Source organism: Molothrus ater, chromosome 21 (genome assembly GCF_012460135.2).
Source record: "Molothrus ater isolate BHLD 08-10-18 breed brown headed cowbird chromosome 21, BPBGC_Mater_1.1, whole genome shotgun sequence".
In the NCBI taxonomy this organism is placed as follows: domain Eukaryota; kingdom Metazoa; phylum Chordata; class Aves; order Passeriformes; family Icteridae; genus Molothrus; species Molothrus ater.
The window spans coordinates 522,349-661,690 of NC_050498.2; the positions used below are offsets into that span (position 1 = coordinate 522,349).

Here is a 139,342-nt window from a genome sequence, read left to right on the forward strand (position 1 = left end):
AGCAGGGCGAAGGTGTCACAGCAGCACACGGACCTGTAGGGTACAGACAGACTGACCCGGTAACCTGCACATCCACCTTCATGGAGAACAACTCCTTCCCTTCCCCGGGTGACCCGAGCAGCTCTCACAGCCCCGCCATACCCTCACAGCCCCGCCATACCCTCACAGCCCCGCCGTCCCTCACAGCCCTGCTATCGCCTCATAACCCTGCCATCGCCTCACAGCCCCGCCATCGCCTCACAGCCCCGCCATACCCTCACAGCCCCGCCGTCCCTCACAGCCCCGCCATGGCCTCACAGCCCTGCTATCCCCTCATAACCCCGCCATGGCCTCACAGCCCTGCTATCCCCTCATAACCCCGCCATGGCCTCACAGCCCTGCTATCCCCTCATAACCCTGCCATCGTCTCACAGCCCCGCCATACCCTCACAGCCCCGCCGTCCCCTCAGGCCACATCGCCCCCCCCACCCCGCGCTGGCCGCGGCCCGGGGGTGCTCAGCGCCCTGAGGGAGGGGCTGAGGTAATATGGCAGGAAATGGGAGCTGCCATGAGGAGCGGCTGAGGGAGCTGGAAAGGGGCTCAGCCTGGAGAAAAGGAGGCTCAGGAGGGACCTTGTGGCTCTGTACAACTCCTGACAGGAGGGGACAGCCGGGCAGGTCGGGCTCTGCTCCCAGGGAACAGGGACAGGAGGAGAGGACATGGCCTCAGGCTGGGCCAGGGGAGCCTCAGGGGGGATTTTGGGGAAATTCCTTCCTGGAATTTGTTGTCCGGCCCTGGCACAGCTGCCCAGGGCAGGGGTGCAGTCCTCACCCTTGGAGAGGTTTAACAGCCGTGTGGATGTGGTACTTGGGGACATAGGTCAGTGGTGGCCTTGGCAGTGATGGAGAACAGTTGGAATCAGTGATCTCAGAGGGTTTTTTTCAGTCTTAATTATTCTGTGATTCTGAAGCTGCATGAGCAGCCTAAGCTTGGTGAGGCTGAAGCTGTGCACTGCTTTTGTCAACTTTTTTTGTTTCAATTAAACATACTGGAGGATGCCTGCAGGATCTTTCATCTACAGACAATTATTTTATCTAGGGACACACAGAGACACCAGAGGTCCCATAAACAAATGGCAGCACCCCAAGTTCACTTTCACAGAAGCCCAAGATTTTGGGAGTGAAATATGTGAACTATCACTGAAAGCGGACACACACTTCAGAAAGTTCGGAAATCCTTCCTGCCTGTGTCCCTCACTTTGAACTGTCTCCTGCACAGGACTCCCAGAGTTCACAAGGCCACACATCACCTTCCTCTTCCTCTTCTTCCTCCACATCCCCAGCCATTTCAGTGTTATCCATTAACACACCTGAGCAACCCCAGCCCTTGCCAGCCTGACCTGGCTTCTCACTACACTGAAATGTGTGTTTATTTTGTTCAGAGGCTGCTGAGATAGTGTGGCACATCACACGCAGCCCCAGTTGTTAATTCACCAAGGATTCCTGGCAGTTGGTGCATGGATGGGGAAGGCTTTGATGTCCCTGTTTGTGCTGGGTTCAGACCCATTTCGGCAGATATTGATTACCTCAGGTTGAACGTGTTGGCAATGAGGGCTTTATGTTCCTGTAGTGATAACACTTCCCTCCATGCTTAATAAGCAGGAGAGTTCAGTGCCCTTCGCTGGGGTGGCCAGGCTGACGTGACACTAGCCACAAGTGTCCTAGCAGCTTGTTACTTAATAAATACTGTTTATAAATAATGATTTATCTTTTAACTGTGCATGGGGGAATTCTGCTGTGGTATTTTCCCTGCTGGGGATAAGAAGCCAACAGGTCCCAGCAGTCAGCCTTTCGCTGACTCTCCAGATGACATTGGGACTGCTAAAGATGGAAGTTAATAATAAATGGCCTTTTCCTGCAAAAACGCTGGTCATGACTAATACTGAGCAGTGTTGCTGTGGCAGAGCACCCACCACAGCTGGGACCAGCGCCTCCAACAAGTGTCCTGCCACAGGCAGTCTCAATGTGACCAGCCTGTCACACCTGTGGTGGCTGTGGTGGGCAGCAGGTCAAATGCTGGCCAGCCATGGTTAATGTGCCTGTTTGACCACATTTCAGATTGGACTGGGCTGGAGCCCTGCTGAGGGTCAGCAGTCAGGGATTCTCTCTGAGGGTCAGCAGCTGCCTGAGGGAATTCCTCAAAGCCGAGCCCTTGTCTCTCTGGGGCAGTGACTGCACATTCCATAGAGAGGCTACCCCTCTAAACTCTTCATAATTCTCATGTCAGTTGGGTAGTACCAATTCCGTTTTACATCACAAATCTGTATTCAAGTGTTTGCAGGGCTATAATTTCACCAATTTATCTGGTTTCTAGAAATAATCTCATTTAAACACCTTCTTTCTCTCAGTTTTACAATCTCCAGCAAAAGCAGCTTCCCGAGCTGACCTCATGTGACTATGAGGAACAATGGTTCACATTTCAATGTGACAAACTGTCCTGTTCCCCACATTTCTGATACAAGGCCTTTAGGTATCACCTGTCTGACAGGAACACCTGAGCCGAATTGAGGGAGTAGTTTACCAGGGATCTGAATTTCAGTATCCCTGGATCTTTGAATTGAGGACAGACTTTGCAGGAGATTCTCTCTGGCTCCATCACAAAGTATAACTGACCTGCAGCACCATCCAGCTGACAAAGCACAACTCTCCCACCCACTATCCTGCACAGATGAACCACCCACACACCCACCTGGAACAGGTGGTAGAAAAACATCAGTAAGGAGTGAGGGGATCATAGAATCAAAGAATGGTTTGGTTGGAAGGACCTTGAAGCCCATCCAGTGCCACCTCTGCCATGGCAGGGACACTTTCCACTGTCCCAGGCTGCTCCAAGCCCCAATGTCCAGGCTGGCCTTGGGCACTGCCAGGGATCCAGGGGCAGCCACGGCTGCTCTGGGCACCCTGTGCCAGGGCCTGTCCACCCTCCCAGGGAACAATTCCTAATTCCCAATATCCCCTCTATCCCTGCCCTTTGGTAGTGGGAAGCCATTCCCCGTGTTCTGGCCCTCCATCTCTTGTCCAAAGTCCCTCTCTTGGAGCTCCTTTAGACACTGGGAGGGGCTCTATGGTCTCCCTGGAGTCTTCTCTTCTCCAGATGAACAATCCCAACTCTCTCAACCTTTCCTCATAGCAGGGAATCCTGCCTAACAATGCTTCCTTAGAAAGAAAACAACTCCTTGAGTCCTTATAGGAGAGGCTGGAAGGCCCTGGTTATCCTGGGAAGGACATCCAGCAGGTTTGTTTGGAAGAGGGCAGAGGTGTTCTGTGCCCTACCTGTGATTCTGATTGTGAGAAGGGATATTAAATCCCTAACACACCTTAATCAAGGGAAAAGGTGGTGAGTAACAGCAGCTTGAAACCCCCTGGGCAAGCAGAACTCCCCACAGAGGAAAGAAGGGGCCAAACCCAGCAGCACTAATATAGAGATTTTATTTCGACTGTATCGAGTTGTACAGCACATTTTGTTTGTCACAATGCCATCAAACTGACTGGAGTTTTTGGCCAGCACATTGTGACGCTGAGACTCACAAGAGCTAAAAGCAGTTTGGACTAATGGCCTGAATGGGAGGGCCAGCAGTACCTGGTTTCTGGCTTCCTCATCACTTGCAGTCATTCCAACATGTGCAAAACAGGAGCAAATCCATGTTCCTTCTGCCAGGCCAATGATCACGCTTCCATGTCCAGCAACGACTGCAAGGTACAAGGCAGGGGAGAATCTGAAGCAAGGTGCATTCTCTTCCCAGAGCCACGATGTTTGTTCCCAGTATGGAAAAGAAGCAGAGTCTAAGTACAGGGTCTTCAGAAGATGAGCTTCACTTACACAAAACCAGAGGCTGACAAGTCAAAGTGCAGGAAAGGGTCCTTATTTAATTCCTTCTGATGGAGATGACAAACCATTACTGAAAGATCTGGGAGATCACAACAGAGTCAAGTCCTTTGCCTTGTTAGCAGACCAAGGTCCTCCCTGCCACAAACCAAGTCTCAGCTCCTGAAGTGCAGAATATATTGGAAAGAAAACCTACATTTCTGCAAAGAAATGCTTCACTTTCAAACTCTTCTTCCTGACTAGTATCCACAGATGCCTTACAGAGGAGGCAGGATGGATTCTCCTCAAGGGATCCAGGGATTACAAGCCCACTGAAACCCACTTTATAAACCATTCTTCCTTTCTAAACCCAGTTCTTTGTCCTTAGGATGAGTTGGGATTCCTGCTCTCTAGTTTAAAGAAGCAGAGAGGCATTTACAAGTTGGCAACTCTGAACTTTGACCACTGTACAAGGAGACAAAAAAGAAGTCAAATTCAAGAGGCATTTCAGGTAGCACTGGGGCAAGTCAGAGAGATTGTTTCCACCACTGAACAAATGCCACATGTCATGGTTATCACTGCAGCTGTACATCCTAAAGTGAAAAGCACAGACCGTAGTGTCTATGTCAGCCAGTGTCCTTCCCCACCCCCAATTTGGTATCGATGCTTCATTCTCCCTTCTTCGGGTTACATTAAGTGCACAGAAATATATAGCAGCATTTGGACTGAAACCCTCACATACACCAGACAGCACATTCCAGGAGGTAAAACAACACATTATGGCCTATACCCTCAAGGTATCAAGTTTTCAGGATAAAGAGCAGTAGGAAGTGGAGAGCTGAGGGCAGAAAAGGGGAGGAGGAGCAACACAGGAACATGAGTTCTGTTTCCATGCCAGGAGAGGATCGGGGTGCCATTCCTGTGTTAGCACCAGGCTGTGCACAACCGCAGACAAAGCAAAGGGGCAGAGCAGAAGTGAAAAGCCAATCTCCCATCTCCCCATGGTGTTGGGGACAGGGACAAAGTCCAGTGCGACACTGATCCCAGCGGAGCCTGAAAATGGGCACAATCTGCTCAGCCCTTTTCAGCTGGAATGAATTTCTCTTCAGAGCCCGAGAGAAAATCAATTAGTGATGGCTAGTGAGTCTTGTTCACCAAGCTGATCGCAAATCACACTCATGGGAAGAAAATCTACAGATCTGCTCCAGGCTGAGGCCCTTCCAACGCCCATGGGACCATCAGGAGCTTGCCCTCTTCCTTCTCACACAGCAGCCTGCCTTTGGAGGGGGAGGTGGTTCTAAACATGCCTTTCTATTGCTCTGGGGGGACTTTGCACAGGCAAACAGCTGTGAAAACGTTGCTTTCCAGACCACAAAAGGAAGAGGTTGTGATCTTCTCTCAGCCCTAGGCCATCAGGGCTACAACAGACGGGCCCACCAGCTCCAGGGTGGGGACACAGCAAACTTTGATCTGAGCTCCTCTGCTCCAGCCTGGCAGTGAGGCTGCTGCAGACAGTGCATTCCAGCTTGGTGTTCAAGTGTTGCACCAAAGGCCTTCACAGTTACCCTGGAGGCAGAGTCACCCTTCAAACCCATGAGAGAAAAGGCTGGGCTTAGACAGGTCCCTTGTCTGGCATTCAGCTGGAAGCTGTGGCAATGGGTTTCTTCATATGTTGGCTCATGAGCTCCCTGGCACGAGACACTTGGATATGGTCAAAACAGGAGTTACAAACGAGGACAGGGTCGTACAACTGCTGATCAGGGATGGGCAGCTTCAGATGGCAGCAGGTAGCACAGAACACATTCCCACAGTTCCTGTCAAGGAGCAAGAAAACCAGTGAGAAGAGAGCTGAGACCACCACAGCAGAACTTCAGCAAGTTCTGGTCCAGGTCAGGTCAAAGCACCAGCCTGACTGAGGATTGTAAATGTGTTTTTTATACTGTGGTCAGCAGTGCAAGCAAACTGCTAGTGCTGACAGGGACTCATTGCTGTCCCAGAAAGGGATCAAAGGCCTTGGAAAAACAGAAACAAGGACAATGTAGAATGGAACTCTGCAGGAAACTGATGAGGCCTGGCATGTAGTGGAAAGACCTAAAAGCTTCTCCTGGGAGCTGGAGGGAACAGACCTGGCAGAGGGGCATTTTGTGACACCAGGCTGAAAGGAGGATGGGCCAGAGCGCTGACATTTTTACCTGCAGTGGTGCCTCCGTTTGGCCAGCCAGAACTCACAGTCACAGTTGAAGCAGTGTGAGGCCATGTGGTCTGGGACCCACCGTGTGACCTAGGGCAGACACCAGTTAGCTTCCATCTGTAACACCCCCAGTGACAGCTCTGGGCAAACTGGGGGTGGCCTTGGGCCACACCTCACAGTGAGCCTACCCCACCTGAGCCATTAGCAGCAGAGGATGTGTCAAGGACATGCTCACTGCCTCACTTCCAGACCACTCTCTGCAGCTGTGCCCACCCAGGTCAGCTGCAAAAAATATTCCCTCCCACTGCATCACAGCTCCATCATGGGACACATACCTCAGTCTCCTTCTTATCCACAGGTTCCCAGCTTGCTTCTGACAAACAGTCCTCACTGTGGTCCGAACAGAAATCCTCCGTGTCACTGCCGTCTGATTCCTTAAGACACGTCTGCAAAACGAGACCAGGTCACCAATCCCCTCTGCTGCTGGGCACACACTCCAGGGCGTGCCCTGCTCCACACACTCTGTGCTGGTGAGGGGCACCCAGGTGGCTCTCGAGCCTCCAGACATGGGGCAAAGCATCCAGGAGTGTGTAGGAGTTTGGTCCTCGAGCAGCAGAGATACCTCTGGGTGGAGGAGGACATGGCCAGGACAGGGACACGACTGACAGAGGAACAATCTTTCCAACCCCCTCTCAAAGGTATGGAGAGCTGTGGGTTGGAGAGGGAGGTGTACAGAGGTACAGGGACCCGGCATGGGGTGTGAGCGGCCTGTACTCACAAAGTCATCCTCGTAGTCCATGGGGGGCTCGGCCGGAGGGGCGCAGAAGTGGCGAATGTCCAGGCGCAGCTGCAGCTCCCGCACCTGCCGGCGCAGCTGCTCCACCTCCTGCTTGTAGCTGGCCTCGATCTGCCGCAGCCGGTGCTGGATCACATCCGTGGGGAAGGGCAGCCCGTCGTCATCCGGGTAGACAGGAGGCAGAGGAGAAGGACATTTTGGCGGCAGGTGCTTGGGACCAGAGGCTTGTTTCAGGTGACAGGGCAGCCACAAACGGCTGGGCTTCCCGAAATGTGCACTCACATGGCCAGCACAGGCCGAGGGCTTCCCACCTTCCCTGCTAGACCATGGGCCACTGAGGCACAGGCCTGGGGCCCGCAGGGGTTTGCTGCTCAGCCTCTTGCTGCAGCAGCCATAGGAGAGGAGGTGTCTGGGGGTGGGCTCCCCATTGGGGAGCGATGTCACCATGCCTTGAAAACTGTCCCAATTGCACCCCAGGAAGGAAAACTCGCTGCTTTGGCTCTGGGAAATGGGCTTGCGCCATTGCTCCAGCGGGAGCCTCCCCGGCTGGCCAGGCTCCTCGAAGGGCATGCTCTGGCCAGCATCACCTCTGCCCTTGTCTGCATCTGGGCATGGGATACCCAGGGCAGGGCCTGGGATGTCCTGAGAAGGGGTGCCTGGTGCCAGGGACTCCTGGCTGGAAATGTCTGGGCAGGTGGTGATTCTTCTAGGACAGCCTCCTCTGTTGGACACAGTGCCAGCAGCCTTCAAAGGTTCCTGAGGACAGGTTTCCAACTGCCTTCCAGAACTGGTGGAAACCTTGTCACTGTTTTCCTGTCCAGAAGGATTAGGATCTGGACCTCTGCCATCCAGTTGCTCCATGAGTGTTCCATTTCCCTCTTCCACCTCCACAGGGACACTGCTGGCCGGCACAGCAGACTGGCTGCCCAGCTGCCTGCTCGGTCCTTCATGCTCAGCATGGCTGCTGCCTTGCAGGGGAGGGTTCTCCTCCTCCCTGGGCTGTGCCTCTCCTGTGGTCACTGCAGCACCTTCACCCCCTTCAGTGTTGGCATGCCGGGCTTCCAGGCCCACCCGCACCTCCTGACAGTGGTTGTTCAGGTTGGGGTCACTGGATGTGCGGGTCAGAGGGCTGCTGGAGTCACAGGCTGAGAGCAGGTCATCCATAGATCTTGTCTTTGGTAATCTAGAACCCAAAAGCAAAGCAAATCTCACAATAAACCTCCCAAAACTTGCCTGGTTTCACTCAAAACTGAGATGAGGACAGGGAAATATTCCCCATTACAGCTCCAGCAGTCAGTGGAGATGGGCAGTGCAGCTACAGGAGCTAAAATGCAAAACACCACAGTGTGGCCTCCTGCCTTTGGGGTGCAGCAGGGACCTCAACTCTTTCTCTAAGTGGCTGGGGCACTGCTACAGGGCTCTTGCTCCCACAAGGAAGATGAGAACAACAACAGAGAAACTACAAGAAACTACAAGAAGGGCAGGAAGATCTGTGGGTATGCAACATCTTGAGCCTGAAGCTTTAAGCTCTTACCTGTCCAAACACCTGCCACTGAAGTCCTGGCTCTGAGATCCGGGGGGCATGTAGATGTCCATGTCCTCCTGTCCCAGAGGATGTGGTGAGGAGGCCGGGAGGTACACGGCTGTCCAGAGGTGCAGAGCGCGCACGTGGCACACGGGATGCAGCACCTGCGACACCGCCCGCGTCAGAGCCCGATGCCTCGGAAACCCCTTCAGCCCCTCCCCAGTGCCTGCCCGGGGAAAAACCTGGAAAGCGGGGTCAGGAGCTCTACTGACCTGCTCGGATCCGGGCATGTAGAGCAGGTTGTGGAAGTTCTTGTTGCCAGCCCGCAGCAGGGACCACACGGAGCACGTGCGCTTGTAGATGTTGTGCATCTCACGCTCGCAGGGGCTGTTCCCCAGGAAGGTCCCGTAGAGGCAGGAATACGTGTGCTGCACCAGCTTCACCTGTGGTGGGGAGGGGGAGCCACACTCAGAGCCACGGGGAAAAGGGGGCTCCTGCCTACAGGAGACATGTCTTCCCCTCCTCTGGGATGACTCATGCACTGCCTACCTTGGGTAACCTCACTGCTATCCTTGCTTCCACACTGGGCAGGACAGGGATCACTTCAATTGAAGGGAAAGTAATACTCAGCTGATACCAAACCCATCCCTCTAGAACCAAATGACTCTCTAGAACCTTGTTCCACATTTTTTGGTAAGACAGAGATTAATTTTTTTCCCCTATTTTTTAAAAAATATTTCAGACCCATATGGCTCTGAGGTATGCAAATCAAACCACTGCTGCTGCTGGGCATCTGAATTCCCTGGGGTGGAAAGTGACTGGAGAAGGGATTCAGGAAAACCAGAGTACACAAACCCTCCACCACCCCTTCACGGGAGAACAGATTTAAACTAAAAGAAAATAAATTTAGATGAGATGTTACAGAGAAATTGTTCCCTGTGAGGGTGGTGAGACCCTGGACCAGGCTGCCCAGAGAAGCTGTGGCTGTCCCATCCCTGAAAGTGTCCAAAGCTGGACAGAGCAATCTGGATTAGTGGAAGGTGTCCCTGCCCATGGCAGGGGATGGATGGAATGAGATGGGCTTTAAGTTCCCTTCCAACCCAAACCATTCTGGGATTCTGTGATCACATCACGATGTCCCAGGTTCTGCAGACCTCTTTTCTTTCAACTCCAGAACTGTCAAACATCACGACCTTCCCTCTGTCTCTGCTCACATGTATTTCTTACCAGAAAAGCTTCATTAAATTCGAAGAGGCAGGGAAATTGCTTCAAAAGCTGATGAACAGCATCCAGCCACTGGAGAAAAACTGGGCACTGCTCGTTCTGATCCTCCACCTTTTCCTGGTGTCCACAGCGATCCCCAAACTTGTGACCAAAGTCCAGCCAGTCCGATTCAACAAGCACCTGGAAGCCCTGTGATTAAAAGAAAGAATAACTGCAGAGACTTTGCCGAGGACATGTGGCAGGACATGTCCTGTGCCTGGTTTGGGAGCAAAGCTCACCAGGGTTGAAGGTTTCCACACACAAACTAACAGTTGTTATGTCTATGCAGTAACCAGCTCAGAGAATTCAGAGTAGGGAAGCAGCTGAACTTTGAGCACAAGAAGGTATTTCCCACAGCACTTCCTCAGTCTGGGCAGAGAAATGAGGAACAGTTCACCCAAAACAAGCAGGAAGAGAACAGGGAAAACTCAACACCCACCACAGCAGCTCAAAAACACCACTAAGCTTGTTCCCAAATGCAGTGCTGCTCCTTTCCACGGGGATTCCAAGATAAAAGCTGCCTTTGAACAGACATGAACTGCACCAGAGCACAATCCTACCTCCATGGTCCTGTAGTAAGGGTCCAGGAGAATCTTTGCCAGTGCCACAATCTGCGGAGTCCTGTCCCAGCCGTCGGAGCAGTGAACCAGCACCGGACGCCCTTCTCTGTCCACGGCACTGGAGACCAGCACTGCTGCCTTCAGCATGACAGACAGATGCTGCAGCCACTTGGTGCTCTCCAGGGCTGAAAGCCAGCTGCAAAGGGGAAAAAAGGCAAGAATGGTTGCTTAGCTCTCTATTGTAGAAAAAAAAAATACATTTTACCTTCAGTTTTCCTGGAGTCCTCAGCAAAAATCAGTCTTTTCTAAAACATGTCCCAGAGGAGCCAGAGAGCCTCGAAAGAAGGGCCAAGAATCCAACCCCAAATTGAATTCTTCTCAAATACACCCACAATTTAGAAACCCCCAGAGGATACACACAACCAGGTGATGCTGAGACAGTGCCACAATCCGTTCTGGATTAATGGATCGAAATTAGCAGCATTCAAGCACTGTGAACACTTTCCCATCCCTCCATTTTCTTAGAAACCGGGGATAAAAAAAGGAAAACAGAGTGGAAACCCCCCCCCCCCCTAGGTCACTGACAGATATGGCATCAAACTCAGCTAGAGAAGAGTTACTCACTTGCTGGGGTCTGGCACTTGACTGCAGACAGCACGCAGATACTGGAAGCTGTTCCGGATGGAGTGGATGTTGGCCATGCCCATGAACACGACTTCACAGTTGGGATAATACTCTGACACAAGAGACAGGAACATTCAGAGAGAGCTAAGGAGCTACAGAACATTCTGAGCTGGAAGGGACCCACAAGGGTCATCAAATCCAACTCTGCTGCTACTGCAGCAACTGCCTCCACACCCCAGTGCAGCCACCCCTCCCACACTACCCCTGGTGCTCATGGAGTCACTAAGGTTGGGAAAAACCTCCAAGGTCATTGAGTCAAACAATTTCCCAGCACTGCCAAGGCCACCATGTCCCCAAGTGCCATATCCATGGACCTGTTAAACCCCTCCACAGAGGGGGACTCTTAACACTGCCCTGGGCAGCTGTGACAGGGCCTGACAACACTTCACTGAATAAATTTTCCCCATATCCAACCTAAACTTCCCCTGGCACAGTTTGATGCCACTTCTGCTCATCCTGTGCCTTGTTCCATGGGAGCAGAGCCTAACTCTCACCTGGCTGTCCCCTCCTGTCAGGGAGTTGTGCAGAGCAACAAGGTCCTCCCTGAGCCTCCTTTTCTCCAAGCTGAGCCCCTTCCCCAGCTCCCTCAGCTGCTCCTGGTGCTCTAGACCCTTCCCTAGCTCCATTTCCTCTTCGTGGTCTTTCTTGTGGCCAGATAAGGGGGACTGTCACTGCCCTGTGACCACTTTATTGCTGGTACAGCTCAGGTGCCATTGACCTGCTGCTCACCTGGGCACACCTAGGCCCATGTTCAGCTGCTGCCAACCAGCACCCCCAGGTCCTTTTCTACTGGGCAGCTTTCCAGCCACTCTGTCCCAGCCTGGAACATTCCATTGGGGCTGTTTTGAACCAAATGCAGGACCTAGCACTTGGCCTTATTGAACCTCATCCAACTGGCCTTGGCGTGTTGATCTAGCCCCTCCAGATGCCTGTGTGGGAACATGCTCCCAGAGACCAAGCACCAAAATGCTGCCCCGGTCCCCAGCTGTGCCCTAAGAGCCACTGCCACGATCAAGAGGAAGATGCTCTGGGATGTTCTTGGCCCTTGGTACCTTCGCATTCACAGCCGCCTCCCTTGGCCCTGTTGGCCACGGCTGCCGTGTAGGACCTGGCATCGAGGATCAGCAGCTTCTGAGGGGTTCCTGCATTCTCCACGCCCGAACACGCAGTCAAGGACGAGTCTGCAGGAACACACAAGGACTGAGCTCCTGGCACCTCCCTCCCTCCCCCCAGTGCCACCATGAGCCCAGAGAGCCACCCACACACCACAGTTAATGTGGCACAGGTTCTCCCCCTGGACACTGGGGTAAAGCCCTGCCTTGGGACAGCCCTGGCAGCCCCTGTGCCATGTCCCCATTCAGGAGGGCTGGCAGGAGCCATCTCACCGAAGTCAGTGTCGCAGGGCTCATTGCCGTCGCTGCTCCCGGCCTGTGGCGCGGCGCCCGACGCCCTCGCCCCGGGGTTCAAGGCACAGGCTTTGGCAATGGATGTCACCAGGTACTCGTCGTCGGCGTTCCGCCAGCCCCACCAGCTGATCTCGGGCTGGCTGCAGCGCGCGATCACCGCCCCGTTGCGCACGTGTCTGCAGGGACACACACACAGAGCCTCGCTGAGCCCCCGGGAGTGGGGGCCGGCCCGGGACAGCTCCCTGTGCACAGCCACACCTGAGCTACTCCTGGCTGCAGCTGCTCTATCTACAGCACTGACTCTCACTGAGAAGTGAAAGAGAGCAAGGAATCTCAATAACAATTTTTCATCACTTCAGCACTGACAGAGAGGCTAAACCAGCCTCATACTTTTATTTACAATAATATAAAATCATCTAGGTTGGAAAAGACCTTCAAGATCCCAAGTCCCATCTCTGACTTCTATTTATATATATTAATATATCCTGTAACCCATAAATATATAAAATAGATATTTTTGTATATAGATATGACTGTATTTATAAATTAAACCAGAGAGAATAACTTAAAATCATTATGGTTGTATTTTGGGAAAGTAATAGTTATTTCATAGAATCATGGAATAATTTGGGTTGGAAGGGAGGTTGAAGATCAACTTGTTTGACCCCCCTGCCATGGGCAGGGACACCTTCCACTTTATTTTAAGGCTATTCTGTTCTCTCCTTCTCCTTCTTTTTGCCTTCCTCCAATTCCAGACCCATTGTTAAACCATTTCACTTATCACCTGTAAGTTGGGAAGATGAGCTCACTTGGCATCAGACCAGGGAGTTTCTGGGTGGAGGCCTGAGCTGGTGTTTATCAACAACCCCTAAATGTGAACCCTACCCTGGCTGTGCTTACTGGCGAGGAGGCCTGAAGTAGGAATCAGTGCATTTCACACATGAACACACTGGTCAAGTCATTCCCAACTGGCCTGGGAAGTGAGGGGACTGTGATGTGACAAAGCTGCTGATAGAGAATGACCCAGAGAGTGTGAAATTTAGCATTAATAAGTGAAGAGTATTTACAGATGATCAAAGCATAACCCCAGCTGTGACATGGAGCAGTTTGGTGCAGATCCCAACGGCTTTGAAGTCACTGGGAAGCTCTCAAAAGCCTCAACTCAGTGCTCAAGAGAAGCATGAAGGTTAAGGATGTGCTAACAGTTACTGGGAAAGGAGTATGAAAAAAAATATTATGGCTTCACATCTTAACCATCCTAAAATGACACAAACTTGTCTCAAAAAGGATCATGTTGTAGTCAAACCAAGCTCCAGAGATGGGTGGCACAGACACAAGCAAGCACTGGAATGGTCATGCCATATTTCAGAAACACAAGTATTTCTTGGACAACAAACTAAACCAAGAGTGAACTCACAGCCACAGTGCAATGTGGAACTACCAACTGGTTCCAACACTTGGTGGCAGGTTCACCAAGTGACCATGAGACAGTCACCCATTCTCCCAAATGGGTGTAGGAAATCTAAGATTTCCTACAGATGCTCCAAAGATGCACCAGGAAAGAGCACCTGCATCCCTATCTCATTTGTTACATTTCCCTGAGGTGCTGCTCCTGCTGCCTGGTCCTTCCTGGAGATGGGAAAATGAACTCAACAGCCCTGAACCAGACCCACATACCAACCATGCTCAGCCATCCCACCACCCCTCCTGCAGCATTTATCTGGAGACCACAGAGTCAAGGAATGGTTTGTGATGGAAGGAACCTTAAAGCCCATCCCATTCCACCCCCTTCATGGGGAGAGACATCTTCCACTATACCAGGTTTCTCCAAACCCCATTCAACCTGGCCTTGGACACTTCCAGGGATCCAGGGGCAGACACAGCTACTCTGGGCACCCTGTGCCAGGACCTCACCACCCTCACAGGGAACAATTCCTTCCCAATATCTCATGTCACCCTGCTCTCTGTCAGTTTATGTAGCTTTCTTAATGACATCTCACTGATAATAACAATGAAGACTTTAAACTGAAGCCTTCCAAAGAAATAAAGTTCATGTTTGGCCAAGTCAAAACACCCTGGGGACCCTTTACTTTAAGTGCTGCTCTGTTTTGCAAGGTGACTTGCACAGCAGTCGCTCCCAGGAGATCTATTCCTGCCTTCAGGATCACTCAAGGATGGATAACAGAGAGCAGCAAAGGCTTTGTTTATAGTAGTAAATGAAACAGAGCCAAGGTGTGGACTTAAGCACCAGCCTGTGATCATCCAAGCCTGTTTGTGAGACACCCACAGTTCCTGGCCTGTGCCAAGCAACACTTTCCCAGACAGCGCTTGAGCACGTTTTTGGGAAGGGCAGGTGCTGTGCCAGGGACTGCTCCCAGCAGGCAGCTCGGGGAGCAGGACAGGGTGCGGGGCACTGCAGCTGTTCCGGGCAAAGCTGCCAATGTCGCCACGGTCGCACTGAACTCACAAAACTCTTGGTAACACAAACCTCTGAGCACTGAACAACGGCTGGGGACCTTCAAGGGACACAGTGACCTGCCAGTAAACAAGGAAATGTGGCAGCACCAATGCGTGTGAAGCCACCAGCAAGCAGAAAGTACAGCAGGTGCCAGGAGAGGAACCAAAACCACAGCTGAGCTTGCAAGGAGATTCCCAGGGCAGGGGAGCACAAGAACCTGACTGTGCCTTCCCTGCACATCTCCCCAGCACGAACACAGGAACCATTTAAGGCCTTTTCTTACCTGGGAGTTTTGGGGAGGTTTTTCTCAAAGGAAAAAGTTTCTTTCTTGAAACTGGAATGTCAGAAAGTGCCAGAGTGTTTTAACTAATATGGAGCAAATGATTCTTTAGGGATCCTCAGTTTAGTTTTGTCTAAACGACTCAAGACCCTTTCATGGTCCAAAGCTGCAATATGAAGTGCCTCTGTAGTTTTTCAGTTGAGAATTATTCTGAGCACAAGGCTAGAGCACATCCGATACTGTCAGCACGTGCCATTTAACCTCCAACAATCCTCCACAATGGATTAATATCTAGTTTAGTGGAAGGCAGCAGCAGGGGGGCTGGAAGTAGACAATTCTCAAGGTCCTTTCCAACCCAAATCATTCCATGATTCTATGATCTCCCAGGAATCTCTGTTATTTCCTGGACAAGTCAAGGAGCTCGGCTTAAAGCACAAGAGCGAGCCTGGAGAGGGTTTACTGAACTGAGCCTAAAGGTTCCCAACTGAGATGTGTGTGTGTATAAATGCTCCATTTCCCACATCACTGGGATAAACTCCCGTTTCACTGTTGCAGGATGTGAGAGCCCGAGAGCGAGGCTCAGCCATGGGGTGGAGCAGTGCCCGCTGTCCCCTGGCAGGGGATGCTGAGCATTGGGAGGAGCATTCCTGCTGCCACAGGCCCGAGGTCTCCTCAAGGTGGCTGAGCAGACACAGCCAGAACTGCCACACCATGCCCGTCTGCCTCTCTACTTAGCTAAATAATTGATTGCATCCTTTGTCTTGTTTTAGAAGTGGATTGTGCCTGGAGGCTTCTGCATCTCTCCTGTGCGTCTCCACTGAGGACTGAGATGGAGACCTGAATTTCTGTTTTACTTAATAGCTAATTTATACTTTTTTCAAGAAATCTGATAATGGGATACCTTTGGTGTCATGTTTTACAGCTCTGACTGTGACCCAGTGAGATCAGCCTTATCCAAAAGCTCTGAGGTCTATCAGAGTCCCTTGGGATGCAGGCACCCATCCATTCTCTCCTGAGCTCCGAGTGAGGAGGAGGAGCTGAGTGTCAGGCTTTTCATTTCCACACAGCACAAGGCACTGCAGAAGCAGCCTTGACCCTCGAGGACCCTCCTGCTCCAAAGACTTCAATCTTGAGGGCAAAGACTAAAAAAAGTGCATGAAAATCAGAGACAGATGGGCAAGCACTTGCCCCATCTTGTAACATCACTTGTCAGCGTCTTCTAATCTGATCCCAGACTGCAAAGGGTTGTACTCAGCTCATAAATTACTGGGTACCATTACAGAGATGTAAAGCAAGGAACAAAATAATTGCTGGAGTAGGAAAAAGACATGGCTTTGCCCTTGGGTGGGTAGGCACAGTGGGACAAGCTCCAGCACCAGGCCATTTTTAGCAAAAGGAATCACAAATACAATTAAGTTCTTAGCTGAGTTGGCTACAAGGAGGGAAAGGCTCCATCCGATAAGTTATGCTCATTCCCACTCTGCTGTAGAGCTGAGTTCTAGAAGGAACACACAGTGTTTTGCCACATTCAACAGCAAGCCAAGAAGTGTGCTGATGCAGAGTTAAGGTACCTGTAAATTCACTGGCTTTGCTTCCTGACTTTCCTATTTTCCAATACAGCTCTGATCTTTTAAGGTTTTTTTATATTTGGATTTGGTGTCTGCTAACACACAGTCTAAGGCTACAAACCATAATGTACATTTTACAACAGCACAACTGCCTGGGTGCCCCTTTCCATCAGCCTCCCGTTGGTTTCAAACACATCAGTCTCCTGGGAGACACATTTCATGAGGAACCAGCCCCTACTTTGCAGAGCCCTGCTCCATTGACTGTGTGGCCTCCTGCATCCCCCTCTAGATTATTTCTGGAAGGCAGGTCAGGGAATAGTTCATAGAATTACAGATTATTCTAAACTCAAAGGGACTCCCAAGGATCATCCAGTCCAACCCCTGGCCCTGCACAGACACCCCAACAATCCCACCCTGGGCATCCTGGCAGCTCCTGGAGCTCTGGCAGCCTCAGGGCTGTGCCCATTCCCTAGGGAGTCTGGGCAGTGCCCAGCACCCTCTGGAGAAAGAAACTTTCCCTGAGATCCACCCTAAATGTCCCTGACACAGCCATTCCCTTGGGTCCTGTCCCTGGTCATCAAAGGGCAGAGATCAGAGCTGCCCCACCACTGCCCCTTGTGAGAAGCTGCAGATTTGGGCATTCCCAGGTCTGTCCAGGCCTGCACACCCTACTGAGCACAGGGCACCCAGCAGGCTCCTTTTGGCTCAGATTTCTTTTCAAAGTAGCAGCCAGACAAGGACCAACGTGTGGAAAGATTTTGAAACTCTGAGAGAACTTTATTTTGACCTCATCTTGCAACATCTCCCGTAGGAGGAAAGTCACCCACACCTTCAAATCTGACTGAGAACAGCAAAGGACAGTTCTGGAACACTGCTTCTCTCTTCTGGAAAACACCCTGCTGCAGATGGTGCTAGGAGAAGGAGCCCTGGGAGTGTCTCCTTTGCAGGCAGGAGGCAAAGGATAAACAGCTCTCCTGCCATCCCTGTCCAAAGCCCCTGCAAGACTATGAGGACACGGCAGCTGTGATGGGTTTGGGGGAGGGAATTTGGGTTTGCATTTACCTGTACACCACCACAGGGATCCTCTTCCATGACCTGAATGAAGCCACATTCTCCAGCTCCTTGTCAGTGATCCAGACAGGGACCAGCAGCTTCTGGGGATAACTGGAACAAAGTCTGGAGAAGAGAAAGCATGAAAGGCAAGATGAGGACTGAGCAATCAAAAATCTGCCCCAGAGCAGCTCACATTTCCCCAAACTCAACATGCAGGATTTTGTCTCTTCCTCCTCATATCTGTCTCAGGACAGTGAGACAAAATGTGCTGTCAGGAATGAGCTGAGAGAAGACAACCTCCTTTCACCCCAGGCCTCATCTCTGGCCTCCTACTAAGTATCCTAGTACTTCTCAGGATGCCTTTGGAACAACCACTGGATTTAAGAATTCATGAGGCTTTAGGGGAATAGTCAATAATTTACATGAAGTTTTTGTTTTCTTGCAGCAGGTACACACAGAGCTTCTGGTAAAGAATGGCCAACCACTTTCTGCCTGAGAGAACAGGATACATTGTTCAGTGAGAAAGACACAAATCTGCCCAGAAATTTAGCAGTGGGGACTTGGGGGTATGCAAATAAAGTGACAGGAGTGATATCTACATCATAACTTGTTTGGTTGGGTGCCAGAAATCAAATTCTTGTAGCTATCTGAACATGTACCAGCAGTGAGAGGAGAACTCTGAGAAGAAAGAGCACTGCCAGAGGGCAGGGTGACATGGGATATTGGGGAAAAATTGTTCACTGGGAGGGTGGAGAGACCCTGGCACAGGGTGCCCAGAGCAGCTGTGGCTGCCCCTGGATCCCTGGCAGTGCCCAAGGCCAGGCTGGACAGGGCTTGGAGCACCCTGGGATAGGGGAAGGTGTCCCTGCCCATGGTAGGGGGTGGAATTGGATGGGCTTTAAGGTTCCTTACACCACAAACCATTCTGGAATTGCTGCACACACAAAATTCCAGGAGTGCAGGGGAGGCTTTCTGGCTCCTGCAGCTCTTCCCCTGCCCCTGCTGCTCCCAGCACAGGCCAAGGGCAGGCTCAGACACAGCAGTGCCTGGGAGCTGGACCAGCTGAGCCCCTGCAGCCAGGCAGGCACAGGAGGGTACACGGCAAGGAACATCAAAGAGCAGCTCTGGCTCGAGGTTATCCCACATCATTTAGCAAGAATGTTTCAGGGCAGATGGGGAGCAATGTAAGGAGGGTGAAAGGATCCAGCCAGTAAGCTCCGGAGGGTGGTCTGGTGTTCCTGAGCCCAGGATATTCCAGCTGATGGCAACAGGCACAATTCAGTATTAGTTTATAGTGCTAGTGAAGAACTGCCTGTCACGCTGGAAAATGGCACTCCAGTGTCTAGACAGCTCCTCTGAGAGCCCCAGGCAGAAAGCAATGGTGGCTAAGGGATAAAAACAACTGGGTGAGGATGAGGAATTCAGGAAGCAAAATTAAAGCTGTCAGTTAAGAAGGTGAAGTCCAGGTTATTTGTGGTAGGATGTCTGGGCTTGGACATCTCTGAAATGCCTAAGATTCCATAAGTAAAGGTGGTCATGAAATTAGAGAAGCAGTGAAGCATGACTGAAGATGCAGGAATGTGGGAGAGGGTTAGCACCTGTTCAGGTCTGGAGGAACTTCTGGAATAGCTGAGTCTATACATGAACAAGCTCTGCTGAAGTGCAAACAGTTCCCTGGCACCTCAGATGAAACATGGGTGATGTCTTAAAAGTACAGATTGGGGAGAGGTAGTCCAGAAGAGGCTCAGGAGTGTATCTTCCAAGAGTTAAATCACTAAAACTCTGTAGCCTTAGGGAAACAGTAAGATAGAAATCAATAAAATTCAGGTAGGAAACAGGACATCTTTAAGAAGTGAAGCCAAATTCAAGCAGGGTGCATAGAAACAGGGAATAAGGTTAAGACAAAGAGACATGTCTTTCTAGGCTAGAATTCCAGAGGAATACAGTAGAGGAAGTGAAAACCCAGGATAAGCAACTCTGTTGGCTTAACAGTATCTTATAAACTGATACAAGGAAGGATATCTGTGGCACCTTAAGTTTCAGGGTACAAGCTTTATAGGAAAGCCTAAATAGGCTGAGCTTGTGAACAAAGTGTGGGCAACTTCCAGGGGAAGGTGGGAGTGACAGTGTGATGCTCAGAGTGACCAGCATCCACCAGAATGTGCATGGATCAAATCCCAAGACTGAAGAGAAACAGGACAGCATTGAGGCAACACTACCAACCCCTGGAGTAACAGTAATGGCATCTACAGGGGCTGGAAGAGAAGCAGAAAGGCTGCAAGGGCAGAAATTCCCATGGGAGACTTGTTTTGCTTCCACACAGGTCTGAACCAAAGGTGACATTTTCAGACACACCCAGATGTTTCTTGGTGCTACCATCAAGTCTCTGACTCTTCCTTTGGACCTAAGCTGCTCCAAAGTAGAATAACTGAAAATTCCCTTTGTTACAGCATTCATCACTCAGTAGATTCAGTAATGTTTTTAGAGGGGATAAGGCTCCCACAACAGCAACAACAACACAAAGGGTTTAAGTTCAGGGCACCTGGGGTTTGAGTCAACATGGCTGTTGGGAGGGAGGTCACTCCTCCTGTGTGAGAGCTACCTGAAACATCAGTGAATGAGCAGACAGGGCAAATTTAGATTTTCAGAAGGGGTTGTTTGAAATTTTTTGTGTGCCTGTGTTTTTTAACAGGTATGTCCCCACAAAGCTGAAGAATGCTCCTCTTAGGAAACAGCTGCTCTTGAGAAGATAAAAAATAGTTCAGAACCTCAACGATCATTTTTCACCACAATGGGAGTCCTAAAGGGAACCACCTGCAGTGGGGTGGCCTGGAAAGCCCCGGGACTAGCTTGAGCCAGACAACAAAGGGTAACAGCCTTGAACTGTGAGGTTTGATGGCAGGAGAGGGCGGCTGGAACGACACAGGAATCAGCACCTGTGAATGAGGATCGATGGAGAACCTTCTTACCACAGAGATAACAATGAGGGAGAGGAATCATGGAATACCCTGGTTTGGAAGGGATCCATGAGGATCGAGTCCAGCCCCTGGCCCTGCACAGGACACCCCAACAAGCCCATCCTGTCCCTGAGAGCCTTGTCCAAGCTCTTGTTTTACAGAAGGCAAACACATGTACCACTAACAGTCCTCACAGACTTACTGTCCACGTGTTCCTGTGGCAAATCCAAGCAGGGACAGTAATTATCCCTTTCCAATGGTATGGATACTATTAAAATTTATAGAGAAGTGTAAAAAAGACAAAATTTGAATTAAGAGCAGTCTCAGAGACGAGTAGGAAACACCATCTGGCTGAAGCCGTAACAGAATTCCAGGCAAACTTTCTCCTCATAAACTCAAAAGTTAAGTAAAATCACAACCGTAAAAAGATGAAACCTAAAAATGAGCGTCAACATTGGAGGCAAAGTGGTTTTGGTGTTTTCCTTTTTCTGAAGGAACCACATGTGTACCAAACACACCAGTACTAAGGCTGATATGAAACAACTACCTCAGAGAGCCTGTGTGGACCAGATGGGCAATGCTGGAGTGATCCCATTTCCCTAGGTATAGCATCCCTGAAGATGTGAGCACCAGGGAGAGACCATGTAATAATTTTATTATCACTGTAGACTTTTATCAAGACTGAAGGAGTGGTTATTATAAGCTTGTATTGCTCTCACTTTACAATGGCTGTCGCCAGGAAGGAGATAATAGTTCCCAGATAAGGACATCTCAGAACAGACTTGAAAGACAAGGAACAAAGCCATTACCTTGGAGTATCCTGTCTTTAACAACACTGTTTTGCCAATGCAGGGAAATAAAAGATAAAAGGACTATAAACAGTTAAAAAGTAACCTGATCCCTGTGAATAGAGGCAGGTGGTTATGATCAAAAGCCAGGGCAGGATTTAAAGCCACACTCCCCCAGCAGCAAGAGAGAACTGGTTTGAGTCGCACAAGGCAATTGCACCACCCCTGAGATCCCGGGATGTCTGCAGGAAGCTGGGACCTGCGAGGATCTCCAGGGAGGAACTTGGCAGGTGGAGGGAAGCAAAGCCAGGGCCACACCCAGCTTGCTGAGGTTTGTTTTAAGTCCTTTCTTCCCTAGTTTGGTTGGAAATCAAACACCTGTCTTCAGAGAAGGTGGTTAATGGCTGTGGATTATTGGCCATGAAGCAAAGCACAGATGGTCAATGGAAGCTGAACTTTCTGAAATAGTCAGAGGGAACCACACCCAAGGCCCAGCAGGGAAGAAGACCCTACATACAGAGACTCTGTCTAGGGCAGGAACCCACAGGCTGTGCACTCTAAAACAGAGCAGTTCAGGAGAACAACTTTTATTTGACAACCTTGGAGAAACTGTGTAAATGCCAGCAGAGTCATGTGAACAGTCCCAAAGCAACGATGTGGTCAGTAGGGCAGAGGTAAAATGGAAATCACCCCCCAAATTTAGTGCTTATGGCCTGGATTCTTCAGGAAAAGAGAAGAGGCAGCAAGCTCCAAAACTGGGATTTCCACAGTCCAGTGTGTCTGAGATTTCTCATGGTCTCCACAGGAAACCAGTGACCTAGAACTGTCCAATCCATAGGTGATGGGGATGTCTGGAGTGGCTGGGACAGAGAGGAGAGGCTGAGGGATACTAGTGGTTTCAAGAACAGGATTATAGGAAATGCACAAATGAGTATGTCCATCAAAGTTTGAAATCCCATTGGCTTAATGCCACCTGCTGCAAACAGTGCAGCTGCCCTTTTCAGAGAGTCCTGTGCTCCTGCCAGAATAGAAGGCGGGTTGGAAACACTGATTAGTAGCAAAAGGTCTTTTCTACTGTGAGAGTGGGAAAACCTTGCAGAGATTTCCACCCCAATGCCCACAGGGAACACTTTCAACACTGGCTCAACTGAAACGTGACATCACAGTGATGGAGAACCCCCTGTGGGGCCGTGCCCAGCACACCACCATGTTCCCAGGGAATGCTCTTTTCCCTTCCACATTGTGAAGCTCCCAAGCTGCACTTTGGAGCTGCCACCTCTTGTTCTGCCATGTGCCACTGCCAGAAGTTTTACTCCATGCCCTTTTTTGAATGCCTTGCCAGTAGCTGAACAGATCACCCTTCAGCTTCTCCTGCTCTGACTGAACAAGCCTCGCTCATTCCCAGACTCCTGAGCCTGCCAACAGCTCTCCACTGGCTAACCCCAGCTCCTCACAGAGCTGAACATCTGCCTGAGTGTATGAAAACTGTGGCTGTTATATCAAACTGAGCATTTTAGAGAGGAGAACTGACCAGAAAGACAAACCCACAATGGATGGACCTCCAGACTCCCAATGTTTTCCATGAGGAATAAGAGCCACCACATGATAAACTACCTGAGACAGCATTTACAGTTCCTGCTAGCTCTGATGTTTGGACTGTATTCTCTTTCCAAATCCACGATGTGAAAGGCAGAAAGAAAAGGGATCTGCTCATACTCTGATCAGCCTGGGGGCTGTCAAGGCTAGGAAGGAGGATTAGCTGGAGTTTGACTCACCCACTGCTCCGCATGGGGTTTACCAAGGGAAAAGTAAGGCAAGAGGAGAGCGGGGAGGGGCTGTGATGAAACACTCACTTGTAGTTGTTGTTGATGTCAGAGACACGCCAGGCGTTCTGCAGGTCGAAGCCCATCCTCACCAGCTCCATCTCAAACCGGAACCTCACGTGGTCCCCTGAGGAACAGAGCATGGGAAGTTACTGACAGCACAGAGGAATCTGATCCTGTTTGTGGAACTCCACAGCAACTGTCACATGCTGAAGAGAGTCACAAAACCACAGAAAGGTTTGGGTCAGCAAGGATCTGAAGCTCATCCTGTTCCACCCCCTGCCATGGCAGGGACACCTCCCACTGTCCCAGGCTTCTCCAAGCCCCGTCCAGCCTGGCCTTGTACACTTCCAGGGATCCAGGGGCAGCCACAGCTGCTCTGGGCACCCTGTGCCAGGGCCTCTCCATTCCCTGATTCAAGAATTCCTTTTAACATCCCATCTAACCCTGCCCTCTGTCACTTTAACACTGCTCCCCCATGTCCTGTCACTACCCACCCATATAGAAAATCTCTCCCTCTTTTTTATAATCCCCTTTAGGCCCTGGAAGTGGCTCTGAGCTCTCCCTGGAGCCTTCTCCTCTCCAGGTGAACACCACCAGCTCTCTCAGCCTGGCTCTAGAGCAGAGGAGCTCCAGCCCTGGGAGCATCTTTTTGGCAAGGTGAAACTCATGGGCAACTGGATGGCAGAAATAATTGTGCTTCAGAAGCCAGGAAGACTTGACCCTCACAGGGGGTACCGCTGCTTGTTTTGTCAAGTCAGGTCTCATCTCAGGGCACATAAAGAGCCTCTCCATGTCAAGGGGGTGTATGGGCTTAATTTAACCTACTTCTGCCCATCTGGCAGAGACAGCTTCCAAAGTGGGTGTCAGGAACCCTATGGCAAGGTGCACTGAGCACCCACCTGAGGCAGTTCCTTCCTCCAGACTGCTCTCAGACGCTGACTCAAGGTTTCCTCTCTCATGTTTTAGCCTTGCCTGACTAATTCTGGATGCCTTTGTTGCTCCAGTGTCAAATCTTATTAATAAATAAATACTGCAAAGCTCTTTACCTCAACCATATCCTGCAGCAACAACTTGAATTGGTGAGTTTATTTACACTAAACACTTTCCCTAAAGGAAACACAGCAAATATCTCTGATTGCTGGGGTTTGGGGCATGGTAAGGAGACAGAGCTTACCTTTCCTCTATCAGCTTCTCTTGGAATAGCTGTACTACTGAACCCCACCCCTCCATCTCACTTGTCTTTGGACATTTGATTCAGGCTACTGCTGCTCTCCTCTAGGATCAGCTCATTTTTCAGTCTAAAGCCAGGTTTCTCACTCATTTTAATTCCATTTTTAAAAACCTTCATCATCGATAAGACAAAGCAACTGCAAGCCAACTTTGTGTTCCCAGGAAGGGAAACTCCCAGTCCACACGAGGGCACCAGCACAGCTCTGGTTTTCTCTTCATGGACTCAAAGCTTTGATTTGCTTTGATTTTCTCTTCATGGACTCATCCTGTGTGAGGATGAGCCAGAGTTCTCCACCTGACCTGATCCTGGGAATGTCACAGCATTTTTGGGTGTTGGTGAAGAGATGCAGATGGGCTCATATTAATTAGGCTGCCTCAAAACTGATGCTGTTTGCCACTCTAGGACAGGACTGCCTGAGGTCTCTATCACTGTGATTAGAGAACTTAAGCATGGGATGTTTTCTCTCAAGGAGAAAGGGAAAAGCTGCTTCTGTGTTGCTGGTTCAGAAAGTTTTTTGTTGTGTTTGTTACTAATTCCTTTCACTGTGCTTCTTATCCAGCAGGATATGGCCATCAGCTGGATCTCTAGGCCAGGCACAGGATGACCCAGGGAGGCAAATTTGAAACTGGACAGGGTTTATGAACAAGAGCTCAATTGCAGTGCAGTGCTGCTTGCCAGAGCAGCAGGAAGGGCCAGGCCAGGAGCTCACCAGGACGGCAGAGATGTGCATGTTGATCCTCCTCATCCACACACACCCCCAAGCACCAGGCATGGTAGGCGAATGCAAAGAGGTCCTCAGGCTTGGCAGGGCGGGCAATGGCTCGAGTCAGCCTCTTCAGCCACTCCTGGCACTGCTTGAAGGTGGAGAAATGGCACCTGCAAACCCAAAGGCAAATCACCCTTAGTGGGGACATTCACCCAGCCAGGACTGAGACAGGAAAAGGAACACGGCCCCAAGCCTTAAAACCCTGACCAAGGGCAGCTCAATTCCAAAGGCATCACAGGGGGAGCCACCAGAACTGGTCCCAGCCTGCAGCACCAGCACCCGCACCACAGCAATAAACCAGATACCTGATCACTTTGGAGTCTTTGCAGATGATGTGAAGCTGGAACATATCCCGACACTCCACACTTTCCATCATCCTCAAAGGCACCTGCAAGGGAGGGACAGATGTAGGGCATGACACCACAGGCCAGAGTAGCCCCAGCAGCCATGCCTGCAGGCTCCTCATGCTGCAGACAGTTCCACTCGTCACGAGCTGCTTCTGTGAACTACAATCCCACTCCCAGGGTTATGGAGCTCCATGAGTCAGCACAGAGCTCTTCCATGATAATTATTCTGATTTCTGTTTTCTCCCTTGGTGATCTCCCACTTGGGGCCAGTTCCTGACTCAACCACATCCAGTCAAGCACAGGTAACTGAGCCAAATAACAGCTGCACTAAGGGACAGCAAATCAAGGCAGTGAGAGAAAGCCTCAAACTCCCAGTGCCTGACTCTGCTTTGGTGAGATGTCTCATTAAAGTTGGCCTGCAAGAGACCTCAACAGCCTTAAAACTATCAAAGTTATTGCTTGAATTTAAAGAAAACAGCAAAGGAAAGACCTAATTACTATCCAAAGGAAAACCCCATCCTCATACTTAAATACAGTAACAAAACATCAACCGCACGCCCAGGCCTGGCATCCTCCAAGAGGTACCCTCCTGTGCCACAGCCCCCAGGAACGGGGTATTCCCACCCCTCCCTGCTCTGAAACCCTAGGAAAGGTGATGGTGCAGGCAGAGCCAGACTTACATTGATCACAGAGTCCTTGAATTTGATATGCAGGCGGTAGTTGGAGATGGCGATCACAGCGTCGTTGGCATGGCCCAGGTACTCCACCCCCTCACCCTGCAACACAGTGAATGGCACCTGGAAGGGAGACAGCACCAGGTCAGGTCGCACAGGTACCTTGTGCACTGGAACTCCCAGAGCCACTCTTCCCACTGCCTCCACAGCGCATCTCCCACATGCTCCCCATGCCCTGAGAGCAGGACGGACCACGGGCACCGCTGCCCAGCCCCGCACACGGAGCCAGCAGCAGCTCCTGAAGGATCACCTGTGTGCCAGGCACACCTGGCAGCGAGGGGGGGGCGGGGGACAGAGGGACAACTGCTCTTCAGAGAGGGGAAACCAGCTCTGGCACAAGAGGCATGGAGAGGGACATGACTGCAGGACAGCTCAGAGAGAAGAGGGCAGTGCCCTGCACAGCTCCTGAAAGAGCCCAGCACCGTGGGGAAGCACTGGAAGGGGCTGCCCAGGGAGGTGGTGGTGTCACCATCCCTGGAGGTGTCCAAGGAACAACTGGATGCAGCACTCAGAGCTCTGGGCAGGGTGACAATGTGGGGATCAGCCACAGGTTGGACATGATGGTCTTGGGGGTCTTTTCCAGCCTCAGTGATTCTGGGATTCTGTCCCAGGGCAGTGTCACTTATGTGATCCTGCTGTGCCATTTAAACATGGGGTGCCCTCAGCTGCCCTGTGAGACTCAGTAGTACCATCCAGGTAAACAAATGAACAGAAGTTGTACCCAGTTTCTGCTAACAAGGCTCTCAGGGATTCTGTGTATAGTTATTTATATGATTGAGGAAGCTTGTCCTGATTAAACTGCAAGAAAGCTTCATTAAAGTTACCTCCATAATCAAGTATCTGTTTTTCCCCATCAGTCTGGACACGTCATAGTTGTTTTTAAAACACGGGATCCTGGCAGACAGTCAAGTTTGACTTTTTTTATATTAAAAAAAAAAAGGCAGAACAGCCTAAAATTCACCAGGCCTCTTTGTCCTTAGCTAATCAGGTTCCTCCTGCTCCCTGAATGCCACCTACACCAGGTCATGTTGGTAACCAATTATGCAAAAAATGTCATGACAATTTATCATTTCAGACAGAGCTGAAACCTGCCAGACAGGGCAGCTGATGACATAATTCATTACACTGTAATTAGTACAAGTCAGACCACCTTCTCTTTATTTTGAAGTTGTTTCTATGGCTTGGGTATAAAAACCTGAACTTCAAACTTCAAGTGACAAGTGTACTAACAACTTCTCCTTTCTTTGTACAAAAATAACCATCCTAGCCTGGCATCTGTCCGAACACTCTTGAAAAATATTAATTATTTGCCTAAGAGAATATGCTCTCTTTATTTCTGCAGTTGATTTCTGCAGGCTTGCCAGAGCTGTTTTTATCTGGCATGTGTCTCTCCTGCTTACGTGGCTCTTTCACACAGCAACAGAAGGGAGACAGAACAGGAAGGGGCTGGTAAGGCTGCAAGAAGCGATGGAGGGAAATCCTGGAATAAACCAGCAGGTGCCCCAATACAGCTTGTTATCAACTGCTGGCATCCCTCTAGAGCCACAGGATCCTGGAATGGTTTGGGCTGGGAGTGACATCCCAACCCAAGCTGATCCAGTTCCACACACTGCCATGGGCAGAGACACCTTCACTGGGCCAGGTGCCAAGTCCCATCCAAGCTGGTCTTGAACACTCTGCTTTACAATAAATTAACAATTTACTGAAGGCAAATTACTCTAGGGAGGGTAGAACTTTACTTCTCCAAACAGCAAACTAAGGCAGAGTGTGCTCTTCTCCAGAAGTCTCAGCTCAGAGTTGCCTCAGCAGCTTCACCCCCCAAAGCCACAGCCCTGCAGGCCTGACCCTGCACAACCCCCCAGCCTGCAGCTGTTCCTTCAAGCCAATAGCTCTCAGTCCTCCTTTTCCCCAGCACTGTTTGCCAAGGCAGTGACAGTCTCAGAACAAACTCAAAACACTGCAGCAGCAAGAACAAGGTGAGCCTGGCTCCAGCCCCAGGAGGAGGACGGTGAGCACCACCGTGTTAAAGGAAGCACCAATTCCCAGGAGGGAATGCTGCCCTTGCTGCACAGCAGCAACAGCACCCAGGGCTCTTCCCAGGGCTTTCTGCAGCAGGAGACTGGCACCATATGGAGGTTCCTTCTTCCAGCCACTATGCAGCAGGAAAACGCCAGGGGCAAGGTGCTCGAGGGGAGAGCAGGCAGTGAGGCAGTGCAGCTGCACAGAGCACGGCCCCCACACTACCCCTGTCCCAGAATCTCCCTGGATGCAGGCTGCAGGGCAAGGGCAGGCAGCAGTGCTTCCCCCGGGGAATGCCAGGGCTGGCTGTGCCACTGCAGCAGCTCCAGCTGCATCCTGCCAGGGCTGGGTAGCCAGGGCCAGGGCCTGGGAAGAGCTGGCCTGGCCCCCATGCACAGGGAGCTGCTGCCCCGAGTGTGCCCCCAGCCCGTGGCCTCCAGGATGTGCTGGGCCGGAGAGCTGCTCTGCAGAGCCCAGCCTGCCACATCCCAGAGCTGTTTGGGTGTTTTTACTTCCTTACCTGCAGTGACTCCTCCTCCTTTATGAGCTCCTTCGGAGGGAACAAGTCCTTGGCCTGGATGTACTCCAAACTGGGAGGGCCTTCCTCACCCTGCATTGCAAACAGAGCACACAGTCAGACAGCCTTGACCAGAACACACTGTGAAAGCCAAAAATTGAAGCTGCTGGATACTCTTGGCAGCCCAGGAGCTTGGGGATACCTGTGCATGGAAATGCCTGTTCTGCCTCCAGACCCCAGCAGTTCCTCTGGCTGTTCAGAGTGCCCACAGCACAGTGAAATGCTGAAACCTCCAAGTCCCACCTCTTCCAGCTGAGTGGTGTTTGGAAAGCCAAGCAGACACACCTTGGCCACAGGCGATACTGATGTGACAGTAACTTGTCACATCAGCTGTTCCCGTTACATGGCACCAGAGCAGACACACCATGACACAGAGGGTTTCCATCCACAGGCCAATGTCAGCCTACTCTTCCTCCTCTTAAGGACCGCTTTGTTTTAGGAGTTTTCATTTTCACTCTCACACCAAAGTCTGGGAAGAGCTTGAATCTTCGGCAGGAGAAGATACAACTGTGAACAACCTACAACCCTATAACAACTGCACCCCAGTGCACATAATTCACAACAGGCACTACTGATTGGTGCCCGCACCAAGTCCAGGGCAGCTGGATATGTCCAGTCTGTTTGGATGGACACCCAAGAAAACCCACAGAGGCCTCAGGATGGTCACACAGAACCTGCACATGCCATCCTTGACAAAGTGGAGTGTATGTCTCAGTTTCGAACATGAGAATCTCCATGCATTCCTACAATCAGAGTGTCTTGAGCTGGAAAGCATAAGGATCATCAATTCCCACTCCTGGCCCTGCACGGGACACCCCAAATCCCACCATGTGTCTCAGAGGATTGTCCCAATGCTCCTTGAGCTCTGGTGTGAACAATTGGTACCAATTTTCACCAGCCCTCACCCAGGCCCTGTCACATCACTGAACTGCTGCCAAAGGAGTGGCACCCAGACATTCAGCTGCAGATGCTCACTGTTGGGAGTCCAGGATGCTGCTAATTCCACATGTATTTGGTGTGGGAAGGTCTTCTTCAGAAGGCTGCTTGCTCTCTAACTCTAGCTCTAGGCTCTAGCATTTACCGGGAAACACTGTGTTCTGCAAGCACTGAGTAATATTTTAAAATGACATATCTTTCTGGATATGTCACCCAAGCCAGAATCCCAATTTCAACCTGAAAAAAGGAGATCCCAATCCTTCTGGCTCAGGAATATTTCAAATGATGCTGAATTCTCTTGTGTTTCTGACAGGGGCTGAAACCTCAGCGCCTGCAGGAAGAGCCTGGCCTGAGGTGCTTCCTGGACCTCAGACAGGGGCAGCCAGACCCCTCCCACCTCACATCCAAGAAACCTGCACACATGTAACATGCTCTTAGAGCCTTCATAAAACTCAGCATCAGCCCCAGCTGGAGGGAAAGGCACTGCCCCTGTCACCATGCTCTGAGGAGACAGAGGGCACAGCACCAGCTACAGCAGCAGCCAATGCTCACTTGGAGACCACGGGGGGCTCAGGGCCCCTCCTGCCAGTGGCTCACTCCAAGGCTGAGGCACCAGCTCAGGGGAGCACAAAGGGAAGGTGTGTGCCCGTGTGCCGGTGCAGCAGCCAGGAAGCAGAGATCCTCTCCCATCCTCACTTTGTAGTTTGCAGGGAAATCCCAGGGAGCAGCAGGAACTGGAACAGGGCGGCCCGAGCTCTCCACCCGCCTGGGTGTCCTTGAGTCCCTCCTCGCCTGCAGCACAGGGCAGGCGGAGGCTGAGCATCCCCTCCCGCCACAGCCCCATCCCCGGTACCGGCAGGGCGGGGGTCAGCATCCTGCTCTCTTCACAAGCCTCTTGAAGCCCTCGGAGCCCATCTGGCCAGGAGTGCCCTGGGGGGTGGAGGGTGGGTCTGCAGGAAGGGTCAGAGCAGGAAACCCCCTCTCGCTGAAGGTATAAAAGGTGCCGAGTGCAGGACCCCTCAGCTCAGCTCAGCACAGCACCGAAGGGGTCCTGCACAGCCGCAGCCAGGGAGGGGGCGCGGGGCTCCCGGGGCTGGGATGCTCTCGCACGGTAATTTCCCAGCTTCAGGCAGGGCGCAGAGCCTGCGGGGCCCAGCAGAGTGGCCAAGGCCTGCCGGGGCTCAGCCCGCGGCGCCGGGCACTGCTGTGCCCTTGGGCCCGGCCAGGGCAGCAGGGACGGCCCACGGTGTCCTCCGGCGGCATGTGGGAGCCAGGAGAAGGGGATCCCCCTTCTCCCCGGACAGATACAGAGGATGCCTTCACCGGCATGTGAGTTGGAGAGCGCAGCTGGCTTATGGCCCCGCTTCCATGGAGGAGAGAAGGGGAATAAAAAGCAGCACTTACAAAGCAGTTGAGCATGGAGCAGGAGACGCGGCCTGGCAGACTCATGTTCATTTTCCGAGACTGCAGCAGGGCCGGGCAGGCACAAGCAGCATCTCCTCCCTCCGGCTGCGAGCTGCGGCCCCGGCACTGCGGCAGCGTCCCCGCTCCGCCGGGAAGGGCAGGAGCATCCCGGCCGCCGGCGGCCCGAGCAGGTGCCGGTGCCGCCGCCGACAATGGAGGGAGGGCGGGCGGAGGACGGGCAGACTCCACCTCCCTCCCAGGGCCGCCGAGCGCGGCTCTGCCATCTGAGCGTCTCCGTGACGGGCGAGACAGAAAATGGAGCGGGCGGCGGGTTCGCGGGCGCTGCCCGTTCCTCGGCCGGGAGCGGCATTCCCGGCCCATGGCGCTGCTCCCGCCGGCACCTGCCTCGTGCCGCACTGATGGCGGCACTGGGAGCGCCGGGAACAATAGCGGGAGGGCTGCTTCGTGCCCCCGGCACCGCGCCCTCTGCCCCAAGCCCTCCACCCTGGCACCCCGGCACGGAGCCTTCTGACACGAGCCCACTGACCCCACACCAACGCCTCCACACCAGCACTGAGGCCTCTGCTCCAAGACCTCGGCCGCAGCTCTGTGCCCTCTGCTCCGAGCCCTCTACTCTGGCATGAAGCCCTCTGCCCTGAGCCCTTCAACCCTGTGCCGACCCCTCCACCCCAGCATCAAGCCCTTGGCGCAAGGCCTCGGCACCAGCACCGACCCCTCTGCCCCCAGCCCTGCACTCCAATGCCAAGCCCTCAGCTCTGGCCCTGCTCGCAGAAGCTCAGCCAGGATGTGCCACTGCACCCCTGAGCCTGCTCTCCTCCAGCAGTCCTCTGTGCATGGACCGGGAGATGAGGATAAAGGGGCTGCCTGCTGCATCTCACCACTCAACACTCCCAAGACTATAAGTCCTCCGTTCCAGGAGCTTCACGTGCACAGGGACTAGTCAGATGTCCCTGGCTCCCACCAGCACCTGTGTGCTGGAGCATGTGCTCTGGAGTGGACAAGGCTCCTCTTGCTGACCACTTGGACACTTAGCTCCCATGTGAAGTTTCTCCAGCTCCCGTTGGAAATGCTCACAGACACAGGGTAAGGCCATGGGCATAGGAAATGCTGTGGTTGAGCACCCATCTCCCCACACCAGCCCCCTACAAACTCACTTTTACTACCTGCTGTTCATCAAGCCCAGGAGCAAACAGCTCCCAGGTCACAGTCTATCTCAGGAACCACAGAAGCAGCTTCTTGGGCAAACCCATATTAATTTCTACCATCAGCTGCTGCTCTGCCCCCACCACTGAGCCAGAGGGAGAATCTCTGTTAAAATGCAAAATTAAAACCTGACCCTTCATCAGTCCTCAAAGGCCCCACTATCTGGCTCAAATCACAACTTTTTGCTCCCAAAACACAAATGCAAACAGAGCACAGCCTGTAGCCACTGAGCTCCTCTTAGATGTGTTTGCCCCAAAGACACCACAGACAGCTCTCCCCAGCAATACCAATGGGATCTCAAAGAGCTTTTCTCAACTCAGATAAAAGACTTCAGCATTTCTCTGCAAAATTGTTCAAGATTACATTATTCAGAGCTGCCTTGGCTAAAGGGACAGCTTTGTGACACCCAGACATGCTGCCCACTGTTACTTGCAGAGCAAAATTCAGTTCCATGAGCTCCCTTGCTGACAAAACAATCCCACAGACTCACATGGTTACACTAGTTTCACTACTTAGGATTAAAGACTTAGAAGAACACATAGCCACACCTGCAGATAAGCCATGAAATCCCATTTCACCCTCGTGTTGCCCCACTCCACCATTTACACGGAGCACAGAGGGTGGATGTTAGGCATTGCTCATCCTTGGGGCACCTGAACCAGCCAGCACCCACAAACCAGAACACAAGAACAGAGGGTTATGGACACAAACAGAGGATTACACATAAGGACAGAGGGTTATGGATGAGGTTACAGATTTGTCTTGGCCAAAAGTGAGTGGCAGGCGAGGTGCCCTGCTCCTTGCAGGTGACCTTTGCCTGGGTCACTGGAGGGAATGCTGAGAGAAGACCGAGCAGCTAAAGCTGAAGGAACCTTTTATACTAGAGAGAAAGTGTGGCTAAAAACACTGTAGAGCCAATATTTATTGGGGTTTTGACATGTATCGGGGAAAAGCAACACAGCACATTTGGGGAACAGCTGAAGTCCGGGAGTCTCTTGGGCAGTGTGAGCACACATAGCTGTTAAGTGCACACAGCACAAGACCAGTCTCTAACACACAAAACCACTGACAAGGTAGGTAAGAGGTTTGCTCCAACCAACAGTAAGATTTTTAGGGCCAAGGCTCAGTTCAGGGCTTGGCACAGGAATTGTTTGCATTGTAACCCCCCTAAGCTGCAGCTGTGCAGGGTTAAAGGGCTGCTTGTCAGATCAGTACTCTGAATTTCCAACTGAAGCTGACCTGAACGTCCACAAATAGAACTTCTGCTTTCACTGAAATATTTCTGCACTTTTAGTATCAGAAAAAGACACACACACGACTTAGAAACTTCTGCCCAAGCACTGAGCCTGCTGCAGAGCAGAAACCTTGCTCTGAAGTTCAGTGGCTTCACAGACTTTCAAGAGGAACTTGATTCAGACTCTGCTTTCACTTCCTTCAAGAGTTCCCAAAATACCTGCCCTCCTTTCCCTCCAGTGACCCAGGCAAAAGCAGGAGTGGTGCTGGGCAGCCCAGCACAGGACTGCACAGTGCTCCAGACTCCTTAGCTGGCTTAGCCAGAGGGAATTCCTAAATGCCACCTCTGATGCCTCCCCAGCTGGGCTCTCTTCTCCACTGTCACAGAGGAAGAGAAAGGTATTTCACAGAACTGGGCTCCTCTGAGTGTTCTCAGTGTGTGTGTTCATGTAGGCACAGAGAGTAATCTCCTTCATCATCTCCCAACCACCCTTACAAGTGTTTCTCAGTTCTGAGGAAGAGAAGCTGAATATTATGTGGGCAGCATGTTCTTAAGGGCAGCTGGAAGTGATTCGCCCCTTTTCCCTCCCACTAGCAATGCCCACTGTTCCTATGCTGCTCCTCCCACCCCTCCAGACATCCCTGGATCCACACTGCAGGTAAACAGCTTGCAGCCTTCTCCTGAAGGTCCCAAAAGGGATTTAGAGGCTTGGAGATGATACAGCGCTTGGCAAAGATAGGACTGGCACTCAAGGGGCCATCCTGCAGCCTCCAAAGGAGATGATATTCCTCATGGAGACACACCTACATGCACCAGGAGCCCTGCAGCACAGGGTTCCCAGGGAACATCTGGTCCCACTTGCCCAAGGAATCTGCATTGGAGCATGGGACAGGCATCAGGATGCTGAAATCTCTCTTGTGGTCTGGAGCCAGTCAGCATCCTGAAATGAATCATTTTGCCAGTGGCTGGTCCAACTTTCTGCAAGTTTGGGAAAGTGGGGGCGAGGGAGCAGTTAATTCCCACCGGGCCAGGTCCCTTCTAACCCAAACCATTCCATGATTCTAAGAGAAAAACTGCTCTCATTCACTGCAGGGAGTTGCCAGCACACCTGACTCAGCCTTCCACAGACATGTACACCCTTCCCAGCCCTGGCGTAGCTTTATCCTCTATTTCTTTTTGGAACCACAAATAAAATTGCTCTCTCCTTAGAAGGCACCACACCCATCTCTTCTATAGATTAAGGGTGGGCTTCTCCTCACCCCAGCACAGGCCATCATCCTACAGATGGAGGGGAGGGGAGGCAAGGGCTGGCAGAAATGTGCATGCACAGCCCTGTCCCTAATAGCACATCCACTGCACAGACTGCCCTGATCTGCCTCCAGCTGGAGAAAACCGACAGAAAAATTGGCAGGAGCAGGTGACTGCCCTGGAAAGGGAATTCCAGGACATGAGAAGTCAGTGGGAGCCAGGGAAGCTCTGTCTGACAGCCAGGGGCACCAGCAGCAGAGGGGCCATCAGGATACTCTACTTTAGATCCTTCCAGGTCTGAATATTTATTTTCAGTGATGATCAAACTAGGAACTGGTTATCTAGGTCTTTTTTTTCCAGGTGAGATGGGGAAGGAAGAAACTTGCATCATTTATCTTATTCTAAAAGTTAAAATTCATTCTCTTTCTGCCTGGCAGATGCCTACATTGGGTGAGATGAGCTGCCCTCAGACATGTATTTCTCTCTCTCCATAAGCTGATGCTGAGACTGATGAGCTGTGGCCAAAGGCACTTCTTGTTCTGCCTCCCCTGCTTCTGTTGCACAAAGGGCATCTTTGTTTCAGGTCCCCTTACATAAATAGTTAATTTCCTCAAAGGCTAGGGAGGTTTGTGGGTGAACTGAAAGGCTGCTGTGCCTGAGGTGGAAACAAACCCTTAAGCCTTTGCAAAGAGAAGTTACTGTTTTATACCCCATAAATCAGGATTGGGATGGTGGGTGTCATCTTTTAATCTGGATAGAATGATAGAATAATTCATAGATCTGTAATACTGCATTTGGTATTTGTTCAGAAAGGTGCCCAGAGGTGAGCATGGAACTGAACATGCAGCAAGAAACCTTTGAGGAGAGGGACAAAAGGGCACAAGTCATGGGCTGTCAGCTCCATGCACCAGCACAAGGGGATGAGGGGTGGCTGCCAACGCCCACCTCGGGTAAGTCATGGGCCCCTCCACAGGTAAGAACCAGAACAGGTAAGAACACAGTGCCAGTATCCCAGCAGGCAGGAGAGGGAGCTGAGCACTGAGTGCCAGCAGAGCACCTGCACCAACCCACCTGCCAGATTCGTTTTAAGTAATGTATTAAGGTACTAAGTGCTTATTGGGGCTCCATTAGCCAGAGATCAGGATTAAACCAACACTAGTGCTGTCTTCAAGGTCATCCCCATCAGCAGCTAGTTTTGGGGAAAAGTGGGAAGAGTTATGCAATCCAAGCTGTTAACACTAGACCACGAATGTGGAGCAGCAGAAAGGGAAGCAGGTCGTGAGGCACATCTGGGGTGCTGCTGAGTAAGGGCAAAGCTTTTGGGCCTGCCCTTGCTAACCACAGGACCCTGGTGCGGTGGCCTCAGCCTCCCGTGAGCACAGGGAATTAAGGAAGCACTCAGTGTGGCTGCAGGGAACAGGGATCCAGCCAGCCCCGAGGCACCCCCTAACCCACAGCCCACCTCCAGCCCTCCCTGTGACTAACTCAGGAGCCACAGCCCTCTGGAGAGGTCACAGAAGGACTCCAAGGAGGCTGTCAGGAGTTTCCATCAGCTCTCTGCCTTCAGCTGCTGACAAAAGCTCAGGTAAGGGGGTGGAGGTAAGTGCTTTTTTCTACAGCTTGCAATTACAAGTTGCTTTCCCTCCCTTGCCATGGGAGACAAAAAGCCCATAGTCTCTTCCCAAAACAGTGGGTGAAATGGGAAGGGCTTTTGGTGGTTGGTTTATTTTTTCCAAAATGAAAAAATAATTTTTAAAAAATCACAAGAGCATTTTAATGAAATATTTAAAAAAACAAACCCAACCTTCTCAGAAGATCCTTTAAAATGGTAAAGGCATCTTAGGGTACTGATAAGGAAACCCTCTCATGCAGAAGAAATCAAACAATGATTACACCCAAGGGTGGGCAGGGCCAGGTCAGGGTAAGGTGTGTCCAGACACAAGAAAGGAGTTCAGGGAAAAGCAAAGCTTCCATGTTTTAAAAAATCCAAAATTCCAGTCTCTGCACTCAAAAAACCAAACAAAAAACCCCAACAAAAAACCAACAAGAAAAACAACAAAAATCCAACCAAGCAAACCAAACCCTGTCCCCAAAAAACTTCAAACCCCCCCAGAAAAAAACAAACCACAGATCCAGGGAGGGGTGATGAGAACAAAAGATGGCTTTGCTACAAAGAATTTAAAAGGCTCTTCAGATGTCTATGGGGAATGTGTGGAGATCTACAAAAGGGGAGGAGATGCTCACAGGCAGCACCACACTTTATTGTTATTCCCAATACAAAACCAGCCAAAACAATATGGGGCTGGTTCCAAAACAAAGCAAGAGGTGTTTGGCAGCACAACTCTGACACAGCTGCAAATCTTCACCTGGTTTTTAAAAGCCTGATGATTTCATGGAAGGAAAACCTACCAAGGGCTCATAAAACATCAATAAATAGTTTCTGGATTACCAAGTCCCTGAGCTGCAGGTCCTGCTAGGTGAGAGCACACACCTGAGTCACAAACCCCTGCAGCATTCACTAGGCCCTGTCACTCAGGTGTCTGACCAGCCTTGCCCTCAGGGGCTTAGTCTGGCCTTCTCTGTTTTTCCTGGGGAGATTTTTGATGCATTTTCCATGTGTTTATTCCCATTTTTTCATTCATATCTGGTTACACCTGCATCCCTCTCACCTCAGTCCCACCCACAGGAGCCATTGGGTTTCACGCCTCCAACGTGACACCAGGGCAGCTCCAAGCTGAAGTGTGAGGCCCTTTCTCAGGTTTTGACAGGTGAGGACTTTCACCTCCCCACCCCAGACTAAGTTCCTCACCCTGCAGTGTGGGGATCAGTTCTCCCAGCAGAAGCACAGGAAATCTTGAGGCAGCATCAGAGAGCATGAGGACAGGGGCTACAGCAAAAATGCTGAGTGTGTAGCTACTCAAGCTGAGAGCTTAACTCATGCAGAGAGCATGTTTCCTTTCCTATTCCAGTTGTTAACAAAATACATCGGGGACAATCCCTCAGGAGACGTCACCATTTCCTCAAGCACTCTACCAGATTTTCATCTTTTTTTTTCTAATGTGTTTAACCTAAATGTTCATGTCCTCAGTCTGAATTTCCAGCCCTTTGTCTGTCTCTACAGTTCTCCTCAGCACCTCTTCCCCCACATCAACACGAAGCTGGTGCTGGTCCATGTCACTGCAGCAAGTTCAGGCTCTGCCCACCCACAGCCCACATGCAGATCACCCCTCTTCAAACTACCCCCCTCAGGACACTCTCAGCACATCTTTCAATATTCCCAGTCTCCAGCTTTTTCCTCCAGCAGATCCCTTGTATTTTGGGTTATTTCTTGCTGGTGGTATTAGAGGCCCTTTATCCAAGTTTATCAGCAATCTGGCTGCTTTGGCTGTGGTTCAGATTCTTTGCTACCACATTTTTCTGTGACTAATTCTTGTGAAATTTCTGCTTCTTTGGTGGCACCAGAGCTGTTATTAACATGCTGTGAAATCCTTCACTGAGAGGCGACAGAGGAACACAATGAGAAACACCAGCAGTAAGTTTTAAAGAAAAAATAAATCAGTAAGCCACTGAAAAACTGGATGACTATGTCAGTAGCACAGGGAGGCAGAAGGGGTTTCAGTCTTACTTTTTTTCCCAATATATTCCAGTAAGAGATTTAGGAATAAATGTCTCCTGTTAACAGCATCTTGATGACAGTGATAAATCCTTTCTATTATATTATTGTATATAATACACAATACTGTTGCACTCTTCTTGCCCATTCTTGTATTTCTTCTCCTACATTTAGCAGCAGTACAAGATTTGGACACACAAAGAACAAGACCACCCACAGAGGACAGAGGCAGACCAGATTCATGGAATCATTAGGGTTGGAAAAGCTCTCTAAGATCAATGAGTCCAACCATCCCCAAAGCACTGCCAAGGCCACCACTAACCCATGTCCTCAAGTGCCACATGCACAGGGTTGTTAAACCCCTCCAGGCACAGAGACACTGACCCTGCCCTGGGCAGCTGTGCCAGGTCTGCACAACCCTTTCAGTGAGAAATTTTCCCAAAATCCACCCTGAGGCTTCCCTGGCCCAGCCTGAGGCCGTTCCCTCTGCTCCTGTCCCTGTTCCCTGGAGCACAGCCCGACCCCCCCGGCTGTCCCCTCTTGGCAGGAGCTGTGCAGAGCCACAAGGGCCCCCCTGAGCCTCCTTTGCTCCAGGCTGAGCCCCTGCCCAGCTCCCTCAGCTGCTCCTGGGGCTCCAGACCCTTCCCAGCTCCTCAATGTCCATCCTGTAGAGATGAAATAAGACATGGACTCACCATCCTCAGACACCGTCCAAACCCTCCTGGTTCAATCACAGCTCAGTCTCTTCTTGTTCTTCTTCTACAAGTCTCACCTGCAGCAAAGAGGAGACAACCCAGAGCAGAAGTTTAGCTTATACGAATTTAGTTAAGAAATTGAATTTACAGGAATGGTACTTCAGTGTCAACACAGAGGGGGAAAAAAAAAATCAAGACCCCCGAGGCCAGTGCCCAGTCTCTCCCTATCCCTGCCAACCTCTGCTTTGTGCCCTTTCCAGGAGCTGCTGGAAACCAGATTCAGCATCAGGGGGAGCCACCAAATCCTTTTGGTCACTCACTCACACAGCACCCAGGACTTGTCACATAAGCCTACAAGAGCCTGTGCCCCACAAGCACAAAACCCCCACTTTGGGGGAACACAGGAGGGAGCTGAAGGAAGACTTGGTCATTGTGGTTCAAGGACCTGGGGAAGATCCTCCACAGGAAACTTGAGTGTTTGGAGAAGATCACTGTGGTCCTGGGAGGAAAACACCTCTAAAACCAATTGGGTCCTGCCTGGGAGGTGGGGCAAGATGCAAGCACTCCAAGTACCAGGAAAAAACAGCAAGTCCTTCTGCCAGCTTTGCCCTGCTTGAGGGAGGTTACATGAGGCATCTGTAGGAAGGAGAAAGCCAAGCAGCAAGACTTGAACAAGGTCCTGCTCCAAGATCTTTTCCAACAGGACCAGATGCTCCCACAGGTGATCCTGGGAACTCCATGGAGGAAGAGACCCTTCCTCAAAGTTTTCAGGTGTCTCCAAGATCAGTTGATCACCAACATCTCTCTCATCTGCCCACACTTTGCCTCTGTTTTGCTCTTCCAGCCCCCCAGAGGGGATGGAATTATCTACAATTAAACGCTGGCACCAGGGATGGGCTGAGCCCTGGGCACTCCTGTCCTGGTACTACTCATGTGCCTGAGCAGCCTCCCACTGCCCCATCCCTGGCAGTGTCCAAGGTCAGGCTGGATGGGGCTTGGAGCAGCCTGGGATAGTGGAAGGTGTCCCTGCCTATCGCAGGGGGTGGGATGGGCTTTAAGGCCCCTTCCCACCCAAACCATTCTGGGATTCTGTGAAACAGCACAGAAATCTGCATGTGTGTGTCCCAATGTTTTTTAAATACAACATTTTAAACAGGGATCTTCAGTATTTCAGTGTAGGTTGAGGATGGCTCAGAGCTCACCAACCCAACCTGATTTCTGCCAGTTCCCTGTAGCATGTCAGAACTCCAGGAATGCTCAAGGTCTTCCGTAAATTTTGCCACCATTAATTTTAACCTTTCTCCTCCTCAGGTGAAATACAAATGCCAACAAACGTGCAATTGGAGATTATCTAAACATCTCACACAACACATCCCAGCTGGGAATCCCCCTCGTTCCACCACTCAGGAATTGTGTTGGCTACAGAAGAGTTCTGAATACCTGCCCAAGGCTTTCCTTTGCTCAGGGATTTCCTTCCCAGCCCATAATTAAGTCAGGTTTGACACCCACACATCAGAAGGCCAAGCTGAATGCCAGCATGGAGGAGTCATTGCTGAGATGTGATTCCCACAGTGAGGCAGCTGCTCCCACCCTGCTCCTGCCGTGCCCAGGCTGGAATCGTTATCCTTGGCCTTTCAGATCATCTCTCAATCCCGTGATGCACTTGACAGGAAAGGACAGGAGAAAGGCATAGGAGGTCGGAAAGGACTCCAGTCTTGTGCAATGTATCTCTACATTTAATTCTTATCTTTCTGGGGCCATGGAGCTGCTCTGAGGGCTGGAGCCCGACAGGGAGAGTTGGGGGTGTTCACCTGAAGAAGGAAAGGATCCAGGGAGAGCTCAGAGCCCCTTCCAGAGCCTGAGGGGGCTCCAGGAGAGCTGAACAAGGCATGGAGGGACAGGACACAGGGAATGGCTCCCACTGCCAGAATACAGGGATGGATGAGATGCTGGGAATTGGGAATTGTTCCCTGTGAGGGTGGGCAGGCCCTGGCACAGGGTGCCCAGAGCAGCTGGGGCTGCCCCTGGATCCCAGGAAGTGCCCAAGGCCAGGCTGGACAGGGCTTGGAGTAGCCTGGGACAGTGGGAGGTGTCCCTGCCATGGCAGGGGGTAGAACAAGATGATAAGTAAGGAATCTTCCAACCCAAACCATTCTGTCACATTACCTTACATTTAAAAGCAGATCAACAAGTTCCAGGAAACTATGAAACTGTGATTCCCACACATTGGGAATCAAATTTCCTATGAAAACAGAAAAAAACAAGCAGTGCACTATCACCCTTCAAACCCAGATCAGTCTGGCTCTTTTGAACTATAAAGGCCTTTTTCCCACTACTTAGCAAATAATCTCACCTATCAGACTTCACAGAGGAAAGAGCCTCCAGCAGGAGCTACCAGGAGAGTCACTGCCAACCGGTGACTTGCAAGTGATGCGAGAAGCACAATTAGTTTGTAGGTAAGAAAGGGAAGAAAAATGTTAAATATCCTTTTTTTCACTAAATCTGAAGATACTTGAATTATTGACAACACTGAACAACAGGAGTACTGTTCCTGCAGTGTGCTTTGGACCAATCTATGCAATCATTGCTAATGGCCAGTGCGGTTTCTCGGTTCCTTCCTTGTACAAGTCAGTAATGACCAGAAACTGAAACTCTGTGGCTTCGTCATGACTGAGGAGGCTCCTCCTCACTCCCAACCCCCAGCTCTCTGGACAGCCAGTTGCCCAAGAGGAAGGCAATCCATGGCAGCAGGACTCCTGGCCCCATGAGCTCAGCCTGCTGGAATGCTGCTGCTCCTGTGTCCCTAGGGCCTTCCTGCTCCAGTGGGAGCAGGGACAAAACTGAAGGGATTCCTGAGGATTAATGGAGTGAGAAAAAGCCAGGAGATACTACCAAAATCCAAGTGCTGCTTGTACCTCTGGGGAGCCTCCAGCCTTACCCGAATGACACTCGGCCCAGGCCACCAGGCAGTCTTGCTTGAGCACTTGTACAGCTCCACGTGCTCCTGTGCTGGCATCTCAAATGCATCCCTCTGTTTCAGGGCTGGCCATGGCCATCCTCCTTTCAAAGGCTGCTGTGTCCCACTGGCTGCTGGCTCTGCCCCTGTGGCCTCTAGCCCAGGGGTCTCCAGCCCTTGGGAGAGTGGTGGTAGCTCTGCACCCAGCAATGATGTCCAGCACCTCTCTGGGCTGCACCCACCAACTTCTCCTGTGGAAGTCAGGTTTGGCACCTCAAGGAGCTGCCTCCCATGCGAGAGGCTGGATTACCCTAAAATCCAGGATAGAAGTTCTCCTTAAAAACTTGGTGACAGGGGATGGGCTGGGGATGGCCACCTGCTATGCCAAGGTGGAGGCCGATGCTACAGAATTAAATGAAGAAGGGACCAGGGACAGAGAAAGCCAAGACAAGAAGGATAGCACTGAAAAGAAGATAAAAGAGAACAATGGCCTTTCACACACAGATGGAATCACTTAATCACAAAATGCTTTTGATTAAAAGGGACCTTAAAGGTCATCTTGTTCCAGCTCCTGCCATGGGCAAAAGCAGGTTGCTCCAAGCCCCATCCTGCCTGGCCTTGGACACTTCCAGGGATCCAGGGGCAGCCACAGCCTCTCTGGGCAACCTGTGCCAGGCCTGCCCACACTCACAGAGAAGAATTCCTTCCCAATACATCTAACCTAAATTTCCTCTCTCAGTTTGAACCCATTCCTCCTTGTCCTGTCACTGGCACACCAATAGGTCATGTCGAGTTTTTTCATGTTCAGTCACCCCAAAGCCCAGAGCCTCAGGCTTTTCTGCTGCTGTGCAGTCACAGGCAGATCATGGGGCCAGTAGCCGCCTGCCCTCCCCATAGCTCACTGGAGGGGGCACAGGAGGGAGGCACTGGTGCTGCTGGTGGGGCTGGTAAGGTGATGCGACCCAACACTGCTGGGCTAGGGGAAGTAGAGAAAATAATTAATTTCTCTTGGGCATTTTTATAGCTTGTAACCTACTCTGGAACTCTCAGTCTGGGAGACAAACCCTCAGATAATAAAGCCGTGTCAGAGTTGAGAACACTCGTAAAACTCTTCATTTGCTCTCCTGTAGCCTCCTGCTTGAGTGACTCACACCACACTTCCTTATGCAACCACTGCTGCCTCTAGGGATCTTTGGCCCTCCTGGTGAGAAACAGAGGGGGAGGGACTGGAGCAATGTGGAAACCTCTGTCCCCATTCCCTGCAGATGGTGGAAGATGCTGCTGGAAGAACCTGGCCAGGACCACCAAGCTCTGCCTGCATCCTCCAGGATGCTCAGCCTTCATCCCTGGCCAGACTGTCACACACACACCAGGAAAGGACTGCTCCTTTTCCAAACGGCAGCTCTGGCCTGCAACACGCAGGTCCCCTCTCAGCTGCAATCCAAGCCAGGATGTGACAGGAACTGGGAATCGCAGCAATCCCCACAAACAACTGGGCTGTCAAAACCCAGGAGAATCATTTCCTATCCCTCAGGTCTCATGGAGGAGCAACGAAAGCATGGTGCTGTGAATTTACAGGAACCTCTGAAAAAAGCTGAAAGCCCTGCTTCTAGTACAGTGGGATGAACAAGTGTGGGGAACACAGAATAATGAGGAACAGCACCCGATCCCTGCCATCACTGCCAGCACAGCTCGAACAGGGGTCCTGTGGGAAGGAGGGAGGGTGCCCATACAACATACACACATGGAGCTGTGGGAAGCTGGGAAAGGGAGCAAGAGCTGGCTAAGGCTTCCTGGTTGCAGCAGTGTCATGGGTGCCCCAGGCGAGGTGGGTGGCCCCTGGCAGCTCCTCACTCCCTGCTAGGAGACTCGATTTTAATTGCTCATAAAACTCCAGCCATTGTTTGCAGTTGGAGCAGAGCTCTCTGCACTCAGCATCTGCCCCAGGCAGAGATTTTTGCTTTAATTTCAGCTAAAATGGTAGAGTTGGTGCTGGTACACGTAAAGGGGAAGAACAAGTCCAATATTAAACAGGGGATGTTAGAAGGAAAAAACCAGGAAACCTATTAGCCTTATTGTGATCCCAAGTGAAACAGAAACAGCTATCTCAAGCCTCCCACTAATTAGAGGCTAAAAATGTAATTGTCAGATCTCACAGCTACATGCAAAGCAGATTGTATAGGCTGGTCTTTGTTATTTTAAACAAAATCACAGCTAAGAGGGCTGTTTCTAATGATGGCCATGACCAGCTGCTCTTCAACAACAAAACTCTTTTACTGCTGAATAACTATTAAAAAGAAAAGATCAGGCTACCAGAGCCTCCAAATGTCACAGCAATACGAGATGATGGTGACAAGTTGCCAAAGTATTCAGACTGCTCTGCAGCATGAAGGGATAATATATGGTCTAACCAAGGGGAAGGGCTGAATTCCAGGATGAAGAATTACCCATGGATGAAGGGCTGCTGGAAGTCCAGATTAGAGGATCTCACAGGCATCCCCATATGAGCTGCTCAGCAGGGGACTGGCAAAAAATCCACCGCAAAAATATATAATAGCAGTGATGAGAGAGGGGACTGATGGGTGGCACTTCTGTCCCCAGCACTGCTGGGACCATGGCTACAACTGCCAGAGCTCAGCCAGCACACTTGGAGCAGGAAGACCAATGCCATGTACTGATCCAAAGCAAAACCAGCTCACCTATGCAGCTTAAAAACCCAAAGATAATAAAATAAAAGAATTCTTCAATATACTGCAGTATTTATGCTAAGTATTGGTCCTGCTGACAAGGACAGATCTCAATCAATTACTGGTGGATGAAGTTTCAGAATGGAATCAATTCCATCAAGCTTCTGGGAAAAGTTGTCCTTTTATTGCTTGGAGTGTTTAAAACTCCATTAAATAGCTGGTTTTAGTCCAGGTCTGAATACATGAATCTCCATAGGCTCTGGGTAAGCAGAGCTGCCCATGGCGCCCTTGGCACACCCCAACCTCCAGGTGCTCTTCCCAGGATCAGTGACTTGGGCTCACAGACTGAGTCGCATGTTCAAAGTTATCCTACCTGGGAGATGTGGGGAGGACAAGAGGAATTACCCCAGGGGAGGGGGCCACCTGCCATTACACTGCATGGCCCATCCTGAGTTCCAGGGGATGGCCTCAGGCCAACACAGAGCAAGACATGGCCACTGCCTCACTTAGCCCATGGCACAGAACCACATCCCACCCCACCTCACCCACAGCCACCAGGAGAAGGTCACAACTTGCAAACTCTTCCTGGCTGTCCAAGCCAGGAGTCAGGTCATAATTAAAATACCCTGAAAGCATTTTTGTCCATATTTCAAAGTAATCATGACTTCTTTGAAGGCTGCTGAGGCTTCAGCTGAATTCCAAGTGGGAACATCTAGGTTTCAAACACGGAATTGTTCCCAAGAGCTCAGGCCAGGACACATAAATCAGCTCTCTGCAGGACTGCAGGGTTCAGGGAAAGGTGCCGTAGCCAGGAATGCTCCTGACTGCACAGCACCATCCTACGGGAGAAAAGCCCTCAAAAACACACCCACATGTGGCCAGTGCTGGGCACTCATGCCCATTCCCAGGGCAAGCACACATAGCTGTACAGGAAGGATGCTGGAGGCTGGGCTCAGCCACAGAGGGACACGGGGAACACAGGGACAGATTATCCAGGCCTGTAAGTGACAGCCAGACAGCCAGGCACAGGCGAGAGGGACAGAATCTGCCTGAGCCAGCTGCAAAGGAGGGCAGGAGATGTGTGAGGATAAGGTTACACAGGGCAACAGGACAGAAACCAGAGCCCTGCTGGGACAGCAAATCCCCAAGGAAGAGCGGGAGGAGCAGCAGAGCAAAGGAGAGAACGGGCAGAGCGAGTTCAGGATTTCAGGAGCACAACTGTCATGGAGTCAAATCTCCCAAATGGTGAAGGTGGGGAGAATAACATGGAGATTTAGCCAAGCTCAGGGTTTTTGCAGCAGCAGTTCCAGGCTGAGGAGATGAGGGACTTCACTTTGACTGGGCTGCATCCAAGAGACTTATCATGGAAGTGGGGAAAAAAATAGGCATAGGAGGTGAGTAGGAGCAAAGGTGAGCTTTGCTTTTAACAGGGGAAAAGCTACACAGCATGGAGAAGGATTCAGAGGCAGCTGAGAAACTGAGCAAGGGGGGAAGAAGAAAAGTGCAACAGGGAGGAACAGATAGCACAGGGGCAGAGATCAGAGGACAAACCAGAGGAGAACTTGTGCCTGGTGCAGGGAAAAGAGCAGAGTGCCAGGAGGAATGCAGAGAGGCAGGAGGGAATGCTGACACCATATTTTATCCTTCCCCTCTAAAGAAATAAGGTCCTCTGCAGTAAAAAAGAAGGGGAAAGAAGGTTGGAGAAATCAGAGGGGTGCCTGGAGCAGCCACAGGCTTAATGCCCAATAAAAGCAAAGCTCTGGTTTAGTAAAACCCAGAGCAGCTCTGCCAGGAGCCCTGAGCCTGCACAACTGTAGGCAGGCCTGGACCCCAGAGCTGCCATGGACTCACCACTGCCAAAAGGGAGAATGAACAGGAGTAATTTTGGAAAAGGAAATACATGAGGTAGCTGAAGATCACAGAGCTTGGGAAGAACAATGCAGACTCTGGGGCAGAGTTGCTGGTAGGGAACAGGGGTCACTGAGCTGAGCAGGCACCACTGGAGCAGGAGCAGCACTGGGCTACAGGCAGTTTTGGGGTTTGTGCTGCTGAACAGTGTAGAACTGAGGACTGCTGAGGATGGAAGAACAGTGGAAGCTTTGGAAGGAAAGATGCAGGAATGCAGAAGAGGGTGTGGAAAGAGCTGGAGGGGGAAACAGGCAAACAAGACTAGATCTTGGAGGAGGAAAACACCACTAAAATTTAAAAAATGCTGAACTCGACAGGCTGGGCCGGGATACACCTGGAGCCAAGACCTGCCAGCCACCACTGTGTCAGGCTCAGGGGACAGCTTAGCCTGGGGACACTGCCAAAGCAGGGTAATGACAACTTGTTTTGCAGAAGAGTGAAGGAACCAGGGAGGGGGAGATCCTTATGGTGCATCCAAGCTCCAGGACCATGTTCCCAGCAGCATTTTGTCTGTCCCATCCTTTCCTCTGCCACATCTTGCTCTGCCAGGATTCAGGAGAGATGGATAGACACATGAGCCAGAAAACAGTTTATACCATGTGCAAGATGGAACAAAATTATCTTTAAGGTCCTTTTCAAACCTTGCATTATGTGAGTCTGTGAGATGGGGGTGCACAGGCAGATTCTGACAGACCCCAGCTGCAGGGTCCAGCAGTGTCACCCAGATGCCATCAAGATGTATGGGATAATGAGGGAAGAGAACAGAGCCCAGCACTTTGCCAGCAAACGAGCACTGCTATCCATCTCTGCAATGATTTTAAGCATAATTAATTTCAGCAGCCTGCCTGCCAGCTGACACTGCTCTTTGCATTAATGACAGTGAAATCGGAGTTTCAAGGGGAACGCAATGACGGTGAAGGAAGCAGAGCCAGGAGCAGGAGTTTCGAAGCTCATCTCCCCTCTCCTCCCGAGGCTGTGGCTCTGCCGGTGCCGCAGCCCCGGGGCTGGGGCAGCCGGTGGCACCAGGTGGCAGCAGCACACCGGGGATGGTCCCCTGCCAGCTCAGCGTCTGCCTCCTCCTTCGGGCTCGGAAGGAGCGGGGCCTGGCGGAGGCGCTGCCATCACCGCACTGATTCCTTCCCATCCCAGCCAGCCCGAGGCAGCCGCAGACAGGGACAGACCCCTCAGCCTTTTCCACGGGGGCACGTGGAAGAGCCACGGACCAAGAGAGCCCTGCTGCTCCCGTGCCATGCCCACCCTACAGGCCTTTCATCCCAAGCTGCAAGAGAAGGAATTAAAAGCCAAGGCTCCAAGCTGAACTTCATAACCAAGGGACTGACAGAGACAGGAAGCACAGCTTTGGCAAACATTTTCAAAGTTCCCTGTAACTCCAGCCTGTAGTTCTCCAGCTTTGTTTGCTTTTCTTTAAAAAAGCAGTTGGGACATTTCAAGTCACAATTAAGGCTTTATTCAAGTGCAAACAATTGCCTGGTCCCTACCCAGAGCAGTGCAGATGGACCCATCCCAGCTGCCATCCAGGCTCCTGCCTGCTCCCGGCGTCCTGCAGCTCGGAAGGGAGGGATGTGCAGGCCGGGGCTCCCCGTCATGCTGCCCTGGCCCCTCCCTCCACACCGTGCACTGACTTCAGCTCAGTCTCAGGAAGGAAGCAGCATCAGCTTCAAGGAAACGGTGCCTGCACTACCGAGGTCACATCCCAAGTCGCCAGGCCAGAGAAGTGCTGTCTAAACTGGTCTTTATGCAAACACTCAGTTCTCATTATGCACAAGGAGAAATCACCTTTAACTCCTATCAGCCTGGAGAGTCTCTGACAGCCACAGTTTTGTCTGAAAGGCAATCTTTGTGACTGCAGAAAAAACCTGAGATATGTGACCAAACACACCAAAGACATCCAAAGACATCTGAAATCCAAAGACAAAGTCCTGAAGTGTGCCACTTCCCCTCCCTACCCCACTACAGGTTTTCCCAGCCAAGCTCAGGGCTTTCGCAACCACCCATGTCTAATACCCTGGCATTCAACACGTGGGTACTTTAAAATAATTTCAACCAAACAGCAGCAACACAATGTCAGTCCTGTTATTATTACAAATGTAACTATTATTATTTTATACAAGTGCATAAAGCATACCCATGTGGTATTACTTTAGGAGTCCTAAGGTTTCTGAGGCATGTTACTGCAGCCAGAGGACAGGATGGATGGGGGGAACTAGGTAAAGGGCAGTCAGGACACCTCTGGCATCCAAAGTGGTGCCTGCCTGCAAGGATCTGGAATCTCCCCTGGGACAGTCAATAGAAACAGTGTCTGAAAGCTTTTACTCCAGGTGATCACAATAACACTGCTGGGATTCACAGCCCTGTGACAGACACTTCAGGTACGGCTGAGGCTCCTCAGCTCTGGAAGCTCATGTTGCTGGCTGGAGGCAGACCTCAGGCCAGAGCTCAAGTGCCACCATTCACCACAGGCAAAATTTCTAGGAAAGCCTGTGTTCTCCAAGGGTAGTTTTCTTCCATAGGAATAAAATGAAGCATCTTTTAGTAACCCACATAAACACATATGTGAAAAAGCTGTGACCGATACCATCAGCAGGTCTGAGAGGACAAGGAAGCATCAGTACTTATTCTCTTGACTCACCCAGACCAAGCCCAGTGTCCCCAGCAGCCTCCTCACAAGTGACAAGGAGAATCCTGTGCCAGGCCCTGCAGCACTGACCCTTGAAACATGGCTGGGAACACACAGCTCTGCTGAACACTCCTCCCCGCTCCTGGGGGAAAGCCAGTTCCTCTCCAAAACTTGCAATAATTGTGCCATCACAGGAAAAACCTCTAAAACAGAGCAATGAACATCTGCTCAGGGCTTTTTCTATCAAGCTACAGAAGACCACAAGAAGAGATGAAAACCCTTGAGTTATTAATAAGCTAAGAGCTCACTTTCAATTGCAAGTCCAACCTGAGCATGGTCAGAGCTGTTTGCTCCCATGGAAACCCTGAGTTTGCAGGCACTATCTCCTGATGGTTTGTTAGGTCTACAGCCTGAACATCCTCCTTCCCAAGGAACCCTCTCAGGGTTTTGTGTTGCCACAGCTGTTCTTCACAACCAGGCAATGAACTAGAACTTGGAAACTTGGCCTTCATGAAGCTTTTCTGGGGGTGGTATCCCTCCTAAAACCAAGCTAAACCTCACCTGGTGTTTAACAATTCCCCTTTCCCACCCCAAGCCCCCAAAGTTTAAGAAGGTTAAATCAGAGCCTTTGGTCTTTAATTTCCAAGTATCTGGAGCCTTCCAAAACTGGTTTGCACTTCAGCAATGGAAAATCCCATGGAGGTAGTGCCTTGCACACTGACCTGCTTTCATTAATAACCTCACCTCAAAGGATGTGGGCAGGTCAGCAAGTTCAGCTGAGCTTAAGTGCTCCCATCTCGTGCTCTCTCTAAGCACAAGCTTAACTGCTTCTAAAAACAGCACTGGCCATGCCTGCTGCTCCAAAGGCACTCATAGAAAGGGAAATCCCCAGCCAATTGATACAGGGGAAGAGAAGGCAATTTGATATATATAGCAAGTCCCCAGCTTATCTAGCAGCAAGAGCTGCTCAAACTCACACACACTGTCCCTTACCTGCTTCCAGCAGGACGAGGGATGAAGGTGGCCACATGCTGAGCTCAGTACTGAGAGGAGCCAGAAGATTTAGTCTCATCTGCTGCAACTCACCGAGGGAACAGAGCCTGGGATTTCTTCCCCTTCATAGTTGACTATAATAAAACTCATTAAGGATCAAATTCCTACCTCTGCAAGGTTTAGGACAAGACTGCAATGCATCAGACTTTATCTAACCCAAAGACAAATCTCAGGAAGCACTGGGATTTTTATCATCTTTGCCCAAACACAGTTCCGTTCCTCCTGACAGTGCATCACTGACATGCACTGATGGAACCCCACAGTCACCAACACCAGTGGCAGCTCTATCAGCGATTCCAGCTGAATCCAGGCTTTCCCCAGTGCTGTGTTTTGACTCCAGCCCATGCTGGCACACAGGCCAGCATCCTGGGCTCCAGCCCCACAGCTTCTGGAGAACAGGCAGAATGGAAAGCTGGAGTTGCAGCACTCAGTGAAACATCTCACCTCCCAGCTCCTATTGCTCCAGTATCAAGCCTTTGCTGTAAGGAGGAAGCAGGAGTGGCAGCACAGGGGCAGTGGGATCCTACCCGCTGGGCTGCTGCTCCCCAGGGAATTCCAAGGAGGAACTGGCTGCTAATTCCAGCTTTGGTTTTGAGTGCTTTGTCATTAGTAAAACATGCTGAAAATGTGACTTCCTCTCTCATGAGGCCTATTGAACCTTTTCACAGAAGTCTAAGGAACTTCCTCTTGTATTTCAATAAAAGACAAGCTCACAGGAAGAACAGTTCCTCTCATGATTCTGGGAATTCCTCTAGTAAAAACACATTGAAGAAGGAACGATGCAGTGGAACAAAGAGAAAGGAAGGTGGGGGATTCACTTGTCCATAAGTCTGTGGTTTATTATAAAACAAAATTATTAATCCACTTCACAGCACAGAACCACTTTTACTTCCTCTTTTGTCTCATTTAGCAATGGCAACAAAAGCTTTCTGCAGTTTCCTAATGAGCTAAATTTGCACAGAACCTCTGCATTCAAGAGTTTCACATTAAAAAATAATCTCAATTTGATCTCCTTGCTGAACAAAACAGGCTCTGTCTAGGATCATCTTAGCCAGATCCAAAGGTGCTTAGCTACCCACTCTGGTTTGGAAATGCAGACATGAGACAGCAGAGAGGGATCCATCTGCTCACTGGCATACTGGGAAGACTGGCACTCCCTGGAGAGTCCCGATAGATTAACTTTGCAATTCCAGAAAGGGGAAAGAGCGAAGAACAGGGTAAGGAAGATATAACCTCGTGGCAGCCCAAGGAAGTGCAAAGGACAGCAGGGAGTGATATGAGTCGCTCGCTGGCACACCCCAGCCCTGGCATCCACTTCCCATGGATCTGCATCCAGCCTGTGCTGGCTGCCTGCCGGTAACGTGGCATTCCCTCTGGCAGCTGCCTGCAATATGTCTCCAGGCTGCCCTATAACAAGCACAGTACCTTGGATGCTGGGAGCTACCGGCTCCCTGAGGAACACTCAGTGGTATGAGTCAGCCAAAGGCACCAGAAAAGGACATGACCAATTCTTCAGGCCAAAGCAGGCCCATTCATTCAGTTCTTCTAATCATGTCTTGTCTCAAAGTCCTGCAGAGGTTTCTCTGCAGCCCCTGCTCCTCCCTACATCCATCAAATCTCAGCCTGAGGCAGCTCTACTAATTACCCCTTCCTGCACCAAGACTCATTCCTCACCTTCAGCAAGCAGCAAAGCTCCTCTGCAACACAGTTCTTTGTGCTCCCAATCAGCTGTGGGAGACAAAGGATCTGCTCTTCCAGAGTGATAATTCCAAGTATCACCACATCACACAGAAACAGCCAGCATCCCTGTGGAAGGTTTATGGCAAAGATGAACTGTGCCCAGGTCACTGCTTCAAAAGACACTGCCCCAAACACCCCCTGTTGTTCTCACCGGGCACGGTGAACACCCACTCCAAGGATCCCAAGTGCCAGGAGGAGCAGAAGTGGAGCTGTCACAAAGCAAAGCTGTTGCAGCAACAGCTTTGCTGAAGGGACCACTGACACGGCCCTGAGGGATGGTGCAGCAAAGATGCAGGGAATACCTGGGACTCACCCTCGGGGATTTCTGCACCCTCCCTTCAGTGCCTGGGAGTCTCCCACAGCCCCTTCCCTCACCATAGCAGTTCTAAAGAAAAGATCCTCTATTCCTGTCATTATGTGCCCTTTAGGATGTACCAAAGGTTCAACATCCCCTAGAAAATAGGGACTTCACAGCACAAACAAGCAGTTCTCCTTGGAAATCAAGGGACTTTCTCTTCCCGCAGGCAGCTATATCCAAACAAGAATGCTCAGGGCACAGCAATAACAAACATTCAGAGGCCAATGCAATTTCACCCGAGTTAAGAGGCAGCCAGGCCCTGAGCAGGGCACCAGTGAGGGAGCTGGAGTGCAAAGAGGAAGGAAATGGTCATCCTGGGTATGATAAAACTCCCTCAACATAATAACAAAATAAAGGCACTGTACCCTGTGAGCTGTAGCATCAACCAAGGCTGGCACTGTCAGAGCTGGCATTAGTACCAAAATTCCCAATCAGCTGAGCTACGTTACAACTTCTTTGGGAAGAGCCACTGCTGACCTCAGCTCGTCCCTCCCCCTTCTGCAGAAGGGAAAGGGGCAACAGGCAGAGCCCCTGGCACTTAGTGGAAACCAGGTCTAGAGGAGATGTTTTCTTGCTACAAGCAAGACGAGAATCCTCATTGCCCAGACTCCCTCTCACTGTACCCACTTCCCCTGGCTGGGTTTGCACATACTTCCATGGCCTCAAGATATCACCTGTTTGTCAGAGAAGTATGTAGACACAAGGAACCTTCTCTTCTTAGAGAAGTTACCTCTTGTGAAGGGGTGGATATGAAAAGCACAAGCCAGGACTTCCTGACAACAAAATATTAAGCACTGGCACTTTCCAGGAGCAGGTGATGAAGAGCCCAGTGCAGGTGAGACAGATACTTGCAGAGGACTGAGAAGAACCAGGCACATTGTTTAGGAGCACAAAGGATCCAAACACACAGAAGGAAAAGCTGATACCCCAGAAAGAAGAGGCAGAGTTAATCCCTCTGCAGGGCTCCCAGCCATTCCACGGTCCATTGGGATTGGAGGGAAATGGCTGCCCTGGATCACACAGCAGACACTCATCATGCCAGAAGTCAGCAGCAGTTCCCCAAGTCACAAGGGCCACAGCTTTTAAAAAATAAAGCAGCACTGAACTATAGCATCAAATGAAACAAATCCCACATAGAGAGGACATAAGTCTCGGGCTGTAAGAAACCCTGAAGCAGCACTGGAGAGGGAATGTATGGCTGAAAAGGGTCCAGACCTACCCAAGGGCACAGGAAAGTTGACAAGAGGACACAAACCATGAACTGTACTTCAGCACAGCCAGAGGGAAGTTTAATATCCCAGGTCACTGGGAATGTACCACAGACACAGCATCCTCAGTAGTACATAAAGCAGCTTGAAAAACAAGTCTCTAGTGTTTCCAGAGGAGCTCACCAACTCCCACTTCGCTGTGTTTCTTCCCACTAAACCTCCAAATACTTCACAGCTGTTCTTGCCCCATCCCAACACACACACTGTCCTGGCACATACAGGCTGCTCCATCCCACATCCAACTTCAGTGTCTCTGGGCCCCGTGACTGAAGAGACTCATTTCTACTGCCCCAAGCCTGAACTCCAGGGCAGCACAGGCTTTTTGGCCTGTGTCCAGATGCCGTGGGCTTGCTCCAAAGTTTTCAGCAAGAACAGAACATTTTAGCCTTTGGGAAGTTCAGTCTGCCATTTGAGAAGGAAGGCAGAAGTGCCTCTGGCATGGGTGCAGCTGCAGGCCTGACCTGGGGGAGGCAGGAAGGGGGTGCTGTCTGGCTGGAAAGCAGAAGTGAATATAAGCCCAAACGATGCTGACTGGGGTGAGAAGCAACAACTTCAGGGCTCCTCACATCCTCCTAAAGCTCCTCCTGAGCACCCCAGGTCACGAGGCACCTGCAGGGTGATGAAGCTGCCAGGTGGTGCTGGCAGCCAAGCTGAGCTGCAGGAGGCACAGGCATGACCCAGGCTCCAGGCTGGCAGCCAGCCATGCTCTCCCAGGGTACCCTCAGTGAGACATTCTCCAAACTGGGTGTAGGTGCCCATAAATGAGATACTAAACAGGACAACGGCTGCTCTCGTTCCCATTAGAATAGTGAAACAGATCCCACCTGGTTCACACTGGTGTCCCTGAGTGCTATGTGCCAGTCATGCTCCTGCTATAAGGAGACTTCTGCTGAGTCCTTTGAAAGATTAAAAAAAAAAAAATATTGCAAATCCAGGCAGCACAGTTGAAACAACAGAGACAATTGAATAGATTCATGCTGGATTGCCACAAGGCACTCATCCACTCGGGGGAAGCTATCTACTTCAACAAGTTTCTAGAATAAAACAAACCAACAAAACCCTCTGAAGTTTCCAGAAGCAACAATGCAAACAGCAACCCTCGCTCGCTCGGAGCGATCCCCAGCTTCAGCAGGGACCATCAGGGAAAGGCTGGCAGAGCCTAAGCAATTGAACTAACTGTAGAATAGAAATGCTTTGAAGGTCTTACCATAAAGCTGTCACTCACAGGCAGTGCCATGTCCAAGCACGTTCTGAGAACAATTCCACATTTTCATTTTGCAGTGAAGAACTGGTCAAATTTGAAAAGGAACAAGGACTCCACTTCCCAGCCAGTGCTGTTCTGACAGCATGAAATGGCAGAAAGCTGAGCTCCAGAGAATACCCCAGTGCAATTCTGGGCTTAAGTTCAGCTACAAGACTTTGCCCCCGAGCAGATAAGTTGTGAGCCATGTCTACCTCTGTCCCTGCTGCAGGCACAGGCTCCTCTGAAGCGGGGAGGAGCTGACAGTGGTCAGCAGCCTCAGCAAGAGTCACCAGATTTGGCTCTTGCTCCATCTCAGACAGAGGTACCCAATATGTCGCCTGTACTTTGTTATCAGAACATTCCCACCTATCTTATTTCTAGCAAACCCCATTCCCAAGGCTTAGGAAAACCATAATCCTAACTGCCATCCTTCCTGTCAATGCTGGGCCTATCTCTGCAGTAGGATCAGACCCACACCCCTGCAAGAGCGCAGTATTTCTGTCCCCCAGGAAAATAAATGTTGGCAAAAGCAGAACTCTGTCCTGCGTGGCCAGGCCAGCCGACCATCCTGGGTGTGCAGTGCCTGAGATCAGCTGTATCTCACAGCTGCTGAGCAAACACTCCACCTAGAAGTGAAGCAATAGGATCCACGAGGGAAGGGAGATCAGGAATGCTCTCCATCAGAGACTAAAGGGAATAAAGCGCCTAAAAAGCTCCCAACATAAAAGGAAACCTCTGAGGCCAGAAACTTGATACATGTTGAAACAGAATATACTGACACATAACTCTCTTGGGATAGGCCCTGGGGCAGGCTTCTCCCTCTTGAAGAAGAAATTTGAGGGCATCTCCCAACTGAGAAAGAGCAATACAAAGTAATAAGTAACAACAAAGGCCTTACTGCTGTTAAAAGCGGGAACTGTCAGATTAGTTCTGCTGGTGCTCTGTCCCACTAAAGTCACCTCTGTCTGGAAAGGCCCAGGCTGCTCCCAGACCCACCACACACAGATCACTGCACAAGGACATTGCAAAACACACCCCATGAAAACCATCCCCACCCCACTGCGAAGAGGCTCCTCCAGCTCCGAGGCAAACCAGGTATGTCAGAGCGACCAGAGGCTGTACATCAAACCTCAGCATGTGTGTCAGAATCTCTCAGAAGCCCAGGACTGACTAACCTAGAGAGAAAGAAAAGAAAGTTGGAAGGAAATAGGTAAGGGGGAATGTGTGCAACGCAAAGAGGACTCCAAGAGCTCAGGCTTTGGTACAAGGGTTGCCCAGTACCAGCACAGGCCTCTGGCAGGAACACAGGCTCATTTCAAACAGGATTCAGCCACTGAACATGTCTCAGATTCATTTCAGCTCACATTCCCAGAAAAGAGCTGGTTTCCCGGAGCTGTGCCAGCACATCCAGCAGCACAGTGCACTGCTGCTGCCGGAGCCTCCCAGTCAATCCCCCCTCTGAGGCTCTGGCTGCAAAGCCAAAACACCTTGCACCAGGGCAGTTTCCTTCCAGGCAGAAATTCACCATCTCAAGGGAAAGCATCCCCCTTTCCTTGGATTTGGCTCTGGGCTGCAAGGTGCGGATGCAGTTGTACTCATTGCTTTGGACAGAACAGGGACCAAATCACGCTGGAAAGTAGGCCTCAGCAGGCATTTGCTATTTATAAGCTAATCATCTGATCTCTCAGGAGGGAAATCCTACCCTTTGGGGCTGTTGGGAGTGTGTGGAACTGCGGGAATGTCAGGGAGGAACAGGAGGGAAGTGATTACACCGGCCCAGAGCGTGCTCCAAGTGACCAGACAAAATTCCTCCCTGCTCCATCACAGCCCCAGCACCCTCCTGAAGAACAGGCAGTGATTATGAGCAGGGATTAAACTGTTACACTAATTTGCTAAGAGCAAAGTAATTTTTTAAATAGCTCTCATCTCCATTCATCATTATCTAAAAAGGGCCCTGATCTAGTTCTGCAAAGAGCGACAAGTCTCACAGTAAGAGACTACTAGAAATCCAAAAACACATGGGGAAACTGGCTGGCTGGAGCTGCCTTGGAAGGGGAAAGGTATGAGCTTTCATAACTCTTTGATAATTATTAATTCCTTGTGGGAGCATGTCCTGGAAAGTTGAGTATGATGTGCAAGTATGCAACACTGATTTCTTTCCTCCTGTTCACATTTCTCTCTCATAAAAATAACCTGGGTTAGATGACACTGCTGGATTTTCCTGTGAAACAATGCTCAGTCATTTCCAACACCACTGCACACACTCAGCGCAACCACCCACACCCCAAAACAATCTCAGTTCTCTCTACCCTCCTTTTTCCTCACCTACCAAAGTATTACGAGAACAACCCTCTCCCTCCACCGACAGCAGCCTCTGAAACAAACTAGAGACAGCAAAGAGGGATGGAAATAGCCCTGTCTCAAACAGCACAGACTAAAAGAACATCTCTTGGAGGAGAAGGCCCAATTCCTAGAGCAATCCTCACCAACAGGGCAGACTAGAGTCACCCAGGCCTGGCACCTGCCTCCAGGTGAGCAGAGCTCAGCGAGACACAGCCACCAGGCTGAGGAAAGGCTGCTCACATCATCCCTGTGCTCCCCAGTACTGGCACAAGGGAGACCTTGAGAAGCCCCATGTAAACAAAAAACAAAAGCAGGCCAGTGCATATTTGGCAGATTGAGATCACAACAAAAAGCCGGCACAGCGGCATTCTCCAAAGTCTCTGTGGCAAGATCTGCCCCTAACGCTTCCCTTGATTTTGGGTTTTGGGTTTCGTTTTTTTCCTTTTAGCTTGTTACAACCAAATCTGATGGGTAAATGACACTATTGTTGAGACAGATGGGCTGGACCCTGCCACAAAACCCACAGCAGTGACACCTCTGAGGAAATGTCCCAGTCAAGGCTCTCTCAAAAAATTAAATAGCTGTCACAACCAGACAAACAGATTCCTGAGAATGTAGCAAAGAAAAGGGGAACTCAGACGTTCCTAGAAATTTATAAGTGAAACATTTAAATTTATTTCCCAGTTTACTTAGATGTCCATCTTCCAGCAAACTCCCTTAAAGACACCACAGCCACCTCGCAGACCCCAGACTCCTGGGACTGTGAGCCCAGCTGCTTTTATTAAAAAAAAGAAAAACATGGAGCCTCCATGTAAAAGCTGGCAGCCAATACAAAGTCATCATGACTTAGGGAAGTTAGTTCTCATGCTTGCATCTCTATCACCTAAAGATATACATTTTGGATTCCATGTACACATACCCTGACCAGCCAGACTGAATTCCCAGTCTCCAGCCTCTGTTCTCCACAAGCAGATGCAGACTGGCCAGATCTTCTCTCAAGTTCTTGCTGGAGAATGCAGATGGAGCTCTCTCAGCATCACATAGCAGCTTTTTTCACCTTTATTCCCACCTCATATATGTCCAAACTCTGCCCAGCTTTCCATCAGCTTTGAACTACACACAAACACCAAACCTGAGCACAGCAGCTTTTGCACCAGCTTTTTTGTGGGAGCTGAGTTAACACTCCCTCTCCTCCTCCTCAGTGAGGTACCAAAGACCACCTCCAGCCTAGCTCCCTGTGTTCAACACATTCATGAACCCAGGCAAAAATTCCTGTTTCCCAGGACAGATCCCACTTCCCCTCCCTTGTTTCTCTGCTCCCATTTCAGACTCTTCCTGAAGAGTCTACTTCTTTGCTTTCTCTGGTAAAACATATGTGGTCTCCCCGAAGTCCAGTGTCAAACTTACCAGGCCAAAGTGTCAGATTCTCATTTCCCCTTTTTTACTCAGCACTCTGAGTTGCTCATGCAGTTTCTCAGCTTTTACCTGTCAGCTTCCTTCAAGTCATTGCCAAAATCACCATCAGGATCTTTATGGGACAGTTAACACAACATGCTCAATAATGTTCTAGGACCCCCATTTTAACATTAATTATTTTGAGTTCATTCCACTTCAGTTAATTCAGCAGAAAACCCCAAAGGCATCACATCAGCTGCTTTGGTGCTTTAGGGAAAGCAAAGTATACAATACGGTTAGCTGAGGAGGTTCTAAATAAATGTCAAACCTGCATCACCATCTCCACACCAAACTTCAGCCAGCCACAGTTCCAAACCAGCACGGAACCAGCTCCTACCCAACACGGAGGGGAGGCACCTGCTCCAAACACAGCCGTGTGTGGCCTCCAGGGGGGCACCGAGCAAGCCCCACCGCATACGAAAAAGAACCAGCTCCGTGCCGCTACTCCGGATCTCTGCACAAGAATCTCCCACCCGCCAGGCACTTCCAGGCGGGATCTGCACGGCCCCAGGGCGGGTGGACAGGAGAGGCGGGCGAGCCGCCCTCAGCCTCGGCCCGGGGAAGGGCTCAGGCCCCGCAGCAGGGCCGGAGCGGGCAGGGCCGGCCCCAGCGGGAGCTCCGCACCCCGTTCCTTGGTCTGACTGTGACCCCGCCTCCGCCCGCCGGCGACACCACGGAACCTCCGGTGCAGCCCGGCCCGCAGGGCCGCCGCCGCCACCTCAGCGCTGCTGCCACCGGGCGGTGCCGCCCCTCACGGACAGGCCCCGGGGAGGCCGCGCTCACCGGGCGGCGGGGAGAAGGAGCGGAGCCGCGGCGGGCGGCTGCCCGAGGAGCGGCGCTGGGCGCCAGGGCGGCGGGAGAGGAGCGGGGGCGGAGAGTCCCGGGCAGCCCCGGCCTCACCTGTCCCGGCGGGTCCCGCCCGGCTCCGGCCGCGCCGCTCCCGCCTCTGCCGCGTGCAGCTCCCGCCCGGCCCCCCCCGCCGGCCCGCGCGCCCCGACCAATCAGCGCCAGGCACCGCCGGCGCCACCAACCAATCAGCAGAAAGAACGCGTCCCCGCCCAGCGCCACTGGCCGCCAGGCCGCGCCTACCCACCCTCCCGCCAGGCCTATCCCGTGACACGAGAGGGGGCGGTGCCCGCCGCCCGACGACCAATGAGAAATCACAGCGCGTCCCGCCGCAGCCAATCGGCGGCCGCATGGCGCGGCTCCTCAGACAGGGCAGGCGGCGGGAATGGGGGTGGCTGGGCCGTCCCGTCACGTGATCGCCCGCTGTCAGGGTCCCCCTCAGCCCCCGAGGGCTCCCGGAGCCTGACGGAGCCCTCAGTTCCTCGGTGCCAGGCAGCGCCCAGGGAACAGCCCCGGGGCATCGGTGCCGCGCGGCCGCCTCCGGTGCCTCGGCCGGTACAGGGTGGCGCGGGGTCGCTGCCTCCGGGCCAGGCCTCGCGTTCTACGGAAGCCCCCTGAATGGTCAAGAGATCGTGAGGCCGCCCTGCTCAGCCTCGGGCAGCTGCTGCTTCTCTCGGCCTAGATGTGCCTCCCCCGGGGCTGGATGGCCTCTGCCCCTCGCCTCGTCCCTGCGTTTCCCGATCCGTGCCGTTACTTGTGCCGTTCACATCCCCAGCCTGCCTGCGGCCAGCCCCACTCATGTAGTCAGGGGGCAATCTCAGGCTTCCTCACAGCCTGGATTTTACCTTCCAGGATCCTGCGGGCTGCATCACAGAGTAGTTGAAACTGGAAGGGCCCTGGGGAGATCACCCAGTCCAACCCCGCTGCCGAGGCAGAGTCACCCAGAGCAGGTGACAGGAATGCGTCTGGGTGCGTTTGGAATGTCTCCAGAGAGGGAGACCCCACGGCCTCTCTGGGCAGCTGTTCCAGTGCTCCCAGCTGCCAGCACCAGGTGCTGCTGCCGGAGGTGGTGTCTCTCTGCAGCCTCTGGAAAGGATGAGCTGAGCCCAGCCCCAGACGGGTCTGGAGGGTTTGGGGATGTGGACAAAGGGGTGTTGGTCCTCGACAGAGGACAACCATCCCTGTCTGGTGCCAGCTGTGAGTGGAGCTATCCCGGGCCTGCCTCTGGGCGGTGCAGAGGCACCTCTACCTCCTTGTCCCACAGATGTTGAATCTTTGCAAATGCATTGCTTTGGACAATTTCCCTGGGAAAAATGTGTGGGAAAATAGGGAGGTGAGTGATGGCAGGAAAAGCCTCTGGGCTGGAAAATGAAGGAGGGAGCAGCACCCTGGGGTGGCAATAGAGCAGGGGGAGCAGGTAGAGAGGTGATAGGAAAAAGGCAGCACCTGGAGGGAGCTAGGTGGTGGGGCAGCTGGAGCTATGGTGTGGGGCCATCCTGAAGAGGAGCTGCTCCAGAATGTGCAGAAAGAGTTTGTGGAGCATGTAAGAAACCCACTGATCTCTGGGATGCTGGACAATCTGCTGACTCAAGGGGTTCTGAGCCTCAGTCAGGTGGAAGAGGTTCAGGATCAATGCAAGATACACGTGGATAAGGCTTGGCTCTTCAAACACTGTGCTTCAGAAAGGGCACCAAGGCCAGCCAGATCTTCAGGGACAGCCTCAGGATGGTGGAGCAGCTGGGTCTGAGCTGACTCAGGTGAGAGATGAAGGGCTGTGGTCGGCTCCTGGCCGGAGCCTCCAGTGGGATGCTGGAACAGCCCTGGGGAGTATCTGAGGCTCAAAGGCAAGGGGCACAGTTGGGTATCACTGCCCTGAGACCCCCTTGCCACCCTGTGATGACGGAGCTCTTGGGCGTGGCTGCCCCCTCTGGGCCTGAACAGGAGCCCCCAAGGGGCCCTGCCCTGCATCACCCCTCTTGCTGCAGATGCTTCCCAGTGTAACTGAGGGGCTTTCTGCTTGCAGGGCCCTCTGCTGTGCCACTGGCCTTTCCTAACACTGAGGTGCCCCCTTAGCCCCCGTTGGCATCCAGGGCCAGCACTGGATCCAGCAGTACTCCCTGAGTGAGTTCTGCGACATCAGGGACAGAAGGAGCCCACATGCTGTGGGCAGAGTAGATAAGAGGAGGGCTGGAGCATAGCCCAGCCCCCCTGATGGAGCAGGCAGGAGATCTGGGTCTGCCGACCAAGGAGCAGGGCAGGAGATCACAGAATAAATTAGATTGGAAAAGACCTTTGAGGTCATTGATTCCAGCCTTTCCTGCAGGGAACCCCACTACCGGGGTGCGCGGCTGGTCAGGACGCCCGCACATCCCTCCAGCAGCACCAGGGCCAGAGCTTTGTGACCGCCCTCCCTGGCGCCTCCCTGGAGGCGGGGCTCCCGCCCCCGCCCCTCCCCGGCTCTGCCTGCGCTCCTTCTTCTGCCAATTTTACCTCCCCCGCGAACCACTGCGGTGGAAATTGGCTTCTCCTGCTGGGTCTCAGATGGCTCCAGGCCATCATGGCTGCTGGGAGAACAGGAAAGCAGAGGCTTGAAGAAAGCATTCACATCACTTGTGTCTTCCCTAGGATGCCCTGTCCTTTTTCCGTGCTGTTGGCCAGATGGGCCAAATAGAATGATCTTGGAGAAGGTGTCCCTGTGTCCCGGTCTGGCACCCAGCATTAATCACTGTTGCAGTGAGGGATGACAGTGAAGTCATACTGGACATCTTCTGTCACCCCAGATCCCATGTCCCGCATGTCATCAACAGGCTCTATTTCTACCCAATGCCTGATAGAGCAGTTTTGAAGCCATGCCTGCAACAGCCACGTAGAGATCTTCCTAAAGGTGGCGTTTGTGGTTCACTGCAGTTGTGCCAAGGATCAGACATCCTGCTTGGAGCAGAGCTCCGGCCAGGACAGGTCTTTTCTTGGCAGGCTCCTTGGGAGCAGGCTGTCAAAAAGGGCTCTGGTTTTGCCTGGGGAGTCAGCTGGATCTCTGGAGGCATCAGCAGCCTGACACTTGGCAGGCACAGAGCCCAGTGAGTTTGTGCAGCCCATGGCATCCCTCGTGCCACCAGACAGATGTCTGGACATGCCCCTGGGACATCTCTTGAATCTCCTGTACCCTTCCCATGCAGGAACAGAGCTGCTCTCATTTCTCCCTGCTGTCTCTCTCACCCCAGGTCCAACAATGCTTCCCTGTGCTCTCTCAGCAGATGCCATCACAAGGATGGACTACAATGTAGCTCTACCTCTAGAAAGCTCTACCTCTCCTCAGGCCACTGATCTCCTGCCATGGTGAGACTCTTCACCTTGCACCTTGTAGCTGCCTTTTGTCTGTGCCCCAAACCTGGTACCTGGCCAGCAGGAAGGAGTGGGGAGAAATCCCCCACAGATCCTGGGCTCCAGAGCTTGTGGCTTAGTCCAAAGGTCTTGTGTGCTGATAGCTGAGGCCAGACCCCACCCCCAGCTGGCTGGTGGTACCCAAGGAACTCATTTCAGTAGCTTGTGACTCTGGAGCTTATTGGTCTGATATTCTTCACAGGAAAAAAGTAATACACAGAGAGCAAAAGTGTTTGAATTGAGGTTGATAGAGTAGAAAACTCAAGGCCAATGCAGCCCAGCTCCAGAGAGGAGAGGAGAGGGAGAGGGACAAGAACAGCTCTGCAGAAACACAGCAAATCTCCAAAGCAGTCCCTGGTGTCTGCTCTGCTAGGCAACTACAGCCAGACCTGGAATAAAGCATCCTCAGTTTTCTGCCCTCCCTCCCTTTTGGGGCCTCCAAACAACCCCAAATTAAGCAGACTCATCCCAGGGAGCAGCAGACACCTGGCTCTGGAGCAGCAAAAGCAGAGATGGTTAGTGTGTCTCTCTACTATCCGCACACACAGTGTGTCCCCAGTTGTTACAGAGATGATTTGTCACCCCCATGGTCACTTCTGCCCTGTCCCTGGCTTTACCAGTTGTCCAATAAAGGGATTTTTGCAGCAGACACCCTTCTCCTCTGCCTCCAGCCTGTGGTGAGTGGGTGTTATGCTGCCTCGGGGGATGCACAGCAGGTGGGAGGGGAGAAATTGTTGGGAGCACAGGGATGAAGCCACACCTGCCTTTGGGACAGCCTGGGCAAACATGCTTCTTGCTCAGGAGGCAGATTCCCTCACTCCCCAATCCTTACACTCCCCCAGGCAGAGAGCAAAATTGCAATTTCCACTGGAAACCAAGAAAGATCCTCAAACCTGTGTCTCACATGCACTGCTCCCACAGCTTGTCACATTAGGGCCCAGTCTAGCTGTCAACTCCCACCAGCTTCCCTGCTGCCAACTGAGAACCCCCTCCTCTGCCCCCCACACATGCCCTGCCCACCATGGTCACATCCAACCCCTGTTCTGCCTTGGCATGGATTCAGCTTTATTGCACATTCTGGAAAGTCACAGCCAGATCCATGGAAGGGTCTGGCAGCAGGAAAACAAGAGGGCTCTCCTGCCCCCTCCGTGTGCCTGGCACCCCTGTGCAGGCAGGACAGTGTCCTGAGCCAGTGGTACCCCATCTCCCTGAGAGGTGGCAGGAGATCTCACAGGATGTAGGTGCCTCTCTGCTCTGGCTGCAGGAGAATCAGGATGGGAGAAGGTCTTGCAGGCAGGATCAGACTGCAGTGAGGGCAGCCAGTCCCAGCTGAGCCCATCCTCAGAGCCCGAGTCCTGCATCACTGTCCAGAGCTCCTCAGGACCCACATGGTCCTTGCACAAACCCTGGTCCCCAGTGCTACAGCTGTGGCAGGAAATTGAGGACAGCAGTGATGAATTCTTCAAATTTATCCTGATGGACTATGTGGCCTGCACCTTTAATGTACTGGATCTCTGCCTTGGGGAAGAGACGTTGGATCTCTGGGTAGTCTCTGGAGCTGCAGGACAAGGGAACATGCCATGATAAGAGGTCCCTCCTGGTGTCTTCCCTCACCCTCCCCAAGCAGAGGATGATCCCAGATATGACTCCTTTCCTGCTGGGAAAGCCCAGGGGGGCCCCAGGTTCCCCCTCGCTCCAGTGTGTCGGTGTCACTGGCTGCTGGAGGAACAGCCCTTGCTCAGGACATTCCTCATCTCAGGGGCTCCTCCCACTCTTGGCAGCTGCAAAGAGCACAAAAGGTCAAACCACAGACCTGGAACCGCTTCTATCCAGTCTCACCTGATATAGGGCGAGTCGGACCCTCCCAAGAAGAGTGCAGGACCAGGATATGGCTTTTGGAACACAGGGAAGTTCATGATATCTGCCAGGTGCCGGGAAATAGCCTCCAGGTTCACCCGCCACACATAGCAGCCCTTCACCTCCACCAGGTTGGTGAGGAGGAACTGTCTCAGCTGTGGGAGCTGCCATGGAAGGGGATCATGCACTCTTCAGTAAGAGCAACAAAACAGGATGTCCTGGCACCCTCCATCCTCCCCATCTCTCACGGGATTTCCTACCTTGACCACGGGCTGCAGCTGGTCATCTGCCAGCTGGCGTGCTGCTGAGCGGGACAGCCCCGCTGGGACCTTCACGTCCTTCATGGCCGAGATGTAGGCAGAGAATTCGGACACGGGGGCGGTTGAGCCAGGACCAATGTCTACGGAGATGAGGCGCTCCACCAGGTCTGGCTGGAGACACAAGCAGGGTAGATCAGATGCCAGGATCTTCCAAGATCTCCCCAGTGAGAGTGGGCACAGGGCTCCACTCCCAGTCAGATTCCCTGGAGGCTCTTTGCTCCCTCCTGTCTCAGTAGAGACCTCCATGTGCCCTTCCCAGAGTCGTCCTCAGCACAGATCTCCAAGCTCCCTCACAATCAGTGCTGGAGGGACAGGGCAGAGCATGGGCTGGTGGACATAGATTTGCTCCTGCTCCTGCAGCCTGGCTTACACCACCCACCCCGATATAGACAAGTCCCTGTGGAGCTGGGGGCAAAGCTGGCCCCGGTGAACAGTCTCAGAAGGTTCTATCCCCTTCCTACAGCCCCCCCTGGAACTTCCTGAGCCTGTGACCCCACTCCCAGCCCCGTGCCTGCTGACCCGCTGCAAGGCCAGAGTCATGGCTGTCTTGCCCCCCATGCTGTGTCCCACGAGGATGCACTTGGTGATGCCCAGGCGGCTCAGGAGGTGCTGCACGTCCAGGCTCATCGCTTCATACGTCATCACGGGGCTGTGGGGGCTGCTGCCGTGGTTCCGGGCGTCCACTGTCAGCACCTGCCTGGGCAGGAGCAGCGTGTCACCCCAGGCACTGCCCAACATGACTCCAGATCTCTCCCTGATGCTGCGCCTCCCGCCACGTCCTGGGTCTCACCTTGCCGCTACCACGGCGCGCCAGTGTCTTGGCGACCGTCTGGAAGTTGCTGTGGCTACCAAAGAGCCCGTGGAGCAGGACGAGGGGTGGCCGATCCCTGCGACCTTCCACTTCCACGTGGGTCAGGGGCACTGCACTGCAGGGAGACAGGAATGGGGTAAGGCCAGAGGTGCAGGGGGGAAGTGAGCTTTGCCCTTCTGCCCAGCCCTGATGAGGCACATTTGGAGTGTTGTGTCGAGCCCTGGGCTCCTCAGGAAATGGGAGACATGGAGCTCCTGGAGTGGGGCCAGCTCAGGCTGTGAGGATGAGGAGGGCCTGGAGCATCTCTGTGCCCAAGAAAGGCTGAGGGAGCTGGGGCTGCTCAGCCTGGAGAGGAGCCCCAGCTGAGAGGGGCCCTCAGCCCTGGGTGTCCCTGTGTGCAGGGAGGGGCAGAGCAGGGCCCGGGCTCGGCTCCAGGCCCAGCAGTGGCACCAGAGCCACGGGCAGGGCCTGAGCCCAGAGCTGCCCCTGCCCAGGAGGCACAACTTCTGCCCTGGGCAGTGCCCAGCCCTGAGCAGGCTGCCCAGGGAGGGGCTGGAGTCTCCCTCAGCGGGGATCCTGCAGAGCCCTGTGCACACAATGCTGTGCCCTGTGCTCTGGGATGGCCCTGTCTGAGCAGGGAGGTGCCACCAGGGACCCTCTGGGCCCTCTTCCAGCCTGGCCCACTGGGACTCTGAGAGCGCGGCCAGGGCTGGGCCAAGGGCAGGCAGGGAGGGAGGCGTGACCACAGGGGGCGTGGCCAAACTCGTCCACCAGCCGTGTAGGGCACCTCGATGCAAGGGGCGTGGCTTGAGGGAGGCGCGGCCAGCTCCCGTGTGGCGGCCACGCCCCTGCTCGCGGGATCCCCCCTGGGGACCCTTCCCGGGACCGCTCCCGCCGCCCCCGTCCCGCCCCGCGCGCAGCCGGGCCCTTACGTGGCCACGGAGCGGGCGGCAGCAGCGACGGGCGGCGGGAGGGGCGGCGGGGCGGGGGCGCCGAGCAGCCGGCGGAGCATCATGGCGGCGGCGGCGGTGGCGCGCGGGCCGTGACGCGACGTGCTCGAGTCGCCCCGCCCCGCTGGCGGCGGGCGCCCCCCCGCGGCAGGACGGCGGCAGCGCGCGCACGGGGAGGGTCACGGCGGGGCCGTCCCGGAGCGGGCAGCGGGCAGGGGTGTTGGGGCTCGGGGAAAGTGAGCCGGGCGGGGCGGCTCCCTGCGGGCGGCGGGGGTTCCGCACGTCCCTTCCGCCCGCTGTCGCCCGTAGGCACAGCGGGACCGGCCGGCTCGGCCCCGCACTCACCACCCCCGGCCTCGTTTTCCCCAGGACCGGCCCCGCGCTCCTGCGGCGGCTCCTGCCCCTTTGTCCCTGGCCGCTGGAGCGTGGCGGCGGGCTGGAGGGAGCGGCCGAGCAGGGCGGCCTCGCCCCAGCGCGGCTCCCGGGCGAGGGAAGCGCCTCGCGGCCCCCCCGGCGGCCCTAGACTTTGGACTGCGGGCAGGGAGTGTCCCTGCGGCATCCAGCGGCTCCTCCGCTGCTTCCCGCCCCGACCGTTCCCGGAGAGCTGCCCCTGGAATGCAGGGGGACAACGGGTCTCCACCCTGAGCAGGGACGCCCGGCGCACTGCGGCTGAGCCCTCTGCCCACAGCCCGGTGCCACTCGGGTGCCGCCGTAGCGGGGTGTGTAGGGGGTGCCTTGGGGGGCTGGACCGCCGTGTTCCCCCTCCCCGTGCCCACCTCGATCGTGCCGCACATCTCAAGGACACTCGGGTACCAAAACAGGACACGTTTATTGACAAATGTAACCGGTACAGACCACGCGTAACAGGGACAGACGGTGCCGGGCCAGCAGCGATGGGGGGACACAGCAGGGGGCCCCGTCCCCATCCCGTCCTCATCCCGCCCCATCGGCATGGCAGGACCTCGCCGAGTGCCGCTTCTCCCGCCGACCCGAAACTGCCTCGTGTTTAACCGAAACTGTCTCTATTTACACAGCCCGGCCCTGACCCCGCGGCCGTCCCCGTCCCCTCCTTCGCGCCCCCCCCCGCGCCGGCGCTGCCGCCCCCGGGCCCCACGGAGGGCAATGAGGGTCCCAGGGTGGGTGGGTGGGGTGGGGGATATCGAGGGGGGCCGGGGGACCCCGGGGGGGCTCAGACATAGTTCCTCTTGTCGTAGGTGGTGACGGCGGAGCGTGGGGCGGAGTAGGCCACCTTGCTTGTGGGGTACCTGTCGTCTTTGGGGGGGCAGGAGCAGCAGAGCAGGCCCCCCCCCAGCAGCAGGAGTGCAGAGGCTGCCCAGCCCACGTAGAGCGAGGTGCCCAGCTCCCGTTTCTGTGCTTCGATCACCAGTGGGTTGTAGAAATCCCGGATGATGGTGTTGGCCGACCAGCAGACAGGGATGAGGGTCAAGACACCAGAGAGGAGGAAGATGACGCCGGAGACAATGGTGATCTTGGCTTTGGTGCTCTCGTCCTCCACGCAGCGGGTGCACTGGGCGCCCACGATGGCCACCATTAAGCCCAGGACGGCCAAGATGATGGCCACCACCAGCAGGGCGCGGGCGGCTTGCAGGTCCTGAGGGAGGGCCAGCATGGAGTCGTAGACCTTGCACTGCATCTGCCCCGTGCTCTGCACCACGCAGTTCATCCACAGCCCTTCCCAGATGATCTGGGCCGTCACGATGTTGTTGCCGATGAAGGCCGACACCTTCCACATGGGCAGCGCGCAGCAGATGATGCTGCACAACCAACCCAGCACAGACAAGGCCACACCGCCGATCTCCAGCCCCATCGACATGGTGGACGGTTCAGTGACGTGCTCCAGGCGATGGCGGAGAAGAACCCACGGACCGAGACCGTCGCCACCACCCGCCGCCGCTCGCAGCCGGGGGATCGGCTTACACCTGTGCGCAGTGCTATTTATATGGGCTGGCCCCGGGGTGGGGTTTCAGTGCTGGCTGCTGGACGCTCCTCTCTGCTCCTCCGTCACCGTCACCTGTGTCCCACACCCTCCCCTTTGTTTGCAGAGATGGCGCTGGGTAACCAGAGAAGGGCGGGAGGAGGAGAAACGCCACCTGCCACAGCCATCGCCTGGTTTCGGCCGATGGGTATCAGGAAGCACTACCACCGTGCTCATTCCCACCAAACCCCTTCTGTGAACCTGGAAATCCCAAGGGTTCATCTTTCCCCTGTGGAGGAAATGTGGCTGGTCAGGGTTTGTTGATTTCTGTAGTGTTGCCAGTGCTCACGTTTAACTGGGGTTCGATGAGCGTTGGGCACCTTTGCACCACCGTGCAAAGTGCAACCCCTCCGCCATGCTGTGAGGTTTGTGTCACCATTCCAGGGGACCTGTGGGCGCTCCTGGCCCTGCAGGAACCCCTTCAGCCTGGCCCCTCCTGTTCCCACCCTGCTGGGCCAGGAGCACAGTCAGAGATCCTCTGACTGGCTGATAAATATCTTTACTCATCCGGCACAAGTCTTGTGACCTTGAAGGAAGCAGATAATGCACGTAACCACCCTAGCAGCATCACCCTGACAACCTGAGCTGGCACCTGGCAATAGGAAAAATATCCCAAGGCATGAGCAATCCCTTCAGACCTGGCAGCAACAGCCCCATGGCTGTGGGGTGCATGTTTCCCCCCGCCCCCAGCCTTGCATGCTGGGGGTAGTGCCAGTGCTTCCAGTCCCCCTCCCCCAGGAATGTGGTTGCTGGACACAGGCTTGCTCCTACCTGTTCCCCTGCCTGCTCCAAAAATCTCCTCTACAACTTATTAACTACTCAAGAGCGCGGTGGGATGCTGGCAGCTGGCGCCGTGCAGTTGGGATGGGGGGGAACCCTGCAGCTGCCTGGCTGTACCCCACAGTATCCTGACATCCCACAGCCAGAGGGCTTGGAGTTGGGTGCCCCCAGAGTATCCCAACACCCCATAGCCAGAGGGGCTGTATTTGGGTGCCACACAGTGCTCTGATACCCAGTATCTGGTGGGTCACCTATTGCCCTGCAGCAGCCTGAACCCCCATAGCCAACGGGGTCACCTCACAGCACCCTGATATCCAATATATATCTGGGTCAGCTGTTGTCACCCCAGCACCCCATATCCACCCAGCTTGACCTCCAGCCCCCTGCAGCACCCCATGTCTGACCTCCACCACACTGTGACACCCCAATACCCCCATATCTAGCCTCTGCCAACCTACGGCATCCCAAAAATATCCTGTACTTGGCTGGGTGAGCTTCTGGCACCCCCCTGTACTGTGATCACCCCCCCGAGGACACCAAAAATCCCCACAGTCAGCTGGGGGTACCCAGGGCAGGCCCAGCCCGTGCAAGCAGCCCCCAGGGTTCTGTACCCTTGCTGGGGGTCCCGGCCCTCGGGGGCACCTCAGGCTGGGTGTCCACGGTGCAGTGCTGTCACAGGGCTGGCCCGCCAGGCTGCCAGCGGCCAGCAGAGGGGGGCCGGGCTGCCGAGGGCCCCCACCTGTGCAGGCAGGGGAGGGCCCGCAGCCCCGGGGTGCGGGAGTGCACACGTGCGTGGCTGAACACACACAGACTGACACACAGACAGGAACAGGCACACAGACACACAGACAGGTACAGACACACAGGTACAGGCATACACACATATACACACCCACAGACACACACAGAGACACCACAAACACAGACAGGTACAGGCACACACACACACACACCACAAACACACAGGTGCAGGCACACACACACACACACACACACAGACAGGTACAGACACACAGGTACAGGCACACACAGACAGACACCACAAACACACAGGTGCAGGCACACACACAGACACCACAAACACACAGGCACAAGCACACACACACACACACCACAAACACACAGGTGCAGGCACACACACACAGACACCACAAACACACAGGTGCAGGCACAGACACCACAAACACACAGGTGCAGGCACACACACACAGACACCACAAACACACAGGTGCAGGCACACACACACACACACACACACACACACACAGACACCACAAACGCACAGGTGCAGGCACACACACAGACACCACAAACACACAGGCACAGGCACACAAACACACACACCACAAACACACAGGTGCAGGCACACACACACACACACACACACACACACCACAAACACACAGGCACAGGCACACACACACACACACACCACAAACGCACAGGTGCAGGCACACACACACACACACACACACCACAAACGCACAGGTGCAGGCACACACACACACACACACCACAAACGCACAGGTGCAGGCACACACACACACACACAGACACCACAAACACACAGGCACAGGCACACACACACACACACACCACAAACGCACAGGTGCAGGCACACACACACACACACACACACCACAAACACACAGGTGCAGGCACACACACACACAGACACCACAAACACACAGGTGCAGGCACACACACACACACACACGCACACAGACACCACAAACGCACAGGTGCAGGCACACACACACACACACCACAAACGCACAGGTGCAGGCACACACACACACACACACACACAGACACCACAAACACACAGGTGCAGGCACACACACACACACACCACAAACGCACAGGTGCAGGCACACACACACACACACACAGACACCACAAACACACAGGTGCAGGCACACACACACACACACACACACAGACACCACAAACGCACAGGTGCAGGCACAGACACACAGACACCACAAACACACAGGTGCAGGCACACATACACATACACACACACCCTCTGCTGGCAGCAGCACCCCGGCATGCAGCTGCGCTCAGAAACACATGGACACGTAGACACACAGACACACAGCGACAGACTCGGACGCACAGACACATGGAGACAGACAGAAAGACATATTGACTGACAGATACACACAGAGACTCACCAACAGATTCACAGACACACACAGACTCACAGACCCGTAGATTCAGACACACACACAGACTCACAGACAGACTCAGACTCACACAGACAGACACTGACACATAAGCAGAGGTGAACAGGCAGTGGTACAGCTGCACACATACACACCCTGCCCCTGTGCACATGAGGCTGTGGGCAGGGGTTCCCCTGGCAGGGCTCTGGGCCAGGAGGGGACCCCAGGCAGGGTGGTAGGGTGTGGGGATGCCCCAGGCAGGGCTTTGGGGCAGGGTTATACCCCGGACAGGGCTGGGATATACGGAAGGGGGGTTGGCACCCCAGACAGGGTTGTGGGGCACAGAAATAGGGGCAGGGCTATACCCCCAGGTCTGTGGAACAATGAGAATACTCAATAGCAGGGCATGAGGCAGGGAAGATAACCCACATAGGAGTGAGAGGTAGGAGAGAAGGATACCTCTGGATAGGGATATGGGACAGGGAAGATATTCTAGGTAGAGCTGTGGGGCAGGGGAAGAGTGGGATACTCGAGGCAGGTGTATGGGATAGGAGCTACTGGGGCAGAGCTGGGGTGGGACAGGGCAGTGAAACACCACAGCCCCCGACCCTGCAATCAGAGCCCCACACGCAGCGTCCCCACTTTGTCATCCCAAATTGCCCAAAGTACAGGCTGTGCCCAGTGTTGTGCCGGCCTGGGGCAGCTGCTGCCGCCTGACTCACGACAGAGGAAGGGGCAAATCACCGGGGTTTCGGGGTGCTGGCCACCCCCGGCAGGACACATTCTTGTGGTGAGCAAACCAGCTCACTGGTGTTTACTGAGGAGCTGAGCAGGACCAGCGTCCCTGGGGGATTCCTGAGAGCACCCCCATCCCAACCGCTGCATCTCCCTCCCAGTGCAGTCCCTCTGCACTTCCACACAGCTGGGGAGGGATGAGGAGTATCCAAGTCCCTCGGGATGGGGACAAAGTGTGGTGGCTGCAAGAACTCCGTGGTGACACGGGGACAGGTTTGCTCCACGGTGATGCAGAGACCCCGAACAAATGTCAGACCCAAAGGTCACGGGAGCATCACCGGTTTGGTGGCCCCAATGGAAGGACACCTGCCCTGACAGGGGGGACACCCACTGCAGCATCCCCTATCCATGCACCCGGCACCCGGCAGCACCCCGGGGGTGCGCGGGGGCTGACGGCAGAAACCGCCCCGGGCGCCGCGGGGCCGCGTCCCACTCACGTGTGCGGCGGGGCTGGGGTGTTCCCGCCGCTGCGGTCGGGAATGCCGGCGCTTTTCCCCCGGGGGAGCGGGGCCGGGGCGGTAAATGCCGCCTCGGCTGCTTATATTTCAGGCGCGGGGCTGCTGGCTCTGCCCCGGCCAGGGCACACAGGCAGCCCATTGTTGGAGCCCCTTCGGCACGGCGGGAGCAGGTGAGGCGGCTCCGAGCATCAATGGCAGCTCTGTCTGCCGGCGGGGTGGGGAGGTGGCTGCGGCACACAGGGGCTGGGGGCGGCGGGGGACATGGACCAGCGGGATGTGTCAGGGGGCTGGTGGTTCGCTGCGGGATGCTGGACCATGCCTGGGGCATCCCCACCCCGACAGATCTGATCGTCTTCCCCAGGGCTTTGCCGCGACATCCCGCTTCCTCCGAGCATCGCCGGTGGGGACAGCCCCATTGCACCGCCCGTGACCCCCTTCCTGATCCATCATCTCCCCCATCCCTTCGCCAACTACCTTGGCAGCGCTTAGGGGTGTTTTCCCTGTCGGGAGCCACTTGTTGAATAGAAACTGGACAGAGTTTTGACTTTCAGAGCGACTTCAGGCCGAAGGTCCCTTCTCTCCCTGCAGGGACCCCACAGGTCCCGGCGTGCGGCTCCCCTCCCGATAAGACTTTGCTTTCCCCTAGCGATAAATAACCTGACTGTGCATTTTTGAGTCGGTTGGAGGGATTTATGTTGGGCAAGGATGTTTTTTGGGAACATTCAGTCTCTGGGCTGTCGGTAACTAATCCTCAGCCTCCAGCGGGGAGAAGCTGCCCCGCTCCTCACAGCCTGAGTGGGAGGGTTGTTGGCCGTGCCTTGCTTGGCAGATGTGAAACCAGAGATCTCAGTGGATCATCATTTGCTGGCAAGTCTCACCTGCCTCTTTGCGACCTTGAGGTAGCCAGGTTGGTGGGTCCATGTGTGGGTCCCGGGGGATGAGGGGATCTTGGCTCAGTGGTGTGGGGTATGTGAGGTGGGACTGACACTCATGTCCTGGGTGGAGGTGTCCCCAAGACCTTTTTGGCAGGAGATTCATGCCCCAAACCCTCTCCCTGTGGGGTGTCCTCCACCCTGAGCAAGGCCAGGGTGACACAGCTCTGCTGTGCACCCAGCAGTGCCTGGCATTGTGGTGACACTGTGTTTAATGTCACCTTCCTGCCTGGGAATGGCCTCGCTGCCCAGCTGAGGAGCTGTAGTGTGTCCCCATGCTAGTGAACACAAGAAAAGTGTCAGAAGGTGTTTCCTGATGGATGTGCCAGAATGGGAGCTCTGCCCTCACAAACCCTGTTAGTGCAGTGTAACAGGGATGGGAACCCTGGCTCCTGCATGTCCTTCAAATCCCACTGCATTTGGAGCAGGGCATCCACAGCTGTCTGGAGATGCTGGGGCAAGTGCTGGGTGGTGAAGGCTCAGGATGGGTTGAGTGTGTTGAGCAGCCTGTTTTGGGGTGGAGGAGCTTCCTGCTGAGCAAGTGGGCTGTGGTCCCAGCAGGACATGTGCCTGTGCCATGGCTTCTTGCAGGTGACACTGGGGAAAATCTAGGACTGGGGTCCTACAGGATGCACTGGGAATGAGCACTGGGATAGGGCTGTGGGGCTGGTGTCCGTGTGGGGCTGGTGTCTGTGGAGTGGTTGTCCTGGATGGCATGTCCTGAGGCGCTTGGTGATCCCACCTGTGCTGCACTACCATCCTCAGGCTCCAAGGGCTCTGGGGTCGGCTGCTGCTCCTCCATGCCAAGCCGGTGTCTGTCAGTCCTGCTGTCCGGTAGTGCTGGGGACACGGGGCCAGCAGTGCTCTCCGGGTGGGTGTGTCACTTGGGAATGTGGGGAAGGGCACAGGGGCTGCCCCTGCGCGGCAGCTGCCAGGTGGAATATATGTCACGTTCCAGCATTAATTACAGTAATTGGCTGTCAGAGGCTGTGCTGGCGCCTGCTCTGCCTCCGAGGGGGAGAATGAGCAGCTCAAGCTTTGATGCTCCGTGCGCGGGGGAGTCCCTGTCCCCACCTTGCCATTTGTCCCCAGCCCAGAGACATGTCCCCACGCGCCTGCAGGGGACACTGTGCCGCTGTGAGCCACACACACACACACGTGAGCGTGTGCCTCTCTCCAACCCCAAATACTGCGGTGGTTACAGCAGCCGGCTGGGAGGTGAAAGCCTCAGGCAGAGTCTGGCCCCGGCGGGGATGCTCCGGAGCCTTGTAGATTAAAGGGAGCCCTTGACCACAAGGTTCTGGCCGCAGGGTAGACACACTGGTATGTGAACAATGCGGGCGCTCCAGCAGGACAGAGGGACAGAGCCTGGGCAGCTCCTCTGGCACAAGTCAGGCAGGCAGGACCATGAACATCTCCTTAGGCTGGGGTCTGCTGTGAGACATGAGTGTCCCCAGGCATCCTCCTGGCACCATAGTGCATGGGCCACCAGGCTTGTCCCGCCACACTGGGGCATGATGCCCAGGGACATCCTGGCACGAGCAGTAGCAGCTCCAGAGTCCATCACACCAAGCAATAAGAACAAATGATTGAATCGTGATGGTAACCCAGTGCTCAGGAAAACTAAGATTATCTCAGTGCCTCTTATCTTTTCCTGGGGCCCAGGATTAAGCTAGGGTGATGAAACAGTGCAATGTCCGTCTGTCTGTCTGTGCCGTCTGTCTGGTGTTGTGCTGTGCCTGTGCAGGGGCTTGGAGGGAGTAGGGAGGGAGCCCGTGTGGGAGTCATGGATTAAAAGAGGACAGGTCAGCAGCAGCAGGGCATCAGTGTTGGCATTGGTATTGGCACCAGCACTAGGATCAGTGGTGTGGCTCTGGGACAGCTCGAGGCTGCATTTGCCCCTCGTAGCCCCAACCCACCCAACCCCACCACACAGGCAGTGGGACATGGGCAGAGCTGGGGCTGAGGGTGGCTGTGTGAACCCTGGCTTGGCACTGAAGCACAGGTCAGCTGGGTTTGGGGTCTCCCCCCCTGTTGCCCCAGGCAGTGCCGTCTCTCCTTTGTGGGGAAATGGCAGCCGCTCCAACCGGTTTGTGGGTCTGGGCAGTGGCACCTCCTGCCCGAGGCCTATTGGAGGGCTGCAAGTGCTGGTATGGATGCCAAGGAGCAAACAAGAGCCGCTTGTGTCCTGCCGGGCATGGAGCCCAGCAGCCAGAGGGAACAATGTGCTCCTCCCCCGGCATGGGGCCATGGGGGGCCAGAGGCTGGGCTATGAGCTGGAGGAAAGTTGAGGCATGAAGACGTGAAGGGACCCCATCCAAGTGATGGAGCAGAGGGTTCTGGCAGGGATGGCAGAGCTATCCTGGTGCCTGGACACTGGCTCTTCCCCTTTAGCATCCCGGGCTGAGCCCCAATGCTGCCCTGGGCACGTCCTGCCTGCCCACAGCAATGGGATGCACTCCTGCACCTGGGTGGCCTGGTTCCAGTCCCCTGCATCCTCCTCTGTGGGAGCAGCTGGGATATTAAGTGTCATCACTGCAGGGAGAAATACAAGTGGAAGAATCCCGGGAAACTGGTTCTACCCCTCCGTCCGGTGCCGGCGGCAGGCTGGCGGCTGCGGCAGCGCTCCTCCCTCGGCAAAGGCATAAAATGCCTGCCGTGGTCCCGGCAGCCGGCACTGCGCGGCGGGAGGCGGGCAGGGAACAGGCGGCGAGCGATGGCCTCCATGGGGATGCAGGTGCTGGGCATCGCCCTCTCTGTCATCGGCTGGCTGGCCTCCATTCTCTGCTGCGCGCTGCCCATGTGGCGGGAGACGGCCTTCGTCGGGAACAACATCGTGGTGGCGCAGATCATCTGGGAAGGGCTGTGGATGAGCTGCGTGGTGCAGAGCACAGGGCAGATGCAGTGCAAGGTGTACGACTCGCTGCTGGCCCTGCCACAGGACCTGCAAGCTGCCCGTGCCATGGTGGTGGTGGCCATCGTCCTGGCCATCCTGGGCACCCTGCTGGCCGTCACCGGTGGCAAATGCACTAATTGTGTGGAGGATGACACTGCCAAAGCCAAGGTCATGATCCTCTCCGGCATCATCTTCATCGTCGCCGGTGTCCTCATCCTCATCCCCATCTCGTGGTCAGCCAACAGCATCATCCAGGACTTCTACAACCCGCTGGTCTCTGACTCGCAGAAGCGGGACCTGGGCTCGTCCCTCTACGTGGGCTGGGCGTCCTCGGCGCTCCTGCTGCTTGGGGGGGGGATCCTGTGCTGCACCTGCCCCCCCCGCGGGGAGAAGCCCTACTCGGCCAAGTTCACGGCTGCTCGCTCGTTGCCAGCCAGCAACTACGTGTAGGAGGCGCCGCGCCTGCCTGGACCCCCCGGCCGCTCCAGGGCACAGGGACCTCCCAGGACACCCAACCTCCCCGGCTGGGCTGGGACCGGCCGGGCGCCGGGGCGGTGCGAGGGAAGGCAGACAGAGCCGCCTTTGTTCCACCGGGGTTGAAGCCGGTTCTCTAATCGCGGTTGAGACAGGAGACAAGGAGATCCTGTCCTGGCTGTCCGCGGTGGGGGCTCTGCTCCCCCCGGAGCATCCAGCTGAGGCATCTTCTCCGAGACATCACCTGATCTCCTCCTCGAGCATTTCCTGGCTCCCGGTATCGGGGTGTGCCATGTGGTGACACAGCTCCCAGGAGCCCGTCCCACGAGTGGCACAGGGCTCTCTTTCCCCGCGTGAAGCTCCCCGGGACGTGTCTGTCCCTCGGGGTGGGTGGCGGTGTCGGTGCTGATAGGGACCGCGAACCTGTCCCACGTGGTCACAGGGACGTAGTGGTTCTGCAAACCCCGGCAGGGTCTTGAGGGGTGACAGGGGCTGTCACCTGCCTGTTATCTAAATTTTGACTTTGACCTACTTTCGGGGCTCGGAGCGGCCGTACAGAGTGTGATTTCTCGCGGCAGCTCCCCAGGGCGGGGGCATCATTATCCTGGGAGTGGGAAGGCAGCGGCCGTGCTGGGAAAACCGGTCGGGGAGGCAGGGCGGGAGCGGGGCTGTGCCCCCGCGTCTTGGGGGGCGTCTCCCGGACCCGACCCCATCCATCGCCCCAGAGTGGGACGCCCGGGGCCGGGAGCGCAGTCTCATGGTACCCCTGACTGTGCTGCCGTCCCTGCCCGTGTTCAGCCTTCCCGCATTAAACGGCAGCTGCTCAGACCCCGCTGTGCCTCGTGTTCTTTACGCTCTCCAACACCCGCCTCGGTGGTGGGACAGCCCCGGTGCTCCTGTGCCCTGGGCTCCCGTCCTCCTGAGAGATCACCCAAATCTGTTCTTCGGAGTCTCCTGAGATCCCCGCCGCCTGTTCCAGCCCTGGCGCTCCCTCCCCGTGCCCCTCCCCGGCCGCTCCGGGGGTGACAGCGGCTGCTGCTGCGGCGCAGAGCCTTGGCGGCGCCGGACGGGGTGCAGGGCTGTCCCACGCCTGTCCCACGCCTGACCCGCTGCGATCTCCCCACCCGAACGGGAAGAAGGTGGCGGGCGCCGGCCGGGGCGGGTCGGGGCGCGCTGGCCCCGGTGCCACCCCCCAGCCCCGACTGGGAGCGCCCCGCGGCCGGCGTGGGCAGCGCCGGCTGCTTTGCCTATCTCGCTTCCGGCACGGCAAGTGCTGCTCTGCCTTGGGAACATCCTTCCTTCCCACCTCGGGGTTTGCGAGGACGGGGGTGACTACGCCTAGGTCTGGGTATCTCTTCTGGATCTGAGGGCTGGAAGGCTCCCAGCTCCTCAGTCCCTTCACTGGGCCCGGGAATGGTGGAAAATATGCCTGTAACCCTGTGGTGCCGGTGGGCAGGTGAGAATGTGAGCTCAATGCCCTGTCGAGCATCCCTGGGGATCCGTAGATGCTCACTTGTCCCCCTGCAGGCGGTCGTAGGCCCTATTTGGGATGTCTTGCGTGGCCAGGTCCCGCTGGCTGGGGAAGGGTGCCTGGGATGGTGCCCACCATCCCGGCCCCTGCCTGCGATGGTGCCCACCATCCTGGCCCCTGCCTGCCTGCAGCATGGGGGAAGGGGCTGTGATTTTGGCCCAAAGGGTCTTTCATGGCCCGGAGGATGCCAAGTCCAGTGCTGGGTGTCCATCAGGCTCCTGAGGGATAAAAGGTGCTGGGTGAGGAGTGGGGATACAGTGGGAGAGGAGAGGCTGGAGAAACCAAAACTGAGACAGGGGAAATGATGGTGAAACCTCTGGCAGGAGCCACAGGGTGTGCCAGGCACAACCGATACCCGCTGAGCTCAGGGCCATAAAACCCCAGCTGGTCCCAGCTGCCAAGCACAGCACGGGCACCCAGGGGTGAACTCTGCTCCTTGAGGGGCTGAGCTGGATGTGGGCTGAGCCAGGGCCACAGCAGTCACACGTGGCCATGGTGGAGCTGCCAGTGTGCCCAGCATGTGTCCCTCTACCAACCACCCCTCTCCCAGGGATGCCACTTGTGGTGACCCCATAGCCCCTCACTAGGGTTTGCCCTCTTGGGGCTGCTCCTTGGGCTCATCTGGGATGGTATTGCAGAAGGTCCGAGCCCCAGACCTGGGATTGGGGCACAGCTCAGCTCTGACCCATTTCCCTTTTCTCCTGGAGAGGATATCCTGGGTCCAAAGGGCACCGTAGGATGGCTGTGAGGGCAAAGCCAGAATGGGAGCAGGCAGTGCTGAGTGGTGTGGGGGGCTGCCTTCCCTGCCGTGCCCTGTGCCCTTCCCTGTGCCCCTGGCACGAGGCTTGTGGCCAGGGAGGCTGAGCACTCGTGGTGGAGTGGGACATGGGGTGGGCACCAGGGGGGTGGGCCACCAGGGCAGGACATGGGATGAGTGTAAGGTGGGGGGTTTGCACTCTGCAGCACTGGGGGATGGGCCCACCTAGCCCTCCATCCCGCCCCCCAAAAGCCATGCCTTCCCTGACACTTGCCATGGCCTGGAAAGGGGTGATGGCAGAGGCTGTGCTGCACTGTGGGGACAGTGTAGGGGCCAGTGTGACACATGGGGGCTCCTACACCTTGGCCTGCTTGGGGCCTGGGTCCTCAGTACCACATGTGTCCCCATCCTGTCCTGCAGCACCCCCCCATGCCACTCGTGTCCCTGTGCCCTTCAAGTCCCCGTGTCCCCCATGTCCCCATGCTGTCCTGCAGCCATTCCCATCCTGGGGGCGAGCAGGACATACCAGACGAAGCTCATGCTGTCCCTGGCTGTGGGCTGTGCCTGTGACACCCGTGCCTGTCCCCGCAGGAGCTGTTGATGGCGATGATGACGATGCAGACGGGAGGACTGATGATGGCCGCACTGGGCTGGCTGGGCTCCATCCTCACCTGTGCCCTGCCCATGTGGAAGGTGACGGCCTTCATCGGCTCCAACATTGTGGTGGCCCAGGTGTTCTGGGAAGGGCTGTGGATGAACTGCGTCTATGAGAGCACGGGGCAGATGCAGTGCAAGGCCTACGACTCGCTGCTGGAGCTCACCTCTGACCTGCAAGCTGCTCGTGCCCTGGTGGTCACCTCCATCTTCGTGGCCTGCCTTGCCTTCTTCATCGCCCTCTCGGGAGCTGACTGCACCCGCTGTGTGGATGACAGCGGCACCAAGAGCAGGATCTCTGCAGTGGCAGGTGTCATCTTCATCATGGCCAGCATCATGCTGCTCATCCCTGTTTCCTGGTCTGCCAACAGCATTGTCAGCAACTTCTACAACCCCATGGTGCCTGAGGCCCTCAAGAGAGAGCTGGGGGCTGCCCTCTACATCGGCTGGGCCTCCAGTGCCCTGCAGCTCTTCGGTGGGGGTGTCCTGTGCTGCTCAGGATCCCAGTCCCAGCAGGACCCCTACCCCAAGAAGTACAGGGCAGTGAAAACCTGTGGCCCAATGGGCTATGCCATGAAGGACTATGTGTGAGCCACTGTGCCCAGGTACCAGCCCAAGGCAGAGCACCACTGTCCCTGTCCTGCATCCCCGTCCCACACCCTGCCCCTGCACTGCCTCCTCCTGCCCATCCCCATGCTGGCTGACCCCCAGCAGGGTCCCCACATGTGCCCTTCCCCAGGGCAGGGACTATAAACATCCTGGTGCCACCAAGGCTGCCTGGGCTCATTTTGAACAGCGCGGTGTGGGGAGGATGGTGACGCGTCCTGGGGGTGCTGTGCCCTGCCAGCTGCTGTGTTCCAGCACCTAGAACATCCCCATCTTCCCAAGGGGATCAGCAGCAGTCAGCCAGCTCCTGGCATTCCTTGCAGCAGGAAACAGAGGCAGGGAGAGGATGCTGAGAGCTAAGAGAGGCATGCGGGGGACACCAGGTGCTCTGAGCCCCCATGGACTGGGAGAGGACCCCAGATAAAGGCTGAATCCCCCCTCCCAAGCTCCTGGCTACCCACCCTGGAGGGTGCACATTCCCATTGCTCTGGGAACAACACACAGCCGATAGACAGCAGGGACAGGGCTTTATTGAACAGGCAAGTGTAGGGCTGGGGACAGCCACAACCCCCAGCTGCCCAGGGGACAGTGTTGGAGACAAGTGGGGAGGGAGCAGTAGGACAGCTACTGATGGGCACAGGGACCCCAAAACATGGGGGACAAAGCAGAAGGGTGACAAGAGCCATGGGGAGGGCGAGTCTGGAAGATGTGGGATGCCCTGGGTGAGGAACAGGGACAGACACAGCCATTGCCTCACACTGAGAACAGCTCCTGAGGGGAAGGATGCAACCTCTTCTCCAGGAACATGGGAACAGGATAAGCAGGAACAGGTCTGAGGGAAGGGAAAAATGAAAAAAACCAAATATTCCAGGAAGAGATTTGGGTAAAAAACTTCCCAAGGGAGCAGTGGAGGAGGAATTGTGAAGGCAGCCCAGCAAGGGGCTGGGGGAACAGGCTGGGCAGGCAGTGCTGGATGGCTCCTGGGTGGGGAGCAGCTGCCAGCTCCCCAAATCCCTTCCAAACTCATTTCCCCTCCCTGAACATTAACTACAAAGCTGTGGGAAAATGAGATTCAAGCAGCTGTTGTGGGATGCAAGGCAGATGTGGCACTTGGAAAGCCTCTCCAGCTGGGAGTCACCTTGGCATTGCTGCTTTGACTCTGGATGTGGAGGCTCCTGCACCTCAGGGCTGGCTCAGTCCCTAGGGAGGATGAGAGGCCATAGGACACAGCAGTGTGGACCCACCTCCAGCAGTCCCCAGCTAAAGACTCTGGGGGTAGGAGATGAAGAAGGATCCAGATTTTGACCATGAGTGCTGAGATGGGCGAGGTGGGGAGAAATCCCAGACTGGACATGCCTTGGAACAAGACATGTGGGTCTGTGAGATGTCACGGTGAACGCTGAGGTGTTTGGGTCAATACCTAAATGTCAGAGCTAAAGGTGGCACCCAGGAGACCCTGGTGAATCCAGAAAACCCTTCCCGTGCTGTGCAGCAGACAAGGGCCCCAAGCCCAGACCTTAGTGAGAAGGAACCAAGGAAGGGAATGGGGAAATTCCCCCAGAATATTGTCACCCCCAGCAGCTGCCCTGCTGCAGGAGGGGGCCACTGGGCTCTGTTTTACAAAGGGTCAAGTGCTCACCCCCCCTCCAGAGCCATGCTAGCTCTCAGCCCTCCTCGAGGTTGGGAACAGGGCACTTCTGGTAGATGTAGACCACCCCGGAGATGTAGCCAGTGCCCTGGGTGCTCTCCTCCTCGGAGGTGGCCCTCTCCCAATACTCCACTTCCTGGGCCAGCAGCTTCTGCCAGGCTCCTCTCTGCTCCAGCTGCCCCAGTGCTGCCTCCAGCTCCGCCTTGTACCGCAGGTTCGAGGGGTTGCTCCTCGTCGTCAGGCACAGGAAGCCGCCTGCGGGACAGGAGACAGGTAACACTGACACAGAGCTTCCCTCTCTGGGGACCGCATCCCCCGGAAAGGGTGGGGACACGGGGAGGCACTGAGAGCCTGGAGTCAGCGGGCAGGGGACGGACAGGGCAGGGAACGGGCACAGACAGGGCACGGACAGGGCAGTGGGCAGGGGATAGGCAGGACAGCAGGCAGAGATGGGCAGCACAGGGGGCCGGCAGGGGATGGGCGGGATGTCCCGCCTGAGCACAGGCTGTCACACACCAACACCCTTACTGCCACCTCCTACCTTGTCCCGCTGCCCAGACCTGGCAGTGGGCAGGGTCAGGGACCCCGTGAATCGCCCGTCCCTGGCAGCAGGGACAAGGCCGTGTTCCAGCTGTGCCACGGGTCCAGCGTTCAGTGAGGGACCCACATCCACCGGGGCTCGGTGTCCCATCCCAGCACGCCGGAGGTGCCGGCGCGGAGGGGAAACGGCCCCCCCTTACCCGGCTTGGTGACCCGCAGCAGCTCCGGCAGCACCGTGCTCGGCACCTGCCCCTCGCCCAGGGCCCCCACCACCGTCACGGCGTCGTAGTGCTCTGCGAGGACACGGGCATCACCGGGGGACCGTCCGGGGCTCCCCCGCCCGGTGCCGGCCGGTCACCCGTGGGACACGTGGGTGTCACCGAGGGGTCCCGGGGGTCCGCCCCCTCCCGTTACCTGCAGGCGCGGGCAGCGGCTCCCTGCCCAGGACGCAGAGCCGCAGCTCCTGGTAGAGCCCGGTGCTCCGCGCCCGCTCCAGCATCCCCGCGCTGCCGTCCACGCCGTCCAGGCAGCGGAACCCGCGCCGGTGGAGCTGCGGGGACAGAGGCACCGTCACTCCCGCCCCGTCCCGTCCCGTTATCCCCGGCCCGTCCCGTTCCGTTACCCCCGGCCCGTCCCGTTCCGTTACACCCGGCCCGTCCCGTTCCGTTACACCCGGCCCGGCCCGCCCTGTCCCGTCCCGTTACACCCGGCCCGGCCCGCCCTGTCCCGTCCCGTTACCCCCGGCCCGCCCCGTCCCGTCCCGTTACCCCCGGCCCGTCCCGCCGGTACCTCCCGCGCTACGAGCCCGGTGCCACAGGCCACATCGAGCAGCCGCGCCTCCGCACGCGGCGCGGGGAAGGCGAAGGCGAGCGAGGCGGCGGCGAGATACGGTGCCCGGTACTCCAGAGCCGCCACATCCTGCGGGGACACGGCGGTCAGCGGGGACACCCACGGCCCCGGCCCCGTTCCCTCTGTGTCCCCGGTACCTGCTCGTACAGGGCGGCCCAGCCGTCGTAGAGCCGCAGCCGTTCGGGCAGCGCCGAGCCCCGGTGCACCGCAGCCACACGGTCCCGCACGGCAGCCGGCAGCCCCATAGCGGTACCGCTCGGTACCGTCCGGGCCAACTAACCCGCGCCGGGCGCCCCCCCGCGCCGATTGAGCCGGAGGCTCCGCCCCGGACACGCCCCTAAGGAACACTGGCTCCGCCTCCCGCTCGCGACGCGCCCCCAGTGCCTCATTGGCTTCTCTGCTCGCCCAGGACACGCCCCCAAGCGCGTTTCCACAATGACCCCGCCCAGGACCGCCCCACAGAACACGCGACCCCGCCCCGGCCAATTGGTTGGGGGCGCCCGCCCCGGCCACGCCCCCGCGCTCCATTGGCCGCCGGAGCTGCCCCTCGGGGCGTTGGGAGCGACCAAGTGCGCCGGGCAGCGGGGGGGGAAGGACCCGGTGTCCTGAGACCTGACCAAGCGTCCGAGTGGTGACCAATGGCCCAGGGAGGCGTCAGGTGTCCTGGGGGGCTGACCAAGTCCAGCAATGGTGACCTCAAATACCCCAGGGCCGTGACACCGAATCCCCGCGGGGAGCGGCACCGGGGGCCCCAGGGCCCCTGTCTCCAGCAGTGTCCACTGTTCCTGCTGCTCTGTCACCTGCAGGGGTCAGTGCCCATTGCGTCACTCATGTCCCAGGCGCGGGGACAGTGTCCTGGACAGGTCACCTCGTGCCCGGGCCCTGGCCCCAGCCCCACACGACCCCAGCGCTGCTGCGTTGTCATCTCCATCCTGCCCTCCCATCTCCTTCCTCCACTCCGACCGTCACCCAGCGTGGCCACCACCCGCGCCCGCCGTGTCGCACCATGTGCGGCAGTGACAACCCAGGACTGCCCCCGGGGAGGAGGCCACCCGCTACCAGGCAGCTCCTGCTTGTCCTGACCGGCCCGTGCCGCCCCTCGGGCCGGGGGTCATTCTGCGCTGCCCCGTGGGGACAAGGGACAGGGGACAAGAGCGGGCCGCGGCTGGGAGGGAGGAGGCGCGGGCTGGCTCCTGCGAGGAGCGGGGAGCTGGGGTTGATGATGGCTGCCGGGTCCTTCCAGCTCGCAGTGTGCCATCAGTGTGTGACCTGGGTGAGGTTCGGGTTTGGCTCAGAGCAAGAACAGCCCTGAGACCCCCGCGCGATGCACGGGGCGGGGCAGGATGTCACCTCCCGGTCACAATTCTCGGGAGTGCCTGATCCAGGTGCCCAACGTTTGTGAGGTTCCGTATCCAGCTTCGTTATCCCTCCAAGGGCTCTCCCTGCGAGGTCACTGCGGGAGTCCCCGTTAACCTTTGGTGTCGCTGCGAGGGCCAGGGACAAGCTCTGGGACAAGCCACAGCTGTGCCCATCGCCTCCGGCTGTTCCCAGAGCGAAACAGACGGATCCAGCCGCTAATTAGTGACGGATTCAGCTGCTCATTAATGACGGGAAGAAAATGCGGTGCCCTGACGGAGCCGGTGGCCGCTCCGAGGCCGCGCTGGTGGCCTCGTCACCTCCTCTGTCCCTCCCTGGGGACCTGTCCGTGTCATAGGCGGGGACAGCTCAGCCCGCGGCCGGTCAGTGCTGGCCGGGACCCTCGAGAGGGAGCCCTCCGCCCGCGGGACGGACCCTGCGCCCCGCCGCGCTCCGCACTCACGCCCGGGAGGCGCTCGGGGTTTCTGGCGGAGCGGCAGAGCACAGAGCGGGGCTGGGGGCGGCCAGGGCTCGGGCCGGGACAGCAGCGACCGTGCCACCCACCCCAGGGCACAGGGATGGCTCCCGGGCTGGCGCTGCAGTGCTGCGACAGCTCCTGTCACTGTCCATGGGCATTTTGTCCCCCCTGCCACCAGCGTGGGCCCAATCCTGTCCGTCGTGCTTGGCGTCCTTGGGAGGGCTGTGGCCTCCAGCAAGGGCTCTCTCAGTCTCGCCATGGTTCCCACCACTAAGTGAACCTTCCTTGAGGAAGCAGTGCCAGCACCCCCTGTCCTTGCTCTGCTGGCCCCAGGGGCCACCGGGCCTCGCCTTCTGCAGCCTTGACCTGTACGGATCCAGCCCCGAATCTGACAGTGCTTTTTCCATCCCCTTCCCGTGGCTGGCTGGCTCTGTCACAGCACAGCTGTGCAAACATCTGCACCCCGTGCCAGCCCCACAGCTCTGGGCTGGCTGAGACCCAGCATGGCCCTGCTGGGGTCTGCACAGGGCCTGTTGCCAGCGTTGGATGGCCTGGGCTGTCCCTGCTCAGGGCAGGGGACAGAGGTGGCAGCAGGTAGTGGCAGGCTGGAGTGTCCCATGGCCAGTGCCGGTGTGAGGCTGGACTTTGTCCTGACACGTGGCCTGGTGCTGGCGGGCTCCCACTGGGTCACAGGATGTTCCTCTCTGATGGTGCAGTTCCTTGGGGCGCTGTCCTTGTCCCCTGCCTGGGGACACGGGTCTCTCTGTGCCCTGATGGGGTGCTGGGACACTGGAGCTCAGCTCAGCTGCCCTGATGGAGTCCCTGAAAGGGACCTGGGGGAACATGTGCCCCCAAGGCAGGGGCTGAGCTTCCCTGAGTGTGTCTGACCCGGCTATTCCCTGAGTGTGCTCCTGCATCACTGCCAGCCTCTGCACGTGTGTCGCCTGCCTCCCATCCTCCCTGCAGCCCCCGTGGGCCGTGCTGCCCTCCCTCCCTCCTGCACCCCATTGCAGATCCTTCTTGCACCCCAAATCCTTCATGCTCCTTTTCCCTGAACTCCCAGCATATGGACTCCACCCTCCCTTTGTGCTCCTGCTGCACAGAGCTCCACACCTCCTCTGCCCCTCAGCTCCACACATTCATAGGGGCATGGTGCTCCCACACTGGTGATATTCCCATTTCTCCTTATCCCCATCCCAAATGCCAGTGGCTTCATTCACAGTGTGTGTTCTGGCTGCAGTTCTTAGCTGAGCTCAGCTTCTTCCTCACCTCTGAGCAGCCTCACAAACCACATCCACACCTCCAACTCATGGACCTCACTCCTTGTTCCCCTTCCCCCTTGTTCCCTCTTGTCTCCATTGTCACCTGCTCCTTTCCCCTGACTGGGGACTTCCCACCCTGACCATATCCAAGACACCCAGAGACCTCAGGTTCCACCCACCACACGTCTCCCGTTTCTCTGTCACACCCCATCACCTCCTGGACCCATCTTCTGTCCCTCACAGCCCTTCCTGCAGCCAGCTGAGTTCCCCTGATGCTGCCTCCCTGTTCCCATTCCCGCAGGCAGTGCCATGACATCACTGACACCTTGGCACACCTCAGGCCAGTGACTCAGCGTCCCTCCTGGGACAGCACCTCTGGAACTCATCACCTTCGTGGAACAGCACCCTCCTGACTCAGAGTCCTTCGTGGAACAGCATCCTTGTGACTCAGTGTCCTCAGGTCCACCCCAGGAGCTCCCTGTTCCAACCCTGGGACACAACGTGACTCACTGGTCACATCCCTGCCACTCCTGTCATTCCAGGTATGGCTGCCCCACAGTCCTCTGGCTCGATGCAAGCCCACCCGACCATGTCCCCAGATCCCCCCGACCACCTGCCCTGCCACCAGCCTGGCTACCCAGAGGACTCCTGTGCCCCGTTCCGGATCCCCTCCCCGGGACTCCCCTCTTTGGTCCCTGCATCTTGGGAAGTGACTGCCACCTCCTGGGAAGAACGAGGGACAGGCTGGGTGAGATGCCAGAGGTGGAAGTTGCAGTGAAGCCCAGCTCAGTAATAAGGTACAAACTTTCACTGGGGCAGGGATTAATGAGTGGATTAGTGGCTAGAAATAAACAAAGGATTTCTTGTGACTTGTAAAAGATGACTCAGTGCTTTTGGGAAAGCTGGCTGCTCTCCAAGGGATCTCGGTGATCCCAGGGCAGTCTGGACCTTATCTGTTGGGCTCATCCTGATGGTCCTAAAGCACTTCTGGACCTTTGGTGATGTCAAGCCACCTCAACTCTGTCTGCACAAGGGCTGAGGTGGTGTTTGGGTATCTGAATCCTAAAAAGCAGTTTGTTACTTCCTCCACCAACTTCCAACTCTATGGATATTCAGGAAGGAGGATTGGCTGCTGTGCCCAATTGCTGTTATTTGTTTTATCCCCAGGCTCTTCTAGTATTTCCTGGAGACCAGTCTTTCCTTTCTCAGGGACATCCCTGAATCCCAGCTGTGATGTGAGCCCTACAGATTGCCACTGGCAGGAGAGATGGAGAATCCCTATGCTGCTTCATCCCTGCCCATCCTGCCCAAATGAGGAGTTGCCCCCGTGGGAGTGAAGCCAAACAGGTCAAACCATTATCACTGTCTTGAGCTGAGCTTAACCTGAGCTGAGCTTTGCCAATTCCAACTGGAACCAAATCACCAGACTTGGACCATGTCACCCATGCAGGGAAAGCAAGCTGAGAAGTTACACAAGGGATTTGGAGTGAGAGCAATGGAGTGGGAAGGTGTCAGTGGGTTGGGTGATGATGACCATGGACTGAGAGTTCCTAGAATCCTAGAAGGGTTTGGGTTGGAAGTGACCCTAAAGACTAACTTGCTCCCCACCCCTGAGTTCATCCATCCTAGAGCCCAATGGCATCTGTGCTTGTTTTGGAGATGATGCCAGCCAATCGCTGCTGGCTGTTGAGGCTTGCCCTCCCTGTGCTGAGCATTTCAGCTCCGCAGGACTTTGCTGGAGGATTGCATCTTTGGGTTTGGTGGCTGGAGCTGCTCCTCTGAACGCTCCCCAGCCTGTGTTGATCCGAATGACCTGGCTAGGCAGGCTGGTGGTGGGTGTCTCTGAAGGGACAGTGCAGCTGGAGGAGGGTGTGCAGGGGCTCTTGGAGGAGGCAGAGTGGTGGAGCGAAGGCGGCGGGCTGGAGCTCCTGGGAGCGCGAGTCAGGGAGGGTCCTGCTCCTGCAGAAACAGAGTCAAGGGAGTAAGTTCAGGGAGAGGCCAGGAATCCGGCAAAATGGAAATCTTGGGAATTATCTCAAGAACAAGGAGGAGGAGCCCAGACAGCGGAAACAACTTTAAATCATTCGAGACAGGGTAACAGGAGTGCGTGAGCAGAGGCAGCATGGCCTGCTGGGGTGGCTGATGGATTTCCCAGGGTCCAGAGGGAAGGGAAGGTGATCTCTGGTGATCCTGCTGACCCAGGGTGGTCCCTGTGCTTCTGGGGAGGTGTGACCATGGCTGGGTCTGGGGTGGCTGCTTGGTCACCTTCCTTTTCTACACTGAGTGGGGAGTGCAGGTAAAGTCCTCTCACAGGGCTGAGCTTAGCCTAGGCTGGGCTGGAGGCACAGGGAGCCTGGGTAAATCCCACATTTCCAAAAGCCTGGTGATGGACTTTTGTCTTATGGCACTTTGAACACTATCTGAAGAAATCTCATCTGTGGATTATCTCAAGTAACAATTAAACTAGGAGCTCACGTGTGTTCAGAGGGTGGGTTCAGCTCGAGTTCATGGAAGAAAAATACCTCAAGGATTATCACAGCCAAAGGCTCAGCTCTGGCTCAGGATGTCCATGAAAACTGCTATAAGCTGGGAAAGTATTCGAGGCTGTGTCACCCTGTGTGGGTGCTGGGTTTCTGCTGTTGGGGGTGAAGTGCAGGGGAGCTTTGGGCACTGCTCCCCCACCCTCTCAGAACAGGGCAAGGCAGAGAACCTCCTCCTCCAGCACTTGGAAAGGCAGCTGGGAAGGACATGTGTCTGACCCTTGAGTGCAGGAAGGGGTTTGGTGCTGTTTCACAGGACCATGACTTTCCTGGGACTGTTATAATGTGTGTGCAGGTGTGGTTCCCACAATTCTCAACACCCTGGAATCCACAGCCATGTGAGAAACCTTGAAGGACCAACTCAAAGTGAGCCTGACTTGTCGAAGAAATGATATTTTTAAAAAAGTCACCCCCACAGCCCACCTTACTAAGGGAGATGCCTTAAGAGGAAAATCAGGCTGATCCTGGTGGAGAGTAGGGGCTGGAGGAGCCCCACAGAGGCTGGAAAGGAGGATCAGGACCAGGACCAGGACCAGGACCAGGACCAGGATCAGGATCAGAGTCATGATCAGGATCAGGAGGAAACTGGTCTGATCACCCTCAGCAAGGGAAGGACAATTGCTCTGCTGGTAGAACAAGGGTTTGGGGGTCAAGATGGCACAAAGTACCAGTGTCAGAGAAGATTTCTATGCCAGGACACAGGGAATGGCTCCCACTGTCAGAGGGCAGGGATGGATGGGATATTGGGAAAGAATTGTTCCCTGTGAGGGTGGACAGGCCCTGGCACAGGGTGCCCAGAGCAGCTGGGGCTGCCCCTGGATCCCTGGCAGTGCCCAAGGCCAGGCTGGACAGGGCTTGGAGCAGCCCTGGAACAGTGGAAGGTGTCCCTGGGTGGGCTCTGAGGTCTCTTCCAACCCAAACCATTCCATGAGTCTGTACTTCTAAGCCACCCAGGTCATGCTGGTCACTCTCTACCGGTTCCTGAAGCCTTGGCTGGTGTGGGGGTCCTTGCTGTGACCTCCCACTCCCGGGTCAGGTGTGCAGACCCCTCAGCCCCAGGTGCCTGCAGGCTCTGTGTGCAGCACAGATGCTCTGGGCCATGCCAGATCCTCTGTGTTTCTTGGCCCCTGGCTCCTCGGCCATCTCGCCAGGTATGTAACTATCCCAGCTATTTCCTGCTGTGCTGCAAGGAAAAATGAAAAAATTAAATCATCCAACCTTTGGACCTTTTTGATACAAATCCAGGCTGCAGCATTGCAGACGGATTGCGTGTGGTGGCAGCGCCGCCAGCACCCCGTGCCCTGCCTGTTCCCTTTGGCAAGGGGAGCACGAGGGGCTGCCATGGCCGTGGCCTGGAGCCAGCTCCCATCACAGCCCCAGTGATTTATGGCCTGCATTCCTGCTCCTGACAGGCACATCCTGGGATGCTGTGCTCTTGCACCTCCTGGAGAGAGGGACTGGGGCTGTCTGGGGCTGCCCGTGTCCCCTGGAGCTGCCCTGACCTTGGCAGAGAGGGGCAGCTCCCACCAGTGCTGCCAGCGGGATCTGGGCTGAGGAGGGACCCCTCATTTCCCAGGGATTTTTTGTTTTCTGTCTCATGATGAGAGTGCCAGGGGTCCAACATCCCAGGATTACACTCCATAATCCCAAACTGGCAGCCCCTACTTTCCCGTTCCCAGGCTGGTGTGATGGGTCCTGCCCTGTGGGGGGGCTGCCAGGCTGTGCCAGGCTGTGCCAGGCTGGCCATTGCTCAGCACCTTTGCTGCCTAGGGCTGAGCTGGGGCTGCTGGGCTTGGCTGCAGGGCCCAGAGCAGGTCCTGAGAGCCTGAACCCCCTGGGATGTGCAGCTGAGGGCAGCACAGCCCAGCAGCTGCTCTGCTCCTACCCTAGGACCATGGTCCCTGGGGGGATTTGCCATCCCTGGGCCTGTCCCTGTTGCCCTCAGCAGGTGTGGAATGGACACAGGCAGTGGGGGCAAGGCAAGCACTGGAGACATGATGGCCACTGGGTTTGGTGGTATTTTGAGCTGGTGGGAGCAGTGGTTTCTTCATGCCCAGACATCCCATGGGAAGGCCAAGCCAGGCTGGAGGCAGAGCTGTGTCTCTGGGTGCTTCAAGACTGAGGGTGGGATGAGGGACAGGGTGTTTCTCCACATGCCTCCAGATCCCATCCTGCCAGTGCCTGGTGACAGAGGCTTGGTGTCCTGTTCCCTCCTGGCTGGGCCTTCAGCCTCCTGCTCAGGCAGGGATCTCTGTACTTATGGGACACAACCCAAGAGGGGGAATTGCCTCAGCTCCCCTCCTCTGGCCAGAGCTGGGAAGCACCAGGGATGGATCTTGCCAGGGCTCTGTGGCTGCAATAACATCTCATCCTGTCCCAAGCTGTTCTGGGACGTGCTGGGATGTGTGGGACCCCAGGCCCCTTCTCCCCAGTCTGTGGGATCCATCCTAGGCTGGCAGTGTTCTGCAGAGCTCAGGGTGCCATAAGGACCCCACAAAAGCACCCTGAGTGCCTCCAGCCCCATCCAATTGTAGGCACAACCCCGTGCCCCTGGCTCCTGCCATGGACCAGCTCCCCAGGGCTGTGTCCAGCAGGCAGGACCTGGTGCTTGTGGCAGGTACTTTGTTATTTTTTCATCTTTTTTTTTCCCCAGCAAGAGCAGGCAAGCCATGGTCTGGATTCCAGTTCGGCTGTAATTGTGCTGTTATCTCTCCCCCAGGGTCTGGTTTCACTCATGCTTGGGGTCTCTGTGAGTGAATGGATGTCTCCATTAGGGCTGTTCCAAAGCTGTCCCTGCCTCTGCCCTCTCCCACTTCCCACGCTGCCCTTGCTGACCTCTGCACTTCCCTTGGCCCTGAGCCCCAGGCCCTGCAGGGCAAAGGTTCCTGGGAAGCACCTGCAGTCCTGAACCTCAGTGCCCCAGCAGCCACTGTCCCCTCAGCAGGGCATGGGACCCTGCTGGGATGGTGAGCAGGGCCGTGGGCTGAGGGGGAGCTGGGCCCAGCAGGGAGGAGCCCCTGGAGGCTGCTCTGCTTCACCTGGGCTCGCTGGGCTGCAGGACTGGAGGTGACAGCCATGGCTGGCGACACAGGGATGCCTGAATTTCTCCTGATGGAATTTTTTTCCCCTATGACAGTCACAAAATGTGGGAATGGAGAAGTTGGTGGGGCTTTGCTCTTGGGCATGTTCAGAACTTGACTGGCCCCAGGGAACATTATCACCTTGGACCTGCTGTGCTGGGGGAGCGGGGCTGGGCCAGACACCTCTGCAGGGCCTGGCCCACCTCAGGCACTCTGGAATGTTCTTGATGGAGCACAACGATGTTTGTGACAGTCCCTGAGGGGCTGAAGGCTCTGGGAGATGGCACCAAGCAGGCCTGTAAAAGAAGGTCCAAATCATGAAGGAGGTTTGCAGAAGAGGAGGGCACAAGATGAAGAATGGCTCTACCCTGGGACCTTGACCTCCCTGAGCTCTGAGCTGTTCACTGCAGGCTCTGGTTAGAGCTGGGACATTTCCCTGGAATGTGACCCTGGTCTGGCTCTGGCTCCCGACCTGGCACCAGGATGGTCCTGGCTCCTGGATGGAGCTGCACATCCTCTGCCAGGTGCCAGAGCAGGTCGTGACAGGCTGATACCAGAGATGGTGCCTGCTGCCCTTGGGATGGTCCCACTGCCCGTCATGGTGAGGACTCCTCTTCCCTCTCTGTCCTCTCCTGGTCTCAGGGTCAATCCCCTCAGTCTGATTTCTCAGACCCTTCAGAGGGTGTTCCCCATAGACCAGCCTTGGGATCCCAGGATTCAAAGGCTTCACTCTGCTGCTCTCACATCTCCTGCTCAGCAGCAGCCCAGCCCCTCTGGTTCCAGCGTCCCCAGGGTTTGGGAATGCACCCTGACCCCCTCCTAGGATGGCTGGTGGTTACACAAACCAGGACACATCCCTGTGTCCCTGGCAGTTCCCAGGCATTGCTCCAGAGCTGGTGTGACACTGCTTGGGACACTGAGATGCGTGTGGGTGCTAATCTTTGGGGCCATCAGGCCAGGCACTGAACTGAAATCCAGCTCTAATTGGCCTCTTCCAGTAATTCTTCCTGACAAAACAATTAAGTTTCTCAGGCAAGAGATGTTCTTTGCAAATGGTCTGTGCCAGATGCTTTTGCTTTTTTTATCTGTGGTATTTAAGGATCTTTTCCTAATACTCATTATTTTATGAGGCACAGACTGGTTCTTCCTGCCCTTTTGAAGCTCAGTATCACACTCATGTTTGTTTGTTGTCTCAGGGCTTCCCTAACTGTATGTGAGGGGGTTTTTGTTTCATTAAAAAAAATAAAATTAAATAAACATTCCTGATTGTAAAGGGCTGGGGCCTGTGAGACAGGGCAGGGAATGGGATGGGCTCCAGCCCTCCCGAGCCTGCAGAGGCTGCGTGTTCTGCAGTGGGACTGAGGTCAAAGCTGGAAAAACTTGCAAGGCGCGATCAAAGAGCAAGGCCCCTGCCAGACATGTGGAAAACATGAGCTGGGGGTGGCTGCAGTGGGGGCATGGGCTGGCACTGCCCACAGTCCCCCCTCATCCCTGCCCACCCCTGGGAAGCCTAAGGCTGCTGGGGGGCTCACAGTCCTTTGTCCCCTCACCTGGGGGCTTTGTGGCTCCACCTTCCTGCCATCCACTTTTAGTGGCTCCAACTCCTCCTTCGGGGGAGCCCATCCCGGCTTTCCCAGCCTGGGTCGGCTGAGGCTGCTCGGGATGTGCTGGAATCCTGAGGAGCTGCTCCTCCTCGTGCTGCCCTTCCCGTGGCCCTGCTCCCGCCGGTGTTTGCCCCATCCCCAGTCTCGGGGCTGGTGTTCCTGCTCCCAGGAAAGGGAGCAGCCCTGGGGAATGGTTCAGCACTGGTTCTGTCGGGAGCAGCTCCGCAGGGAGGCTGGTAGCTCTTGGGAGTGGAGTGTTGGAGGAACAAGACAGCATCTGGATGGGGTGTGGTGTCGGGTTTTGGGGTGCCTCTGTGCTCTCTGTGAGGTGACTGGCACAGTGCTGGGTATGTCCTAGTCCTCAAGGTCTCTGACATCTCACCCAGTGACTCCTGCACTGCTGGCTGCTCTTACAGAGGGTCTGGGCTGGCCTGGGTGTTCTTTGACCATTGAGACCCCAGGTGTTTACCTGGCCTGGCCTCTCTGGAGCCAGGAGGGTGTTTGGGGATGCTGGGGAGGGCAGGGTGGGGTTCTGGGGGAGAATGTCAAGGGAGAGCGCAGCTGCTGTGCAAGGTGTGGACCCAACATGAGTGGCCTCAGAGCAGGTCCCAGCCCTCCTCTGCCACCGATGCACCCCCACGGGGAGGGGACAAACAGCTCTGGGGAGGGGACGGCCGCTCCCTCCCGTGTGTGTCCGTCGCTCGCAGCCCGGGGGCTGTGCTGGGCGGAAGGAAGGCCCAGGTGGCCGCGGCTGTGGCAGGTGCTGCCGCGGCTCGCTGTGACCTCTCCCAGTGGGCTCCGGCCCAGGCATTCAGGCACTCCATAAATCTCCGTCCTGTGCAGCCCTGACTCAGGGCTGGGAGGGTCCAGCTGCGCCGCGATCTCTGCGGAGGAGCCGCGGCCGGGGTGCCAGCATTTCCAAGCGAGAGACAATCAGGCTTTATTTCCCTGCCACAAAGGAAAAAGAATAAACATTCCTCGGGTTTGTTTTCAGGCTGCTTTGTGGAATAAATCTCAGAATGTTGTTGTCGTCTCCCCGGGCTCCCCGGTCCCGCGGAACTGCCTGTTCCCATTCCATGAGTCACCGGCGCCTGGCGGCACCTCCGAGATCCCGTGCGGTGCCCGGGGCTGCTCCGTGCCGGGGCACCTGGAGCAGAGCTGCTCCACACCCATGGGGAGCTCAGCTTGGCACCGGCGTCTGTCGAGATCCACGAGCCCCCCGGACACCTCTGCAGCCTGGACAGCCCTGGTCACCTTGTCCTCTGGACCTGGCTCTTCCTCCAAGGGCCTGAGTCCGACGGCATCTTCCATGGGCAGGGGCTGTCCCATGGGACAAGGGCTCTCCGGGAGGAGACCAGATGGGGCCAGTGGCCATTCCCATCCCCTCTGCCTCGGGGGGAAGGAGATCCAAAGGATGCTATGGCCTCTGTCCTTCCACCTGTGGGAACATCAGTCAGCAACACCCATCTGGAGTGATGGGATTTGACCCCCTTCCACACGGTGCAGGAAGCTTGGCTTGATGTTGACCCTCATTCTGGAGATGTGGTTCCGTGGAGAGGAGGTGCCCACACCCCTGCCCTGCTGATCCCCATGGAGGCATCCCATTGCTGTGAGAGGTGTGTTGAGAGGGAATGGTCTGTGGAACGTGCTTGGAGCCAGGTTCACACCATTGCTGATGCGCCAGTTGGGTCACCTGGGTGTGGGACACAGCAGTGCTGGACTGGCACCTCCTGGAGCAGCAGATCTTGGTGTGACCAACAAGCAGGGATGACCCACACGACTTCCAAAGTGTGCCCAGATCCAATGTGTCACCCAAACCTTGTCAATGGTCCTCCCACAAGTGATCCCACCATTGAAGACCACGGAGGCCCTGGAGCATGGTGTGGGCAGAGGGCACCAGGCTGGGTGGTGCCAGCTGTGAGTGACCTGTGCTGATGAGCTGAGCCCCTTGGTACATGTTTGGGCCACCTGAAGGTGTGCCTCTACACAGGAAGGAGCAGAGGTGTGTCCAGTGTGTGCATGAGGTAGGGTGGTGACCTCAGCCACAGCAGCACCATGCACGAGTCCCAAAAATAGCTGGGTTTAAAAACATGAAGTCTGCTCGTGCTGTTGCCCAACACTTGTTGCAAATGTAGTGGCAGCTGAGTCCAGTGAAACTATGGCCAGAAACAGCGTGAGTTTCGACAAACAAATCAGCTTCAGGAATGAAGGTGGCTGGGAGGGACTGGGGCCACAAGGCTGCCAAAAATGTGGTGAAGGATTCTGAGGTGAATAATGAACAAAACAGCCCAGCCTCAAAGGTAAAGTTTTTAAGTGCCTCACAAGGAGGGAGAATGGGATGAAGAATGAATGAAATGCTGTTGCCAGGAGGGGCTGTTCAAGAACGGAGCAACCGAAAGAGAGGCTGGATGAGCACTGTGACCCTGGGCAGCAGCAGCCCAGGGAGATGCAGTGGCTCAGCCCAGGGGCAGGACAGGAGCTGACACATCACTGATGGTCCTGGATTCCACAGACAGCCCTGCAGGCAGCCCTTCTCTCATTAGACAGGGTTGTTTAGGTGAAACATGATTTCAGCTTGCAGGAAACGCTCTAGGAGGGAAAGTCATTCCCTGGAGATGCTGGGTAGAGGCTTTTAGGGCTGTGATGTGCAGTCAGCAGCACAACTTCTCCAAAGTTTCTAAAATCAGACAAGAACTGGCCTGTGCACAGAGCTCTGGGCACTGTCAGGGTAAGGAGTGAGTGGCTCTGCTGGTGACAGGTGAATTCCTGGGCTCAGGATGGGGGATCTGTAGGCACCAGAGAGCACCACGGCTGTGCCCGTCTTGGCCATCAATGAACTGAGTGTTTATTTGGACATCTGAAAGGTCAATTTGCTAAAATTCGAAACAATTGCTGGCATGACTGACTGGGACTGTAAATTTAGAGTGGGAGGTGTTAGCAAAAACTGGGACTCGTTCAAGGACATCTCAACAGTGCCCCAAAAGCCATGATTTCATAGCCCAAAATAATTCTCCCAGAGAAGAAGCTGTCAGATGCGGTTTGGACATGTAAATGTGGTGGCCTGCAGCTGCAGGGGGAGGACCACGCTGCCCAAGTGCTGCAGCAGGTGGGAACCAGGCGGGGGCCTGGCCAGCATCTGGGGAAGAGGCAAGGAACTGAACGAAGGCCAAAGTGTTGACTTTGTTTTGCTGCCTTGGAGAGGGCAGCATGCCTTCCCCTCTTCCTCATCCTTCTGCCTCTGCCATGATTTCTGGAGGAGTGACTCATGCTGACAGGCAGTGTCACATGATGAGGAGGTTGTAGCGTGGAGCTGAGTGGCCATCGGATGGGAAAAGAGATGTTGGTGGCATATCCTGGGACAGCAGGATGATGGCACCTGGTGAAGGCCTTGGGAAGGATCTGCCTTAGACCTGGCAGAGCACCCAGAGTCCTGGCTGGGCTGCTCTGTCCACCTGGGAGCAGCTGCAGCAGATTGTGGACAGAGGCAGGAAAAGGCTGAAGGAGTGGTGATGGAAAACCCAGGGCTGGCAAGTCAAACAGAGTCCATCTGGCCCATGGGACACTTCCATCTGTCCTGGAGGAGACAACTCCATCAGAGAGAAGGTTTCTGCTGAGAGCCTGGTATGTGTCAAAACCCAAGGGTCCTGTGCATGGACGGGAGAAGGAGGAGCACCCCAGGGAGATGAGGAACAGGGAGGCCTCCAGCGATGTACAGAACTGCTGGTGGTAGGAGGGGAGAGAAATCAGTGAGCTGTCACTGGCTGATGGCAGCGAGAAGCCTTTGAGAACATACATTTAGGACACCCAAGCCAACCCCAAATCCCAGCCCTACGTAAAACAAATGGGGCCTAATCCTAACAGTGTTCAACAAATGACTCCACCCTGTGCTGGGTCAAAGCAGACACGTTCAATCCTGGCAGGGTAAAGTAATTAAATCTGTAATGAGGGAGACCAGGGTAAAGCAATTACATCTGTAACAAGGGAGGCTGCGCAACCACAGACCAACAGGCCTGGTTCGCTGATACCCTGGAGCTGGGAATGAGCTGCTGGAAGAGTCCCTGAAATGCTGACACTGACATTGAACAAGTCTTGGAAAAACCGGACAGTGCTGAGGGCTTGGACACCTGCCATGAGCCAGGACTTGATGGCCCAGGGAGGGGCAGGGATGGCCCGGGGGGCTGTGCAGCCAGACAGGGTGAGCCGGACACTCATCATGGACCCTGCTCCCAGGGGCTGGGAATAAGCTGCAGGATGCAGGGCGTGGTTGGTCCTGATTGCTCCAAGGAGCCTGGGCGGTGATGTCACCATTTTTATAGGTAATTGCACATAAAGATATTTCCTGGTGGGGGACGCTTTGGGGAGTGTTGACAAATGCACACCATGGCCCACTGGCTGCAAATCTAATTTAGACAAACTCAGCCTCGAAACAAGCGGCAGTTTCCCACTCTTTGAGGGTCACCAGGCACTGGAGGAGATTCTGGATCCTTGGAGGATTCACCACTGCCTGGAGCTCTGCTGCACAAGGTTTTTCTGTGAGTCAGGCTCTGGGCCAAGTTTGTAGGAGAAATTCTCCAGGTAAGCTTTGCTGGCAAAGACCAAATCAAGGTGCTCTTCCCATTCCTTTGTGGCCCTTGTGGAGAACCAGCAGGAGCGCGTATGGCTGCTTAAACTCTCAGAATCACTGACTCATTCCGGTTGGAAAAGCCCTCTGAGATCATCAAGTCCAATCATTCCCCAAGCAGTGCTAAGGCCACGATAACCCATGTCCCCAAGTGTCACACTGACACATCTGTTAAACCCCTTCAGGGGTGGTGACTCCCCCACTGCCCTGGGCAGTTCCAATGCCTGATCACTGTTTCTGTGAAGTTTTCCCCAGCATCCAGCCTGACCCTCCCTTGGCCCAGCCTGAGGCCATTTCCTCTTGTCCTGTCCCTGTTCCCTGGCAGCAGAGCCCGATCCCCACCCCTGGACTTCCCCCTTCTGTCAGGGCTTTCCCCTTTGGTAGAGGGCACCAAACTAAGGAAAGAGCAGAGTCCTCACAGGAAAGTGGGTCCAGTTCCATGTCCAGCAGCAAAGAGCTGCTCAGACCACAGGCCACCCACAGGGGACCATGAAACCAGCATGGGGGTGGGCACTGGATATGGTACAGGAGATGGACAAGGCAGTGCAGAGGAATGGAGGCTGGGATAGAGATCTCAGCCACCAAGGGTGCCCATACAGACAGGGGTGGATGATGCAGGGGACGAGGGTAGAGCTGGTGACACTGACACCACCTATGTGTCTGCAGAAGGAGCTCACTTTGTGTGTGAGAAATGTTCTCCCACCTGCCCAGAGTCACCCAGAGGATGGCATGGGTAGGATCAGGATCTTTTCCCAGAAAACCCAGGATAAATTTGGATGCTTGCTGCCCTTCTGCCTGGGGGCACCCTTGCAGTCCCACCACAGCCCACTCCCTCCTCCTCTGCTCCAAGGCATCCATCCTCCCCAAACCCAAGGGAGAATGTGCTGATTCTGTGCACCCCTATGGCTGGGGCATGTTCCACTGCCACCTTCTGGGTGCCTCTTCCTGCAGGAGCTCTGGGGAAGGGGAGGGGGGTGGCTCTGAAGAGGCCATTTCCATGCTGGAATAATGCTGGGCATTCTGCCTGGTGCCATTTGCACAGCTCATGCTTTGGCCAGTCCCCAGAGCCCTCCAGAGCTTTGTTTCCGTGGCACTTGTTCAATGGGCAGGATGAAAATAGACCCTGAGAGGAGACCAGATGAGAAACCACATCCTGGAGGGGAGGGAATGTGTCAGAACAGTGCACCTGAGCCCCAGGGCACACTTTATGGGAAGCATTAGATCTACAGCACTGGATCTCAGGCTGGCACTGAATCACCACAGCAGTGTGGTCATGGACCTATTCCCCATTCCCTATTCCCTATTCCCTATTCCCTATTCCCTATTCCCTATTCCCTATTCCCTATTCCCTATTCCCTATCCTATTCCTATTTCTTATTTCCTCTGTCCCTTGGGGATGGGACCAGAGGAGCCTCAAGTGCCAGGAGATGGTACCAGCTGCTCCGAAGCTCTGCCCAGCTCGTGGGAAGATGTGCTGGCATCATTGGAAAGGACTGTGTCTCTGAAGAGTTCTAAAGTAGGGGCACCCCAGGGGACAAGTGTTGGGGAAGATTCCTTTACTCCCAGCACTTCCTAGGTTTGTGAAGGGTTCCTGGGGGTGGTGGCACCTGTGCTGGCTCACCCAAGGGGGCAGCTTCCCACCTGCCCCTGTCCCTGGATGAGGGAGCTATGCTTGGGACGGGCCCCCGGGTGGTCTTGGTGACACCCTCTGAGGCTGAGCTCCCCAGGGTTCAGGCTGCAGCCCTGGGCCCCTGCCCAGCTGGGGCTCTCAGCTCTGTCCCCTGCAGCTCCCCAGGGAGCTGCTCCGCAGATCCCATCCATCCCCTTCCAGCCTCGGGAGAGGTGTCCACTCTATCTCACTGTCTGGGAATTTCTCCTGAGACTTTGTTTGCATTTTGCTGTCCTTACTTGCACCTCTTTGGGCTCATTTATACCCTTACATCTTCTCCTCTTCCCCTTGGTGCATCCCCTTCCCTCTGCCAACTGTGCTCAAGGCGCCTCCTGTCCCTCTCTTGGTGGCCCTGGGGCCATTGTCCAGCACGGGTGAGAAGGGCCACCCGCCACATGACCCCCTCTCTGCTGACCCCTGTCCCCAGAGCTGATCTCTGGCCCACCTCCACCTCCAGCCAGTTCCTCCCTGCCTTGATCCTCGCTGGCCGCCAGGTCCCCCCACCCTGTGGGCTTGTCCCTGACCTGTCCCCAACTGCAGCCTTGGTTTTGAGCCTGCTTTTTGGCTTTTCATCTGCTCCTGAGCTAAGGCCAGGGTCTGCTGGGTACCTGCACTCCCAAAGTAGGTGCAGCCTCTGTGTGTTTGCCTGTTTCTCACCCCTCCCTGCAGCTCTGGGATAACACAGCACATCTGGATTCCTTGCATCCAGCCCCCAGCTGATGTGCCACATCTGGATTCCTTGCATACAATCACTGTCTAACAGGCTGTGTCTGGCTTCCCAGCATGTGATTCCTAGATAACAAGTCACTCCTGGATTTCCTACATGTGATTCTTGGATAACATGGCATATCTGGATTCCTTACATTCAATTCCTGGACAATATGGCACATACGCTCTCTGGCCAAGGCTGGGGCTGGAACAAGACTTTCTCCTTACAGTTTAAAGGATTTTTTTTTTCTGGAGAAAATGAAGCTTTGACCTGAATTCCTGGCTGCCTCACAACATCTCTCTTCTACCTCGGCTTTGGCTGCTCTTGGCTGGGAGCCTGGCTGGAAAACAAAGATCCTATCTCCCCCCACCCCCTGGGCTTTGGGACTGCTGGCGGTGGACATGCTGCCCCTCGCCAATCAGTGCTTACAATAATATTTTTCTCTAGGATTGAGCTTGGAATAACTTTGTTTTGACATAATCTGAACTAATGTCTCCCCGGCAATGACAGTAAACACTCGACAATAAGTGTCAGTGCAGCCCTGGAGCTCTGCACTAGGGGCTCCAGCAGCTGGACATGAGGGAGATGGGACAGGGCACAGCCTCAGGGAAGAGCCTGGTGATGGCAGCGTGGACCAAAGTCTCAGAGGTCCCCTTCTCACCCTTCTCCCCCCCAGCTCTGCAGAGGGTGATGGAAAATGCAGCCTGGGGCCATTGCTAATCAGTTTCTCAGGCACCAGGAGTTATTGTGTCTGCACTGGTGGCAGCTCCAATTTAAACACTGTCACTGCACTATTAATGGTCCTGGCACTTGCTGACCCGAGAGCTCAGCCTGGGACTCAGCAGCAAGAATGTTTGTGGAGCCCAGCAAGAGCCACTGAGCTTCAGTCCTTGTCCTGTGCCAGCTGTGCCCTGATTCCAGCCAGGGCCGGTGTGCTTGGGGTGCCCTGTGCTGGCACTTCAGGGCAGGATTCCTCCTCCTGCTCTCCCTCCCAGGAGAGGGCCCTGGCTGGTCTCACCTTTGTGAGGTTGAAGTAGCTGGACACGGGCATGGACCAGGACATAGGGAACTGGGCATGGACCTGGGCATGGATCTGGACATGGGCATAGATCTGGACCTGGGCATGGATCTGGACATGGGCATAGATCTGGACCTGGGCAGAGACCTGGACATAGGGAACTGGGTGTGGGGAACTTTGCATGGACGTGAGCCTGGATCTGTATTAGGACATTAGCCTGGGATGGTACATGGGCATCTGAGCTCTCCACATGTCCCAAAGCCTCTGGTGCTGCTCCCTTCCTGTTTTAATTCCTGCACTGGTCCTGTAATTTAATTCCTAATTTAATTCCTGTGCTGGTCCTGTAATCCCATCTGCCACAGGATCCCAAGCAGACACTTCTCAGGCCTGTTGTGATTTGTCCAGAGGCTGAAGCCATGGAAAGGTCTGCTTCTCTCTCTTCCCTGGAGAGCTTCATTTCCCTGCTGGCTCCCATCCATCCCAACTGCACCTCCTTGTCTCATCACACCCAGAGTGAAAACCAGTCCTGAGAGCTTCCTGCTGGTTCAGTCTTGGGCACCAAGGAGATCATCCTCCCTCATCCCTCTCTCCTGTGAGCCAGACATCCCTCTCTGCTGGCCTGATCCTCACAGCAGCAAACAGCAGTGACTTCAGACCCCAGGGATAAGGACACCTGAGGGCAGGTGACACTCCTCAAGCCAGCCCTCCCTCAGCAGGGTTTGTGCTCCCTGGAAAGACAGAGCTGCAGCGGGAGATCCACCAGGGCAAGCAGGACTTCAGGCTGCCAAACACGGCTTTCCTGGAGACCAGCAGGCCCTTCCCTGCTTCTTCCTGGGGACCACAGCTCAGGAACTGGGTGTCATCCCTGCCTGGCCACTCAGCATTACAGCATGGAGTGTGTACACCAGTTCTGAACATCTCCTGAGGGATCTGAGCTGGTCTCAGCATCCTCCCCTTGGGCAGAGTGAAAGCTGCAGCTCCTCTGGTTATTCTGGAAGATCACAGGTTGCCCACATTGTTTTTTTGATGGATGAAACCATGTGCTTGATATTGGGGCAGGGAAAAGGAGCTGACTAACATGATGTAGAAGACTTCTGAATGTCTGAATTCTGGATTGAGCCCTGGAGCACTGATGTAATTGATGCCAAGGATAGCAGGAAAAGCCTGCCCTGGGCTGTGTTTTATGCAAAAAAACCCAAAAGTGGAATTGCTCAGGGTGGATGCAAAAGGGGCACATTTTAGAACTGCAGATCCATGAGCTGCACCAAGTGGTCAGGGCAGAGGTTGGGAGTTAAGGAGCCGTGTCCATGCTTTGCAGAAAGGAGCTCTTCACTGGTGATGCCCCATCCCTGGAAGCATCCAAGGCCAGGTTGAACAGGGCTTGGAGCAACCTGGGACAGTAGAAGGTGTCCCTGCCCATGGCAGGGGGTAAAATGGGTTGACCTTTGTGGCTCTTCCAACCAAAACCATTCCATGATTCTGTGAAGTTGCACCATGTGTCCCGTCTGACTGCATGTTCCCAGGAGGAGGAACAAAGGGGACAGGCAGGCAGGGACAGTTTGAGCTGAGGTCCCTCTCATCAAGGAAATGGTGGGCTCCCAGAAATGCCTGGGACCTGTCTGGGTGGCCTTATTCATCCCTGTCTCCTTTTCTTTCCTCTTTGTCATGTGCTAGGAATCCTTTTATCCATGTGTTTGTTTTTCTTTCCCTCTCCTTGCAGATGCTCAGTAATTCTTTGAACATATCAGATGGGTTTGTGTATCCCTGGTCTGTGGATTCCCCACAGAGGAAAACAGGCACCTCTGGAGCAAGTTGCACATTGCCCTGAGGTCATGTCTACAGCAGCCTGGCAAAGTCCCTCTGGAATTCTTGCTCTGAGCGTGGAGAAGGCCAGGGAGGGTGATGCTGCACATGGGAGCAGTTTCCAAAGCCAGGAGGGATGGTGGGTGCTGACAGGAATAAACACTGCAGCACTGAAAGGATAAGGCAGTGGTGGCCTGGGAGTGCAACAGCCTGGGGCCATGGTGGAGCCATGGACAAGCCTGGCAGCTCCTTTGGAAAAGTGTATTTGGAGACCTTCCTCCCCTGGATGCCTCATGGAGCATCAGTTGGTGACTGTGGGGAGTGGATTTTCCTGCAGGCCCAAACCCCCTCCGAGGGCAGCCTGGCTCAGGAGTGTTGGAGCATTCTCTGCCCAGGGTCAGTGTCAGACACCAAGTCCTGAGGGTGCCTCTCATTCGGAGTCTTGCTTAACCAATGTTCCCCTTAAAAGTCTGAAGGAAGATGTGCCCTGAAGCCAGACTGATCCATCAGAAAGCCACAAGCACACAGCCTCTCCAAACATTGTCCTTCCCGTGCCCAAAACCAGCCAGCCCACACTTTGTGGGTCCTGTGTCATGCCCCAAACCTGAGGGACAAGTTTGTGATGGATCAGGCAAGGATTCTTTCCAAGTGCCCAATCCTGGTCTGCTGGGGCAAAGGGAACTTTCTTTGGGACGTGGGCAGCCTTGCTGTACTGCTCTACAACCCAGTCCATCTCTCATACCCTGACCCTTCCTCCCTCCTTCCCAACACCTCATTTCTCTCCTGGGAGGGAGATAAATTTATGTCCTCCAGAGCCTTCCCTTCCAGGCTGGTCCTGCATGCCCATCACCTGCTCAGGGCAGGGTCCCCTGCCCTGTGTGATGGGGGACGTGGTGGTCACTGTCACACAGAACAGTAACTCTGAGGTCCCTCCCAGGAGCTTTTGGTGAAGCAGGGAGGACTCGGGGCTGTGCTGGGGCTGGGGAGGATGGCAGAGGAGTGGGAGCATGACTCCGTGTGTGGAGAGCCAGGAGGATGAGTGTGGTCCCAGGGGACAACAGCAACTGTGGTCACAGGATTCCTGAGGTGACTTCAGGAGGGACCCACGGATGGACCTAGAGCTACAGTGGGGAAGCAAAGGCAACCTCATTGCAATCCTGGCAAAAGCTGGTGCAAGAGATGTTTTTGGATAAATACTTACTCTGAAGACTTCCATCTTCAAAGACTTCCATATTTTTGGTGGCAAAATATAGAGGTTCTCCTGCCTGCCATGCTGAGCAGACTTCACTGTCCCAAACAGGTGACCAAGAGTAGGAAAGGGACTGCCATCCCTGTCACCCCACCATGGGGTGGGACAGGCTTGGGGCTGGCCAGAGGCTTCCAGGAGCAGCTCTGTGGCCCCCTCCTTCCCACAGCCACGTGCCAGCAAAGGCAGAGCAGAACCCCCTGCAGCAGCCAGGGTCCCCCAGCAGCTTCTGCAGGGCCCTTCCTCTCCTGCCTGCCCAGGGGAACAGCGTGAGCAGCATCCAACAGCTGCCTCTGCCCGAGTGCAAAGGAGGCCTGAGGACATGGATGGAGAGGGGGGAGCAGAGGGAGGCAGCACAGAGGAACAATTGAAAAGAGGAAAAAGGAAATCCTCCTGGAGCTGTGAAAGTGTTTTCCCAGACTGTCTGGCCACTCCAATGACCTCATTCTCCGAGGTGCTGTTAACTGGGCTGGAGAACAGGATGTGCAGCCCTGCCAGCCCCTCTGCCCAGTCACCTGCGCAGCCCCTGTGCCCAGCAGCCCTCCCCCACCCCACCCTGTCCCTGAGGGGGTTCCCAGTGCCCGGGCTCGTGCCAGGGGTCGCTAACCAGGGTGAACAAGCCCCAGATTTCCATGAGCTCATCCCAACTGTTTATCCTGGAAATCCCCTCTGCAAAAGCAGTGATGCATGCACGGATCTGGAGTGGAGACTGGCACCAGAGTCCTGGGAAGAGAGAGAGCCTGGGGTACAAGTGACCATCCCTGGGGTACAAGTGGCTCCTGTGATGGAAAAGGCATGAGGGACCACGCACAGAGGAGCAGGAGGCAGCAGCTGGATCCAGGTGGCTTGGCTGGGTGGGAGAAGCAGGACGGTGCATCAGAGGTGATGGGGAACTCACAGGGCTGTCCTGTTCCATGCACAAAGTTCCAAGTGCATGTCTCCTGCTGGGTCAGTATTTTAATGGAGATAATGGAGGTCTGAGTAATTGATCTCCTCCAGGATCATCTCTTCTATAAAGCTGTGGGCACCAATGAAAACTTTTTTCACATCCTTCCCTGAAGAAATTTTATGGATAGGAAGAGAAACAAGTAGAGCTTATTTCGTGACACATATTTGCCCAATTAAAAAAAATTAAAAATTACAGAAGCACAGAATGGTTTGCATTGGAAGGAACCTTAAAGATGTATTGCATATAGGTAAAACCTTAACAAGGGAAGCCCTTGTAAAATCCTGACTCAGGCTTGTTACTTTGGCTAAGTAGAAAAGGACTGTGGGAAAGAGAAAATTGAATTAGGGGTAGAAAAACAAGTTATATAACCATTACATGTTCACATCGTGGTGTATGGTCGTTGGTTGAATTACATTTGTTATGATTTAAAGCTATGTAACTGATAACCAGCTAACTGATAAAAAGCCTGGTTTTTGCAATGAAACCCCTCTGCTCTGCATCTGCCTGGGAACCTCTGTCACTATGGACCCTCACTCACAGCTGGTGCCTGAACAAAGATGAACTTGTTACAGCCTCCTGCCATGGGCAGGGACACCTTCCACTAGCCCAGGTTGCTCCAAGCCCTTTCTGACCTGGCCCAAATCCTTAAAAGCTCCCTCAGAAAGCCACTAGCTGTCATTCAAATTTCCCTGCTTCACACATCAGGAAGGGATGAGGGACAGACACGAGATTGCATCAGCCTCACAAAATCCAAACACCAAGTAAGTACTTGGGAGCTCTTTTATTTAGCAGAGGAATTAAAATAATGAGACCCAAAGGCTGGGAGTTAAAGCAAGGCCTGCTCAAGTGTGGATTAGCACATATTTCAACACTGACCATGACTGGAACTAATTGCAGAGAGCAGAGGTTGGATTCTGCTCTGTAGGAAGCCTGGCTGCCTTTCCAGTAGAGGGGCTTACGCCAAGGGATCATTCCTGGCTTGATGGTCACAGGACAGCACTCTCAGGCCTCTGATGTCCAAGTCATGTTCAGGTCTCATGGCCCAGAATTTGGTGCATCTGAAAGGTGCCAAGCACAGATCAGTGCCCTGCAGCTGCCTGGTACCTCCAGAACAGGGGTCACCTCCCATCTTCTGGGCTCTCCTTCCCTCCCCAGGCAAAGTGGGGGTATTTTTAAGGTGGGAAAAGGTTTCTGTGGGTTTTGTGTTCCTATTAGAGAGGACATTGTCAAAGCCAGGCCCCTGGGACAGGGGCTGGACTGGAAGAGCTGAGCATGTAAAACATGACTGGAAGTACAAAGTGTCCAAATCAGGGTTTTTTTAACTTTTGTCTTTCAATAATTAAAAGAGCTTCTATCTGCCATCAGCATTGCTGATAAACACTCTCCAAAATGCCAAATGCCATGTACTTGTAGCTTTCTTTAAAGATAAGAGAGGGTTTCCCATGGCATTGGATACTCTGTTCCCACTCCCTCTGGGAGTCTTTATCATGGTTTTAGTGCCATATTTGTCTGTTCCAAACTCCAAAAGGTCTTGGTATCTTGGTATGTGGCGTGTTGCTCTGGGATCTCAAATGCCAGGAACTGATAATGGCATTTTTTTGTGGTGGAATATCATCAACTTTTCCTCCAGGACAGACAACAGCACACAAAGCCAAGGAGTCCTGGGAGATGTTCTGTCAGCCATGAGCTGTGTCCTGACTACAGTTTTGGGTTGGAATTGCTGTTTTGGGTTCAAGCAAGCTGCAGCACTGCTGACAGCGCTCGCGGGCTGCTCGCACCCCTCAGGACAATGACGGAGTTGTCCAGGGCACATCTGTGTGGAGCCACTGCTCTCCATGGACACAGAGTCTCATGTCCCTGTCCCCATTTTTATTCCTGGGTGTTACTTTGCAACCCCCTGGTACAACTTCCTGGAATGTTTTGCAATTAAATGCAAAACACTCGGGGTTTGCACACAAACCAGGGCAGTGAGGACTTTCAGACAAATAACAGATGCCAGCTGGTCCCAGTGCTCCCATACTTGGGGTTTTTTTTCAGGATTTCTTAACCTTTTCTGTGACAGTCTTTGTGCTTTATTGTTTGAGTATCTTCTTTTAATCATAAAATCATAGAGTTGCTAAGGTTGGAAAAGCCCTCTGAGATCACTGAGTCCAACCTTTCCCCCAGACACTGCCAAGGCCACCACTAACCATGTCCCAGTGCCACATCCACAAGTTTTTTGGAACATTTCCAGGGATGGTAACTCCACCACTTTCCCAGGGCTTTGTCGGTTTCTGTTGTCTTATTGCCATGTCCACATTATTCTCTGGAGCTGGGTAATCTCTTCCAGACCTGGAAACTTGAGCTCTGCTCCTGCTGACCTTCAGGATATCTTTTCCTTGGTGGGTAGCGAGAGTGTTTTCTCCACAGGACTTGATTTTGCTACAATAGTTTTATTTTTTTGACATTTGTCTTATCTCTACCTATTTTATTTCCTACTAGCTTTGCTATTATTCCCCTTGGAAATGGCTTTAGGTTGAGACTTCAAGCCCCCTTTTTTCAGAATACTGCTGGTTTTCCTTACGGGATGGCTTTAGTTGATGAGTTATGACTTCACCTCTGTTTTTCAAACTACTTGGGAAGCAGCTGATGTTAATTGTTGAGTCTTCGTGACGTCACGGGATTGTATTTGGAATGGAACTTCCATTATGATCTGTCTCAACTGGAACTGCAGATTCTAAGAGTGAAATCCTGTTGTTTTGCTCTCCAAATTTGTTTTACAAGTCTCTTACAATGCTGATGAGTCGATCTCTTTCTTAAGGATGTCACTGAAAGCATTGTTATTAGGGAGGAGAGTATTGACCTCTGCATCTGGTTTTGTGTTGTTTTGAGACATAACTTGAGATCCAGATTCTTTGCTAATAAAATCATCATCTCAGGCAGAATTTAGAGCTGGCGTATTTTGTCCTAGTACTTATGTTTTAATTTTCTCTATTTCTGAATAAACAAACCAGACCTGAATGTGGTATTTCTTCTCTTTCTTTTTTTTTCTTCCTTTTTCCAGTTTATTTTTTAGTTTAGTTGAGCCAACAACTTTACATGGGTCCAGCCCACGCTGTTACTCACCTCTCTTGCCTAATCTAGATCTGAACTAATTGGGAACAGCCTTGTTTTCCCCTGATGAGCTACTGATGCTTCATTAGTGATGTTTTTGACTCCAGCCCTGGGACACCACTCCCTCTCTCCCCTTTCCTCACCAGAGTGTTGGTGGGCAGTGGTGGTTGCCCCTGGCTGGGGAGGGGCTGGTGCTCAGCAGATGCTCTGGAGATGCTCCAGCTGTGAACAGCACAAACTCCAACATGTGCACAGGCAGGAGCCTCCCTAGGCTGGAGCTGGATGGAAATTGCCCAAAGTGGCTTGGAGAAAGCACCTGGATGGAGAACCTTCGCTTTAAAGCAGACAGACATTCCTTGGAGAGAAAAATTCAGGGGCAGGGGAGGGGCTGGTTTCACCTTGGGGTCTGTGCCATGTTCCAGTGTAACTGGTGCCTTTGCCTGTCTAACACTGAAGTGCTGCATGTGGCACTGACAACAGCTGCTGATGGACCCTCCAGGCTCCAGGAGAGCATCCAGGTGCCACCTGCTCCATCCTCTGGTGGAGACTGCTGTGGGAAGACCCTGCCTGGCTGGGCGTCTTGGCAAGGGGAAAGGCCAGGGTGCCTAAAGAGGGGTGGTGGAGACAAGGGCTGTGCTGAGACTCTCTGCTGGGCTGCTGGTGGATTTGTTGGGCAGGAGTGGGGCTGGGGTATGTCTTCCTTCTGCTGGTGCCCCTCATCCTATGGTCGCCATCTCCAGGAGATGCGCCAAAGCCTGCCTGGGATCTTCCTGGCTTCTTGCTTTGGACTATGCAGGAATGTCATGAAAAGTGCATTGGCTGCAGGAGACGAGCATCCTGAGGTCCAGAGGGATGGCTGAAACAAACATCGAGGTCCAGCAAGAGCTGGGCTGCTCAGGCTGACCCTTCCCAGCCAGCTGTGCCCATGCCTTGCTTCCTCCCTACTCATTCTGCTTGTGTCCCTTGTTCCTGCCCACCCCTTCCATCTCTCCCTCCAGGAGACACCTGTGGGCACTGAGGGGGTGCTGGCAGCCTGTTCCCCCTGTCCTGGGTGGCTGCCATGGCATCCCTATGGCACCCTGCCCTGCTCTGCTGCTCAGCCAGGCTCTGCAGCCCTGGGGAAAAGGGATGAGATCCTGTGGGTCTGGAGCAAGAGTCACAGAGCCAAAGATTCAGAGATTCGCAAACTATCCCCACAGACAGTGGGAAGGGACCCCCAAGGATCATCCAGCCCAACTCCTGGTCCTGCACAGACGCCCCAACAATCCCACCCCGGGTATCCCTGGGAGCGGTGTCCAAACACTCCTGGAGCTCTGCCAGCCTCGGGGCTGTGCCCATTCCCTGGGCAGCCTGCGCAGTGCCAGCACCCTCTGGGGGAAGAACTTTTACCTGATACCCAGCCCTGACACAGCTTCAGGCATTCTCTGGGTCCTGTCACTGCTCACAGGGAGCAGGGGTTGGAGCTGCACCCTGGGAGGAAGCTGCAGCACCCGGTGAGGTCTGACCTCAATCTCCTCCAGCTGAACATTCCAAGTGACCTCAGGCACTCCTCGTGTGCCTTCTCTCTGAGGGAGTGGGTGGGCACAGCAGCGTGTCCTGGGGTGGCTCTAGTGGGGTGCAGTGACACCCGCACTGCCTCCAGCCTGCCCTGCCCTGGCAGAGTGACAGTCCTGCCTGTGCTGTCCTGCGCTCCGGGGGCAGCTCCCGGACCCGCCGGAGCGGCTCCAGATGTGCCGGTGCCGGCGTCCAGCTGCGCGCTGCTGCCGGGAGTCCTCGGGGCCGGCTCGGCGTGGGGCCGGGGCACGGCCCTGGCACCCCTGACCCCCAAGCGCTGCCGGTCCGCGGGGAGCCCCTCGGGTGTGGAACGGGCTGCGCCTCCCTCCAGATGTTGCCGTGGCCCCTGACCCCCTGTTCCCTCGCAGCAGGGCCTGTCTGGGTCACAGAAGGAGCCGGGCAGGCTCTGAAGCTGCGGCTGTGGCGGCTGCAGAAGCGGGTGAGAGGCGGTGCTGTGCAGCCACGGACACTGCCCGGCGGTGCCAGGCAGCCGCTGCCCGGCACCAGGGACAGGGCATCCCTCCGGGATGTGCTGTGGAGCTGCGGCAGCGGGAACACACCAGCCCGAGCAGGGGTGGAGCGTGGAGAGCACAATAGAAGGAGGGGAACTTTAACACAGGTAGAGAGAAACAGGACAAGGGGAAACAAAAAGGAGAGGTTGGGATTAGATGTCAGGAAGAAATCCTTCCCTGTGAGGGTGCTGAGGCCCTGGCACAGGGTGCCCAGAGCAGCTGTGGCTGCCCTTGGATCCCTGGAATTGTCCAAGACCAGGTTGGATGGGTCTTGGAGCAGCCTGGAATAGTGGAAGGTGTCCCTGCCATGGCAGGACACAGAACTGGATGAGTTCTGCTCTAACACAAACCATATCATGATTCCACAACTCTTTGGTGTCAGTCCATCCCCTTGCCCATGAAGGGCTAAGAACTCCCAGCTGCTGCTGGACTGCTTGGCCAACTGTTGCCCATGGGCAGTGTGGCACCAGGGTGGGGATAATCGTGGGGACACATTCTGAGGGGCTCAGGAAGAAGCTCTGGTGTCTGAGGCAGCTCAGGGACCATCAGGCTCCAGCGAAAGTCCCTCGTAGCTTCAAACTGTGGGGTCCTGTGAGCAGGACACAGAAACCTCCACGTGGTGCCTGGGCAGAGTACGACCCCTCTGCTCTGGCTTTTCCACGTCTCTTGAGCACAGGCTGCTCGCTGGGCAGTGGTGCAGGTGCACCTGAGCCAGCCCAGGCTGCAGGGACCCTTTCTCTGCTTGACAATGACACCATGGTCCCTCTCTGCCAGAGCCAGGCTTGTGCCTATTCCCAGCCTTCACCCCCCAGCACCCCTCAGCTGCTGCAGCCCTGGGACCCCGATGTGACCAGGGCTGTCCTCGGGCTGCCCGGGGCCAGCCCCGTGTCCCCACCCATCGTTATCAAGTTCCTGCAGCCTTCCCCCCCTGCCTGCCCGGGCCCTCTGCCAGCTGGGGCCGGGATGGAGGCGCTGGCAGGTTCTGGGGGCTGATCCCACCCTGGGGACACCAGGGCTGCTCCTGCAGAGCTCTGACAAGCAGGATCAGGACCTCAACCCTCCCAACAAACTTCTGAGGCTTTTGGGGCAGCAGGGTTGGGACGCAGGGTGAGGAGGCCACTACCTGCATGAGGGGACCTTCAGGCCCAGCAGCCTTGGAAACACATCTGCCTGGAAGAGGACAGATCTTTTCAGACTTCCCACCTTCCTGTGGCCCATGGCTGGCTCTGCAGGAAGCTCTCCCTGCCTGGGAGTCACCCCAGCTATCAGGAGTTGTTTGTGGATGAGAAACTGTCCAGCAGTGGATGGGACAGGATGGGCAGTGTTCAGAGGAAGGGAAGATGGGATGGCATGGGTTGGGATGGGATGGGATGTGATGGGATGGGATGTCCAAATTGTGCCAGAAGGACCAAGCACTGCTGGGCCATCACCACCCCCTAAGAAGCTTCTGGCAGCATGGAGAGGTTGGGCTGAGACAAGAGCAGGTGCTAAAGGACACATGCCTGATGCTGAACAGGAATGTGGGGAAGGAGTAGATGGGAATGCCAGAAAATATTTGGGGAAGGCACTGTGGGAAGTGTCTGGTCCCAGCTCTATGGGGATGGGGCACCACAGGGTTTGGATCTCAGGGTTTGGATCACAGAGTCTGGATCCCTGGCCACTGCCAAATTTGTTTTGTGGGGCAGCAAAATCACAAAATCATTTCATTTGGAAAAGCCCTCTAAGATCATTGAACCCAGCCATCCCCAGCACTGGAACCAAGGCCAGCACTGACCCATGTCCCCAAGGGCCACATCCACAGGGCTGTTTATCCCCTCCAGGGACAGTGACTCCACCACCACCCTGGGAAGCTGTGCCAGGGCTGGAGAACCCTTTGGGAAGCTGGAGAGCTGCTGCTGACCTTGGGCTTTTGCTCAAGGTAACAGAAAATCCCAGTGGGAGACCCAGAGTGACTTCTACTGAAATCTTGCACATGGAGCGAGTCACACATGGGCTGAGGACCCAGGCGCTCAGTTATAAGGAGTCATGCAAAATAAGCAGTTTTCAATGAAATGATTTTTGTAACATTTTTTCCCCAACTGCTGATCAAAATCCAACGTAACCTCAGAAAATGCACAAGATGCGATGAGAAAACAAACCTGAAGCCCCCAGGTTACTTTTCCCATGAGCTGTACCTCTGAACATGGGGGATGTGGTCTCTGCTGGCTGCACCTGGGTTGTGCCTATGGCTCCCGTCCTCCATGGCTGGAGGGACTCAGCCTATCCAGTGCTTTCTCCCCTCTCCAAACCCCAGTGGTGCTGGGGGCTGCCCTACAGCCTTTCACCTGGTGTCCTCGCTCCCCCTGGGATGGGGTGATGACTCCTGCCAGGGTCTGAGGTCCAGGCAGCCTCATGGCACAGGATCCTCCCATCCAGCTGCTCAAATGCCAGGCTACTCCAGGTCATTTCCACAAGGAGCCAGGAGAGGTGGCCAAGCCCTGGGATCTGTGCTACAAGCTGGGAACCAGAGACCAGCAGGCCCAGGGCAGTGACTGTCCCCTGTGCTGGCACTGCTGAGGCACCTCCAGTCCTGGGGGAAGTTTTGGGCCCCCCACTACAGAAATGATATTAAGGGGCTGGAGTGTGTCCAGGTAAGGGAATGAAGCTGAGGAAGGGCCTGGAGCCCCAGGAGCATCTGAGGGAGCTGGAAAGGGGCTCAGCCTGGAGCAAAGGAGGCTCAGGGGGGACCTTGTGGCTCTGCACAACTCCTGACAGGAGGGGACAGCTGAGGGAGTCTGGCTCTGCTCCCAGGGAACAAGAAGTAAGAGGAAAAAACTGCAAGTTGTGCCAGGGGACGTTTAGGTTGGGTATTAGAGAAAATTTCTTCATGAAAGGATGGTCAGGCCCTGGCACAGCTGCCCAGGGCAGTGGTGCAGTCACCATCCCTGGAATGATTTAACAGCCCTGTGTATGTGGCACTTGGGCACTTGGCATAGTGGTGGCCTTGGCAGTGCTGGGGAATAGATGGATTTAATGATGCTAAAGGGCATTTCCTAACTCAGTGATCCTGTGATTCCATGAATGGCTTCTCCCTGCTTCTCTGCTCCACTGTCTTGTGCCACCATAACCCCACTGTGCAGCCCTACAGCCCAGCAGGGCACGGGGCCACTGTCCCTTTGTCTTCAACAGCACCAGGGCACAGCGAGGATCTTCTCTGGCCCTGACCTCCCTGTAAGGACAAGGTGTCCCTTTGGAAGGTGCATGTCTTGAATGCTCCCGTGTGCCTTGGCAGCCTTGGCTTTGCTGGTTTTTGTGTCTGGGCCCCTTATCTCTCTGCCCCACCTCGCTCAGTGCTGGCTCTGGTGTCCCCGGTGCCAAGGCTGCCCTGTGCCCAGCCCTGTGGCTCGGGAACAATTGGAGGAAGCCATGTCCCACAGCAAACCCTGAGATTTCTGCTGGAAGTGACAACTGCTGGGAGGGCTGGCAGGGATGAGGCCACACATGGGGACTGGTAGGGTCTCAGGCAGGACAACAGGCCTGTGCCCTCTGCATCAAACCCAGCTGCTGCTGGAGGGTTCAGGTGTGGTAGGGAGCTGGGCACACTGTAGAGTGCAGGTGACCCTGGCCAGCATCCCACGGGAGTGTGACGAGCTCCCTGTGGCCATGGCAGAGCCCCACGAGGGAGGGGAGCGGCATGTCCCTGCTCATACACACCTGCCCCGCATCGGCAGCTACGCAGCACTCACAGACCCAGAGGCACAAGGTTAGGGCAGGTGTGAGTGCTGCCCTGCTTCAGGACACAGATACGGCCCAGGGCTGGGCATGGCAGCACCCAGACATGCACCAGAGGGACCATGTCCACCCACGTATGCAGAGAAGGTGGTCACACACATGCACAGGTGCCCTCCTGCTCTGAGCCCCAGCCCTGCAGTCCTGGGGCTCCATGGTGTTCTGAGTGTCACCTTGCTGCACCTCAACTCCTGCTCTGTGTGCTCAGGACTGGGAGCCTGAAAAGCAGGAAATCCCTGCCCAAACTCTCCCCCTCTGCTCCCTCCGCTGCCCAGGTGCCGAAGGCTCACCCTGTCTGTGCCAGCAGTGCCAGCAGTGCCAGCAGTGCCAGCAGGGCAGGCAGCGCGTGCCTGAGCTGTGCTGGAACACTGCTGGCTGTGCCCTCACCATCCAGGGTGCTTGGGGAGGGCAGAGGGAGTTCAGCTGGGGAGGACAAAATCCTTAAAAGGCTGGACATGCAGGCAGCCAGGAGTTCCTGGAAGTTGGCTCCTGATGCCAGAGAACAAGTCTTGGAGAGCTGCACGGGTGAACCTTCCTGAAAGGAGCCGCCCCGTGCCAGCTCTTGCCCTGCCATGGGCTGTCCTGCAGTGGCTGCTGTCCCTGCACGTCCCCTGCTTGCTCCCACGATCCCTGCCACAAGCTCAGCTCCCAAAGGAGACCCAGGTCTCACCCAGGCTTTGCTATTGCACATGTGTGGCCCAGAACCTCCCTTATCACTGTCCCAGTGCCTCTCTGGCCCCGTTCCCTGCCTGGGAGCCCGTCCCAGGCGCAGACTCGGGTACCTGCCAGCCAGGACATCCCATGGCTGATAATGTCACATAGCTTGGAGCCCTGTAGCTCCTTCTCATGCCCTGTGACCTCTTGGCCTTGCAGCAGCAAGGTGGGGTCTCACACCCTTCCTTCCCAGTGGGATAAAAGTAGGTTTCTCCTGTTTCAGCCTCCACATGACTTGGGAGCAGTCCAGCTTGTCTCAGCCATGCCACATACTTGGGATGCCCAGTGTGAATCCTCCAGGAACCCATCCCTTGGGCCAGAGACATCCCCAGTTCCACAAGAGCACTTAAAAGGCACCGACTCCCCACCCGAGACCTCCCATGGCAGTGGCCAAAGTCTTGTTCCTTTGGAAACTGTGATAAATCCCCAACCATTGAGTCCCTCTAGTGACTTGAGAACTTCTGTCCCCTCCTCTGAGTGCTTCAGATCCTCCCACCCAACATCAGCAGCCACTCCAGTGCATAGCTGGACAGAAGATGAGACAGTGGGCAGCCTCCAGGACCTTGAGGGATTTCATGGGGGCCTGTGGACAGCTCCACCCTGTGCTTCCCAGGAGAGGGAGAGGACAAAGGCACATGGTGGACAAGCAGCAGCACAGAGGTGGCAAATCCCATTCTCTAGGATCCAGGAGCCTAGCCTTGGTCACCCCAGCATCCTCTTGACCCTTTGACACAGCCACGTCTCATTGCTGGCTTCAGGGTGACACCTGCAGCCTGTCTTTGCCTCAGAGGCTTCTACCAGACAAAGTCCCCTCTTACTGCACAGCCCCATGGACCTCTTTAAGTGCAAAACCTTTTTGTTGCAGCATCACACTGGGCCTGTTTCCTGACTCCAGCTCTCTGTGTCACTCACACCTGGCTCTTTTGAAGCCTCTTGATCCACTGTATTCCTTGTTGTGCCTCTTGTTCTTCAGGGATGCTGATGACCTGGCTTCAAAAACGTGTTTCAGGGAGTCCTGCTATGCTGGCCGTCCAGCACCCCTTGTCCCGTCCCTTACAGCCCAAATGGTCCCGTGTCACCTCCTTCTCCTTCAGCCTTCCTCGCAGTTGCCTTGTCCACACATCCCCCCACCCTGCCCCAACCCCTAGAATGAGCTTTGTTTTTTTTCTGGTACAGTCTATCCCTGATAAACAGCCCTCCCTCGGGGCCTCTTGGGACCAGAAATAGCGCCGGGGCTGGACCTGCCCGAGCAAACATTCCTCCCCGCACACGCACGTCTGCTTTCCGCTGGCAGCGCGGCCACCCCGGGGAGTCGCGGGGACAGTGCCACCGTGGCTCTGCACGTCCCCGAGGGAGCTTTCCCCGCCCAGGGAGCTGCACATCCCTCCGGACCCTGCCCCGACCGGCGCTCCAGGGCACGGCCCGGCCCGGCCCGGCTCGCTGCTCCTGCCGGGGGAATCCGGATTCCTGCCAGCGTGTCCCTGAGCCCGATAATCCCCGAGGGGCAGCCGGCAAAGCCTCGCTGATCCACGCCGGGCTGAGCCGGCCGTCGCTCCGGGCTGGAATGCGCTGCTAATCCCCACGGCCACCTCCCGGGAGCGGTCACCGCTGCCCGGGGGGACTCGACTCGGTCCCGGTCGCTCTCCGGGGAGGCGACGGCGGCACTCGGGGGTCTCCCTGCCCCGCGGGACGGGGTGCTGGGTGGCCGCTGCTCCGCAGGGGTCTGTGCTCCAAGGACAGCCGCAGGGGTCGTCCTGGAGCTCAGTGCCAGCCCAGCTGCCCTGGCATGAGACCTCTGGGGATCTGCCAGAGCTCCAAGGAGGAGCTGTTTATTGCCAGCCCTTGCACCACTGCTGGGAGAAAAGCAGTTCCATTTCACACGACAGATGTTGCTCTCTGAATCCTTGTCCTGCTGGTCCTCCAAAGGATTTTCCATGACCTCTTAACCCCTTTATCTCGTGGGGGCTTTCAGCACTGACGTATTCCTGTTGGGGCACAGGTTCCTGCCCACCCTGCTGTACCTGTGACCTTCCCTCCCTGTCACTTTCCATGGACCGAGTTTTTCCTCTGCTTCAAGCGGGGCTGTCCAGTGCAGTCAGTCCCTTAAAAATTGCAAACAGCCCTCTGCAAACAGAAGCTCAAACCCTCAGGTACTGCCCATCAAAACACATTTGTGGACATCACAAAGTGTCCCCCATAGCTCTGCGGCTCCTGATTCTCTCTGCTTCCCTCTATAATCAGTTCTATGGCTCTTCCCAGACCTTCCATCCAGCTGTCCCCTGTGATGGGTGGGAACTGAGCCCAGCCCCCTGTGGGGGCACACCAGGACACTCACAGCCTTCCTGCTTCTGCCTCAGCTCCTCTGTGTGGCTGTTTTGGGGGCTCTGATTACCTACCAGGCCCTACAGCTGCCTCCTGGCATGGAAGCCCAGCCCGTGGAAAGGGGAATCTTGACCCTCAGTCTGTAAATATGGGGCCAGACCCCCTGGTCCATACCCTGCTCCTGCCAAAGTGGGTTCACACATGGCTAGAAAAGTGCTGCTGCTCCCAGGGCACAGTGGCTGCTCTCTCCCACTGCAGCCTGTGCCATCTGCAGCCAATATTAATCATGATTTTCAGCCATTAATAATTTCTAACATTAATCATGTTGTCTTCATGTTGAACAGCAGAGGACTGGGACTGCAGGAACTCTCTCACAAGTGATGGGCCTCAGCTCAGCTGCTTCTGAGAGCTGTCAGCCAGCCAGAGCTCCATTCCTCTCCACGAGTGCCATGTGGCTTTTGTATTGTTTAGTCTCTGACTGAAATCTGGGGCCGGCTTGAATTACCTGTCCCACAAGAGCCCAGTGCATTGACACAAGCACTGCCTCTGCAATGACATCACGGAGGCCTCGTGTTCACTGGACACTGTCCCACGCCGTCATCGCACCTGGCTCTCAGACATCCATCCCTGTCCCATGGAACACCATCCCTCTGGAAGGGAACACTGTCCCTTTTCCTGGTCTGGGGCTGCCTGTGACAAAAATCAGGCTGGCAGGACTGTACCTGTGCAGAGCACCTGCACCTCCGGCAGGCAAGGTCCAGCTTTGAAGACATCCCTTGGGACAGTTCTCCACAACTCCCCGAGATTAGGTGGGAGGGGGCCCCTGGAGAGCTCCAGACCAGTCTGATTCACAGCAGGGCTCTTGCCAGCACTCAGTCATGGTGGCTGTGACTTTGTCTACCTGAGGTTTGGAAGCCTCCAGAACCAGAGCTCCCCCACCTCTTGTGCTTGTCCCCACGTTGGCCCTTCCAGAGTCAACACTTCATCTTGGAACAAACACCCCAAACCTTGGCCACAAACTGTAGTCTCTGTTTTTCTACCAAGGGCAGGGAAAGCTTTCTCCTGTGCTGAGAAGCACTTTGGGGGGGGGGGGGGGGGGTCCCTGTTCCATTGCCACAGCCACATATGGACCTCTCCTTTCATGTCAGAAGGAGCGATCTCTGCATATAGTGATGCTTAGCACAGCTTTTCCACACCTTTTACCCAGAGCTTGTTGGGGGAAGACTGTCATTCCTTCAGCAGAGGGACAGGGGCACAGCTTTCTCCTGTCAGTTCCTTCCACTTCTCTGGGGGATGGAGCTCCTGGAGCTGCTGGAGTTGCTGGATCGTGGTACCAACAGAGCAAGAGGGCCAAGAGAGACCCTTTTGGGGTCTGGTCCACAAACCAAGTCTCTTTTCCCCCAAAAATCTGACATTTGGAGCCTTGGTTTTGTTGGGACATAGAATGAACCCAACACGCAGTTTGTCCTGTCCACTGATTTTTTTGGGAGGGTGGGGATGCCTGGATCTGAAGCCGGCTGCCCTGACACCCAGGTCCAGGGAATTCCTGGGAATGCTGACTTCACGCTACTCCTCTTGCTGCTCTGTCGTGCAGCCAAAACCCAGGCCAGCCATGGGAGCTGAGCTTCTCCTGGAGCCGTGAGTGAAGACCTGGGGCTCGCAGACTCCGCAGGCTCCTGGGTGGCTGCCCGTGCCCCAAGCAGCTGCTCCAGAGGTGGAGCACTGCCAGGCAGCAGGTCTGGCAGTTTCTTGGCAGTGTTCAAGTGCAATCAAACAGTCTCCACAAAACATCTCCATGAGCCAGCACATTCCAATGGAGAAATGTCTTGTCTAAATGTTTCTGACCAACTCTCGTGCGGCGGCTTTCTCACTTTTCCTCCTGGCTGTGTTTCTGAAGGAAAAAACACTTCAAAGGCACAGCCCTGGCTTGGGATGCTGTAGGTGTGACTGTGCTGTCTCAGCCCAGGTCCAGACTCTTCCCCTGGGGTCTGATGAGACAGAAGAACCCTTACCAGTCCTGGATGGCCTGAGGAGCCCTAACTGGACATGAGAGGAGCATGGGGTGGGTGTCTCAGGAGTCAAACAGCCCCACAGACCTTCCTGCAGTGGGGTGAAGCCTGAGGAGCCCTGAGGTTGAGCTCAGTGTGTGCACATGGCCCAAGAGCTGAGGTAATGCTCGGCTGCAGGTGAGAGTAAGCCTTGAGGTGTGCTGGATGTCTGGAGGACAAGATGCCCTGTCCACAGCAAGACAAGTCCCAGCTCTTGGTGCCAGGGTCTTCTCTGGTTAGGGGGGTGTTTGTTCCCAGCCTCCCACTGCAGTGACAGCTCCTCTGCATCCACATCAGAGGGACTTGGGGTTTCTTCCTCTGCTTAGAGCTCCTAATGGTAATCAAACTCCTGCTCCTTCGTCAGAGATGTCCCTCAGCCCTGTTGTCACTCTTGACGTGGGCAGCAAAGCAGGACAGGCTGTCTGGGTGCCTGGAGGCTGTTGGAACAGGTGTCCCTCACCTCAGGGAGGGGTGATCCTGCCCACACCAACCACACCAGGGAGCAGGAGACAGCCAGGACCCTCCAAGGGCATGTCCCAGCATTGCCAGCATGGGCGTACCTAGACAGAAAGGGAGATGGTGGAACTGCCCACATGGAGGGCAGTTCCACCATCATCATTGGGCTGATTAGAGAGACACGTGGTCCTGTGTGGTGGCAAGGTTCACTGGGAACATGAGGCTCATTGGGAACACGAGGCTCATCAGGAACACAAGGCTCATGAGGAATGTGAGGCTTGCCGGGAACATGGCAAGGCTCACCAGGAGCACTGGGAACACAGGGCTCACCAGGAGCACAGCGAGGCTCCCCATGAACACAGCGAGGCTCCCCAGAAATGTGAGGCTCACTGGGAACACAGGGCTCACCAGGAACACAGTGAGGCTCCCCTGGCACACGGTGCTCCCTGGGCACAGGGGGCTCCTCAGGCACACGAGGCTCCCCAGGCACACGAGGCTCCCCGGGCACACGGTGCTCCCTGGCACACGGTGCTCCCTGGCACACGGTGTGGTGTGTGCTCTCACAGTGTGTGGGGTGTGGTGTGTGCTCTCACAGCATGTGGGGCCGGACATGGCCAGGGGCACAGGCTGGGGTGCGGCCTGCGCAGAGCAGAGCAGAGCAGAGCAGAGTGGGTGTGCACTGGCCAACATGTGGTTTGTGTTTAGAGTGTGTCTGCTGGTGCTTTGTAAATGAGGTGCACTTGGCGCTGTGTGTGCTCACTCTGGCACACCGGGGCCACTGCTGCCGTGGTTTTGTGTGACGGGGCCCGTGTGACAGGGCCTGTGTGACAGGGCCTGTGTGCGGCGCCTGGGAGGCTCCTGATCCTGTGCTCACCTGTGTGTGCGCAGCCAGCCTGGAGCCCTGCTCCTTCTGGAGACTCACCTGAGGCTGAAAGCCATCTTGCCCATGTGACTGCCACTCCTAGGACAGTGGTCTGTGCTTCCTCGCTCCATGAGCTGATCCCAATTGGGATTTGTGAGGGGGGAGGCACACCCCTGGTGCTCTCTACCATACCACACTCACCAGGGAGCTGCTGAAGTGTGAGGGTTTGGGTGCTGGTGAGCAGCTGAGCCCAGCAGATAGTCCAGCCCTCCCCAGCACCCTTCCTGCGTGAGACCTGAGCAAAAACACCTGGAGCCAATTCCCAGCCCAGCAGAGCCATGGAAAAAAACAAGGCATCCAAGGTCTTGTGTGGTGGCTGAGATGGTCACTTTCCCCAGGAAGGAAGGGTGGTCCTGTGGGAGGGCTGTTTGTTCCAAGATTCTTGGAGCTGGGTGAAGTGCAGGGAGGCTGCACTGGGGCATCTTGGCACCACACCTGGGTCTTGGACAAAAAGGTCCAGGCTGGGAATTGAGCATCCAGCTCGTGGCTTTATAGAATTCTGGAGAGGCAGAAACGCCATGCCCGTGGTGGTGAAGCTGCTTTCCAGCACTGGCAAAAGTTCAGCCATGCTGAGCCCAGGCTGAAGGAAGGCGAGGGGAGACAGCGGGAGAGGAGGCGGAGATGCACCGGAGTAACCCTGGAAAAAAGCCCCAGCTCTCCTGCAGCTGCACAGAGAGGGCAGCTGGGCCAAACCCTCCCAGTTCCCTGGGCTTGGGGCATGGTGAGGCAGCCCTGAGGTATCAGCTAGTGACATGGCACAGGGACCACCTGCTTCTCCAGGGCCAGGATGGGGACAGTGTGAGGACAGCTGGTGCTGGCTCCTGGTGTACATAAGCAGGGGTGACTTGTCAGGAGGAGCAAACCCTGCCCTGGCAGGAGCAGTCAGGACATCCACCAGCTCCTTGTGCCTGGCTCCGGAGGGGAAATAGGGCTTTTGCACAATGTGACATCTTCTGGGCTTCTCAGCGGGGAACAGGTGGCATGGAGGTGTTCTCCCTTTGACTCAGACAGCAGAGAGGCTGCCAGGGAGCAAGCCTGGCAAGCCATGGACAAACTATCCCCACACAAGTCAGTGAGACCAGGAAGAGGCTCTGGAGGAGCACAGAGAGTGCCTGAGGAGCCGACTGCTGCACTTGTATAAAAACATGAGCAATGGTGAAAGCAGCAGGACGTGGGAGGGATGGTGGTGCAGAGCATTTCAGAAAGAGAAGGATGGAGAGAGTCTGGCAGTCAACATCCGCCTTTTATTCCTAGTTAAATAACAGAACACGTCGGATGAGAGAAAGTCATTAAGTGTCAAGAGTCAGATTTCGAGGAGCTCAGTGCCAGGTTTCCCAGCACTCAGCACCCCAGCCAGGGCCAGGCTTTGCAAAAAGCCAGATCCCATTCGGAGCTTGCAGCAAGGCTGGCTGAGGCTCCCCAGGGACATGACTGGATGGATTTGTGAAGGATATGAGTGCCCGACCTTTGTGGCTCTTCTCTGAAGTGCCTGATGGTGCCTGGTCACTGCGGGGATGCTCCCTGGCACTGACCCTGCAAGGTGCATCCTGTGGTCCTGCTGGGTGACAGCAGTCCTGTCACCTGGAGGGCTGCAGTGGTTTCAGCCCCTCATCTGACAGGCTTTTCAAGCAGGAGACTGACAGATTGTGGGTTTTCAGCTTCCTGTGGGAATTTCTAAGTGCATAATCATTGTGAACATAATGAAAAGCATTTTAATAGTCAGAGAATACCATCTGGATGTTCACAAACAAAGGCAATATAAATCCACAACTGACAGCACTGAACTCAGTGCTTTTATAAGTATTTCCAAATTGTTTCCCAAATTATTTAAGCAAGTCTTTCCTCTAATGAAACTCAGAAAAGATCCTAACATAGGCAAACAGTACAGACTGAGCACAACAGAGACTTTATACAGAGGGATTAGAGCTTGGGTCAGATGTAATCAAATTACATCCCCTGCATACGAATGCAGTTTGTGTTCAGAGATAGGAAGAATCCCAAACACTTCTGTAATGGGAGGAATAAATCTGGAAGTGCCAAAAGGGAACTGGGGGAGAGGAGGGGAATAACTCAAACCAGTTTTTGTGGGTGTGAAGGCCTTTCATGATGGCGCTGAGCACAGTGGGGATTATTTGGGAGTTTACAAGAGCAATGTGCTGGGTCTGGTGGCAGCTGCCTCTGATGTCCTTGCAGTGGGTGACACTGGGAGGGGCATGGGAGGGATGCTGGAAGGGAAGATAGGCAGAGCAGAAGCCAGCCAGGCACAGGGCTGCTTTGCAGGGAGGAGAGAGGTGCTAACAGCTTGGCTGAATGCTGGCTCTGAGGTGATGTGCCAGGAGAAGCTGGCAGGGCTGGGCATGGGGTTCTCTCCAAAAGCAGAGTTGAGCCTCCCTTTCCACAGGCTTTGGGTCAGAGGAGCATAGACCAGCTTGAGTTGGGTTTAATGGTGACTCCCAGGCTCTCCTGATGGTAACATTCACAGGGCTGCTGCTTTCCTGGACAGAACCCCTGGAAATCAGGCAGCAGTACACATTCTGACCTCGGAGGCCTGATATCCTGGAGAGCACCTCTTGACAGCCCAAGGCAGTCACAGAGCCAAGGGCTTTGTTCAGCACGGGCCTCTGTGGAGAGGAACTGGAAATGGAAGCAGTGATCCAGAGCCAGTGAAGGCCACCCTGACAGCAGAACAACCCCAGACATGTTGGGGACAGTCCAAAGCAGATTGTGAGGTGGCCTCCAGTGGGCAAGAATGGTCACCATAGAGGAGATTTCACCAGCAGCACCTGGACAATTGCAGCTGGCACATGGCTGTACCCTGAGGACAGCAGTACCTCTGTCACTCTCAGGCCCCTGGCCAGACTTTGGGTCCTGGCAGATGATCTAGAAACATCTGCTTTTGCTGGCTTTTCCTGATCCAGCTCTTGCAGCAATGGTTGAAGGCCCTCCAGCCAACAGAAATCTTTGGGCTATGGAGGAGGGGTCTAAAAACAGACCATGGCATGTGCCTGGAGATGTGCTCTTGTAAACATGGCAAAAATTTGTCTTTGCCTCCATGCAGGAAGATCACCTTCTGCTTGCTGGAGAAGCCTTGGCTGGAAAGTGGGCAGACCCCAACTCCTCCTCCTCCACACGACCTCAGAGCAGAGGACACCCTGCTGTCCAGGTTCCTGGATTTCATATGAATTCACCTTGCCCTGTGGTGCTGGGCAGTCTTCTGAGTGAATAAATGTTATGTTTATCTGTCACTCTGTCAGGCCAAGTACTCAGTGGAAATGGGTTTGGAAGCAAAGGAGTTGCTCTCAGAAGGATACAGGAAACAAAATCTGATCTCTCTTCCATGACGGGATGCCTGATTGTGACAGGACACCTGCTGACAGCTGGATGCCTCTTCCACCAGGCCCTCTCTGCTGAGATGAGCCTTTCCTCCTTGCCCCTGTTGCTCTGCCAGTAGAGCAGGGCTAAAGACAGGAGCCCGGGAGGAGGACACGGCATGGGGTCCCTTGGTTGTGCTGCCTCTTGGCTCCTGCTCCACCCCACCTCCCCACCTTGTGCCAGGGTTTGCTGCCTCCATGGGGCTTGGAGGCAGCTCCAAGAGCTTTGCAGTTTTCCAGTGCTGTGCCTCAGGTTTCTCCTTGGAATCATGAATAGGACGTGCCTTGTGCTCAGCCTGTGGCTCCAGCACCATCTCAGCATTGGACTGAGACCACGTTTGGTCCCCTTGGATGTATCAGAGAGATCCCAGACATGGAATAAAGTGTTTGCCCAGACATGCTGCTGAGGGCAGGCTGCCCCACATGGAACAGGCTGCCAGCTCGGGGGTGCCATGTCCTTGTGTGGCCCCTAGAGCATCATTTCTGTGGGTCCCAGGGACGAGCCTGACAACCTGAGCTCTCCTGCCTGAGTAAACGGGACAAGTGGTGGTGCTGCCAGCAATGGGGTATGGGAGAAGCTGCCTGTTTTCCTTCAGTCACTTTGTTAACATGCCCCTAAACCCTCTCGCAGCCAGAAAAAGCATTAGTCACCCTTACAAAGTCAGGATGAGCCGACAGGAATAACAAGAACCTTCGTCTAGAGCACATCCATGCCAGGCAAAATACTGTGGCCGGGACTGCTCTCTGCTTGTTCTGGGGAAGGGACAGAGGAACCTGTTCAGCCTGTGCAGAGGGCAGTGGTTGTGTATAACACTCCAACACCTGGCCAGCTGTGGGAGGTGCTGGTGGTCACTGGAGCTGGCCCTGTCCAGGGCCTTCATGGGGCTGTAGACAGGGACGGTCCTGGCAGAGGGGCTGGGGAAGGAATTCAACTCCTGGGGTGCAGTGAGATGAAGAAGGACTTAGGGAGGCAATGGTGTGACCTCCGTGCTCATCTGGGGCTCTCTGGGCTAGTTTATGGCCAACCATGAGCTGGTGGACATTTCAGAGGGGACCACAGCTTGGGACCTCCTCCATCCCACCTCAGTCCTGTCCATGATGCCAACAGCCTCTCCCAGGAGACAGAAGAGGCACCAGGCTGACTGCAAGGAACCAGGCAGCCCATCCCTTGGAGACTCCTGCCCCATAACACAGCCTGTCCGCCTGCTTCAGCATCACCTCCAAGAACCAGAGAAGCAGGGCAAGCCAGGACCTGGATCCTGGCCGATGAGGGGAGAGATGAAGGGACATGTGAAGCCGATGAGTGGAAAGGGAGAGCTGCGAGGATGTGGCCGGGCGCGGCTGACGGGGGTGGCTGTGGACGGTATCGCAGCAACGTGCTGGCACGGAGCGGGGACCAGGCTGGAGTCAAACATTGGGAACATTTCTACCAGACGGGACAATTACACACTGGAGCTGCTTGCCAGTGAGGCCCCATCACGAGTGGAACGGATCCCATAAGATACTTCTAAGTTTAGAGTAAAGGAGCCCTCTCCAACAGGGGAGGATGCGAGACTGCCGAGCTCAGTCCTGCCCGTCGCCGCCAAACCACACTCCCCGGAGGAGCACTCACGAACTGCTCTTGCAACACTTGAGCTACGGCTGAGACACACATTCCAGCCGAAACCCCTGTTTGCAGTTGTTTATACATCGCTCAAAAAATATCCTTTTGGACTGAATTTGTTCATGCTTGATCTCAGCCCAAAAAAACGAAGAATTATTTGGGGATGGCTTGAGCAAAATCTGTTCGACTGTTTCTGTGTTATGTAAGCATCAGAATAAATATGTTTTCCTATTTTCAAACATTTTCCTCATCTTTCCTAGCTGTCAGATAGCTCAAAATCAGCTTCATGATTTGGAGAAGTTGTACTTAGCCCATGCCTGGCTCTCAGTGAGGGACCAGCCTGTTCCTCAGCCAGACAACCTCTCCTCAGGAGTGAGAAAACCAGGAGGGAATACAGCTCTTACATGTGATGCTTGACATCCTTAAAGGTGATCTCCAGAGGCATTGGATCACAGCTGGGCATTTTCCAAGGGTGTTTGACAAGAAGGGATTGGCCAGTGCCAAATGAGAGTTAAATAAACAGGTATTGAACGAGGCTGTGGAAAAGAGCCGTAAGTCTTTGTGAGAAGGGGAGGTGAGTGCTGTACACAGACCACGCAGCAAGAGGAGGGCTCAGCTCTTCCCACCATCCACCTCCCAGCTCTAGGGGAGCTCACACTCTGCAGGTTGTGCTGGAGCTGCTCCCTGTGTGTTTTTGTGCTGTGCCTATGCTCGTTGGTTTTGGTGGATCATGGTTTTAGGAGAGGAGAAGTGAAGGAAAAGGACTTGCAGCCTTGGAGACACTCTTTGACTCCAAGATTGTGCCCAGATGCACAGAGGTGATGGGTGATGGTCCCTGCAGGAGGAGAGCCAGGCCTGGGTGAGGTGGATGAGTCAGATGTTCGGAAGACTTAGCGCCAGCATCATTGGGGTGGGGCAGAGCTGTTGGAGGTGAATACAGAAATATCCTTGAAATTCAGCTTCAAGGCTGAAGAAGATCATCATCCAAGTTTTAGGAGTCCACACTAAGGCAGTGGAGAGGTGACCTTGACCCAGGCTCTTCAAACTTCATCTCTGGAAGAAAGGATGAAGAGGCAACGTTCACCCCATGCTGTGCCCCAAGGAATGAGGGCCTTCAAGATGTTTGGGTCTTGCTGCTTCCCAGTGTGAAGAGGAGTTAAGTACCTGAATGCCTGGCAGAGGCTGGGATGTCATTCCTCACCCAGCACCTACAGAAACCCAGGGAAGTGCGTCCAAGTGCTCATTCTTAACTCAGGGCAGTTGTCCAAGGAATGACATTCAGACAACTACAGACCAAGTGCTATAACAACGAGCCCTGAGTGCCAGGAACAGGCACTCCAGTGTCCTGTCAGTGTTCTGTGGAGAAACCATGGGAAAAATGAGAGGCATCATGGTGAGCTGGGAAATTTTCAAGAGGATCAGGAAGCTGATAAAAATGCCTGAAGCACAAAAGGAATTAAATTAAAGTCCTCCAGCTGAATGTAGAGGCTGCTTCAACATCCGTACAAGTCACAAAGGGCTCACAAAATTTAAGCAAAGAAAGATGGCAGGAATGGGAATCACTTTAGGCCTGTCAGCAGGGAAAATTTTTTGAAACCATGAACAGGGAAAATTATATCAGGGGAATTCCAGAAACATCTTGATTTTGACTGAAGTCTCCAACCTGGGTTCTGGAGAAGCAGGGAAAGGCATCCATAAGCAAGGGGAGACCTCAGGGCCTCCAAGGGAAGACCACAAGCATCCTGGAGCTACTGTGAGTCAGAGCTGGGTCCTTGGAGCAGTGGCATCACTTGGATCCACAAGATGCCCTGACACCTTCCAGCACCTCTAGTTTGGCTATCCTGGTGAGAAACCAGGATCTCCAGGGCTCTGGGGAAGGAAGAATGATTTAACTGGAGAGGGAGTGTTGAACACTGGCCTGGACTGAAATGGAATCATAATCTCTGCCTCCTTCCTCATTCCATTGGAAGATCCTGTCAATGGCTTTAGGGATAGAAAAGGATGTGTAAGCACCCCCAGATTTGCTTAGGGCAGCACCTGGAAACCCAAGTGTGTCCTTTTGACAGTTCAGCTTAACCGAGGTGACTTTGTGCTAAAGCAGAGAAGCAGTGCCTCCATGATCCATCCCACAAGCAGGGAGAAATCCATCCTTAAGCCATCCCAGATGTTTGCAAAGCAGATGTGGGTCTCAGTCCTGAGGTAGCAGAAGGAAAAGTGCTGGAACAAAATGAGACGTAAAAAAGAAACTGCCAGATCCACGTGGTGGAGCTGAGACAGCTTGGGGAGACCAGGAATGCAGCAGCTGCTCTGTCTGCTGGAGCAGACAATTTAACATGGAAGCTACTGCTTTCCAGAAGTCTGGAGTGAAGCAAATGTTGTACTGATCTGCAAAACAGCAGCAGCAATGATCCTGGGAATAGTTCTGCAGCTTTTGTGCAGGAAAAAGCCCTGGAAGGAGCAGTTGTCCAGGGTCAGATCGAGCAACTCAAAGGGACCTTGAGGCTCCACTGTCTTTGAAAAGCTCCATGGGTGGGATAGTGGGAAAGTCATGAGGGTCAACAGAGAGAGAAAGGTAGCAAGTCCTGAGTCTGGGATGGAGCAATCCATGTGCCAGGGGAGCCTGGAGAACAACCAGCACAGGTGCATGAGCTCTGCAGCACAGAACATGGAGACAGGGAAGGGAAGCTGACTGTGAATCAGCAGTGAGCTTTTCCAGTGAGGAAAGCTAACTGGTGTGCTGTGGTAGCCAACTGGTGTGTTGTGATAGCCAAAGCATGGCCAATATCTGCAGGGAAGATGTGTGAGAAGAGACAGAAAAGTGAGGCTGTTCTGCCTGGAGGAGAGATGTGGAAAGGGGGATCTGATTGTGCTTTCCTCTGCCTAAAGGGAAGCTATAGAGGAGACAGCCAGACTTTCCGTAGGAGGGAAGAAGAAGGGGAAAATGGGCAACAAGCAGGAGTTTTAAGTAAGGATGGACACAAAAAGTGTGTGCAGTCCTGGCACAGGGCCCACTTCAGGTTGCTTATGGGCAAGGCCTTGAGCCAATGGATTCAGCTTTAGAATTAGACTTGCTCTGACCACAGCTGACTGGAGACTTTGGATGTTACTCCGAAAATTAGTTATTCCAAGAAAATCAAGGAAAATCACTTTTCTCAGCCTGTAACACAGCCTTGAGCGGGTTGGCACAACCACACATGGGGAAACACTGCAGTGTGTTCCCTCTGCTTTAGGGTGGTAATGTGCCACCACTGGAGAGCACCCAAAATTTCTCTCTAGCTCTGGAGAAACATGTCTGTGTTTGATGCAGGTGGGACAGCAGATGATGTGCTCCCTCTACAACATGGTGGGCTCTTCTTCGTGAGGAACACCAGAGCCCCAGGTCTCAGATGCCCACAGTGGTGCTGCCGTTCCATTGTTAATTTCCTCAAAGCTTGTGGTCACAGACAGAGTTTTAGAAGATGCTCCATCCTGGGAAGAAGAAGGAAGTTTATGGTCCCCAGGCTTGCTCTGCTCAGCATGTGCTCAGTGTGCAGAAAGAGGCTCTGGGAGAGCTCTTGCAGAGCCTGAGGAGGACATTGCACCTCTGGACAGCACAGAACAATCTCTCCAGGCTTCTTTCCCCATGTTCAAATTTCTCACTTCTTGGACAAGGTTTCCACCCCATCACGATTCCCTTGCAACCCTGGACAGGAGCAGGTGTGTCCCTGGGCATCCAGCACAGCACCCCGCTGACCTGCACAGGTTGTGCTGGGGACATCCTCACTCCCCTTCAGACACCAGGATGGCCCCAAATCCTCACAGACATCTCACATGTTAACTGTTGCTGGCCTTATCTCCAGGATCAAGACCATATTTTTCTTCTCATTCCAGGAAGGACAAGTTTTAATAGGCCTGGAATTGGAAACAGCTTCTTTTGCTTTCCATGCTTCCCAGCCAGTTTTCATGTGGGCAGTTGTTTATCACAGTGATGCAAGTGGGGACAGACGGCTGGGGGTGACAGTCCTGGCCTGGGGGCACAGAGGAGGAGGGATGGGGTGACAGTCCTGGCCTGGGGGCACAGAGGAGGAGGGATGGGGTGACAGTCCTGGCCTGGGGGCACAGCAGGGCTCCTGCTGCCTTGCACCCATCCCACACATCCTGATGCTGCTGGGGATGCACAAATGAGCAGAGGGAGAAGGACATGTTCTGCTACCCTGGCCAGAGGGGACAGTCCTTGGGACTGGAAAGGACTAAATCTCAAGGAAAAAGTGTGAAACATGTTCTGGTCTCTGTGGAGGGGACACCCAGTGGTGTCTCCAGTTTCTTTCCTTGGATCTGGAGGCAAGCCAGGGACAGTCACCATGACAGTTCAGTACAATGCCCCTATTCCCTGCCATAGTCCCAGAGGGGCAGTGGTGACTGGCCAGGGAATGTGGAAGGGACACTACACCTGTCCTGTGTGTGTGACTGGGTGAAGGACTGGCTGGAGGGCTGGACATGGTCTGGAAATGGCTCAGGGATGTGCTGAGTGATGGCATTCTGGGGGTGTCCCCCCTTTTCACAGAGTCCCTTGCCTATGCTGGGGTGGTGATGGGGCAGCAAGAGGCACAGGGAGGACCCTCAATTCCCACGGCTGTGGGAAGAGCCCAAGGATGCCCAGAGCTGATGGTGGTGGGAGAGGCTGCTGGTGAGAGTCATGGAAAAGAGGCAATGGAGACAAACTGTGACATGCAGCGACAAAACCCAGCTCCTCCTGCACTGAAGATGATGGTTTCCACCCTGAGGGTGATGCAGGAGGACAGGCACCCTGTGGCATGGCAGCAGGCGGAGGGGACAGTGAAGGTCATGACAACCATGGAAAACTGTACTGGCTTTAGAGAGAGAGAAGTGTCCATGGGTGAAAGCTGCCTGAGCACACAGCTGGGCTTGGCACAGGAAGAAATGAAAGTTAAGAGCTCATGGATAATGATATGGAAAAGCAAGCCCATAATTCCTTGGTGTCATAGAGCTTTTCTTTAAGGAAATGTCCAGATGAGAGGAGGCAGCACTTGTAGAAACTACTAAGTGGTGGAGGGGGGCTTGGGACCACTCTGGTCTCACATTCCCATGAGCACAGGGAAGAACTGGATGTGATCAAGGGACACTGACCCCTACTCCTGCCATGGAGTGAGCTCTGAAGCACCCATAGGTGACAGGTCCCACAGGTGACAAGGACCACCTCTGCTGGTGTGCTGGCCAGCCCCTGCTCGTGCAGCCCAGCCTGTGTCTCACCTGCCAGAGGAGCCCGGTCCTGACCCCTGTTCATGGCACCAGCCTGGCCTGTCTAGTGACGTGCTCCATGGATGTCTCTGCCCAGCCCTGCCCAGAGGGTGGCACAGTGTTCCAGCTGTGCAGGACATCATCCTTTCAGACACATCTTCCATCTGTCTCTCACCTTGAGGGGCTCCACCTGCAGAGCTCCCTGGAGTTCTCCCCTAATTGCTTCCCTTCACACCCCCCACTCCTGGTGTGCTTTGTGCAAGAGGGTCCAGCTCTCCCACCAGCATCATTCCCCTCCTGCATCCTGCCCAGACGTGCTGCTGTGGCTGCAGGCTGCAGTCAGCCCTCCTGCAGTGGTGGGTCTTCACTTGATGTGTTCCAAGTCCTGCTCCTGGAGCATCTCTCAGTCCCTCCTGCCTTGGTCCAGGTTTCTCCCAAGCACAGTGGTCCACGTGCTGCTCCAGGGAAGGTCTTGTGATGCTATCCCAATCTCCTGGGCTGGATGCTGCTTGCCTGACATCCACCTGGAGCTGGCAGATGAGCTGGGGTGGACAAGGAGGGGCAGGATGAGCCAAGCCCCCCATGGGCTCTTTGCTTGTGATTTTGGCTTTCTGGATTGCATCCACAGAGCTCATAGCAGACTGGGCCAGGCTGACCTGGTGCTCTGAGTGGGCTGCTGGTCCTCTGGGTGTGACAGTCAGGGGGCTGTGATAGGACTGCTCCCTTGCTCTAGGGCACAGAGAGGGGCGAGAGGGGCTGTGTTTGCAGCAGGAACTTACCCCAGTGAGCACAGCCGTGGGAATTGAGCTGTGGGAATCCCGTGAAATCTAGGAGACTCTGTATGGCTGAATCAGGATTTCAGAGCAACCCCCCCCTGCCATTTCACACACACACACACACACACACACACACACACACACTCATCCTCCTTCCACCTGCAGTACACCCAGGGGTGGGTACTCTTATCCTGAATTTGTCCCAGTGACTCCCTGCCAGCCCCTCTGGCCAGCTCTGCTCCGGTGAGGGCTCCTGCAGAGCCCCTGTGTCTTTGCAGGGGTGGGGAGAGAAGAAAGCAACCTGTGCCAGGGCAGGACTTTGTGCACAGCCTTGTGGGGACCATCTCAGACCTGCCAAGCTTCCCCCTCACTCCTGCCCCAGGCAGTGTTCCCAGCTTGTGCTCAGGGCCACAAGCCCAGGAGCTTTTGGAGGCTCCAGGCTTGCTGGGGGTCTGAAGGAGGCTGATGGAGAAGGTGCTGGTGCAAAGCTCCTGCACAGTGGGGGAGAGCTCGTGGATCAGGAGAAGGAAAGGGCAGTGGGATGATGATCCTGATTGATGCTGGTGCATGCTGGACCTGCAGGGACCAGCAGACAGGGTGACCCCAACCAGTGGCCTCATGTCCTCAGTCCTGGCCTGGGGAGGTGAGCACAGTTTGGAGGACACTGAGGAACAGCCAGAGCTCTTGGCAGCCCTTGTGCAGCCAGAACAATGGCTGACGTCATTTTTATTTAAGAGGGAGAAGGGAAAAAAGTTGTGACCAGAGGACTGTAGCCCTGGGAGAAATGGAGTTTATTTTTCCTGCCTGCTGCTTTCTCTCGAGCTCCCCCGGCCCTGGCTGTGGCACAGCACATTCCTTTGCTGTGATCTCCTCCCTCCCATGCAATAGCACATTCCTCCTGCACTGGCTGCTCCCTTCTGCTCTGGCCACCCTGGCCTGGCTGCTGTGGAGGGGACAGTGGCCACCCCTCCCCTGTGCCTGCGCTCTGCTGTGTCCTTTGCCAGAGCTCAGGCTCAGGCTGTGTCCCTGTGCTGCCTGCTCGTGTCCAGCTCCACCCTGGGCACAGGTGACTGTCCAGGCACTGGCCTCTCCATCCCAGGACAGTGGCCAGGAGGGATGGTGGAGCCTCAGCCTCTGCTGCCTCCTGGCAGGTGCCATCTGAACCCGTGGCATGGAACCTTCCAGGGGGGCTTCCCACACACCCATGGGCTCGGGGATCATGGGATGCCAATTAGGGCTTGTCTTCCTTGACTGGGGGAGCAAGACCAGCCTGGGCTTGGGGTCATCCCTTTGGATCCCAAACAGGCAGGAAGGAAGGTGTCTGCCAAGCCCTGTGAGAAGAGGGGAGATGAGCTAATGCCTCGCAGGGCTGAGTTCATGGGGCTGGCACAGGCAGGGCAGGGCACCCCAGAGGGTTGGGCAGACGTGGGTGCTGCAGCCCTTCACCCCAGGGTCATTGTCCCCTCTGGCCAGCACTGGTGTGGGGTGAGAGGGTCAGGCTGTGGGTGCTGGTGACCAGTGCATCCAGCACATCTGCACACCCAGCCCTTGTGCTCCTGCTGGCCTCACTGGGTTTTGTTGGAGCTGCTGGGGCCCAGGCATGGGTCTGGCTGCCTGTTTTGTAGCATTTGCCCAGTGCAATCAGAGCAAATGAGATGTTACCTTCCCTCAGGACATTCCCCTTTGCTCACCCCAACACCCCTGCCAGGACTTTGTCCCATACCCAACCACAGAGGAGACCAGCACCCCCCTGTGCCCCACCCCACAGGATGTACAAGAGCTGGGAAAGCTCCTTCCTCCTGGCTTTTGTGCCAGAACTGTCTTGCTCCTGCTCAGCCTGGGAGCTGCAGAGGAGAGATCTGGGGCCTGTTATGAGGGCTCTGGGGGGCATTGCAGGGCTCTGGGTCTGAGCAGGGCTCTGGACTAGACCAAAGGGCTGAATGGGGCCACGTGTGCCTCTTCTCCTGCCAGACTGGGCTAAACCAGGGTTAACCAGAGGGGCAGCTGGGAGCCACCACATGCCAAGAATGTTTCCAGACTGGGGAAGGGCTGGACATGAATCACTCAGTGCCTCTGCCAGACGCTGTGTGCAGGCTGGGCTCTGCACTGTGCTGTTCTGCAGAGAGTTTGAGGACCCTGTGCTGACCAGGGCTCCATCAACCCCACCAGCATCACCTGCTCAGGTGGCTCCAGCCTGATTTTGTGGCTCCTGGGGAGTCCCAGCTGGATGTGACAGCCCTGTCTGTGTCAGGCTTGTTTGGGAAGCCCACGTGCAGATGATGTTGCAGCCATGGACTCGCTCCTCCCACGCTGCTCCAGCCCTTTGTCTCCGTCACTTGTGGGAGCCTGAATTTTCACAAGTTGTAACTCAGCCTCTGGAGATCTCCAGGTCCGTAGCAAGGGACCATGGCTGGCACCAGGACCCTGCTCAGCCCAGTGCTGGCTCTCTCACTGGGCAGCTTGCCTTGCTGCCCACCCCAGCACAGTGCCCATCAGCATGGGGGATGCTCTTCCTCCTCCTCTGATGGACATCAGCGTGGTCCTGCTGTGATCCCAGGGAAACCCAGCAGCTCAGGAGATGGGGACCTGCAGCCTTCCCCCAGCCAACAGGAGAGCCAGTGCTGAGGAAAGGTTTGGCAGCCTGGGCAGCTCCCGTCCATGCCCTACACTGGCTGCCCTGGAATGTGGGTGGATGGTTTCACATCCAAAGACACCCACACCCCTTAATGCATCCCATATCCAAACCAGGGCTGCAGCTTCGGGAAGACAGGGAGTCCACGCTGCTGGAATCCAACAACAGCAGTGGGGCAACCAAAGTCTCCCTACAACTTCTGTCCCTTGCAGATCCTTCAGAACAATGGCACGTCTGGGGATTAGGGCTAAGAGTGAGGTAACCTTGCACTTCTCAGCAGCCAGAAGTCCCCCAGCATGGTTCCTGCAGCAGCTCCTGGTGCACAGATGTCTCTAATTCACCTGCTCACCATGTGCAGGGAAAGGGTCTGAGCACCAGACTGGCCACAGGGACATCTGTGAGACAGTGGCTGAATGGAGAGAGCAGGAAAAACACAGGGAAGAAGGGCAGCACCCCAAACTGCTTAGGGCTGAAATCCTGGTAACTCCTCTCATTCAGAACACTTCCATTTCCATCTGGAAATAAAGAGGTTTCCACATTCACTTCCTCCTTACTGGAGCTGGAAACGCTGTCCCCGTGGATGGTGCTGGGGTGCCTGCCCGGGGTGCAGGGATGTCCCTTTGGAAGCAGAGTCTTTCCCTGGCAGCACCAGGAGCGAGCTGCTGCACCACGACACGTGTTCCAAGCCTTGTGCAAACGCATCAGGCCTGATCTCGCTCCAAGCTTTCTGGTCAAGGATGCAATCTCAAGGGCAGTAATTTTCCCTTGCTTTCCCAACACTTTCCAAACGAGCACGTCTGAAAGCCTTGACTCAAGGGTTTCAAGGAGCTGGGCTGAGCACGACACGCGGCCAGGGACCGGCTCAGAGGCTCAAGAAATAAACAATAAAAGGAGCAGAACCAGAACATCTGGCGGAAAGTAGGAGCATGTTCCACAGTCTGGGTGTCTGAAGGATAAATGGGGCTGGACCGAGTCACAGCTCCTTTCTTGTCCACGTTGGGAGCAGGGCAAGCGTGATATTTATGGGCTTCAGTGATGCTGTGAGTGCAACATCTTGGCACTTCTCCTTCACTGGCTTCAAGGGGAATAGGAACACATATGTGAAAAACATGTGCTGGGACACAACAACCCAGGCCCAAATGGCAGCAGACGCAGGAGGGAGAAGCTCTGGGGACAAGCTCAGCTCTTACCCACAAATGTGATGGGGTAGGGCCCCCTGTGAGCCTTGGAGAGCTGCAGCCACCTGGAGAACACAGAAACCATGCAATGAGGAGCCTGGCAAGGAAGTCTTCCCTTTCCTAAAGGGTATGGAATACATGGGCCTGACCAGGGAAGCTGGACTGAGCTTCTCAGTGCTGTGCCCCATGGCTGGGTCCTGCACCTTCCTTGTTTTCATGGGTCTGGGCAAAGCAAAAATTAAATAAAACCAAAGTGAGTCCTCAAGGATCTGTATCCAAGAAGCAGGACATGGGCTCTGGCATGGAAATCTGTAAGCCAGTGGTTCTGGTGACCCCTGCCTTGGAATTAAAGGCGTGAGTGGCCCCACTGGTTTCGCTTAGGGAGGAGTGAGCACTTAAGTGCTTTGCTGGATGAAGGCCTAGGAGAGAGGAGGGCTGGACTCCAAGTGGAGCTGGGCAGGAAGGAGCCTACGCACTCTGCTGCAATGGTTGGGATTTCCAGCCTGGACACAGGCAAGCAGAGCAGGCAGAGTGTGGAAATCCATCCCCGGAGTTCCAGGCAGGGCAGGGGCTGGAGCAGCATTTTGGACAGCCCAGCTGGTGTTCTCCCAGGGATGGGCTGGGGAGCTCTGGCTCTGCAGAACAATGGTCTTGTCATGGGGCCATGGCAAGGTCCCCACCTCTGTGAGTGCTTGCAGTGTGCAGAGGGGAAGCTGTGGATGCCCGTGGCACTGACCCGTGGCCAGCAGTGCCCATCTCCTGGTGCTCCTGGAGAAGTCATCCACAGCTGAGAGGAAAGGAGAAGGAGGAGGAGGCAGCACTGTCCTGGGGAAGGGGCAATGTGATTCAGGTGAGGTTGAAGGAAGATGACCCGGTGTTTGCTGAGGTGGGGCCAGGCCATGATCAGGTGCTTTGGAAGTTACACCATCCCTGCACCCAGAGTGCTTCTTGGAGCTTCAGGAGATGCACCTGGAGCAACATGTCTGCCTTAGAATCCCAGATCTGGGGCAGGGGTCTCACATCTCTCCACAACCTGAAGGATACTCTCTGCTGAGCCTGTTCTGGCAGGAGCACCAGCCTCTTCCCAATGCCCCCTAGCCTGACCCCAGCATACCTCCAGCTGCCCTGAGGCCATGGACACATCCCATGCCAGGTAGGAGATGCCATGGCTGGCTCAGCCCTGTGCCTGCACTCCCTGGGAGCCTCTCACCATGGAACCCTGCTCCTGAACCACAGCTCTGCTCATGTGGGCCAGGAGAGGCCAAGCCACTGCCACAGCAAGGCTGGGGACGGGCAGGACACTGCTTGGTGCCCACAGTGGCTGTCACCAGGATCGTCCCTATGGAAGTGCAGCAAGTGCACAAAAACATGGAGAACTCCTCCACAAAAGGTCCATGAGCTCCCGAGTCGTCTTCAAGAGAGGGATATCGCCTGTGTCTGGACACTGCCCATGGAGAGCTGGACAGCAGCTCCACTGACACATCCACCTTGGCAGGCACCAGGACGGCCGTTCCCTGGACATCCACACAGCCAAGGTATGTGTACAGGGAGGAGGGAATGGCTTCCTTGCAGCTGGGACTTGGCAGAGGTGAGGTCTCATGCCTGGTGCTGATACTCAGATATCATCTCTGGTGATTTACGGCCGGAGCACGCAAGCACCACTTTGGGAAGATCCTCATAAATAGCTCCGGCGTGACAGAGGGCTGCTGGATAATGGAAAATCCTGGGATCAGTCCCTGTCACAGCTCTGTGCAATGTCTGCTGTTAACCCTGTCGTGACAGCAGGGAGGGGCACACAGCTCCAACTTCTCCCTGTGGAGTCAGAGCCTTTGACACCCCCATGCCAGAGCTCACACGCCATGCCGCTGAGCTCTGCTGATGCCATAGGTGCTGCCTTTCCTATCCAGCACTGCTATGTCCCCTCTTTCCAGCCCCCTCCCCCTCTTTCCAGCCCCTTCTTGCCTCCCATATGGATTTTGCAGCACCGAAGGGGAACAATTTTTGTCTGGAGGCTCTGCCACCTGTTACCAAAACTCATTGAAGCATGGCTTCAGAGGAACTGGCTTTCCCTCGAATGCCAGACAGAAATCATGGAATAGGTTGGGTTGGAAGAGGCCATAAAACCCATCCAGTCCCACCCCCTGCCATGGGCAGAGACACCTTCTATTACCCCAGGTTGCTCCAAACCCTGTCCAACCTGGTCTTGGACACTTCCAGTCACTGTGTTTGCCCTGTTATGTCATCCTTGAAAGCTTCCTGCTCCAAAGGTCACCTCCTGCTCCCTTCTGCCTCTGAGGAGGGATCATCCTTTGCAGGACTTGCACAGGACCTGTGTCTCCCTGCCCCACTGGAGGTCCCCACTGACCTCCCTGTGCCACTTCTGCAGGTTGATCCTGTCCCTGCACACCCTGGCCAGGACTATCCAGGTGTTCCCAGCCTTGACATGGGCATGGACATTCACCTGAGTTCCTGTTCATGCTGGGGAGTCCCAGCGAGGTCCCACCACAGCTGAGCCAGAGCAAAAAAGGGAAACTGAAATCTGAGCAATGGAGAATCCATCAGCCTTCCCTGCACTGCTCGGAGCAGCCCTGCTCACCCCTCGCAGACATCCCCCTCCCAGCACGGCCCCGTGGCTGGTGCCAATGTCTGGGCTGTGCTGGGAAGGAGAGGAAGCCCGGGAGGGGCACATGGCACAT

The 139,342-nt window shown here is 55.0% G+C and overlaps 6 protein-coding genes across 9 annotated transcripts; 2 read left to right on the plus strand and 4 right to left on the minus strand.

Moving 5' to 3' along the window:
• Positions 1 to 3,451: 3,451 nt before the first annotated feature.
• Positions 3,452 to 59,817, minus strand: MTMR4 (myotubularin related protein 4). 2 transcript variants are annotated; one of them, XM_036395104.2, is made up of 19 exons: positions 59,776 to 59,817; positions 39,227 to 39,303; positions 28,816 to 28,905; positions 26,223 to 26,339; positions 25,501 to 25,583; positions 25,139 to 25,305; positions 23,226 to 23,322; positions 17,637 to 17,750; positions 12,248 to 12,444; positions 11,915 to 12,043; positions 10,803 to 10,914; positions 10,179 to 10,374; positions 9,583 to 9,768; positions 8,628 to 8,798; positions 8,365 to 8,519; positions 6,813 to 8,013; positions 6,370 to 6,480; positions 6,036 to 6,124; positions 3,452 to 5,657 (listed from the first exon to the last, which is right to left on the minus strand). In XM_036395104.2, the coding sequence occupies exons 2-19, from the start codon at positions 39,227 to 39,229 to the stop codon at positions 5,480 to 5,482; spliced, it is 3,396 nt and encodes a 1,131-aa protein (XP_036250997.1). In that variant the 5' UTR covers positions 39,230 to 39,303; positions 59,776 to 59,817; the 3' UTR covers positions 3,452 to 5,479. The 2 variants fall into 2 exon arrangements, with proteins under 2 accessions (XP_036250997.1, XP_036250996.1); XM_036395103.2 differs by lacking the exons at positions 39,227 to 39,303; positions 59,776 to 59,817 and adding an exon at positions 31,213 to 31,423.
• A 3,533-nt stretch (positions 59,818 to 63,350) lies between these two features.
• On the minus strand, positions 63,351 to 67,103 carry ABHD11 (abhydrolase domain containing 11). The gene is made up of 6 exons (XM_036394900.2): positions 67,023 to 67,103; positions 66,070 to 66,205; positions 65,799 to 65,972; positions 65,220 to 65,390; positions 64,942 to 65,123; positions 63,351 to 64,660 (listed from the first exon to the last, which is right to left on the minus strand). Exons 1-6 carry the CDS (start codon positions 67,100 to 67,102, stop codon positions 64,522 to 64,524), a joined length of 882 nt encoding a protein of 293 aa, XP_036250793.1. The 5' UTR covers position 67,103; the 3' UTR covers positions 63,351 to 64,521.
• Positions 67,104 to 68,229: 1,126 nt separating this feature from the next.
• CLDN3 (claudin 3) lies at positions 68,230 to 68,874 on the minus strand. Its single transcript, XM_036395162.2, has one exon. It carries the CDS (start codon positions 68,872 to 68,874, stop codon positions 68,230 to 68,232), a length of 645 nt encoding a protein of 214 aa, XP_036251055.1.
• A 4,453-nt stretch (positions 68,875 to 73,327) lies between these two features.
• LOC118694159 (claudin-4-like) lies at positions 73,328 to 81,200 on the plus strand. The gene is made up of 2 exons (XM_036395133.2): positions 73,328 to 73,407; positions 80,419 to 81,200. Exon 2 carries the CDS (start codon positions 80,428 to 80,430, stop codon positions 81,070 to 81,072), a length of 645 nt encoding a protein of 214 aa, XP_036251026.1. The 5' UTR covers positions 73,328 to 73,407; positions 80,419 to 80,427; the 3' UTR covers positions 81,073 to 81,200.
• Positions 76,886 to 77,515, plus strand: LOC118694160 (claudin-4-like). The gene has a single exon (XM_036395134.1). It carries the CDS (start codon positions 76,886 to 76,888, stop codon positions 77,513 to 77,515), a length of 630 nt encoding a protein of 209 aa, XP_036251027.1.
• Positions 81,201 to 81,595: 395 nt separating the features above from the next.
• On the minus strand, positions 81,596 to 84,433 carry METTL27 (methyltransferase like 27). Of its 3 annotated transcripts, none has more exons than XM_036395362.1 (6): positions 84,262 to 84,433; positions 84,065 to 84,193; positions 83,690 to 83,825; positions 83,476 to 83,568; positions 82,727 to 82,990; positions 81,596 to 81,919 (listed from the first exon to the last, which is right to left on the minus strand). In XM_036395362.1, the coding sequence occupies exons 1-5, from the start codon at positions 84,367 to 84,369 to the stop codon at positions 82,752 to 82,754; spliced, it is 705 nt and encodes a 234-aa protein (XP_036251255.1). In that variant the 5' UTR covers positions 84,370 to 84,433; the 3' UTR covers positions 81,596 to 81,919; positions 82,727 to 82,751. The 3 variants fall into 3 exon arrangements, with proteins under 3 accessions (XP_036251255.1, XP_054373025.1, XP_036251254.1); XM_054517050.1 differs by having other exon boundaries at positions 81,596 to 82,287; XM_036395361.1 differs by having other exon boundaries at positions 81,596 to 82,990.
• Between the last annotated feature and the right edge of the window lie 54,909 nt (positions 84,434 to 139,342).

What these genes read in the sequence shown, in the direction of transcription:
- MTMR4 (XM_036395103.2), bottom strand. Translation starts at nt 31,263, where the DNA reads ATGAACATGAGTCTGCCAGGCCGCGTCTCCTGCTCCATGCTCAACTGC. An exon ending in AGGCGGCTGTGAATGCGAAG is followed by an intron (nt 10,915 to 11,914) that starts GTACCAAGGGCC and finishes CTCTTGTGTCAG; the next exon opens with AGTATTATCCCAACTGTGAA. An exon ending in CAAGTGCCAGACCCCAGCAA is followed by an intron (nt 10,375 to 10,802) that starts GTGAGTAACTCT and finishes TCCCCTTTGCAG; the next exon opens with CTGGCTTTCAGCCCTGGAGA.
- ABHD11 (XM_036394900.2), bottom strand. Translation starts at nt 67,102, where the DNA reads ATGCTCCGCCGGCTGCTCGGCGCCCCCGCCCCGCCGCCCCTCCCGCCG. An exon ending in CGCGCCGTGGTAGCGGCAAG is followed by an intron (nt 65,973 to 66,069) that starts GTGAGACCCAGG and finishes CTGCCCAGGCAG; the next exon opens with GTGCTGACAGTGGACGCCCG. An exon ending in TCCGACTCGCCCTATATCAG is followed by an intron (nt 64,661 to 64,941) that starts GTGAGACTGGAT and finishes CTTGTCCTGCAG; the next exon opens with CTCCAGAGACTACCCAGAGA.
- CLDN3 (XM_036395162.2), bottom strand. Translation starts at nt 68,874, where the DNA reads ATGTCGATGGGGCTGGAGATCGGCGGTGTGGCCTTGTCTGTGCTGGGT.
- LOC118694160 (XM_036395134.1), top strand. Translation starts at nt 76,886, where the DNA reads ATGGCCTCCATGGGGATGCAGGTGCTGGGCATCGCCCTCTCTGTCATC.
- LOC118694159 (XM_036395133.2), top strand. Translation starts at nt 80,428, where the DNA reads ATGGCGATGATGACGATGCAGACGGGAGGACTGATGATGGCCGCACTG.
- METTL27 (XM_036395362.1), bottom strand. Translation starts at nt 84,369, where the DNA reads ATGGGGCTGCCGGCTGCCGTGCGGGACCGTGTGGCTGCGGTGCACCGG. An exon ending in GGGCCGCCCTGTACGAGCAG is followed by an intron (nt 84,194 to 84,261) that starts GTACCGGGGACA and finishes GTGTCCCCGCAG; the next exon opens with GATGTGGCGGCTCTGGAGTA. An exon ending in CCGGGCTCGTAGCGCGGGAG is followed by an intron (nt 83,826 to 84,064) that starts GTACCGGCGGGA and finishes CTGTCCCCGCAG; the next exon opens with CTCCACCGGCGCGGGTTCCG.